The sequence below is a fragment of the Arvicanthis niloticus genome, chromosome 19 (genome assembly GCF_011762505.2).
Source record: "Arvicanthis niloticus isolate mArvNil1 chromosome 19, mArvNil1.pat.X, whole genome shotgun sequence".
In the NCBI taxonomy this organism is placed as follows: domain Eukaryota; kingdom Metazoa; phylum Chordata; class Mammalia; order Rodentia; family Muridae; genus Arvicanthis; species Arvicanthis niloticus.
In genome coordinates, this window is record NC_047676.1 from 52,295,496 (window position 1) to 52,439,674 (window position 144,179).

The window sequence follows — 144,179 nt, forward strand, 5'->3', positions numbered from 1 at the left end:
TTCATAGCAACTTTATTTGTAATAGCCAGAAACTTAAAACAATTTAGATGCTACTCAATTGAAGAATGGATAAAGAAAATGTGGTACATCTACACAATGGAATACTATTCAGCTATTAAAACCAAAGACATGATGAAATTTGCAGGCAAATGAAAAGAACTATCATTGTGAGTGAGGTAACACAGACCTAGAAAAACATGCTTGATATGTACTCACTTATAAGTGGATATTAGCCATAAAGGGAAAGATAATCTACAATCCACAGACCGAAAGGCCAGGGTAACAAGGAGGGCCCAAGGGAGGATGTGTGAATCCCACACAGAAGGGGAAACAAAATAATCATCACAGGTGGATGGATGGAGGGAACAGGGTAGGATAGGGTGTGAGAAGGGGTATGAGGATGGTGATCAAGTGTGAAGAGAAGTGGGTAAGAGACACCTAGGAGTGAGAATGAAAACTATTGGGAAGCATCTCTGGGACCAGCTGAGATGTGGAATGGGGAGGTTACAGGGAGTCTATGGGAGTGGCCCTAGCTGAGATTCTTACCACTGGGAGATACAGAAACTGACACTGCCACGTCCTGTTGCCAGGCAAGAGTTTCAGTGGAACATCAATCCCCCCTCCCACACACACACACACACAAAACCTTCAACTCCAAATTTGCCCTGCCTACAAGATATGAAGGGATAAAGATGGAACAGAGACTGAAGGAACAGCTAACCAATGACTGCCACAACTTGAAATTCATCCCATGGGACAGAGCCAACCCCTGACACTATTACTGATATTCTGCTATGCTTGCACACAGGAACTCTCCTGAGAGGCCTCATCCAGTAACATCTGAAAACAGATACAGAGACCCACAGCCAAACATCAGGTAGAGCCTTATGAAAGAGTAGGGGATAGATTGAGCAAGCAGGAGGGGTCAAGGACATCACAAGAAGACCTACAGAGTCAACTAACCTGGGCCCATGAGAGCCCACAGAGATTGAACCACCAACCAAAGAACATGCAGGGGCTGGACCTAGGACCCCCACACATTTGTAGCAGATCTTCACATGTGCAGCTTGGTCTTCATGTGGGTCCCCTAGCAATTGGAGCAGGGATCTCTCTGACTCTGTTGTCTGCCATTGGATCCCTTTCCTGACCTGGACTACCAGGTTGAGCTTCAGTGGGTAGAGGAAGTCCTTAGTGCTGCTGAGATTAAATGTTCCAGGGTGGGGTGGTACCAAGGGAAGCTTTCCCTTTACTGAGGAGAAAGGGAGGGGGGAGGGGAGGGACTTGCAAGCGTGGGACTATGAAGAAGAGGTCTATGATTGGGATATAAGGTGAATTTTAAAATGAGAAAAAAACAAAACTGAGTGATTCATAGGAGCTTTGTATAAAATCTCTAATCTGGAGGGTATATTTGAAATTTTCTATAACAAAAAAGTTTGTTTTGTTTTTTTGTCATTAAGGATATGATATACAGAAGTTTCAAATAATAAGCCAGAAAGAGAAAACTATCCAACCATATCTGTTTTCTAATGTGAGTGGAGGGGCACACGCATCATTTGGACATAAGGGTGAGTAGCACTATTTCCTGCCCTGTGGGGAAGGACTCACATTTTAAAAATAAATTTTACTTAATTACTTATGGTAAGAACAACAGTGTTACTCTTGGAACAAACAAAAACAGACTCTTGTGGGGGAGGCTAAAGGGGTCATCTCAGAGGTACTTAGAAGAGAAGATAACCCAGGAGACCCACAGCATAGGCTCATAACCAGGGGCTGACGGCAAAGCTGCACTGTATAACCCTACTATTGCAGGTAATAAGAATTAGGTCGTTTCATAAGAAAGCAAGCTTTCCCCAAAGTAAGCTCTCCAGTCACCTCATAAGAGAGCACCTGAATTTTAGACTCGACACCAAATGCAATTTTCACCATGCATTCCTGCTTGATGTAATACTGACCTTTACCAGCATATCGCTTATCCAGTCAAATTCTTCCTGATAGCAATAACCTCTAGACAAAATTATACTTTGTTTTTTCATGCCATAGGAAGGAGACTGGGGTGTCTCACTGGACAGAGATATAAAAGCAGGAGTCAGGCAAAGAGGAAGAAATTGTGATTCTGATGTTCTTTACTCAGATATGTCAGAATTTTAACATATAAACTTTGAAAGGTTACAATCCTGTGTGTAATCCTTTTTCCATTGGGAAAATATAAATTGTATAATTTACTACCTCTGGTATTGACTATGATTAAGCAGGTTGCATAACTATGTCTATATGCACGCTTATTGATTTTCCATATAACTAATGCTAATTAATGATGGTAATTATAAAAATATAGATTGATAGCAACATTTAGAGCAACATCCAAACTTCTCAAATTATGATGATCAATCTAGAACTTTAAAAATAACAGCAGTTAATCATTATTATTATTGTGGCTAAATGATAATGATTTGTAATCGAGTATCACATGTTTTCTCCAACTCAGAGAAGCACTAATCTATTACCGTGAGGATAATGGCACTAATAATGGAAGATTAATGATTGCTAATCATTTCCCATTATCAGTATTTAAATGTCCAAATCAGTTAAGAGTGGGTACAACAGAACCTAGGAAAGTCAGACAGCCAAATAAGCAACCAATAGCTGCCAATCTATCAAATGAGGATCTGCGGCCAGTGGGTCTCTACACAACTCACAGGGAATATCAAGAGTAGAAATGACTGGAGGCATTTTGTCCCCATTTATTTTCTCTTGGCTTTTCCCCCGCAAACAGTAAAAAGGGATGGTAGCTCACATCTCAGTATTTGAGGGTCTGAAATAAGAGGGTCACAAATTCAAGACCAAAGCAAGATGCTATCTCAAAACATCAAACCAAAGACAAACAAAAAGCTCAGTCCCCACTCCCAAAGAATCTAACTTCATTGACCTGTGGTATGGCTTAAGTTTGACAAGTCCCCTGAATGCATGTGTCTGATATGTACCCCATATTGAGAGCCACGGTTGCAGATGCTTGACTTTTATGCCTGAAAATATGGATGTATTGGCTCCTGGGGGCAAAACTGAATTCAGACACCTATTTGCCCAGCCTCTGTCAATCAGAGCCTTGCAGCAGAGGAATGAGCTGTTAGTTTTAGTTGTCAGGGAATTTTCTTCATGGAAAAGAAGTACATTAAAATACCAAATTACAGTATTTACATATTTCGTGGTTTTTTCCCAACTGCGTTCCCATAGCAACCCAATCCATTTGCTTCCTACTTTCCTCTGAGTAATTTTCCATCATGAGCCATGCTTTATTGGTGAGGCAAATAGTTGCCCCCCCCCCCAAAAAAATAACTGGTTTGCTATGTACTATTTCTTTGCCAGGGAACTCAACTCTAATGGCCTCTGCCTCACTCCTGTCCTCTGTGAATTCCATTAGGGTAGTGTCTAGTTTGTAAAAATTATCCTTGATCACTTTTTTAATCTGACCAGTGTCTGATTTTTTGTTGTTGTTTTTTGTTTGTTGGTTGGTTGGTTGGTTTTTGGGTTTTTTTCCTGATGAACCAGGTAAGAAAAGTCAAATGAAGAAGGTTTCCTGTAGGGAGCAATTGGGCCAAAAAGGATGCAAAGAATAAAACTGATCAAATTTCAAACTATGGGCAGTTCACCTAAATCAATCCCCAGACAATGAGTAACAACAGCTAACAAACTCCTAGCATCACACCAGGCTGTACCAGCAGCATCCCTAATTAGAAAGACATCACAGCTTTGGAGATGGGTAACCACAAGCAATAGAGAGGAAGCAAGTCCTACTCTAACCACGAAAAGATCCCTGTGTCCCCAGAGAGAAGGCCAAAAGAAGACACAGGACACTGAGGTTTCTTTGTGATTTTGCCCAGGTGACTTGGCCAACCAGTGCAGGTCGGTGGGTTGGTTTGAGACAAAGGACATTTCACTTGCTAATGGAACTATGCTTTGCTAGGAGAATGTCAGAGAAGACTGCAGGAGGCACCAGGCTGGACGCTTCAGGACAGCTCTCCTTGCTGCAGCCTGATGCCAGGATGGATCTGAGCTCCCAGTCCTAGAGGAGAGATGAATGTCACTGGAGAGGATCTGTCTGCTCTCATCTGCTGACTCAGAAGCCTCTTTCTGGGCCAGCGGTTTTCATGAAGAAGACTTATTTTCTCCTCTCTCTCTCAGGTTCCAAATAAAAGCCAGTGCTGTGGAGCAAGCACTGGTCATGGGCTAGCAACCCAGAGGGCATCTCAAAATGCAGCAACATAAGCCACACACAGCCAGAGTTTTGCCTCTCATCCCATGACCTAGATGCAACTTACATAATATCCATTGAACTGCCTGCACGGGAGGTCACCACAAAAGCCCATGGGGTACCCTCCTCTCCCTTTATTTACTCAAGAATAACATCCCATCTGTTAGGGTTCCAACAGGAAATGTGATGCTCTCAAACCTGGTGAATGAGTAAGTTTAAGATATCCTTGACAAACATACAGGCGCAGTTCAGTATATATATATTTTTTAGAACTAGTAATAATGGAAAACTGCTCCCAGTCTAGGCCTGAGAGACAAACAAAGTTCTGGGGAGCTGATAGGAGCTGGACCTCCAGGGAAAGGAGACAGCAAGCATGCCAAGGAAAGAGAGTCAAGGAAATAAATACCCAGACAACACTCGCCTCTGTGCTTTCCACCCTCGGACAGTGCACTCCACCATCAAACAGAAACCGGGACAGGAGCCCACTGATCTTATCCATTGAGGATGACCTTTCTACAAAGTAAGATGGCCATCAAGGGGAAGAAGAGGATGCCCTTGAACACTGAAGATGACTCAGGACCAATGGGAGGAAGGAGATGCCCTCAAACACTGGACATAGATGACTCAGGACCAACGGGAAGAAGGGGATGCCCTTGAACACTGGAGATGACTCAGGACCAATGGGAGGAAGGAGATGCCTTCAAACACTGGACATAGATGACTCAGGACCAACGGGAAGAAGGGGATGCCCTTGAACACTGGAGATGACTCAGGACCAATGGGAGGAAGGAGATGCCTTCAAACACTGGACATAGATGACTCAGGGCCAACGGGAAGAAGGGGATGCCCTCAAACACTGGAGATGACTCCGGACCAGTGATATGTTTGTTCTGCCATTGCCAGAGCTACTCTTCATTTCATACTTTGCACTTTTTTTTCTCCTTCAGTAGATTCAATTTTTCCTGTTTGCTTTAATAAAGCAGTCCATGGGCTGGTCATCTGAGACTCTCCTCCACAGCTATGGTGACTGTGTAAATATTGTCTAAAGTAAATATTAAATATTTTCCTAAATAAACATTAAACTTTACCACCTTGACCCATGCAAACCTGGAAAATATATGGTCACCATGGCTATGATACATACAGAGGCAAACTAAGGATAACAGCATCAAAATGTAGTCAAAAATAGCCTCTGTAAAGCCTTTATTTCACCCGTGAACCTGTTCTCCAGGAAACTTGATTCTTGTCATTATGGCAGTTTAGAGTCAGTTCAGACAAATGGAGGCATCTGTCACTCTCCTTGCACTTTCGCCCTTTGGCCTTCCCGTAGCTAACCACCACCCTCTCCCATGCCTGAACTACACAGCAAAGCTGATGACCATGAGCCACCCCATGCCATTCTACACTCAACCCATGGAATTTCTCCTCTAGGTCACTAGACACAAACAACAGTATTGTTTTCAAGTGGTAATTAACACTTTACTCAGACAGCTGAGAGCACAATTGTTCAGAAAGTAGCCCCTACCATCATCTGTTCTCCACTGCAGCTGATGTAATGTCTCCAAAGCCAGAGCTACAGTATTTCTCAAAGGTCCAAGTTAGCTATACTAAGTGCTTAAAGAGCCACCTGTTTTCTCCTGAGGCTGCTGAGTAGGTTTTAGGAAGGCAAAATAAGATCGGTCCTCTTAGGAAGGAGTGGATTGAGCATCCTCTGTCCGCTGGATACAGAATGACTGGATACAAATTGTTTGGCTATTTTAAGACCAGATGTGGATCCCTTTGACGGCGATGTGAAAGATGCAATGGGAGGGGTTAGAGGATAAAGCAGAATGTAGGGAGATCCATTGACAGGAATCTCACTCTGGCCTTCATAAAGCTGTGAAAATGGGAAGCAAGAAGAAAATGGGATTTTTACAAAGTCTTTCAACATGGTCAGACATTAAAGAGAAGAAGGGTGACTAAGATTCCTTTGAATTTAGGGCTTTAGCTTTGTGGTTGGTGTTACAAAGGCTACAGGGGCACAACTCTTTTCTCGGGAAAATTGCATCCTAACTGAGGGGACCAAAGTATCACTGTAGAGATCTCATTTGTAGCCACAGACGATGGACTTGTCCCAGTAAAGTTAGAATGTGCATGCATGCTCCTTTGTATGGTATGCACATGCACATTAATTAGTGTGTGTGTGTGTGGTGTGTGGTGTGTGTGTGTGCGCGCGCACGTGTGTGTACCTATCCTAGAATGTGAGATGCTGAAATGCCTGCTTCTCTCCTTGCCTCCTGCATATCCTCATTTCTTTAGTGGAATTTTTTTTAAAAACATAGAATGTAATAAAACCTACTACTTGCCATGGTGAAAAGGGGGAAGGTTAAACCAAAGAGAAAGGAATATGTGTAAATTGGGACTTGTACTTTAAAATACAGATTTTTTTTAGTAGCTTTGTCATTTAGAAAACAAAAGACAGGTCTCTAAAAGATAATAAAGAATTTTGAGAGCTGAGGTGGTATCTCCATGATAAAGGGCCTATGTACCATGCTCTGGGTTCGATGTCCAGTATGATGGGTGGGGAAGAGAGAGGAAGGAACAGGGAAGGAGATGAATGGGGTAGGGGAGAAAAGAAAGAAGATGAGGTGGGAGTCCTGGAGAGGTTAGGGATACGAGGGACATACCTAAACATAATGAAGGTGGCTTACAGCAAACTCATAGCCAGCACCATCCTAAGTGGACAGAAATTCAAAGCAGTTCTATTGAAGTCAGGAACAAGACAAGGATATTCTCTCTCTCTCTCTCTCTCTCTCTCTCTCTCTCTCTCTCCATTCCTATCCAATATAGTAATTGAAAATTTGCAATAAGACAACTGAAGGATATTAGTGAGATGCAAATAGTAACAGAAGAAGTCAAAGTATCTTTATTTGTTAATGACATGATAACTTACATCATTGACCCCTAAACATCCATCAGGAAACCCCTATTGCTCATAAGCACTTTCATCACAGTAGAAAGATACAAAATAAACATAAAAATCAGTAGCCTTCCAATATACAAATGACAAATGGACTAAGAAATCATGGAAACAACACCTTTAATAATAGCCTCAAAAAAAGTAAAATATGGGAAACTCTAAGTAAGCAGGTGCAACACTTGTATGGTAAAAACTTTAAGACAATGAGGAAGATATCAGAGGATGGAATGATCCCCCATGCTCAAGGATAGGTAGGATTTACACAGTAAAACTGGCCATCCTACCAAAAGCAATCCACAGATACAATGCAATCCCCATCAAAATTCTAAGACAATTTTTTGCTTAAAAATTAATGTTCAGCCTCATTATGGTAACACAGAAAATCCAGAATAGGTAAAACAATCCTTCTGGAGGTATCACCATTCCCAATCTCAACCTGTACAACAGAGTTATGGTAGTAAATATGACATGGTGTTGGCATAAGAACAGATATGTTGATCAATAGATGAATTGGAGAACGAGAAATAAATTCATACACCAATAGACACAAGATTTAAAAAAAAAAAAAAAAATAAAGAAACAAGAAATACGCCCTGAAAAAAAAGACAGTATCTTCAACAAATGGTGTTGGTCAAACTGGATGTCTGCATGTAAAAGAATGGAAATACAAACATACTTATCACTCTGTACAAAACTCAATGACAAATGAAATCAAATACCTCAACATAAGGCCAAATACACTGGATCTGATATAAGAGAAAGTAGGAAATAGTCTCAAATTCATAATCACAGGAAAAGACTTCCTGGTTAGAACATCAATAGCACAGGCACTGTGATATCAAGATGAACAATTAATAAATGGAACCTCATGAAACTAAAAAGCTTCTATATGTCAAAGGACATAGTCATTTGGACACAGTGGTAGCCTACAGAATGGGAAAATATTTCTACAAATTATGCATCCAACAGAGGGCTAATATTCAAAATACAAAGAATTCAAAAAAACTTGATGTCTTCAAGAAAACAACCCAATTAATAAATGAAATACAGATATAAACAGAGAATTCAAAAGAGAAAATACAAATGTCTGAGAAACACTTAAAGAAATGTCCAACATCCTTAGTCATCAGGGAAATGCAAATCAAAACTACTTCAAAATTTCATCTTATTCCAGTCAATGGTCAAGATCAATAAAACAAATGACAGCCCAGGCTGGCAAGGATGTGGACTATGGGAACACTCACTCCTCCATTGCTGGAGAGAGTGCAAACTTCTATAACTATAGAAATCAGTATGGCAGTTCCTCAGAAATTAAGTAATTCATCTACCTCAAGATCCAGCTGTATCACTCTTGGGCATATACCCAAAAGAAATTTCATCCAATTACAGAGACACTTGCTCAACCATATTCATTGCTGCTCTCTATTCATAATAGCCCCAACCAGGAAACAACCGTGATGTCCCTAAACCAAAGAATTGATAAAGAAAATGTGGCACATTTGCACAATAGGATATTCCTTACCTGTTAAAAAATGAAATCATGAAATTCTCAGTTAAAGGAGTAGAGCTAGGGAAAAAAAAAATCATCTTGAGTGAGGTAATCCAGACCCAGAAACACAAATATTATATGTATTCACTTATATGTGGATGTTAGCTGTTAAATCACTCATGTACAAGCTACAATCCATAGAACCACAGAGGTTAGGGATAAGGTAGGGAACTAGGGGGCAGGAATAAATCTCCCTAGAAAGGGGAGTAGAGAGTTATAAATGCATGACATTATGGGGGCTGGAGCTGCAGGGTCAAAAGAGGAGGAGAAGATAAGAGAGGGCAAGAAAGAGAATACAGAGAAAGACAACTAAAGCTAAGAGCCATTTGAGGGTCATATGGAAACCTAGTACAGTAGAAACTTCTTAAAATGTATACACTAAGGAAATCAACCTATATGAAGTCATCAAATAATGAGGAGACAGAGCCCCAACCAGATATCTCTTATCACCAAATGAAGATTCCCATACTGGGAATGGGTTATATCTAATTGAATTGTTGGACAAAGGGGTCCCATTGGAACCCCCAAATAACTCAGGCTATTGCCAAAGCTATTGGTTGCTTCCCACAAGCCAACAGTATAACAGTATTGCTGAAGACAACACCTATGCAACTCATTCAACGTGCTGCCTGCCTAGAACCTTCATCCCTATGGACTAATGGTGTGCATGCTACAAAAGGAGAAACATAAATGTCAACCCAGCTACAAAGTTTTTGACCTACAATGGTGGCCTGCCTGCAAATTATGCTGGTACAATAATTGTACAAAACTTGTGGAAGCAACCAAGCAATGTCTGATTTAAGAGCCATTCCATAAGATGTAACCCATACCCAACACTGCTTCAGTAGCCAAGAACCTGAGACCACCAAGGCCAGGGACCTACAGAGAAACCAAATACTAAAGGAACATAGCAATAAAATGACTCCTAATTGTATTCTGCTATATTCCTAGATAAAGGCCTTGCTCAGCCATCATCAGAGAAGCTTCCTCCTGTAGCAGATGGGAACAAATAGCTACCCAAAGTCAATGTGCAGAGAGTGGGAGACCTTGGAACACGCAGCCCTAAATAGAATCTCCACTAAATCCTTCCCCTAAAGGCTCAGGGAAGTTTGTGGAAGAGGAAGCAAAAAGAGTATAAGAGCCAGAGGGGACTGAGGATACCAGGAAATAAGTCCCTCTAAACACAGCTGGAGTGACACACATAGGAACTCCCAGAGACTATTGCAGCACACACAAAGTCTACATGCGTCTGCTGCAAGTAGGGTCCTAGAGCTACGTGGAAAAGTGGACACATGCTGCCATCCCTAACCCAGAAGCAATCTCTAATTGATAACCACTTGCAAATGAAAAATTAGTTTTCTCCAAGGGAGCCTCACTGGGGAAAAAAACCATTCTTAAAGGTAGGCCCATGGGTTCAACATGTCTTTGGAGGTTCTTTGTGTCTTAATGTTGTGTCAGGGTGTTTTTTTTTTTTTTATCTAACAGTCCTTTACACACACACACACACACACACACACACGCCTCCCAACTTTGTTTATTTTTATGGGATTCCATGTATATAAGTGTGTTCTCATGTCTATACACATGTCTCATATATTTTCTTTGGCTCTCTGTCTTCCTTTTTTTTCCTGTTCTGACTTCTTTATTTTGGATTTTTTAAATATATTTTTAATTTAAAAAAAATCATAATATATCAACTGTATAGACACTTGTCCCCTGTGCTCATACCTATAACAAAATGTGTTTTATAAGCAATGTTTTATAAAGAAAATAATAATACTAAGGGGGGGGGGGAGTATTTACCAGACTATACAGTGATAGAATGGCTGCTCTTTAGGATAGTCAAGGAACAAAAAAAATCAAACCTCGAGAAAACAAAAAATAACACAATTAAAAGTGGAGTATGGGTCTAAACATAGCATTTTTCCAGGAAAGGGGAAAACATTTGAAATGTTTACTTTGGTTTTATCTTATTTATTATATTATTATTGTTAGATGCCTATTTTTTCCTAGTGAGAGACAGAAAGAGTGTGTATAGAGACAGGAAGTAGGAAGAACTGGGAGCCATAGGGAAAACAATCAGAATACGGTGTATGAAAACCTTCAGCCCAAAATTTGTCCTATCTCCAAGAAGTACAGGAACCAAGATAGAGCAGACATTTAGGGAATGGCCAACCACTGATTGGTCCGTCGTGAGACCCATCCCATGGGCAAAAACTAATCCCTGACACTATTAATGATACTCTGTTATACTTAAAGACAGGAAGGAGTCTGGCATGGCTGCCCTCTGAGAGACTCCGCCCAGCAGCTGACCAAAATAGATGAAAAGACTCACAGCCAAATATTAGATCAAGCTTGGGGAGTCTTGTGGAAGAATTGGGGAAAGAATTGAGAGACCCAAAATGTATAGGGACTCCACAAGAAGACTAACAGAGTCACCTAACCTAGACTTTTGGGGGCTCTCCGAGATTGAATTGCCAACCAAAGAGCATACAAGGGCTAGACCTAGCCCCACCCTACACACATATATGTAGTATAAGTACAGATTGACCTTCATGTAGATCCCCCAACAACTGGAGCAGGGGCTTACGTGACTCTGTTGCCTTCCTGTGGGTCCTGTTCTCCTAATTGAACTGCCTTGTCTGGCCTCAGTAGGAAAGGATGTGCCTAGTCCTGCAGGGACTTGATGCACCAGGGTAGGTTAGTACCCAGGGGGTTCTTCCCCCTTCTCAGAGGAGAAGGGAAGGGGGAAATGCTCTGTAAAGGAGGACTGAGGAGAGGGAGCAGCTGTGATCAGGACATGTAATGAATAAATAATAAATAAATAAATAAATAAATAAATAAATAAATAAAAGAATATATTATGTGAGAAAAAACTATTTTCAATAAAATGAAAAGAGGTAAGAATTATTATTAAAAGATGGAAAAAATATGTTTGGGGGCTGGGGAAATGGCTCAGTGGGGAAAGTGCTTGCTGCACAAGCATAGGGACCCAAGTTCAAATCCCTAGCACCCACATAAAAATGAGGCATGATAGGACACAGCTGTTCTGGGTAGCAGAGGCAAGTAGATCCTGGGAACTCCCAAAAAGATAAGATCCAAGTTCAGTGTGAAATCTTGTCTCAAAACTAAGTAGAGAGATAAAGAAGAAGATATTCAATATCTACCTCTGACACACACACACACACACAAGTGTATTCTAAGAATCATGTATGGCAAAAAAAAGAGAGATGGCAGGGGAGAGAGAAATGTTCTTAATTATCTAGCAATAAATTATAAAATGTATTCAAATTTATACAACAAAGTAGACATTTATATCAAAAGTTTTGAATTCCAAATTTCAAAAATCAACATTTTATCACTTGCTTTATATATCTATCATATCCTTCCACCCTGAACAATTAGAGAACACAAATGACATTGTGACACCTCTTAGGACTTCCCTCTGAAAATACTATCTACCTGTAATACTCACTGTAATTCTGGACTATTTATTTAAATCTAGACAGTCTGCATTGTCTCTAGGAAAAACTTTTCTCTTTGGGGACTGTTTCATGTAACATCCCTGTTTCCGATGGATATTTCCTCTCTAGCTATTTGGTATATGGTTTTGTCTGTGCATGTTATTTTGGAGGGGTGGCCATTTGAGCATCAACATGAGAAGGCAATGAGCCCAAATATATGTGGTCAGCTCTGAACCTTACAACCCATGTCCTCATACTTTATTCTTTTCTGAAGCAGGAATACCTGGGAACATGGCTGCATCCCATTATTAAGCAGACTGATAGAATAATGTGTATAGATGCTTTTTGAACCCTTAAAAATGTGCTTGGAACTAAAATTAAATGGGAAAGCTAAGTATTTGGGGGGTACATACTCATGGGAATGTAAAGACCATTTCTTGCAAGCATGGGTTTTCATAAAGATATCAGCACAGCCAGGTGTTAGCAATACATGCCTGCTACCCCAAGAATCAAGAAACTGAGGCAAAATGCTGATGAACAAAGCCTACCCAGTTAAGACCTGTCTTAAGCAGAAAGAATGGAAACAGGCAACCTCAGGAGGTAGGAGGTGGGGGTACCCTCTAGAATGTCCAGAGAGGTGACTTTCAGGACTCAAAGGGAGAGACCTTAACGAAATGCCTTGCAGTGGGGATGGGGAACTTGCAGAGTCCACCTCCAGGAGAAAGACAGGGCATCAAGTGGAGGGATGGGGTTGCCATCCCATAGTCAAGAACTCTGACCCAGAATTGTTCCTGTCTGAAAGAACTGCAGGGACAAAAACGGAGAAAAGCCTAAGGAAAAGGAGGTCCAGTGACCAGCCCAAATTGGGATCCAGCTCAAGGAGAGGCCCCCAAGGCCTGATACACACTATTACTGATTCTACGGTATGCTTACAAACAGAGGTCTATCATGACTGCCCTCTGAAAGGTCCAACAAGCAGCTGAAAGAGTCAGATGCAGATATTTACACCCAACCAATGGACAGAAGCTGGTGACCCCTGTGGTTGAATTAGGGAAGAGCTGGAAGATGTTGAGGAGGAGGGCAACCTTGTAGAAAGACCAGCAGTCTCAACTAACCTGGACCCCCAGGATCTCTCAGGCTCTGAGCCACCAAACAGGCAGCATATATCAGCTGATATAAGGTCCCCAACACATATACAGCAGAAGACTACTGGACGTAAGAGAAGATGCACCTAACTCTCAAGAGACTTGAGTCCCCAGAGAGTGGGGAGGTCTGGTGAGGTGGGGGGGTTAGGGGGTAGGGTCATCCTCTTAGAAAGGGAGAGATTGGGGTGGGTGGAAAGGGGATGAGAGAGGATGTATGGGTTGTGGAGCAGTCAGAGAGTGGACCAGGAGGGGGATAAAGTCTAGACTGTAAAAAAAGAATAAATAATAAAAAAAGAAAAAAACATTAAAAAATTATACCAAAAAAATAGAATATCAAAACAAACAAACAAACAAATCTTCCACAGAGGAGAAAAAAAGGAGGAATCCTAAAAAACGAAAACTCAGACAGCTGAGTAACGATGAAGTCCAACAGGAAGACTAAGCCAGTACCGTGTAGGTTGCAGTGACATTACACTGTGTTTCCATTAGTAACGTTTCTGGTGAGAATCTGTGCAGAGTGGGTTGATAGTTCAGAAAGCCCTTGGGAGGAGGAAAAGCTTTGAGATCATGAGGAAAACAATCAATAAAGCCTGGGAGAAGAGGCACAAGTCACTGGCATAGTGTTCGTCTCCCTTCTCACATGCCTACCAATTCTGGAGAGCTCCTAACAACAGAATGTGGTCTACCTTACCAATGGCACAAAAAGAAACTAGAACTCTAGACAAGCAGAAACGAATGAGTGATAAAGATTTTAAACTTTGTGCTGCAAGGAGAGGCAAAAGAAATTGGCTGTCCTGCAAAAAAAAAAAAAAAAAAAAAAAAAAAAAAAAAAAAACCATCCCACTATCCAGAAGTAAATTTTATGTGAGAAACAACACTGAGACCCATAAATAATTAGATGGGTGGCAGAGGAAAGATGAGAGATTCAGTAGGTCCTCAGAGCTCAGAAGTTAAGAATACCAAGATCATTTGAAAATTCAGGGAAAATGAAAACACACAAGTAGCCGTAGGGATGGAGGGCCAAACAACAGAAGCAGATAAGCCATAGGAAAAGAGGGGAAACCTGAAGAGGAGGATGGTACCCTCTGGGAATGCAGACACACAGAAGAGCCCAGGAAAGCCAGAGACTGGTTGCTCTGCTGGAACATGAGCTGAGCCACGACTCCCTGAAATGAGGGCATACAAGCCAGCACCTCACAAGGAACTGAGGCTGGGGGACCACAAACATGGTGGAGTAATGTGTGGTTTCAACAGAAGGTAACGCGATGTATTCAGAGGCATTTGAGCATCCAATCTCGGGACTACACACAGGAAGCTGAGAACACAAGAATGTCTGGCCCCTCTCTGTATAAACCTCTAAGTCTGAGTAGTGTTCCTCTGCTCTGGCTACTGCCTGCTCCTTTGCTGACACGCCAAAAAAAAAGGTGGTGTACGTGGTGAGATGAGGCTCAGAGCAGCAAACAGACGACTCTCTGAGGGTTTAAAGAGACTCGATACCTGTTTCATAATATAAGGACAGATTTGTTTTGTTTGCTGTGATTTGGGAACCTGGCTTCCTTTGGCTCTTTCAGTTGTTCTGTTATGCTCTGTGGAAATCAGTCTCCTGGCTAGATAACATCACACCTTGGGAAGCTCTGAACTACTATTACTGTTATTGTTGTTATTATTATCATATTTATTGTTATTATTATTGTTGTTACTTATTATTATTGTAACAATTTTATTATTTTTGTTTTTATTTCCTATTTTAAATTATTATTATTATTATTATTATTATTATTATTATTATTGCCAGACATGCCACAACATGTGTGTAGAGGTCAGAGGACAATTTTATGGAATCAGTTTTCTCCTTCCACCTTTATGTGGCTTCTAGAAATCAAATTCATGTTATCAGACTTTGTGACAAGCCCAAAACCCACTGAGCCATTGCTAGCCTCATCCTCTGGATTCTCAATTTAATTTCAAATCATTTCAATTATATATTGATTGAGCTCTGTAATCACTTCCTGCAGATACCTAGGACAATCTCTGTGGACCTGCACCCTTCTAAGAAAGGAACTGATCACATCTTAGAGTTTGAAATTTGTCATCACTAAAAGTTGAATTTTAAAAAATGAGGGGATTACTGCTATTTTGTGATTCAATCAACAATAAGAACAAAAGCCATTATGACAATATATAGACAGGATCTACCATCAAAACTATCATACATACTCTCTCCAAATAAACTCACTTAACTACTCAGTAAAATTTGGAGACAATATTATAAACATACCAATCTAGATAAGTAACATACAAGAGGAAAAAGCACATTTTTCATCTAACTTCTGAGTAGTGTCACAAATAGAAAATGAAGTAATAGCTATAGAGTCTTGGAGATAATTTAAATGTCAAATCCTAATACTATAGAAGCAGTTAGGTAAACAAAAACACCTGGATTCAAACAGAAAATTGATCCGGTGCTCTTCCTGAAAACCATCTGTAAGACCTCTCCAGCATGCTGAGAACTCAGATATAAATATGTCTCAGTAAAAACCTGTGATCACTGATATGAAACCAAATTCTGATTATTTACCTTTCAAACCTACATTATCAATTTGCAAACAACTCTGAAACAATACTATGGCAGTCTGAATGGGAAACATCCCCCACAGGCTCACAGATTTACACACCCTGTTGGTGGTGGGGAAGGTTATGGAAACTTTAGGAGGGGCTGGCTTTCTGGAGGAAGTACATCACTGGGGGCGGGCTTTGAGAGTTTATAGCTTCACCCTACTTCCAGGTCAGTCTGCTTTCTGTGTGGTTGAGACCTTATCTCTCAGCTTTCTGTTCCCATTGCCTGCTGCTGCCATGTCTCCTCCACCATCGTGGCCTCTCTCTGACCTGGAGCCAAAAGTCAAAAGAAATGTTTTCTCCCACAAGCCACCATGGCATTTACAGCAACGTATTAATTAACATATACAACAAGTAATTAACATATACAAATGTTCAAAATTACTTTTTAAAAAATATTTTCCAATGTGGAAAATAAGTTTAAATTGCACTCTTTTTCTCATTTCTGTGGTAAAATATCCTGATGAGAATGACTTAAAGGAGAAAGGGCTCCTTTTAGCTTATAGTTTGAGGGGATATAGTCCGTGATGGCAGAGAAGTCTTCTCAGCCCCTTCCTTTGGTGATTCCAGGACCTATCAAGTTGAAAAACCAATATAACCCACTACACAAGCATAATGGTGATCTTTAAAAATTGACAAAGTGGAAGAAGGAAGGGAGGTGTGACATGTCACTCTTAATGGAAGATGTCATTGAGAATTTTTTTTCCAGGTAAGTAAGTTTGAATGTAAACTCTTCTAATAAGGAAATCCAATCGTGGGCTAGTGAGATGACTGAGCAGATAAAGGCACTTGTTGCCAATACTGAGAACCTAAACTGAATCCCCAGGACTCACATGAGAGACAGAGAACCAACTCCTCTAAGTTGTCCTCTGACCTCCACATACTTTCTACAGGATTCCTTCTACCATAAACAAACAAACAAATAAATATATTAAAGGAAAATAAAAACCATAAGGAGACTGAAAATAGTTAAGTTACAAACGGGGAAAAGATAGCATTAAATAGAAAAATGTTGGAGAAAGAGAGACTGGGGGTTTGGGGAACATGCATAAATAAAAATGGCAGAAATAAGACCAATGAATGTAAAAGGGATACAGCATTGCGGCAAAACAAAGAAGCATTGGACAAACAACAAATGTATGAGGCCATACTATTTATAAGGCATGCCTTTGAAGAAAAAGGATTGAAAAGCTCATTGCTAAGAGCAACATAGGTCAGCAGGAATGTGCCAGGGACATGCCAACAAAGAGAACAGAGGCTAGCACTAATGGACAAAGCAGCAATAACAGCAAGAAAAGTTACTAAATTAGACAGATTCATCATCATTCAAAAAAAGAAAATCCACAATGAATACATAAAGACTAAATATGCACTGAAGTGGTATTTAAGGCAAGAGAAAATTAACAAGATGATTATAGTAGATTATATATTCCACTGGCAGATCAAATAGTCAAAGAGAAATAAGAATATTTTAAAGTTAAATAATGTACCTATAATATTAAAAATTAAAAAGGCAACAAACAAAATATCAAAAAAATAGAAACTAAAAAATCTTCCTATAGCCTCTATCATTAAGGCAAAAATGATACAAATGAAGAAAATGCAGTAAGCAGCACAGCCCAGGCACCAAACGTGTGTACAAAGGTGCAAAGGTATCCAAAGGTACATCGATAGGAAAATCTACAAATTCAACATTGTATTATTAAATAAAAAATAATTAATTAAGCACTAAAACCAGTATTTCAAATAATGTTGGGGTCCACACTAGCCCCACGTTGGGTGCCAAAATAATGTTGGGGCCCAAGCTCGAGTCCCTGTTCGGGTGCCAAAATAATGTTGGGGCCCAGGCCAACCCACGTTTGGGCGGCCACTGTATCCCGGCCCAAGCTGCTGCTCCGGTCTGCGGGTCGGGGTTCAGCAAGAGTGAGGGTGAGGGCAGACTCAAAGAATGGAGACCAGACAGGGTGTGATTCAATCCCATTTATTCTTCAGTCTCTCTTCCTCTAAGTGTCTCCTGTCTGATTCTCCCTCTATAGTCTGAATTCTGATCTGTTCTGTCTCTGCCTTTTATATGTCTCACTTCTAAGCCACACCTCTAAGTTACACCTTTAATCATGCCCTTAGGTCTTGTCTCTAACTCTGATCTCTATACTTCTAAGTCATACTCTTAAGTCACATACCTTTAATCTCACACACCTTTAATCTCACGCACCTTTAATCTCAAGGTATCTAAACCAAGATTATCGGAGTGTGCTCAGCTGTTGTAGGCTATTGTAATCCAAGTCACATGTCAGGGTATATGGCTCAAGATGGCTGCAAAGCTGATAGCCGCTTTCTGCTAAAAGTCAGCCCCCAACAAAATACTAAATATATTATATAACCTTAAGTTGATTTCATTTGAAATCTTGGTAATCCCGACCTTAGTAGCTCAGAATAGCAATGTTAGCACTCAGAAGGAAGAGGCAGGGGGATTACAATTTTAAGGTTATTCTAGGCTACTGTCTTAGTCAGGATTTCTATTCCTGCACAAACATCATGACCAAAATGCAAGTTGGGGAGGAAAGGGTTTATTCAGCTTACACTTCCATGTTGCTGTTCATCACCAAAGGAAGTCAGGAGGATGTTACTTACTGGCTTGCTTCCCCTGGCTTGCTCAGCTTGCTTTCTTAAAGAACTCAGGACTACCAGCCCAGGGATAGCACCATCCACAATAGGCCGGAACCTCCCCAATTGATCACTAATTGAGAAAATGTCTTACAGCTGGATCTCATGGATGAATTTCCCCAACTGAAGCTCAGTTCTCTCTGATAACTCCAGCTTGTGTCAAGTTGACACAAAACCAGCCAGTACAGCTACATAGCAAAATTCTGTTTCAAAAAAAATTAATAGTTATGGACAATTTTAGCAGAAAAATATAAAATGTAGTATTAGTGAAACTTTCAATTCAATTCAGTTGATGCTACTATATATGATGTCAGGTATCTCATACTAAAATGAAATACCTGAAATTATTAAGTTATAAAGAGGAAATCTTTATTTTTATACTTACAACTTTGAAAGTGACAGTAGCCAAAAAGCAAACAGAGAACGAGGAGACTGAGGCCAGAGCATCCCTTCAAGAGCATTCCCCAGTGACCTAACATCCTTCCACCAGACTCTGTCTTAAAAGACTCTACCAATAACCACCAAGTCACAGCACAGGCTGATGACCAAGCATCAAATAGTAAGTCCTCTCCATGATAATGAGAAATAAGGCATGCATACATATGCTGTTTACCATAATTCTAGAACTACATGACAACTAAATGTAGAAAATGTGTATTATTATTTGGTAGTGAGTGACTTGATTATTAAACTAGGAAACTTGAAACAACTAAAAACAACATCAAGAACCAGTTAGATCACTTGGTAAGAAGGTACTTTAAACAGAAAAATAATTTTAAAAGCATTGTTTTTCTTTTTTTTTCCTATTTTTTATTGGATATTATGTTTACATTTCAGATATTATCCCCTCACCCCATTCCCCCCACCACCCAGGAACCCCCTATTCTATCCCCCCTGCCTCCACAAGGGTGTGCCCCCCTCCCCCCTCCCCCCCGAATTCCTCCCTGCTCGGTGTTCAGCCTTCAAGGGACCAAGGATCTCCTCTCCCATCCATGCCTGACAAGGCCATCCTCCCCTAAGTATACAGCTGAAGTCATGGGTGCCTCCCTTTGTGCTCTCAGGCTGGTGGTTTAGACCCTAGAAAGCTCTGGTTGGGTGGCACTGTTGCTCTCCTCTTGGGGCCACCAACCCTTTCAGCTCCTTCAGTCTTCTCTCTAACTTCTCCATTGGGAACCCTTGATCAGATCAATGGGTAGCTGCGAGCATTCACCTCTAGATATGTCAGACTCTGGCTCCTGTCAGCATGCACTTCCTGACATTCATATCGGCATCTATCTTTGGTGACTGCACATGGGACAGATACCAAGGTAGAGTGGTCTCCAGACGGCCCCTTCTTGACTTTCTGTCCCACACTTTGTCGCCATATTTGCTCCCTTGAGCATTCTGTCACTCCTTCCAAGAAGGGCTGAGGCATGCACACTTGGTCTTCCTTCTTCATGAGCTTCATGTGGTTAGTTGAATCTTGGCTATTTCAAGCTTTTGGGCTAATATCTGCATATCAGTGAGTAAATACCATATGTGTTCTTTTGTAATTGGGTTACCTCACTCAGGATGATATTTTCTAGTTCCATTCATTTACCTAAGAATTTCTCGAATTCATTATTATTATTATTATTATTATTATTATTATTATTATTATTATTTTGGTTTTTCGAGACAGGGTTTCTCTGTGTAGCCCTGGCTATCCTGGAAGTCACTCTGTAGACCAGGCTGGCCTCAAACTCAGAAATCCGCCTGCCTCTGCCTCTGTCTCCCAAGTGCTGGGATTAAAGGCATGTGCCACCACTTCCTGGCTATGAATTTATTATTTTTAATAGCTGAGTAGTACTCCAGTGTGTAAATGTACCACATTTTCTGAATCCATTCCTCTGTTGAAGGACATCTGGGTTCTTTCCAGCTTCTGGCTATTATAAATAAGGCTGCTATAAACATAGTGGAGCATATGTCCTTGTTATATGTTGGAGCATCTTCTGGGTATATGCCCAGGAGTGCTATAGCTGGGTCCTCAGGAAGTGCTATGTCCAATTTTCTGAGGAACTGCCAGACTGATTTCCAGAGTGGTTGTACCAGCTTGCAATCCCCCCAACAATGGAGGAGTGTTCCTCTTTCTCCACATCCTCACCAGCATCTACTATCACCTGAGTTTTTGATCTTAGCCATTCTGACTGGTGTGAGGTGGTATCTCAGGGTTGTTTTGATTTGCATTTCCCTGGTGACTAAGGATGTTGAGCATTTCTTAAGGTGCTTCTTAGCCATTCAAATTTTCTCAGTTGAGAATTCTTTGTTTAGCTCTTTACCCCATTTTTTAATAGTGTTATTTGGTCATCTGGAGTCTAATTTCTTGAGTTCTTTGTATATATTGGATCTATTAGCCCTCTATCGAATGTAGGATTGGTAATGATCTTTTCCCAATCTGTTGGTTGCTGTTTTGTCTTATTGACAGTGTCTTTTGCCTTACAGAAGCTTTGCAATTTTCTGAGGTCCCATTTGTCAATTCTTGATCTTAGAGCATAACCCATTGGTGTTCTGTTCAGGAACTTTTCCCTTGTGCCTAAGTATTCGAGGATCTTCCCACCTTCTCTTCTATTAGTTTCAGTGTATCTGGTTTTATGTGAAGGTCCTTTATCCACTTGGACTTGAGCTTTGTACAAGGGAATAAGAATGGATTGATTTGCATTCTTCTACATGCTGACCTCCAGTTGAGCCAGCACCATTTGCTGAAAATGCTGTCCTTTTTCCACTGGATGGTTTTAGCTCCTTTGCCAAAGATCAAGTGGCCATAGGTGTGAGGGTTCATTTCTGGATCTTCAGTTCTACTCCACTGATCTTCCTGCCTGTCTCTGTACCAATACCATGCAGTTTTTATCACTACTGCTCTGTAGTACACTTTGAGGTCAGGGATGGTGATTCCCCCAGAAGTTCTTTTATTGTTGAGAATGGTTCTCCCTGTCTTGGGTTTTTTGTTATTCCAAATGAATTTGCAAATTGCTCTTTTTATCTCTATGAAGAATTGATTTGGAATTTTTATGGGGATTGCATTGAACCTGTGCTTTTGGTAAGGTGGCCATTTTTACTAAGCTAATCCTGCCAATCCAGGAGCATGGGATATCTTTCCATCTTCTGAGATCTTCTTCGATTTCTTTCTTCAGAGGCTTGAAGTTCTTGTCATACAGATCTTTCACTTGGTTAGATTCACTCCAAGATATTTTATATTATTTGTGACTATTGTGAAGGGCGTCATTTCCCTAATTTCTTTTTCAGCCTGTTTACCTTTTGAGTAGAGGAAGGCTACTGATTTGTTTGAGTTGATTTTATAGCCAGCCATTTTGCTGAAGTTGTTTATCAGGTTTAGGAGTTCTCTGGTGGAAGTTTTAGGGTCACTTAAGTATACTATCATATCATCTGCAAATAGTGAATTTTTGACTTCTTCTTTTCCTATTTGTATCCCTTGACTTCCTTTGTTGTCTAAAGCAATGGTTTTCTTATATACACTAAATGAGCAGAATATTGAAGGAAACCCATATATAGTAAGAGTAGGTGATGCTGATGCTGATGCTGAGAAGCTGATGCTAAGATCCTGATGCTGGGATGATGATGGTATGATGTTGCTGATGCTAAGATGCTGATGCTGGGATGATGATGGTATGATGTTGCTGATGCTAAGATGCTGATGCTATAGACCTGAGAGTCAAGCTAATAAGAAGCTAAGGCACAAGTATCCACAAAACAGCCAAGATTTACTGAACATAAAAGATATGGATAAATGAAAAACCTATATTCTTTCAAGATAGCATTACTACTTTTATAAATCTATCCTCCAAATTAATATATAAAATTACTGTAGTTACATTTAAAATCCATGAGACATTTTTACGTTGATAACATCATTGACCTAAAAGACAAATTGCACGGATTCCAGAGTAGCAATATGGAATTGGTTCAATAGAAAGCAATACTTTGCCATCATTTTTGGTGCATATACAGCTCTAAGTTACAGGGAAAGATGATCACAAAGTATTAATTTTAAAAATTGAAAAACTATGTTTATAACTTTTATAGCCTTGTAACTTAATAATTTGGGTAAGTTAAATATATAAATAGAAATTGTTAAATTATATACTAAATATCAAAATTTCTCTAAAATATTATAGAATTGATTTTTTAGGTGCTGATTATATTATTTTACTTAGGTTTTCTACATGAGCAGGTGCTATTTTGTGATTTAAACAACAACAAAAAAATGGGCATATTTCCTAAACATGGGCACCATGAACTTAACACTCTTGTCTTTGTGAGTCTGAAGCCATCACACTTTGATCTACTTCCTGGAATAACAACAGTCATGATTTTTTATTGATGTTTAACAACATACTTTTATTTATCTTGAAACTACATTTAATATGCCTTCCTTACTCTTATTTTTCTGAGTTGCTACTTACTTAATTGACTGCCTGCATGGTAAATTTTTTAGCACACCCTGTTCTGACTTTATCTTCCCTGGTTAGAGCACTGAGTTGTCAGCCAGTTTTCATAAAGACACACTTCTTTGCTCCACCTCTACTTTTTACAGTGTCATTAAAATGACCACATAGCCAGAATAGAGTGGTATACTCCCAAATTATTTTCCCCTCATTTGTAGTGTATAAGAATTATTCCCTCAAATATACAATATTTATTATTATTTATTATCAGTGTTATAAACATATTTACTGAACCAACTATGTCTATATATTACTTCTATACTGTCCACTGAGAAAGCAGAGTCTCTCCATCAGGTCAATTTTGATGACAATATCTACAAAGCTACAGATTTTACCACCCAAATAGACATAAATTTGTCTAGAATGCACAGATGGATCTGTATCCAAGCCCACAAACAAGGCCTTTTGTGAATCAATACATGTTATCCTCATGCCATTTTTCTTGCTGTCAAAATGTCATAATAAAGGGAAGAAAGGTCCCAGCTTGGCCTTTATAAATTGTTAGTATTAAGCCCTTTCCATATTACTCTCTGACAACATACATGCACTACTCAAATACACAGCACTTGCACACGCATGCACACACACATTAAATGATCTGATAAGATAGGCAGCATTATCAGGAGGAAATGGAAAATCCGATGTTTGTATCTAGTAAAGGAGGCAGGATAAGAAAGAAAGAAAGAAGACAAATATACAGAGAGAATAGGTAACAGGTTGAACGGAAACACTCATAAGCTAAACAGGTAATCAAGACAGCTCCTGTGTGGAGACGCTGAGGTAACTGTGTCTCTGTGGCTGTCATTCTGATGCTACACACCCAGACCACTTATGTGCTCATTCTGACACATGCCACTTACTGTCACACAAGGACAGAATACTGATATCTCACTTCTCCCTCCATTTCTTTTTATCTCAAACCGCCATGGGCTCTTAATACAGGTGCCCTCCTCTCCACTTCCTCTTACACGCCAGTGCCAGAATAAGATGCTCCAGGAAGCTTTTATTGTCACTTTTCTGTTTTTAAAGTATGTGCCTTTGGAAATACAGTTTAGATCCCATCCTAGAATGTGAGGTCCCTTCCAAACTGCCTAACTTCAGATGCAAGATACACATCACCTAGCCGAGTTCTCCCGATCTCGAAGGCCATACTCTGCCTTTGATGGACATCTGTTTGGTGCAGCCTTTAGCTTCCCATCTTCATCTGTCTAAATATCAACCACCCTTTCCAACCCTACTCAGTTGCCCAGCTAGGAACCAAATGATTAACTCTTTTTTCTTTCCTTCTCTATTATATGACTTTGAATCAAAATCCCTTAGCACAGTAATAAATACAAATATCTACAATGTACTGCTAAACATTAGGTAGACTACCAAGGGCTCGTTTTAATTAGACATTCTTTAGTTGTGGGAAACAGAAACTTTCTGGGATGCAATAAGAGGGATTTATTATTGCAACTCAAGGAACTCTGGGAAAGATATTAGCAATCTGTAAGGAAAAGAAATTAGAATTCATGGAAGCCTTCCCTTTGCCCCCTCTTTCCTCCTTGCCCTACTTTTAATCCCTCCTACTCTTTGCTCTCAGTTCTTTCAGCAAAACTTCTTCCTGATGACTGAATGGTACAGGGAAAATAGGTGTGTAGAACTCCCCATACGCACACTCACCAACCACCAGCCACTACAAAACCACAAGACTCAACTTCTATTCCATAGTGTTAAGTAAATGCTGCTTAGACGTACTGATTATCTCATTTTAATAATTATTGACCAAGATGAAAAGTAGACAATTCATTTATACCAGATAAGTAGACCCTATTTAAGCAAGACTAAAACTCTGTTGATAGTGGGAAAGTAACACCCACTATCTATTAGATCATCAAAAAAAGAACAAAGCCCTTCACTTGATTATTGTTAAAGATATTTCAATTATAAGATACATATTTATGTACTAGAGGTAATAAAATATAAATATGATATAATTCTTGATATGGTATCATATACAGAAAATAAATTATAAGCTTACCTTTGTATAAAACCTAAGATCTGATAAGAATCAGTTATTTAAACTACTTTCTAATGCACCAGTGAAAATGCCCAGGAATAATTTGAGATTGCCAAAAATTCTAAATGTTTTCCCATCAAATGAGATGAAGAGAACATATAGTCAATTATTTTTGTGAGGTTTGAAGAAACACTCAAGAAAAGTTGTTTGTGTTTGTACATATATATTTATAGACTATGTTATTTCAGATAATAATGTGTTTCATTGCTTACTCTCTCCCACAGTACTGAAACAAGTCATTCTTACAGTTTCATCATAAAAGAAAAAAAAGCAGAAGCAAACCTCATCCTTTTATAGCTCCAGATAGAAAAAAAAATCTCAGGAAAGGATTAGCCAGATGAAACCCTCAGTCCATCCCTGAACCAGTTGCTGTCGCTAGAGATAACACAGAGTTCAGTCTATCTGTGGCTAGCTCTGTGGCCAGAGGGAAACAATCTGTTTCTATATAGCATGGATGCCATCAAAGGGTATGACAAGGCAATACAGCAAAGCCCTGGGGAGCATTAGTGACCTCAAAAGAAGAAGTGGTGGAACTGGGATTCAAACCCAGATCTTCAAAATTCCAAGCCTGGTCACTAACCACTTCATTTCTAGCTCCAACTAGATCAACATACTGTGGGGGCGGGGGATTCTTAATTATTATGTCATGATTTCCTTGAACACTGGGACCCTACTATGTTTATCCGTGTCCTTCTAGCTCCTAGCGATACCACCTGGCACTTCTAAGGTGTTCTGTATATTAGGTCTCTAATTATAGACTTCATATTTGGAAATACTCTTATGACAACATGGCTGTGGCCATGTCTGAGACCAGATGTGTAAGTCTTATGCTCACAAGAGAACAGATGGAGACCTTCAAGCAAGAGGCAGAGTGACAGCACACTGGGAATACCATGAGTCTTTTGAAACTTCAAAGCCTTCCCCCAACATCTTACCTCCTCCAAAAAGGCCACACTTCCTAATCATTTCCCAAACAGTTCTACCAACTGGGGACTAAGCATCGGAATATATGGGCCTAAGTGGGCCATTCTCACTCAACCTGCTACATAGATTCTCCTCTAGGGATTATGGCCTTTCCATCCACAGGGTCTTGGCTAGGTTTACAGTTCTCGGCATGAGTTTGTTCCTACTGAATGGGCCTTAAGTCCAATCAGACAGCTGTGGTTACCCCCAAGATATTAGTGCCAGTGCTGCCCCGTTGGAGCTATCTTGCCTGGCTGATCATTATTGTATTTTCAGTTATTTATAGCTAGAAGGTTTGTTTATAACCATGTTTGCCATGGCAGCTTACATAACACCACTATAAGAGCTAGCTCTCAGGCAGGAGGCTTCCAGGTCAATACCAGTTTGATTCCCCCCAAGCCCTGTGATAAAATTGTATCTTCAGCGATGAGGTCTTGCTGCCCCAAACTCTGCCAGGCAAATGACAGCAAATGACAATAGCCTGAAATACTAAAAATTTTATACTCAAAGCAAAGTTGTCTGATGATCAGTAAGCACAAGAATAGGAAGCAATAACTGGTACACATTTCTGAACTGAGAAAATGATATCTATTCAAATTTATTATTTCTATCATAACTTTTTGGTAAATCCTGTGGACAGAAACCTAGAATATAGTTGGGCAAAAGGAGACCTTTTCTTTGCCTGTATTATTTTAATTGTCTTAAAAAGAAAAATGTATCCATTGGGATCATTATAAATTTTAAAGTAAATTATCACTGCTAAGTACATGTTTTTGTCTCTCTTTGCAGTTTCCCTGGGCACGATATAAAGGTACTCCTCAAAAAGTGTTTTATATCTTACTTTGTTTTCTTCTTGAGTCATGTTGCCTCCAGAACCACATCTTTTTCCTAGAATTTGTCTCTTAACGTTCTTTTGTGCTGCTTAAAATATACAAAACAGAAAAACATTTCTGTATGAAAGACAATCTTCTCATTCCTCACTCACTGCTCATGTGGTCTTGTTTTGGAATGTTTCTTGTCTCTTCCAGGCACTTGATACACGTGCTTAAGCTTTCTGTGTTCGTTTAGTATTTCAATCTTTTGTTATTCATTCTTTGTTACACACACACACACACACACACACACTTTTTAAATGGTTTGTTATTGTGTTGCTTCCTGGTTTGATTAGCTGTAAAGATGAACGCATCCTGTTAATTTAGAATTGTATTCTGTGTTTGGTAAGGCTGCTTCTAATTTTGCAGAAGAGTCTGTGTGCAGCTGTAATTAATTTATTTTAAACCATGGGGTTTTTTTTCTTGCCCTGTGTCCACTTCTCTGGATTAGTCAATGTGATACCCAGTAAATCATCGTACTCAGGTCCAAATTATGCCTTACTTCACCATTAACCTGTTATTTTGTCCCTTTCTGTTCTCCTCAGAAACCAAGTCATGTACCCACAGACCTTTTCATTCAAGACTGTGACAGTGGTATTTATTCAGGTAATTTTAAAATAAGCTTTATCCTGAATTTATTAAAAACTGGAAAACAAAGGGTCTAGAGAAATTGAAAATGGTCATTGTTTCAGTCTTGGAACCTAATACTCCTCCCCAGCTACACACAGACTCTACAGTCAGGCTCTCTGCTCCCCAGCTACACACAGACTCTACAGTCAGGCTCTCTGCTCCCCAGCTACATACAGACTCTACAGTCAGGCTCTCTGCTCCCCAGCTACATACACTCTACACAGAGCCAGGCTCTCTGGTCCCTTGTGCTACAGCATTGCTTTGCCTGTATTGACTTGCTCATGCTATACGCTTAAACAGACACAGAAAAACCTGATAGGGAAACATGACTCAAGCTTTCTGATCTCACCCAAATCCTTTTCCTTTACTTTCATTTAGAAAACACGAGCTCCAAATCTAATCTTTTAGGAGTGGCAAAGATGAATAAATAAATAAATCAATAAATAAATAAATAAGCTCTTCTTTTCTTCTTCCATAGTCTGTGTATCATATGTGTGTGTGTGTGTGTGTGTGTGTGTGTGTGTGTGTATACACATATATATATATGTATATACATATATATATATATGACTTGTAGGACTTGAAAGGCAGCCTGGTTTTGGTTAAGCACAGGCTGGAAACCCCAGTGACCCCAGATGATCTTGAGGTACCCCAGGGGACCCTAAGGGACGGCAGGCATTTTGCCATGCCCTCAGACTCCAAGCTCCTGTCATGAGGCCACAGCCCTCCAAAGATTTGTGTCCTTCAGTCACGTAGAGCATTGCCTCCTAGCCCCTCCACATGTAGATGACACGACTACAGGCCACGTAGCCTCAAGACAGATCTCTATTTTAATGAGGTACCTAAAAGCCAGAAGGGCATAGCCAATTAAGCTTTCCTTCCCAGACACTCCTCCCTGCAAAAGGTATTTAACCTTAGGCCCACCCTGAGAAAACAGGGTACCATTTCTCATCTACTTTCCACCATAACAATAAACATCTTAAAACCATGGACTGCTTTCTTTTCATCGGGATCCACCGCCATGGGGAACAATGAAACAGGCCTTCGCCTACAGAGCTGCCATCTAATCTCCTGCAGAAGACATCTCTGTGTTCCCAGCCACGGAGAACACCAACCCAAGCCAGCCGTCCTCTGCCAAGCCAAGCCAAACTGCTGAGACAAGCCAAGGACTCTCTCCACAGGACGCAGCTGGAGCTTCTCTCCCCCTCTCCCCTTTGGCCGCAGGCCAGACCAACCAGTGGGCCCCTACATCATTCTCAGCTCTTCCACAGCTTCCAGCAGTACCTGGGTTCCCAAGAGCCTGAGAACCAGATGGACCCCAGCTACCCTATAGGCCCGGGGACCCCCAAGCCAGCTCCAGTTCCCAGGACTTCAGACTTCGCTCTCCCACTCCCAGAGCGGTGTCCCAGCCAGTTTCACATACCCCGACTCCTGCCCTGTGCCGGCATAGGGTAAGTACAGTCAAATTCCCTATGGCCCACTTCCAGGGCCTAAAGATGCAGGACCTTCATATATATATATATATATATATATATATATATATATATATATATATATATATAACACTGGACCCTTAATATACACACATATCAGGTCCATGACATATTTAATTCATAAAATAAATGGTGCAGAGAACAAAGAAAATGTATTTGGTGGGGAATCATTTGATCTCTAAGTGAGAGAGTTTTTATTTGAACACATCTTCATAGCCGCATGGAGACAAGCATGTCTGAGACAAGCATTAGGTTCTATTCATGAAGAGAGTGGCTGAGTGTGAGAACATATACCTGAAATATCATCAGGGATGGATGTTTAAATCATGACAGTGTCTACCTCGGTTCTCTCTAGGCCACACCCCAAATGTGATACTCAAGTGACTAGAGTCCTGGTGAAATGACTCCACCTCCCAAATAATATGTGTGCCTGCATTATAAGGGCAGAAGTATCACAGATGACTTATGAACACAATACAATGTATCAGTCTCCATTTAATCAATTAGACTAATATCAAACTTGGGATGAAAATTCCCAAAAATGTCTTCCTGTGTGTAGTGAAAGCATATGAAGGTTACTGGGAAAAAAGAAACTTGACATTGAAGAGAAGCTGGATCCTGACTAAAGAACTTGTGTGATGTGTGCCTGACAGAAACTCCACTGGAAAAATGTGTCTTCCCATCTTCGTGGGCGCCAGACATTAGTAACGATCGGATTAGATTGTTGCGCACATTCTGTCTCCTGCTCACATCACCCCTACCATGATTCACTGGCCAAAGCCTGGAAATCCCAGGTATAGAACTAAATCTCAGAGAAAACCATGAACAGGTCCCTACGTTTCTTCCAAGCAAAGCTCAAACTTCCTGTTGGTTACAGCAGATGCCAGGAAGGCCAAGCCTTGAGCAGTTTCAAGCATGAGACAGTTTCCCACAGGGGAAAATCCTACCCCATAATTAGAGGCTAAACCTGTAAGCCTAGCCAGACATTTTGTAACTGGGAACATGTGAAGCCAGCTAATTTTTTCTGTTTCATTTCCTCCTGCTTTAGAGAGGGTACTGTCACTTGAAAGTTTGTGTCAGAAGCAGTCTTGAAAGGAGTCAGTTTCTAGAACAAAGTAGTCCACAGCCTCAGATCAAGAACAAGATCCCTATGATTAAGGCAATATAGAGGAAAATATAGTCAAGTCACTGTCCTCTAGATACAAAGGAAAATGGATGCATTTGTAGCTTCTAAATTTATGGATGAGAAATGAATTGAACCAAAAGTGAATACTAGCCAGAGAAGCTAGACCCCATCTGCCCCACTGAGAACATCACTCTTGCAGTAAACTCAGGGCCTGCTCACATGGATAAGAAAATGGAAAGCCTGGAAATTGAAACCAAGATGAGAAGAGAACATTGTAATAGAAAATTATCTCACTTGTTCCTGATGAGACTGTAAGTTGGTACATTTCCAGAAGGCAGGCTGGCAATCTACTGATGAAAATCCTTCGAAATATACATTACCTTTAGTGTACTGTCTGAATTTGGGGAACATCTAAACCAAGAAAATAGGAAAAGTTGTGAATTGTGCATGTCACAAAGGTATCTATAAACATGAAAATAGTCATCTGGATAAATACAGGAGAATCCATAACATAGAGACATAAGTGGTTACTCCAACTCCTACCTTTAAAACCTGTCTTAAATATAGGAGCAAAACACAAATAGAGTTATTCTGAAGAAAATATAATACTGATGACAAATGTTATTGCTAGGTAGTACAATGAGTTCATACTACCAAATTCATTATAGTGAATCAGAATTACTTTTATAATCACTGAAATTTGTTCAGAAAATTTAAATTTAAAGCATAACACACACATACACCACACACCACGCACACACACATACACGCCAGAGAGATGGCTCGACTGTTAAAAGCACCTGTTGCTTTTGCAGAAAGCCTGGGATTTGGTTCCCAGCATCCTCAAATCAACCCAGAACCTGCAACTCCAATTCCAGGGGCTCTGACTCCCTCTTCTATCCTCCCCTGATATGGCACATGCATGGAACACTTACACACTTGAGTTTAAAGCATGCTTTCTATTGGCTGCCCTCAGACCAACTATCTAGAGTAGCCTAAAGAGAATGAAGGCTATTGTGAATAAGGCTGCTATGAGCATAATGGAGTGTGTGTTCTTGGGGATGGTGAAACATCTTTTGGGTATATGCCCAGGAATGGTATAACTGGAACTTCAGGTTGAACTAGTTCCAGTTTTCTGAGAAACCACCATATTGATTTCCAGAGTGGTTGTACCACTTTGCAATTCCACCAGCAATGGAGGAATGTTCCCCTTCTCCACATCTTTGCCAGCATGTGCTGTCCCTTAAGTTTTTTGTCTTAGTCATTCTGATTGGTGTAAGGTAGAATCTCAGGGTCATTTTGATTTGAATTTCCCTGATGACTAAAGCTGTTGAACATTTCTTTGAGTACTTCTTGACCATTCAAGATTGCTCTGTTAAAAATTCTCTGTTTAACCTGTACCATATTTTTAATTGGGTTATTGGGGGGGGGGGGTCTTGTTTATTGTTTGTTTGGAGTCTAACTTCTTAAGTTCTTCATATATTTTGAATATTATCCCTCTATAACTTGGACTCCTAGGAGTTCCCAGTGACTGAGCCACCAACCAAAGAACATACACAGCCTGGTCCACATATGTAACAGAACGCTGCCTTGTCTGGCCTCAGTGAGAGAGGATGAACCTAATCTTATAGAGATTTGATGCCCTAGAGTAGAGGAATACAGTGGGAACCTACCCTCTCAGAGGCGAAGGGGAGGGAGAGGGTGGCAACATTTGGCATGAAGATAAATAAAATAATTAATTAATAAAATGCATAAAAATAATTTTTAAAAAAGATAATGAAGGTTTATTCCTGATAGCCTTGACATGACTTTCTTAGAACTACAGAGTATGTCAACATTTTCCTTCTGTTTATCCCTATCCCTTTGATTTGGGGTTATAGTAGCATGGTGTCTACCAATACCCCTCTCTTTTTCTTTACAAGCATCCCCGCCCCCTCTAATAAGTCCCTTGTACATCAACTCTCATTTGGCATCTGCTTTTCTCAGGACAGAGATATTCCTGTCTTCAAACAATTCAACCATTTTGTTTGTGTGATAGCAATTTTCCTGGTAAAATCCAACATACATGTCTCCTCACCCTAGATAAAGATCCCACCACAGACCTAAGTATGGCTACCACTGAAGTCTAGCTTGGTGAACCAACGAGTTTTACTGGGGCTACTTAGGGGAGTACGAGTGAAGGATTACTTTACAGGAACAGAAATAACTCACTGACAGCTGCATTACCAAGGTACACACCAGTGTGGGTAGTAATTCTTAAAAGCTAGGAGCCTACTGCACAGCCTGCAGACAGTCCAACAGGTTAGAGAATGTCCTTTCAAATGATTCTGTTGATCTAAACCTCTTCCAGGTAGCTCAGATGATTTCTGCTTCTTACAGGAAGCTGGCCTGGTCTCGAAGTCCATTTTGCAGCTTGGTTTGTCTGTAGATGACTCTCAGCAATCTTCATTGCTTATCTGGGAAGGAGGGTCCTAGTGAATCTTGTCAGTTTCAGGGACTTCTGGAAGCTATTTGAGTTGTTTGCCTTCTGTCTTAAGGAGCTTCTGTTCTGTTAAGGCTAGTCTTGAGGCTGTTCCAGGTGGTTGCTATGGAATATTTGACTCTCAGAGGAAACTGCTATATAACTTTAACTTTTTCAATGCCTTATTTTTAAATGGTGGTTCTTAAATGTTTTAACCTCCCTTGTAGCCCACCATCCACCATAGGTAGTGGAAAAGAATGGTTACAGGGGTAGGGGGAGTGGACCTGTTTAGGAAGGGTTCTTGAGAGCAACACCCATCTGTGTTGTCTGGAAATCAGCAGTTCAGTTCACAGGTAGGCAGGCAGGTGCAGCTAGATCCACGTACAAACACTTGGATACACCAGCAGTCCAGTTCAGTAGAGTGGCATGACCTAGCAGAGATACCCAGGCCTCAGCCTTGCCTCGAGTCAGCAGGAAGGACCCCAAAGGGCTGCCAGGACTCACCTGTGCCTCAGTGAAGACTCGAGACCCACAAACATTGCACATCTAGCCATACCAGCAAGCCAAGCTCTGTCTCCAGCACTCCATGGAGTCCTATTTATTCCCTCCAAACATCATGTATCTTCCATGTGCCTTGCCTCTTGCGTCAGCAGGTGCATCCAATCAGCCCGAGTCCTCAGAGTCCCGATAAATGGAGCTCAACTAAGCTATGTAAGGTGGACCAATAAATGTGTGTTGTTAGCAAGGAATCCTTCATCACGTGTCCTTTCATGTGTTTGATTTAGCAGAACATTCTCTCTCCTGCGTCTGCTTCAATGAAACATTCCTTCACGGTCTGCCTTAGCCTTTCACCTGTGTCCACTTCAGGAAAACACTCCTTCATGTGGTTGCCCCAGCAAAACACCATCCAACACAACTGACTCTTCAAAGAACCCTTAAGTTTCCACTTCAAGGCTACAAAACAAAACTCAGAAAGATCAGGATGAATATGCAGTCAGCTGACTCCTTGACTCTGAGATGTTTTAAGGGAGAGTCTAGTTATGCCAGGCCACCCTCCTGAACTAACACCATCTGTGATGTAGGAAAATGCTTTGTTTTTAGGTTTATTTATGTTATTCTTTTATATGGATTTGTGTTCTGCCTACACGTATGCACAGAAATCTAAAATAGGGCATCAGAGTCCCTAGAAGTGCAGTTACAGACATTTGTGACCTGGTATGTTGGTGTTAGGAATTGAACCTGGGTCCTCTACAAAATCAACAAGTTCTCTTACTTGCTGAGCCATCACTCTTGCACACAAAGATGTGCTTTTTAAGCCAGTAAATGTGTAGAGATTGGCAAAGTCACACCAGGGAACTAATCAGAGGATATTTAGCAGTGCATTTCGTTGCAGTAATCAAAGTAAACTATTTTCACCCCATCAAGTTCAGAATGCCTAATAAACTAACTGCAAAATCTTTCTTATCAGCCTGCCTTGTATCACTAGATGAATACATTCAAGAATTTCATAAATCACATCAATTATTATGCAAAGCAATCACTTAGGATTCATAATAACCTCTCTCCTTAAATCACAACTGTTTATGGACAACTTGGTAATTTCCTATGCTGTTCTTTTAAAACTAACATACAGGGTCTGGTGCCTGGGTTAGCAGCGTAATTCTTAAACAACTATCTCCACACAGTTAAATCTAAACTCTGTATCAGTATGGTAGCGTGACCTGAGATGCTAATATTATAAAGCTCTCTTAAGGTAGTCCTGCTTCTACAAATGAGCAAACAAGAGGAACCGACTGTGGTGGCATATACCTAAACTCCCCACACCCCTGGAGGCAGAAGCATGAAGATTAAAAGGTCAAGGCCAGCCTTAACTGCACAGAAGACCCTGTCTCAAAAAACAAAACGTAACAGAGCAAATCAAAATTAAAACAGATAACAGCTATACTGTGAGCTACACATTACCACCCTAGCCAGGGCTTGCTAGGAGAGAGAGTGCTGGAGTAAAACTGTGTGTCAACGCTTAATTGAAATGAGCAGTCCCAGGGCAGCAAGAGCAAAGGAAAGGTAAGAGTGTGAAGAATATGAAAGCAAATGCAACGTAATGCATTGACGAGCTAGCCACAGGCCTTGTGAAAGTACGCCTGTGTTTGTCCTTACAAGACATCTGGACAAGCCACGTGGGACACCCGCACCTTGGAAGAGCCCACTGGGAGAAGAGGGGGGACACAATTTACATGCCAGGTCTTTCCAATCTGTGCCTCTGTGCCTCTGGGTGATCAATTCACTACAATTGTTGGTGTGTTGGTGTTCCCTTTCTTCTCGATGGGCTGTTGGGAAGTAGATCCCATGCTGTTTCCCCCACATCTGAGCCCAGACATGCCAGGAGGATCAAAGAGTGGGACTGTTGTAGTTCCCACAGAGCAGGACCCTGCTAAAGCAGAGATATCTCCCTGAAGGGTCTGGGGAGGGTGGTGGTGTTAAGAGTTGAGGAAAGGATGACCAAGGGTTCTCCATCGACCATGTGGCCAGGACGCAGAGGCATATGGAGTTGAGCAATCTACAGAAGCACATCAACTGAGAGCATCTGCACCTCACTTCCCTCCATGTTCTTATCTTGACAAGAGGTAATGGGGAGTTCACCCCACCCCCACTGTTTCCCAAACCAGCAGCTACCTCTTTCCTTCCATCATCCCCCTTAATTCTGGGCTCCTCCATCTGTTTTGTATTTGGTCCCAAACTTTTCTGTACACAGAGCTATTTCTTTCTTGCTAATTTTTGTAACCTATTCTGGAAAACACACCCAGTGCCTGTGGGCTTCTGACCACTCTGCTTTTCATTACTGCAAATGCAGTGTAGTTAAGCCAATAATGCGGAAAGTGTGGGAGTGGGGGAGAGAGAGAGAGAGAGAGAGAGAGAGAGAGAGAGAGAGAGAGAGAGAGAGAGAGAAGAGACGTGTCTGTGGTGTGCATGTGGTGTGCGTGTGGTGTATGTGTATGTGGGGGTGACATGTGTGTATGTGTTGTATATATGTGTGAATGTGAGTGTGTGTATGTAGTATGTGTGTGTGGTGTGTGTTCCAGAGTATATATATATGTATGTGGTATGCGTCTGTTGTGTGTCAGTGAGTAAGTGTGTGTGGTTATGTGTGTGTTGTGTGTGTGTTTGAGAGTATGGTGTGTGTGTGTGTGTGTGTGTGTGTGTGTGCAAAGGTGTCAAGATGCAGTCTCCTACAGAGGTTGGTAAGGTTTAAAACACACTTCACTTACTTGTGCCAAGTTTGAACATCTCTTGGAAACAGACAGTTAAAGACCTCAGCCTGGCTTCTAAGCTTTTATTTCAAAATGGAAAATATTTCTAAAATGGCTACACTAAACCTTTATCTGCAGGGGATTAATCTTATGAGAAGCATGAAAAAGTTTTAAATAGGCCACTAATAAATAAAAATATTTTCCCTAGGATAAATTGGTTGGACTTCTTTTGACATTTCTTGGATTCTTGCATTTATATTCAAACTCATCAAAATAATTGTGCCCAAGTGACCACACAATCACTTCTGTGACTTTTCTCTTCCTCCCCCTGATGAGTTTTCTTCATACCTTTGGCCGACTTGCTACTGTTAGCACAACCAAAGTTTGAACCCACATAAAAAGCAGCCATGAGCAGTAAAGTGAGTTTTCCCTGTTTTCACACAGAGCAAGAAAAACCTGTTTCCAGATTGATCTCCTCGTCAGAGAATCATGTCACCCAATCTCTCTGCTCGGCAACTTGCCACAAGATTGATGGTAAATATAATATATATGAAAATGAAGGAGCAAAATATATGCAAGCTTCCAACGATGGTTGCGGGGCAGGAGACGAGGCTGTGCAGTTCATCATTTGGGTGAAATTTCTCATTTTCAGGACATTGACGCTAAAATCACTGCAGTCACTGTTTAATGCCCCTGTGCTGGGAATCTAGGCTTAAAAAAAAAAAAAAAAATGATTTGAAGCCAGAAAAAGCAAAGCTGACTTATCTGGACCTATGCTACAGTGTGACACAAAAAAAATAAACTTGCAAGGGAATAAGAAATGCTGAGAGGATGTGGGGGTGGGGGATGGGCATGGGGCCCTGACTTACATACAGTGAGCTAAATTTATACTCTGTCCAACAGAATACAAGTAGTTGCTAAGAAAGGAGAGAATATAGTATAATGACCAACTAATGAAGCCGAAGTTTGGAAGCCCTGGGAAGGCCCTAGAGAAAAATCCTAGTACCTTGATCGCAAGGGGCTTTTATAAAAATGCAAAAGAATGCTTTATTTGCACAGATGCCAAAGACCACTGTCTTTCAGTACTCCAATTTCCTTTCATTTTGTGTGGCGTTAAACAGGCCATCTATATCTGGGGTACTCAGCTAGGAGGAAGTTGAGCTGAGGATGGAAGTCACTTGCTGTTTGTAGGAAAGTAACAAATGTGCTCTCTGCCACTCTGTGCCTTTCTCAGTGTTGCTAGTACACAGAGGAGCAGTGGCTTCTGGGAGCATTGTCATGGCTCCTGGGTAGCAGAGAAAGCACCAGCAAGGACTCACGCTTTGCATGACCGTGAACTTGGTGCACAGCACCAGTGGAAGCCAAAGAACAGGCTTGGAAGTAGAAAGTCAGTGACCAATCTATACACAAGTCTACTAGTCAAGAGGCCCACTAAAACGAGGGATTTCTGTATCATTGATGCTTCAATAAAGTAGACGTTTTTCAAACTTTGAAAATTCTTAAATACTATAAAACCAAACAAGCATGACATTAAAATTTTTTTCTAACAAAAATAGTAAACATGGTAGACCAACAATTATCTATGTTCTGTATGAAGGAGATAATACATCTTTTATTCTATAGGGGTTTGCTTATACAATATGGTTTCTAATATGTTTTTATGAGATTTCTAAGTGAATGAATATGTGTGTTACTGCTTTTGTGTGTTTCTTGTGACTTTTCTTTGGCTTTTGTTTGGTTGATCGTCTGGTTGGTTGATCTTATTCTGGGCTTTGTTGTTGTTGTTACCTGTGTGTTTTCTAATGGGAAAGAGAGAGGAGGGGTGTGGATTTGGGTGGGTGGAAAAATGCAGAGGACTTGGAAGGAATCTGAACAAGGGAAACCATTATCAGAAAATCCCGTATGGAAAAGATCTATTTTCAATTTTTAAGAAAGATAATTATAACATTATTGTTATATAAAAAGTCAGGACTGGCAAGATGGCTCAGTGGGTAAAGGTGCTTGCTGAACAAGCCTAGTGAGCTAAGTTTATCAGGAGGAAGGAGAGAACTACGTGCATACCTTTATATGCACAAGCGGGGCACACACTAGCATGCGCACATGCACACACACACACATACACATGCACACACAGTACAATAATAATAAATAATTTTGAAGAGACAAGCATGAAGCCCTGTTGTACAAGTCTGCAGTCCCAGCTATTTGGGAGGCTGGGTCTTCTGCCTGAGCTGCCTTTCCCATCCACGCTGATCTGCGTGGGAACCACTCCATCTCCAAAACCATCAGTTCCAAAGACTGCCTCAATCAAACATGCCTTTCTTTTCCCTTGTTTTATTTTTCTCCTATTGTTGCTCCCGCTGCTACTGGTGCTATTGTTGTTGTTATGACTAAGACAAAGTCTCATGTTTCATTGTATATCCAAGGATGTTCTAAAACTTACATTTCAATCCTCTATAGTTTGGCATGACAGGTATATGTCACAATGCCCAGCCCAATGTCTTAGACACACACACACACTCATACATACAGGCACACACAGGTACATGGGCACACACACACACACACACACACACTCCCCTGCCTCTTACCATCCTCACTACTATCACCATTCCTGCTGTTCACTTCAAAGTCCCCATGTTCTGTCTATGAATCTTGATTGTCCTCTGTCAAAGTTCATGCCAGTCCCTCCCCAAGACAGTCCCGTACACTCTAATTATTTTAACTGTTGCATAAGATTGGTAGAAGAGATATTTCAATATAAAACCAATCATTTGCCTTTTGGTTCCCATCCAACTGTTTCCTGTTTTATTTTTTTCTTTGTTGCAATAGAACCAACATTGCAACAAACCTCCCCTCATCCATTTTCTTCTGCTTCATAGCTGTCAGGCTTCTAGTTTTAGACAAGTAGTTTAAAGGATAGCTATTTCATTTTAAGTGAACTTTTTAAGTTGATTTTTTTTTAGTTTAAACATAAGTACTATATTTACATAATTTCTACCCTTTCCTCTCCTTCCCTCAGACAGAGACTCTGCCGGCTATACATCTGATACAGGGTTAATATCTAGAATACACAAAGAACCCAATTAAAAATGAGCTATGGTCTGAACTGAGAGTTCTCAAGAGAAGAAATGAAAACAGCTAGTAAACATCTCCAAAAAAAAAAAAAAGAAAAAGAAAAAGAAATGTCCAACATCCTTAGCAATTGGATAATTACAAATTAAAAGTATTGTGAGAGTTCATCTTCCCCAAGTCAAATGGCTAAGATGAAGAAAACAACTGACAAGTGCTAGTGAGGATGAAGAGAGAGGGGAGAGGGGATCTTCATTCACTGTTGGTGGGACTGCACGCTAGGGAAGCCGCTACGGAGATCGGGGCAGAGAACCTCTGCTCAAAAGGCTAACAGCAGATCTACCATATGACCCAGCTCCAGCACGCCTGGGCACATGCCCAAAGCCACAGATGTCGCTCACCCGTGTTCATTGCTGCCTATTCACAATAGAAATGGAAACAACGGAGATGTCCTTCAACTGATTAATGGATCATGAAGGTGTGGTACACACACTATGGAGTACTATTCATCTGCTTTAAAAAATGAAATCAAGAACTTTGGAGAAAGGTGGATGAAACTGGAAAGTATTCTGAGAGAAGTAATCCAGACCCAGAAAGATAAATGCCAAATGCCACATGTCCACGTTCATTTGTGGCTCCCAGCTCTGAATCTTTAGATTTGAATATATAACCTGAGGTAACCACAGAAGCCAGGAAGGTAGACAGGGAACATGGAATGGGAGGGCCATTTGTTTAATTTTTATAAATACTGCCAAGAGGCTTTCAAAATACTGACAGTGGTGTACAGCTCAGTGGCAAAACATTTGCCTAGCATATGCAATGCCCAGGCTTCAAATTACACACACACACATACACACACACACCACTACACTATTTTTATATGCATACATACATGCACACCACCCCCCTACAAACACACCATAGCACATACCACATACACACCACACACATACAGCACACACACAGCCCCCCCCACACCACAGTACATACCACATATGCACACACCACATACACACCACACACATACCACATACACACTACACGACACACATACACCACACATATACACATATACATACCACACATACACCACACACACACCACATAAACATCATACACACCACACCACTCACATACACTACACACATCATGTACACACACCACACCACACATATACAGCATACACACACAGACACAAACACATACTTCATATGTATACATACATGCACACACCTCCACAAACACACACCACAGCACACACCACATACATACATACACCACACACATATATACACATACCACACACACACAAACCCCAATTCATATTTCTACCAATAAAGTGAACTGAGAAACCCTTACTCCTGCCTGTTCTACTGGAATAGATGTTATTGCACTTTTTAGTACTTTCAATTCTAACACATGTGACACTTCATTTTACCTTATGTTACCCCAGTTTTCATTTCTCTAACACAAGATTTTGTTTTTCAGTATGTTAACTGTTCCCATTCCTGTCCACATGTTGGGAAGCCATTTCATTCTCCTTGATTCTCATTCCTGCTTGTGTATTATAAACAATCACCCCTTGCCATGCTGTGAAAATGTCTACACACCCTAACTGATGTGCTTGTCGTAATTATATTAGCTATAATTTATAGTGCTTTCAGGCTTTCTTGAACTGGTTACAGTACTGGTCTCTCCTAATCTTCGGCTACTTGTATAGGTTTTCTTCTAAAATATTTATTACCTTATTACTGATGTTTAAATCTTCAAGCCACTCATCTTTAATACTGTACTTTTCATGAAATATTTCAACTTTCACAGAAGGCTATTTATACCAGCTTATTAAAAGTTTTACTCATTTCCTACTGCACTGAAGTACCACTCCCATCACACAATAAGTGTTTATATATGCTGAAGTAGCTTCTAGATTCTATGTTCAACTGATTTGTTTATTCTGGGTCGATACCATGTTGTGTTCTTTTTAAATAGTGACTTTATCAAGTATATTTATATCTAAAAAGAAAAGTACCTACTATTTTTCTTTATGCCTCTTTATTTTTCACACCATTTCAAAAGACATTCATTTTTATATAAATTTTACATGATTTCATTCCAAGTAAGAATAGTTGGACTCTATTGGCATTATAAGAAACTTATAACATTGGGCAGTTCTGGTTATTTATATGACTCTCTGGCTAGAACCCTAGCATGTGCATCTACCTGTATGGATGTACCTCATACTCTTCATGAAGATTGTAATATCCCATACTTCCTTGCACAACTATTTCACAGTGTTTTAAAAGATGTTTAATTGTATATCATATTGTTACACTGAATAAAGCACTATTCTCCATTTTTATTTCTAGGTTTAATTTTTAGTATATAGAGAAAAAAACTTTTCACTTTAAATTATGATTGATCCAGCCATCTTACAAAAACTAGCTTGCTCTTATGAATTAGTATTTGTGTCTCCATGTATTTCTGGGTATGCTATTGTATCCTCAGCCTAAAAGGGTAGTATCATTCATCACAGTTTCTAGCACCAATCACTATGTTGAAGATATTTCATAAATGCTATAAGAATGACTGTATAACAGGACTGATGAATTAATAAATGAGGTAGATCAAAGATCATCCACACGAAGCAACAGGGCTTCATTACAACTGAAAGAGAAGGTCTCCCACAGGCTCATGTATGTGAACACTCGGTCTGCAGTTGGTGGTGCTGTTTGAGGAGGTTATAGAATCTTTAAAGGTGCATCCTTTGCCCACTCGCTCCCTACCAACTCAATATAGTGCTGGAAGTCCTAGCCAGCACAATTAGGCAACAAAAGGCAGTCAAAGGAATACAAACTGGAAAGGAAGAAGTCAAAATTTCACTATTTGTAGATGATATGATAGTATACTTAACTGAACCCAAAACTTCCACCAGAAAATTCCTAAACCTGATAAACAACTTCAGCAAAGTGGCTGGATATAAAATTAACTCAAACAAATCAATAGCCTTCCTCTACTCAAAAGATAAACAGGCTGAGAAAGAAATTAGGGAAACGACACCCTTCACAATAGTCACAAACAATACATAATACCTTGGGGTGAATCTAACCAAGCAAGTAAAAGATCTGTATGACAAGAACTTCAAGTCCCTGAAGAAAGAAATCAAAGCAGATCTCAGAAGATGGAAAGATCTCCCATGCTCATGGATTGGCAGAATTAATATAGTAAAAATGGCCATCTTGCTGAGAGCAATCTACAGATTTAATGCAATCCCCATAAAAATTCCAAATCAATTCCTGAAAGAGATAGAAAGAGAAATTTGCAAATTCATTTGGAATAACAAAAAAAACAGGATAGCGAGAACTATTCTCAACAATAAAAGAACTTCTGGGGAAATCACCATCCCTGACTTCAAGCTGTACTACAGAGCAATAGTGATAAAAACTGCATGGGATTGGTACAGAGACAGGCAGGAAGATCAATGAAATAGAATTGAAGACCCAGAAATGAGTCCACATACCTATGGTCACTTGATCTTTGGCAAAGGAGTTAAAACCATCCAGTGGAATAAAGACAGCATTTTCAACAAATAGTGCTGGTTCATCTAGAGGTCAGCATGTAGAAGAATGCAAATTGATCCATTCTTATCTCCCTGTCCAAAGCCCAAGTCCAAGTGGATAAAGGACCTTCACATAAAACCAGACGCACTGAAACTAGTAGAAAATAAAATGGAGAAAAGCCTCAAACACATGGGCACAGGGGGAAAGTTCCTGAATAGAACGCCAGTGGCTTATGCTCTAAGATCAAGAATTGACAAATAGGACCTCATAAAACTGCAAAGCTTCTGTAAAGAAAAGGACACTGTCAATAGGACAAAGCGGCAACCAAGATTGGGAAAAGATCTTTAACAATCCTATATCTGATAGAGGGCTAATATCCAATGTGTACAAAGAACTGAAGAAATTAGACTTCATATAACCAAATAACCCTATTAAAAAATGGGGTACAGAGCTATTCAAAGAATTCTCAACCAAGGAAACTCAAAAGGTCAAAAAGCACCTAAAGAAATGTTCAATATCCTTAGTCATCAGGGAAATGTAAATCAAAATAACTCTGAGATTCCATCTCACACCAGTCAGAATGGCTAAGATCCAAATCACAGGTGATAGCCGGTGTTGCTGAGGATGTGGAGAAAGAGGAACATTCCTCCATTGTTGGTGGAATTTTAAGCTGGTATAATCACTATGGAAAGCAGTCTAGCAGTTCCTCAGAAAATTGAACATAATATTACCTTAGGACCCAGCTATACTACTCCTGGGCGTATACCCAAAAGATGCTCCAACATATAACAGGGACACATGCTCCACTATGTTCATAGCAGCCTTATTTATAATAATCAGAAGCTGGAAAGAACCCAGATGTCCTTCAACAGAGGAATGAATACAGAAAATGTGGTACATTTACACAATGGAATACTACTCAGCTATTAAAAACAATGAATTCATGAAATTCTTAGGCAAAGGGATGGAACTGGAAAATATTGTCCTGAGTGAGGCAACCCAATTGCAAAAGAACACACATGGTATGTACTCACTGATAAGTGGATATTAGCCCAAAAGCTCACAATACCTAAGATACAACTCACAGACCACATGAAGCTCAAGAAGAAGGAAGACCAAAGTATGGATGCTTTGGTCCTTCTTAGAAGGAGGAACAAAATACTCACAGAAGCAAGTACAGAGACAAAGTGTGGAGCAGAGCCTGGAGGAGAGACTGTGTGGAAACAGCCCCACCTGGGGATCCATCCCATGTGCAGTCACCAAATGCAGACACTGTTGTAGATGCCAGGAAGTGCATGCTTACAGGAGCCTGAAATACCTGTCTCCTGAGAGGCTCTCCCAGTGCCTAACATAAATAGAGGCAGATGCTCACAGCTAATCATTGAACTGATCACAGGGTCCCCAATGGAGGAGTTAGAGAGAAGACTGAGGGAGCTGAAGGGGCTGGCAGCTCCATGAGGAGAGTGACAATACCAACTAACCAGAGTTCCCAGAGTCTAAACCTCCAGCCTGGGAACACAAAGGGAGGGACCTATGGCTCCACCCGTATAGATAGTTGAGGATGGCCTTGTCAGGCATCACTGGAAGAGGAGGGCCTTGGTCCCTAGAAGGCTGGATGCCCTAGTGTTGGTGAATTCAAGAGCAGGGAGGTGGGAATGGGTGGATGGGTGGGGCACACCTTCATAGAAGTAGGAGGAGGGGGATGGGATAAGGGATTTTGAGGGGATGGGGAGAGGGGATAACATTTGAAAGATAAATTAAAAATCCAATAAAAAATAGATAATGGAACTGGCAATTGTAGTCAAGCAGTTGAGACCGTTTGTCAACAATGTATTATGGAAATTCCTTATAGTCCTCAAGGACAAGGTATTGTGGAAGGGGCCCATGGAACTTTAAAACAATATCTTCATAAAATAAAAAAGGGGGAGGTATATCCCTCTACACCACAAATTTATTTAAATCATGCTCTTTTTATTTTAAATTTTAAAAATATTGCATGCCAAGAAACTTTCTGCTGAGTATCTATGGCACCCTACAACTAGGCATACTTATGCCTAGGTGAAAAGGAAGGATCCACTTACTGGCATATGGCATGATCCTGACCAGGAATCTAATATGGGAAAGAGGGCATGTTTGTGTTTTTTCTGCAGGATGCTGAAAGAGCATGGTGGCTGCCAGAATGATTGGTGAGACATGCTGTTACTGAAACAAAGAATGATGTTGACCTGTGAGCTTTCTGAGTGCCCTGACAAGGGTGACTATGAAGCTGTATTGGACATATGTTCCTGACACACCTTTGCTTGCCTATATTCCAGATGGGACAAGCTTCCTTGCCTCAAGTTTTTAGACCTTGTGGAACAGAGAATCAAAAACAGAAATTATAATGACTCTTGTATTTTTCTTAAAGGTGACCAGATATTCGGACTCAATCATGTACTGGTCTAGAAATCAATCCAATATTGGAAATAACAGTCTTCATTTGGAAGGCTGGATCTGGACATTTTCAGAGACATTTGGAAGTTAGCTGCAGTTCTCTATGATGTTATGATAGCAAGAGATAAAGTTGGGATAGGATCTGGATTCCAAACAAGGGTTAGTGCATGTGTTAAGGCTCTTTTAATTGTCAAGCTGAAATTGGTTTTGTCTCTCCTACAGTATTTATTATAAGTTGCATTGACTGTATACTTTCTAATTGTGTTAGTGTGTTGAAACCTGGCATGTCTGTTATGGGGGTCTATCAAACAGCTTTTGTCTTATTGTCCTGAGTATTAGAAAACCTTGATTCTCTGAAAAAGTTTGAAAGTGCTGGAAGAAGTGAGTTAGGCTTTAAGCAGAAGCAAGAAGGTAGTGGGCTTCATTATTGCTGGTATAACAGCTTTAATTACATTAATTGCTAGCACCACTGCTTTTGCAATTGCTTTTACACAAGAAGTTAAGACAGCTGCTTTTGTTAATCATCTAGCAAACAAAATGCTACTAACGTGTTGAGTATACAAGAGGATTTATATAGGTGTTTGGAACAAAGGATTGATGCTCTATATTCCATTCAAATTATCAGAAGAAGGTTCAGGGTTTAAGAATTAGGAGCCATCTCAAGTGTCATGACAAATACCATTGGAGTGGTGTTACTTCTAGAAGTTACAATGATAGTCATTATAATTAGAAAAAAAGTTTAAAGACACCTGTAGGGTATTTGGCATAATTCTAACTTTGCATAGTGAGATTATGAATTGAAAGAATGCTGCTGTGTTGAGCTTTGATGCTGCAGATAATGCTGATAAAATTATCCATGGCTTGAGCTCAGTATTTCCATTTTGGTCAAACCTCAGGAATGGCATATATAGCTTGATCATGCTAGCCCCTTTTGTCCTGGGAATACTTTTATTCTTCCCTATCATGTTAAAGCTTGTCTCTGACTACATCAACAGGTTGGCAGCCAAGTACATGACTTGAAACTGAAAATGGACCCCCAGACAGAGTTATTAAGTTAACAGGCTGGCAAGCCAAGGACAGGTAAGATTCTGCATAGAGCCTTACCAACCTAAGACATAAGTGCATTGCTTTTGATAATGCATATTCCACGACAGGTAAGGAAGGCATTCTTGTCAGAACTACCTAAGACAGGCTCAGTCTTGTTTATGAAATAGAAAGGGAGAGAGGAGGAGAGCTTTTGGGGCTGCTTGGCAGGAATCTGACATTGGCCAAGGACAAGGAAATGGGCTGCTTGGGAAGGGATCTAACATAGGCCAAGGACAAAAGAAATGGACTGCAGGCAGGAATCTGACATTAGGCTAGAACAAAGAAGTAATTTCAGGCAGGAATCTAAATGTTAGGCTAAAACAAAGAAGTAATTTTAGGCAGGAATCTAAATCTTAAGCTAGAACAAAGAAGTAATTACAGGCAGGAATCTAAATCTTAAGCTAGAACAAAGAAGTAGGCTTTAGGCATGAAAACTAGAACAGAGAGGTAGGCTTAGATATTCTGGTCATCCTATAAGCCCTTAGAAATAGTGATCATAGGACTCTGTTTATTGTCCTACATGTTCTTTGACTATCTGGGTTTATTGTCTTGCTTGTTCCTTGACTATTTGCATCTATTGTATTGCTAGTTCCTCAACCTAAAACTGACCTTAATACTTGCATGTAATTTAAACGGTATAAAAGCAAAAAAGGAGGATGAGGGATGGGATAGGAGATTAATGGAGGGGAAGGGACAAATGAGGAAAGGAGATAACGTCTGAAATGTAAATAAATAAAATATCGGAGGGAAAAAAGGTGCAGCCTTGCTGAAGAAGTCCTTCCTTGGGGGGTGGGATTGAGGTTTGTGTGCTTGAATCACTTCCTGCTTGCTGTCTCTGCTTCCTGTATTCCGTCATTATGTGATCAGCCGGCTTCGCACTACAGCCACCTGCTTGTAGGCCCTGCCATTACAGACTCTAGTCCTCTGGAGCCGTGAGCCAAAATAAACCCTTTCTTCTTTAAGATGCTTTGGCTGGAGTGTGTAATCACTACAGGGAAACACATCTGACACTGCTCCTAGTACCATGCCATTCATTGCTCCACTTGTTTGTTAGCAGGAGCAGTTCAATGAAGGGTTCAGAAGCTCAGACCAAAAGAAAACATCACACACTACCACCAAAGAAGTGAGAAGCTTCCCCTTCTCCGTACAGGAAAGTGGGTAGCAGTAGGAGCAGTACAGATGGCGGTGGGGACAGTACAGGTAGCAGTGGAGTTCATTTTAGTCATGGTTCATACTTTACCTCTTACTTGGTAAGACCTAACAAATCCTGCAACACTGAACTGAGATCACCTGCCCTTTGATCTAACCCCTCCGAGACAATCATTCTTAAGATGAGGTAAGCACTGGGGCTGTGATCTCAACCACAACCTTTCACCTGTGGCAGCCATCAGACTAGGAGGCATAATTCATCTGTGATGGAATTGGCCATTGTCTCTGCTGCACACGCGAAAGTCTGGCTCAGCGAGGTGTCAGTCTGAGTCATTAAGTAAGAAGCCCCAGATGCCAGGGCTTATAGCTGGAATCATAAAAACACTGCTTAATCCTAGAGGTTTCTCAAAAAATAAAAAGTACCTCCCTGTTCTTTCGAAAAGTAAAAATTCACATGCACACATTTATGAATGTGCATAAAGAGGTAACCACTTCGAGAAACACCTTTGTTTTCAGTAACAGTGCGGTCACCAGGTTAGAAGGCATGAAAGTGCTCCCCATAAATCGCCAGCAGGAACATCATGTACTAGAACAGCGAGGAAGAAAGGGCTTGTCCAGGCTGTGGAAATCAATCCAAACTCTGGCACAGACTACAAAAGGTGGTTACCCAAAGGCTGACCAAACTGTTCTTCCAGGGAAAACAAAATGTTTCCATGAGCATCTAAAGGGAGATCCCTGGAGGGGCAGATAGAGTATCAGCTCTGTAATTGGCTAGCTAATCCGAAGCCCTGCATCCAAGCCAAAAGCTCAGGGCCAAATGAGGAGGAGCAGCTTCCAGGCACAGCCCTGGCTCCTGGGGTGGCCTGACGCTTTGAAGCATCTCTTCACATTTTTAACTGATGAAAGGTTTATAAAGAAAATGTATCACACTAAGTAAATGCAGTTCTTCAAACACACGTGTGCACTGGGTGATACTGCTTACGCCTTTAATTTGCTTCGTACAGCAGCTGGTGCCCTGACGGGCCCATGGCCTTTGGTCAGAGGCTAGTCTGAAGCTTTCTTGCCTTTTCTCTCTAAGGATCTGTATCCCTCTCATCCACTCTGAGTTTATTAGAACTTTACAGTCTCTTCGTGGAGCCTAGACATGGTTTAATTCTTTTATGGCAGTAAGAGGATCTGAAGACACTAAGAGACTATCTTTGCAAGGACTTTTCTATGATTCTAATTCAAAGGCAATGCTAGGAATGACCCAGGTACCCACATTGCCACCCAGCATGGCACTAACAGAGACAACAATAAGGCTTTTCCCTACAGCCTAGGACAGACAGGGCCCTCAAAAAGGACCAAAAAGGTAAGTATAGCAAACAGAAAAAAGCTCATTATGGTCTATGGCAGAATTACAACTTCAAATTAATGAAAAAAAATTACAGTTGGCTCTTTTAATGTACAGGCTTTATATCCATGGGTTCAATCACACATGGGTCAAAACTATTCAGAAAAGAAAATAAACATGGGACCATGTGCCTATCCCCAGCTTTCAGAGGAGCCTGAGGCAGGAGGATCATGAGTTCAAGGCCAGTCTGAGCTACATAGTGAGGCCCTGTTTTAGGACAAACAAAGCTGTTTAAAGAATGCATCTATACTGAACTTTGTATTTGCAAATCCCCAAATAATACAGCATAACAGCTTACAGTGTATACTATGTATTGTACGTAACTGGTAGGTGGTTTGAAATTTGTGGGGGGGGGGGTAAGTGCAAATGTTATATGCAAATACTAAACCGTTTTATGTAAGTAATTTGAACATCTGCGGACTTTGACATTCATGGCAGGATTCCTGGAGCCACCCCTTACATCCCTTACATCTCTTACAGAGAGTAAGAGACCACTGAATAGCATCCCTTCATTTCATCTCTGTAACATCTGTAATGGCACTAGCTCATTTTTGCGTCCCACAATCTTGGCTTATACAAATTGTCCATGAATCAGTTAGTCACAGTGTGTCCCAATTTGGGAACTACACTATAATGTCAACTGACTTATTTAGGACACTAAGGACAAGTATGCAACAACAAGGATAGATAAGCAAGAGTTCAAGTGTCTTCATTAGGGTTTCCATTGCTATGAAGAGACACCATGACCAAGACAACTATTTTTATTTATTATTATTTTTTTTTTACTTATTCACTTTATATCCTACTCACTGCCCCATTCCTGGTCACTCATCCCACATTCTTTCCCCCACTCCTCTTCCCCTTCTCTTCAGAACAGCTGTCTGGCCGTGACATCCCCCTAACCTGGCACATCAAGTCTCAGCGAAACTAGGCATATCCTCTCCCACTGAGGCCAAACAAGGCAGCCCAGCTAGAAGAACAGATCCCACGGACAGGCAACAGCTCTTAGAAAAGTCCCCACTCCAGTTGTTTTGGACCCACAAGAAGACCAAGCTGCATATGTGCTACATATGTGTGGGAATGCCTAGTTCCAGCCTGTGTATGATCTTTGATTGATGGTTCAGACTCTGAGAGCCCCAAGTGCCCAGGTTAGTTGATTCTGTTGGTCTTCCTATGGAGTTCCTATCCCCTTTTGGACCCATAATCCTTCTTCCTATTATTCCATAAGAGTCCCCAAGCTCCACCCTCTGTTTGCCTGTGGGTGTTTGAGTCTGTCTGAGTCAGCTGTAGGATGGAGCCTCTCAGAGGACAGCCATGCTAGACTCCTGTCTGCAAGCATAACAGAGTATCATTAATACTGTCAGAAACTGATGCTTGCCCATGGTATGGGTCTCAAGTTGGGCTGGATATTGGTTAACCATTCCCTCGTCTGTGTTCCATTCCCTGTCCCTGCATTTCTTGTAGACAGGATAAAAATTTGAAAGTTTTGTGCTTGGGTTGGTGTCCCTATCACTCCACTGGGGTTCCTGCCTGGCTACAGGAGGTGGTCTCTTCAGGTGTCATATTCCCAATACTGTGAGTCACAGCTAAGGACACACCCATTGAGTCTTGGGCACCTCCTTTATCCCAGTCTCTGTCTCTTCCTGGAGATGCCCCTACCTCCCCACCCCTAACAGTTGCAGATTTCTATTTATTCTCATGGCCTTGTGGCCATCCCTGCTGTCCTTCCCCACACCTGTCCCCCTCCCCACTTCCTTTCCCACCCAGTTCCCTCCCTCCACCTGCCTCTTAAGATTATTTTATTTCCCCTTCTAAGTGAGACTCAAGCATCCTCACTTTGGCCTTCCTTCTTGTTTCGCTTCTTTGGGTCTGTGGAGTGTAGCATGGGTATTCTGTATTTTATGGCTAATATCCACTTATCAGTGAGTACATATACCATGCTTGTCCTTTTGGGACTAAACAGGATGATATTCTCAAGATCCATCCATTTGCCTGAAAAATTCATGGTGTCTTTGTTTTTAATAGTTAAATTGTATCCTATTGTGTAGATGTACCACATTTTTTTTTTTTATCCATTCTTCAGTTGAAAGACATCTAGGCTGTTTCTAGTTTCTGGCTATAATGAATAAAGCTGCTATGAACATAGTTGAGCAAGTGTCTCTGTGGGATGGTGGAGCCCCTTTTTGGGTATAAGCCCAGGAGTGATATAGCTGAGTCTTGAGGTAGAACTATTCCCAGTTTTCTGATAAAATCATGTGTCCATAGGCATGTGTGTTTATTTCTAGGTCTTCAATTCAATTCCATTGATCAATGTGTCTGTTTCTGTACCAATACCATGCAGTTTTATCATTATTGCTCTGCTTGAGGTCAGAGATTCCTCCTGAACTGTTTTTGGTTCAGGATTGTTTTTGCTATCTTGGGTTTGTTTATTTTTTTTCTCCATGAAGTTGAGAATTGTTATTTCAAGTTCTATAAAATATTGTGTTGGAATCTTGATGGGGAGTGCATTGAATCTGTAGATTGCTTTTGGTAAGATGGTCATTTTCAGTATGTTAATCCTGCCTATCTATGAGCATGGGAGATCTTCCCATTTTCTGATATATTATACAATTTTTTTCTTCAGGGATTCGAAGTTCTTCTCATACAGAAATTTCACTTGCTTGGGAAGATTTATACCAAGATATTTTATATTATTTGTGGCTACTGTAAAGTGTGTTGTTTCCATAATTTCTTTCTTGGCCAGTTTATCATTTGTATAAAGGAGAGCTATTGATTTCTTTGAGTTAATTTTTTTATCCAGCCACTTTGCTGAAGCTGTTTATCATCTGTAGGCATTCTCTGGAAGAATTTTTGGGGTTGCTTATGTATACTATCATATCATCTGCAAGGAGTGATAATTTGACTTCTTCTTTTCCAATTTGCATCCCCTTGGTCTACTTTTTAGTTGCCTTATTGATCAGGCTAGAACTTAAAGTATTATATTGAGTAGATAAGGACAGAGTGGACAGCCTGGTCTTGTCTCTGACTTTAGTGGAAATGCTTTAAGTTTCTCCCAATGTAGCTTGATGTTGGCTACTGGCTTGCTGTATGTTGCTTTGGTTATGTTTGAGTATGTACCTTGTATCCCTGATATCTCTGATAATTTTAAAGTGAAGGGGTGTTGGATTTTGTCAAAGGCTTTTAAGCATCTAATGAGATGATCATGTGATTTTTTTCTTTCAGTTTATTTATATGATTATGTTGATGGATTTTCATATATGGAATCATCCCTGTATCTCTGAGATGAAGCCTACTTCATCATGATGGATGATGTTTTTGATGTGCTCCTGAATTCTGTTTTTGGGTATTTTATTTAGTGTTTTTGCATCAATATTCATAATAGAAATTGGTCTGAAGTTCTCTTTCTTTGGTGAGTCTTTGTGTGGTTTAGGTATCAGAGTGACTGTGGCTTTATAGAACAAGTTTGGCACTGTAACTTCTGTTTCTATTTTGTAGACTAGTTTGAGGAGTATTGGTATTAGTTCTTCTTTGAAAGTCTAGGTAGAATTCTGTACTAAAACCATCTGGGCCTGAGCTTTTTTTTTTTTTTTTTTTTTTTTTTTTTTTTTTTTTTTGGTTGGGAGACTTTTAATGACTTCATCCATTTTGGGGGTGGTTATAGGGCTGTTTAAACAGTTTACCTGATCCTGATTTAACTTTGGTAAGTGGTAACTGTCTAGAAAATCATCCATTTCATTAAGATTTTTCAATTTTGTGAAATACATGCTTTTGAAGTAAGACCTAATAATTCTTTGGATTTCCTCAGTGTCTGTTGTTATGTCCCCCTTTTCTTTCTGATTTTGTTGATTTGGATACTGTCTCTCTGCCTTTTAGTTAATTTGGCTAAGGGTTTGTCTGTCTTGTTGATTTTCTCAAAGAACCAGCTTTTGGTTTCATTGATTCTTTGTATTTTGTTTGTTTGTTTGTTTCTTACTGATTGATTTCAGCCCTGATTTTGATTATTTCCTGCCTTCTACTCTTCTTTGATGTGCTTGCTTCTTTTTTCTAGAGGTTTCATGTATACTTATAAAATGATAATATGAGAACTTTCTAATTTCTTTAGTCTATGAACTTTCCTCTTAGGACTGCTTTAAATTTGTCCCATAAATTTGGATATGTTGTGCCTTCATTTTCATTGAATTTAGAAAAGTCTTTAATTTCTTTATTTCTTCCCTAACCCAGAGATCATTGAGTAGAGAGTTGTTCAATTTCCATGAGTTTGTAGGCTTTCTGGTGTTTCTGGTGTTGTTGAAGTCCAGCTTTAATCCATGGTGGTCTGATAAGATACAAGACATTATTTCAATTTTCTTATCTCTGTTGAGGCTTGCTTTGTGACTAAGTACATGGTCAATTTTGGAGGAGGATGCATGAGGTGTTGAAAAGGAGGTATATTCTTTTGTATTTGTGTGAAATAGTCTATAGATGTCCATAAGGTCTATTTGATTCATAATGTCTATTAGTTTTGTTATTTCTGTTTAGTTTTTGTCTGGATGACATGTCAATTAGTGAAAGTGGGGTGTTGAAGTCTCCTACTATTAATGTATTAATGTGTGGGGTTTGATGTGCAATTTAAGCTTTATCAATGTTTACAAAATTGGATGCCCTTCTGTTTTGGGGCATAGATGTTCAGAATTGAGATATCATCTTTGTAGATTTCCCTGTCTCTTTTGATTAATTTTGGTTGAAAATCTATTTTATTACATATTAGAATGCAGCTTGCTTCTTGGGTCTATTTGCTTGGACAATTTTTTCCAGCCCCTTACTCTGAAGTAATGTCTATCTTTATTGCTGAGATGTGTTTCTTATATGCAATAGAATGATGGATTTGGTTTTCGCATCAATTCTGTTAACCTGTTTCTTTTTATTGGGGAATTGAGTCCATTGATGTTGACAGATATTAATGACCAATGATTGTTATTCCTTGCTATTTTTGATGTTGGAGGGAGAGAGAGAGAGAGAGACAGACAGACAGACAGAGAGAGAGAGAGAGAGAGAGAGAGAGAGAGAGAGAGAGAGCGCTTCCCTTGGATTTGCTGTATGGAATTAGTTATTTCCTGTGTTTTCTTGAATGCAGTTATCCTGCTGTCCAAGGTAACTTGTATAAAGGAAAACATTTAATTGGGATGAACTTACAGTTTCAGATTTAATCCATCATCATCATGGTGGGAAGCATGGCAGAGTAAAGGTAGACATGGTGCTGGAGAAGGAGCTCAGAGTTCTACACCTTGATCTACAGGCAGACAGGAGAAAACTATGTGTCACACTGGGCAGAGCTTAAGTATAAGAGACCTCAGAGCCTGCTCTTACAGTGACACACTCCCTCCAACAAGCCATACTTACTCCAACAAGGCCATATCTCCTAATAGTGCCACTCCCTATGGGCCAAACCTTCAAACACATTGATCTATGGGGGCCAACAAAGCACCACAGCAAGTCAAAGGACTTCAACCAAAATGTTCAGAATTTAGAAATTTAACTCTGTCTCCTTTGGTCAGATACCAAGTTCATCATTTGGTAAAAGGTGCAGTACCCTGTATACCTTGTTGAACAAAAATAATTATAACCTATAGAGTCCCAATTAAAAGTAAATTTTATTATGTGTCTGTACTGGTTCACATTCCAAACAGAATCAGATAACCCATGTGAAATAGGATGATTCCCAGAGGGCTTATTCACAAAGGGATAGCACAAACATCTGATTCTTAGTACCATTCAAGGTGCCATCACACTAGGACAATGGAAAGAAGAGAAGAAAATCATTCTTTGTAAATAGCCTCTTGAGAGTAAAGAATCTCCAAACACAGGTCAAGTTTCCTTTCTCTATGAAGCAAACTTCCAAATAATCACAGTCCATACTTTTTCCAGCTTGAATCTCAAGTACCAACCATACCAAATCTGATGCCTTGAATAAAAATGTCTCCATAGGCTCATTAGGAGTGGCACTCTTAGAAGGTACAGCATTGTTGGAATTGATATGGCTCTTTGAAGAAAGCATGCCACTGTGGTTGGGCTTTAAGATCTCTGAAGCTTAAGCTGAGCCTACTGGCTCACTGTTTCTAACTGCTGCCTGCAGATCCAGATGGAGAACTCTTAGCTCATTCAGCAGCACATGCCTGCCTGCATACTGCCTGTCGTGACTTGAATATGCTTGGCCCAGAAAGTGGCACTATTTAGAGGTGCTCCCTTGTTGGAGTAGGTATGTGACTGTGGGCATGGACTTTAAGACCTTCATCCTAGCTGCCTGGAAGCCAGTCTTCTTGCAGCCTTCAGATGAAGATGTAGAACTCTCAGCTCCTTCTGCGCCATGCCTTCCTGGACACTGCCATGATCCCACCTTGATGATAATGAACTGAACCTCTAAACTTGTGAGCCAGCCCCGATTTAATATTGTCCTTATAGAGCTGCCTTGGTCATGGTGTCTGTTCATAGCAGTAAAACCCTAACTAAGACACTGCCACACTTCCAGTCATGATAATTATATGCTAAACCTCTAAATTGTAAGCCAGACTCAATTAAATGATTTCTTTTATAAGAGTTGCATAGTCATGGTGTCTCTTCATAATAAAACCCTTACTAAGATACTATGCAAGCATCTATCACACACATAATTCTGTCTTTCAACCTACACAAACTATAAAGTCAGAGAACACATCTCTTCCCTCTAGCAATACCATGATAACACCAGTGGTTTTGAACCAATCAATTTTCCAACACAGTAATGAAACCACGGGAATTCACTGGTAAGACATTCCCCAAGGGTGTTCCTTGAGTTATAATGCCCACTACACTCATGTATATCTTCTCTACTCAAGTAAACATAGCAAAATGAAAATTTTGTGTGTGGCCATATTATTGTACAGGTAGTCTTGAATCCTCTCTGATATTTTAATGTACATTGTATGACAACTTTGTGTCCTGTCAATATTAGCTTATGCCTGGCAACATATCACACAGCTATTCCTCATATGAGCACAAGTACATAATGTGCTGATGAGGAAGAAGTATTCCACAGTGAGTAGGTGGTGTTGATGAAATGTGCAGTCTCCAGCACTGCAAACACAGGTATACAGATGTAGAAGCGGCTTAAGCCTTAGTATGCATGCTTACACACTAGATAGAGAAACCCTTAATTTTATAGATAAGTAAATTAAGAAAAATTATCTTTCCCATGACAATAAAAAAAAAATATTAACCAAGGTAGTGCTGGAACCCAGAACTAAATCAAAGACATTCAAGAAGAAACCACAAAACCAAAATTATTTTCTTACTTGGAATTAACTGATTCTTTTTTTTTTTTCACCAAGAGCAAATTTTTTCTATCACCTTGTACCAGGTGATGACACTGCTCTACATAATGTAAATACATGATAAACATGCTCTAGGTGAGGGCATTATTTTATGTAGATTATAGAAAACCCCCTAGTAGAGGTTTTGAGCAGAGAGGTAAAGCAGAAGTAGGGGTCAGGGAGGGTGGTGTTCTGGATAGATGAGGAACCAAAGCAGTTATAGTCATAACTAAGTTCCATGTGACAAGGCCACTATGGATAGACTGGAGGACAGCAAGGAGAAGGTGGCTGAAGGTGAGTTCAAAGGTCAGAGAGAAAAGCCAGATCATGTAGGATTCTGGAAATAAGAAATCAGTGATGGCTTCCCATCAGAGAAGGACCAGAATTCTGCAGTAATTACATTGGCTGGTCCATGGGGAAGAGAGTGGTATAAAGAAGAGTAACACCATTGCAACAACTCAGGAGACAGGCAGGAAGTTTAAACTGGGATGACAAGTATGATGCTTGAAGAGTGGTCAGATTTCTGAACATATTATGACAGATGTGAGAGCTGATTAGATGTGAGCTGTGAGCAAAACGGAGGAGTGACAGGTGAAGCCTGAGGATCAAAGCTGTGTTAACTAAAAGGCTGAAGCAGATGCCTACCTGGAGGGATGTTTGGGGAGGAAGGTCAAGTGTGCACTGTACATGCTAGGCAGAACTGCCTATGCAAACTGCACACACGAGAACCTCAGAAGAGGAATTGGGAGGAATCTATACAAAGAAGATATTTCAAGACTGGGGCAAGAAACGAGGACCAACAAAAGGGAGGCCTAGGCCTGACCTCTCGATCAAATGCCACGTGGTATTGTCCTTCCCAAGAATTTCTATTTACACTTTAATGTGGACTTTCTCTACAGAAAACCCCAAGAATTCTGGTTTTGTTTTTATCAGCTGGACAGTTTGCTGCTAGTGTGTCAATAATCTTTGCCTTTCTATCTACTTCTTTGGAGGTCTGTTTACTGCCCTTAAGCAAGCAGTGTGGAGGGAAGGGTCAAAGAGGCCAAACCAGCAGAAAGAGCCATTAAGGAGCCAAAGAAACATCCCCCAAATGCAGGGATGCTGAGAGTGCAGGGAGGCAAGATGAGGAGTAAGGCAGTACTGGATGCTCACTAGAAAAGAGAGGTGACACCTCATGGGCCTTTGCCAGGCATCACTCTTACAGCCATTCCCAAACAGGATGGGCTATGATTGAAGAAGAAGGTAATCCAGTGATAATTAGGCAAACACTGAGGAAAAGCACAACTCTTTTTGGATGACAGAGTCTGATCATGTTTTAAATGCTGTGAAGGATGATGGCAGCCCATAAATAGGAGGCAGAGTTGAGAGTTTGCAGACATCTTCAGGTTGACCCTTTTTATGACCAAGGACATCGATGTGAGGCAGGGGCTGGAGCTGGTGTTCAGACACCCCTTATGGGTTCTTTAACTTCTTGGAGCCCTGGCTCTTCTCCACTGTGAAATGGAAGTGATGTAAGTACCCACCTTTATAGGGGAAATTTTTCAGAAAGAACGTAGGAAGAATTATTTTCCGAGTAAAAATAGCACTGCTACATTGAGTTTTAGACAGTTAAAAATAGGTAAACTCCCATTGTGATGAACTCAAGGAAGTTGCCAATTATTTTAATGAAGTAAAATGGTACTAAAATTAACACATAGCTGGAAACCACATTTTAAAATTAGAGATCTGGGGAAGAAAGCAAGCCAACAGTCTTAATAAGTCTACAAGTAAAATGAAAGAAGCTCAACAGGAAAAAATAAAGGTCATACGCACATAAACACATGCAGCATCCCCTTGCTCTCAGACACACATAAACGCATACAGCATCCCCTTGCTCTCAGTAGATGTACAACTTCTGCTGCTCCTGTTTGTTGTTTTGGATTTGGGTGGTCTTGTTTGTTTGTTTTGGGGGGGGGTTTGGCTTTGGGGTTTTGATTTTGTTTTTTCAAATTAGTTAAAATGTGAGGTGACATTTACTGACATGATAGTTCTTCTAGTTGAAGAATAAGAGTTACTGAAAGATTCAGGGCCTCAACTCTAAACAAAGAACTACAAGTCAGTGGGGAGTTCTGAGAGGGGAAAATATGGCCTTCCCCAGAGAAGAGCCTCTACCAATTGGTCACCAGATGCTAAGTGGTCAACCCTGAAACATATACACAGGTAACATTATAAAGACTGAGTATATTGTTTTTTCTATATTTAGAGAGGGGCGTGTGTGTGTGTGTGTGTGTGTGTGTGTGTAACAATTATTAAAGAAAAAAAGGCCAAGAATTTGAGAGAGAGGATGAAGGAAGGTACATGGGAAGGGTTGGGAGGAGGATATGATGTAAACATATTATAATTTGAAATTATAATAAAATATTTTTAACTTACTAAAGAAAAACTATGTATAACAGAAAAAAAAAAAAACAAAGAATTCTTGCCCATAATTCTAGAAGCATACAATCAACTTAGTCTATTATTAGAGTGAATGGTTAAAGAGGAACAACTGTACCAGATTATGATATGTAATAAAGTGAAACCTAACCAAAAATTTCTTTCTCACAGAGAATTGTATATTACATAGTCACTATGATCACTATGATAATTTGGAAATGTAAAACAGTCTGTATCCCAGCTCTGCAGATTCCCAGCTGTGTCACCGTGGGCCTGTCGTCACTCCACCTTGCTGTTTCTTATTTCTGGTTTGGTTTTTGGTGTTATATTTACTTGGGGTTTTTTTTGTTTTTTTGTTTGTTGTTTTTTTTTTTTTTTTTTTTTTTGTCTCTTCTATAAAACTCAGGGTTCTGAGGACTGAACATGGTGGTAAATGCACAGCACTGGGCATATACTTCAAGGGGACTATTACTGTTACCCTTTAACCTCTTATGCTATAAACTGACCAAGATGCGGAGCTAATTTTAACTGTCAAGAACCCTTTCTCATAATAGTATTTGTCATTATTGAATTCCAATGGTAAAGACAAGTATCCTAACTAGCTTCATCTGTCCACTTGACACAACCCAGAGTCATCTAAGGGAGTCTCAACTGGGGTACTGATCAGATCAGATCACCCTGTGGCCATGACTGTGAGGAATTATCTGGTTGTTCTATCCAGCTGTACCCAGCCCACTGTTGGAGGGATCATCCCAGGGTAGGTAGCCTTTTGCTACATAAGAAAGCTATCTGAGATGAAAAAGTAGGGGAAACAGAAATATATTCCTTCATAGTTTCTGCTTGACTTCCTACCCTGGACCCCCTCAGTGCTGGACTATGACCTAAAAGCACAAACTGAAATAATTATTTTCTCCCCTAAGCTGCTTTTGGCTGTGATGTTTAGCTTCTAGCCTCAAACAACTCAGATAATAGACGCTTGGATACTATTGGATACTGTTGAGCCTCCCAAGACATTTTTGATAACAATTTTTAATGCTAACCTGAGTCAAAACGTAACTGGGAACTGAGTTTCTTTGTCAGTCACTGGAAGACTTCACTGAAACACAAGAGATAGAATGGACAAGTTTAAAGTTGTTTAGATTGCACACCAGGTTATATAACGTCTTATGTTCTTCTAGACACAGTCTTGCCCTGCTCGCCAGGTGTAATTTATTCATGCAGAATTTATTGCAACCCTATCTGCAACATTATTCTCAGTGGAAGACATATGAGGAAACAGGTAGACACCGTATTTGCCCTCATGAAGCTTACTCTCTGGTTGAACAGGTAATGGACAGATGTGGGCCGGGAAGACAGCTCAGTGGTAACATACTTTGCACCACGCATGTACAAAGTCAGGCATAGCCCTGTGTGTCTGTGATCCTAGAACTATGAGTCAAAGACAGGAAGATCCCTGGGGCTTGTTGGCCAGCCAGTCTGGGTAGATAAGCAAGCTCCAAATCAAACAAGAGACCCTGGCTCAAAAGAGTAAGATAGATACTAATTGAGGATACTAATTCTCAACTCCGACCTCTGACCTCTACAGGCATGTAGACACACATACACACACACACACACACACACACAACCACATACACCATACACCCAAAAAAGGAAAATAGAGAAATTAATAAAATATTAATGGGTTTTTTTTTTAAGGATTGAGCAAGATTTTGCAATAGAGCAAGGCTTTATTAGTATCTTTTTATCTCGCTATTATCTTTTTATACTTAGTGTAGAAAATAATTTTTTGCAGGACAGGGTGAGGTGAGGAGATACAGAGTATCATATGTGAGTAGAGGCAACACAATGGAGCGTCCAGCATCTCCAGGTCTCCCTCAGATTCCCTGAGTGATGACATTAAATCAACACCTTCAGAAGCCCTGCCGCTCCATCCCCAATATCTCACTGTGAAGCTCTGGGAAGTACTGTCACCGTAATAATAAAAAGAAAAAAGGAAGACTCATGAGAGCTTGTCTCAGAAAGAACTGGAAAAGTTAGCTTAATGAAAGAAGTTACACTAATTTGTTCTCAATGTCCTGAGGGAGAAACAAGCCCTTCTGGATGATTCCTTTTATAGGTGGCAACAGGAAAGGCTTGCTGGCTAAGGGAAATTTTGTGTGGGGAAAAAAAAAAAAAAAAAAAAAACACAAGATTCTCATGCTCTGATGTATGTAGCCAAGATATGAGATTTTTTTTTCTCAATGTTTAGAAAAAACTCATTATATTGAAAGATCCATTCACAATTTTGTTATAATTTATGTATGACTGGGGCTTTCAGATATAGCAAATAAATGCACAGGATATCCAGTTAAATTTGAATTTCAGATTACCATCAAATAAAATTTTAATGTATGTCCCAAGCAATATTTGTTAACTATAATTTGTGGCCTTAACAGGACCTGGTGCTAGGAAAGAAACTGCCTCCCACCGCTGCCATCTACCTGGCAAAGAGTACATTTCTGTTTGACATTTTTACTCCTTGTTCCTGAAGAAGGCTTTCATTATTGATCACTTTTATTGATCTAGTCCAGTAGTTTTCAAACACACACACACACACAAAGCTCTTAAAAGAACAAAATTTGATGTTGTATCCTAATATTGTATAGATTTTTTTCTCAGAAAAAAGCAAAATCTGATTGAATGGATAAGATAACAGAAAGCTTGGAGGAGAAGGGGGGTCTATGTTTCTGGCCACTGAATTCCTACCATCCTTGTCCCAGAACAAAGGACTTCTACATGACAAACATGAAATATTAATATAATATTTATATAATATAACAAAGCCTTGCCTAAGTCCAGAATGTCCACATAAACCTCTCATCATGCCAGCCTTTCTTCTCACTGCAAACACATCCAACTCCCAGTAAAGAAATTATGGTGCTGGTGTGGTGGTGCATGCCTTTAATCCCAGTGTTTAGGGGCAGAGACAGGAAGATTTATGTGTTTGAAGACAGCCTAATCTACAAGGCAAGTTCCAGCCCAGCCAAGACTCTATAGAGAAATCCTGCCTCAAAACACAAACAAAAATGGTGTAATTCTATATAATTTAAAACAGTAAATTTCAAAAAGAAATACTAGGAGCCTACTGATTCAATTCTTTTTTGGCAAAAAGAAAGATTTCATCAAAATTCCAATACCATTTTTCAAGGAATATAATTTTTTAGTCTTAAAATTCATATGGAAATACAAAAGATTCCAGATAACCAAAGTAATCCTGAGCAAAAATAAAATAAAATAAAAAATACTGTTCTGATATCAGTATTTCCAATTTTTGAGTTACATTGCAGAGCCATGGTAATAAAGAAATGTGAGATGGACTAGAATAGAGAACTCAGATATAAGCCCATATAACTATGGCTTCCTGCTTTTTTACAACAATGCCAAAAGTACACATTGGAGAAAGACAGTATTCTCAACAAGCAGAGCTGGAGAAAATATTACCTTCACATAGAAGAGGAACCAGAGCTGCATCTCTACCTGAACAAAAACCAAACCCACACAAATCAAAGACCTTAATGTAAGATCTGAACCTCTGAAATTGCTAAAGAAAAGACAAACAGGAAACACTACAATGTACAGGCATGTATAAGGACTTTCCAAATAGGACTTCGTCAGTATGGAAATGAGGCCAATAATTGACCTATGGGAACTTGTGAAATTTAAAAGCTACTGTACCACAAAGTAAAGTTAAGTGGGGAAAGAAACAGCCTATAGAATTGGGAAAAACCTCTGCCATCTGGCAGAGGATTAACAACCATAATACACACAAAATAAATTTTAAAAACTACGCAACAAGAAAACAACCCAATAAAAAAAATGAGTGAAGGAATCAAACAGGATTCATGACTAAATTTAAAGGGTTCAACCTCATTATCCATCAGAGAAATGCTTAAGTCTACCTTGACATTCTAGCTCACTCCAATCACAATGGCTTTAGCTAGAAACCAAGTGACAACAAATGCTGGTCAGAGTGTGAAGACAGCAGGTGGGGATGTAGCCTGTGGACATGTAGCCACTGTGGACATTAGTTTCTTAAAAACTAAGCCTTGAACAATCATATGACCAGCTAGACTGCCCCTGGCTGTATACCCAAAGGGCTGTGTATCCTACTACAGAGATATTTGCTCACTCATCTTTATTGTGACTCTTCACAGAAAAAAAAAAAAAAAAAAAAAAACCAGAATCAGCACAGAAGTCCATCAACTGGTAAAAGGGTAATGAAATGTGGTTATAAATATATAATAAGATTTTATTCCACACTAAAAAAATGAAGTTATAAAAATTTCAGGAAAATGTATGGAACTAGAAGATATCATGTAAGTTAGGTAACCTAGGTTTAGAAAGATAAAATACCATATGTTTTCTCTCATAGGTAAATTCCAACTTCAAATGTATATGTATTTATATGTGAATGGGTGTGTACAGAGTCTAGTAAACTACAAATGGGGCCATCAGAGAGAGAAAAGAGGCTTTGAGATGCAGAATCAAATGCAGGAGATATGGAAGGGGAAGGCTGAGCAGAAAGATTACAGTGGAAAAGGTGGACACAGTGAAAGAGACATATGAGTAGGAAGGAGTAAACCAAAACTATGTCTGAAAAACACTTATGGAAAGTTGATACAGGAGGAGCTGATTATAAAGGACTGGGGAGGTGGCTCTGTGGGTAAGTGTTTGCTGTGGAAACACGTGAACGTGAAAAGTACCTGGGTTTGGATTCATAGCACCCATGTAAAAGCCAAGCATTGTAACGCATGCCTGTAACTTACAGCACTTGCATCGGGCTTGGAGACAAATGAATCCTGAGAGCTTACTGGTCAGCCAGTCAAATGGATCCTGGGAGCTTACTGGTCAACCAATCTAGCTAATGGCAAGCTCTAGGTTCAATGAAAGACCTTATCTCAAAACAATAAGAGTGACAAAGGAAGATACTTAGCCTCCACAAGTGTACTAATCGGCTAATATACCATGCATATATATGTCATGTATAAGTTCATGCATGTGCACACATGCATACATACACACACATATATATGTATATATATACATATATATATGATTTTGAAAGTAGGTACATACACTGTACAAGTGGACAAACCTGTCAGAAACATTCTTATTAAATAAAGACCCCAGTGACAGGCATGAGCTCTCTCCTTGTATTTGTTGGCCAGGGAAGCCCCTGGCATTCTCAAATCAAATACTAGCAATTGGTGCTGCTGTTCATTGCCTACCAGAACAAAATGGTAATATTCTATTGCTAAAGACACCAAACACTCTGGCTGCAGGGTATAGAGAAATCACACTGTAACTGGGTTAGTGGCCTCCTCCCTACAGGATAGCCTCACAGTGACAAAAGGTGCTATTAGGATGTGGATGGAGAATAATCCTCAACACTATTATCCAGCTGTGAACAGCACTGCTGACAAGCTAGGCAAGATGTTCTTATCTGTGCAATAGTGATAAGTATGTTACAATTGTAACTAACTGAACTCTGATTGAATACGATGTCCACTCTATAGGAGGTGCTCTTTATCTGGTACTGTAAAAGTTGTCAACTACCTATGGCTGGGGACATCATGGACCCCGGGTGGGGGAGAAGATATAGATATTATTTTGCTTTGTAGATATGGTGTGTCCTTCAAATTGCCATGTAAATAACTATGGGTATTTTTTTTTTTTTTGCCATGTAAATAACTATGGGGATTTCCCATGTAAATAACTATGGGGATTTTTGTTGCTATAGGCCTTGATCAGAGAACCTTCTTTCTGATTGGTAATGGTAACTGTAGAGCCTCATAACTGGTCAGTGTGATAGGAATAAGTGACAGCCAAATGTTCAGCTATAAACTGGATGCCTCTATTTCCACTCCAGGGCTCTAGGATCATCACAGACAGAAAGAATATAAGAGCCAGAGGAAGGAGCAGAGAGCAGAACATGATGTAGAGCTGTGACGGCTGAAGATGACAGAGCAGTTATACTCTTGAACTGGGGTCATCTGCACAGTATTGGGCATCTCCAACATCCTGTCATAGAGTAGGATTTATATGCAGCTAATGACAGCTGAGAAAGGAGAAGCAGCTTCTTCAATGGTGTGGCCACTGGTAAGGTTCCCATGCCGCTATGGACAGCCCCTCACACATGCTCCTGTAAGTAACCCTAATTAACTATGTGGGTCACATGAAAATAAATAAATAATCATTTAGATTTCTTTTGTTGTTTGGGGTTTTTTAGAGAGGAGAAGGAGAAAAAACATGAAGCTGGTGGATACAGAGATGGGTAGGGGTTAGGAAGAGTTTGGAGAGAGAAAATATCTAATCAAAATATATTGCATGGAAATTTTAAAATAAACATACACACAAGGGGATAAAGGATGACAAAGACAAGTGGAAAGAGGAAGACAATGGCAGAAGTGGGAGGAAGAGGAAGTAGATATATCAAAGTATGTTATGTATCTGAAAATGTTATGAAACCCACTACCCATAATTAACACACACTAATAAAAGCACATGAAAAAGACAAAGTGAGAGGAGTGACTACCTGGAGGAAAGACAGAACAAGGTGGGGGGGGAATGAATATTATCGAAGTATAATACACACACATACATACATACATACACATATATATATATATATATATATATATCCCAATAAAGTCCATTATCTTATATAATCCATATGTGCTAAAAGTAGTTTATTGTAACACAGGATATAAACATATTTCAAGTCCATATTAAATACTGCTTTTAAAAATATATTATTTACTATAACCAGTCTGTCACTATAGCATGCTATTTTGTAGTTTATCTCTGTCTCTGTGACATCCAATAAGCAGTACCTCTAACGGCTCCTCTAAGCCCAGGAATGGAAATACGCTTCTAGGGGCTTTGGCTAAATTCTCCAGTTACTGCCCAGCTATTTAGTATCACACAGACATAGCCAGCATCCTTCCCACTCCAATGCTTCCTTTCTGGGTTCCAAGATGCTCCCCACCACAGAGGACAAGAACAACTTGCTATGACAACCCAAAAGTGGTAGTGAGCATCTCCTGCAGCCACCTTTGCATTTGGCATGTGTGAAATGTCCTTGAACATACTTTACAGGTTACCTCCCATCCTTGTCATCCTCCTTCATCACGGGATATGTCTTACCATGCTCCACCACAGCTCCTATCTAGACATAACCATTTATCTTCACTTTATTCAAACTCTTTCTCCAGTAAAGACTTTTGATTTCATAGACACTACCACAGAGCCATTCCTAGAATATAGAGGACAACCTCTACCAAATTTTTTAAAAAGTAACTCTAAGACCAATGTCAAGACAGGCTAGCTCTCACCTGTAAGCATGGTGCCTGTCAAGTTTGCTCTTTAAGTTATTTCTAGCCGGGTGGTGGTGGCGCATGCCTTTAATCCTAGCACTTGGGAGGCAGAGGCAGGCAGATTTCTGAGTTTGAGGTCAGCCTGGTCTACAGAGTGAGTTCCAGGACAGCCAGGGCTACACAGAGAAACCCTATCTCGAAAAAAACAAAAAACAAACAAACAAAAAAAAACCAAAAAACAAAAAAAAAGTTATGTCTAGGGCTAGACAAATAGGTTGGCTGGTAAATAATAGCTTCGTAATAGAGTAAGTAATAGAATATTTGTAACCCTTGATTCAATTCCCAACTCAAAATAAATAAATGTACTAGTCTATTAAAACTAGCAAGTGAGTTATTGAGGTCACAGGCGTTAAGATCAATACGTGGAAATCAATTGCATTTGTATATAGTGAGAACAAAAGAACCACAAGTTTTTTTTAAAAAGTACTATTTGCAATGACATCCAAAAACAGTTAAATATTTAGAGATTATACATTATTGTCTAGGACCTACATGGAAGATGATAAACCATTTTCTTAGAACTATATTCATGAGTTGGAAGACCACACTAGGATGCTAATGCCCTCCAAATTGATCTACAGAGTCAATGCAATGTAAGTCAGATCCTAGTGATTAGCAAACTGATTCCAAAATATGGAAAGCATTAGGAACAGAATAACCAAGACAATTTGACAAAAAAAAAAAAAAAAATACAGTGGAATGCTAACAACCCCTAATCTAAACAATTACAACACTACAACAATCAAGATCCTGTGGTATGACTATCAAGACAGACAAGTAGATCAATGGGGCATAATAAAGAAACCAGGAATGAACTCATAAACATATGGATTGTATTTGCAAATGTATGAAAGCAAGCTTGTGGAGGAAAAGATATTCTTTTCAATAAATGATGTAGGAACAAATTGATAACCTTAAACAGGAGGAAGAGGAAGAAGGAAAAAAAGGAAGACCCCTAATTCATGTGTCATACTTGGTGCAAAAGTCGAGGTTTTTTCCAAGCTTAAAACTATATGAAATTAAACTCAAACTATTAATATTTCAAGAAAAAAAACATGATAAAATCTCCATGATCTTAGAATATATCAAGATTTCTTAGCTATGACACCAAAAGTATAATCCATAAAAAATTAATAAATTAGACTTCATCAAAGTTTAAAACATCAACTCTGAAAGGCTCTGCTAATTAGAAGCAAAAACATAGATTGGAAAATACATTTTTAAATCTGTTAAAGTGCTTGTGTGTAGAGTACAGAAAGACCTGCTAAAATCATTTCTTAGAGCATAGTAGCTCAGTTCCCAATGGACTAAGAGTGTGCACAGATACCTCACCAAAGACATATTGGCATCAAATAAGCACGTGTTCAATATCGCTCATCTGCCTCTGTGCTCCTATTTACATAATGAAACAGTCTGTGCAGACCAAGTGTTAGTGAGAAATTCACACAAAGCCAACATTGGTGCACTTCAAGTGGGAATGTAAAGTATAACAATAATTTGGGAAAACGGGTTGGCAATTTCTTAGCTAGCAAAACATACATCTACCACATAATCCATCTCTTCATTTCCAGACTACTTACCCAGCAGAACCATAAATTTATACACAGCTTTATTATGATGGCCAAGAAACTGGACACAATTCAAACATCTATCAGTGAGCGAATAAGTACTCTGTGGGATATCCATTCAGTAGAATAATACTCAACAGTGAGAAGGGCTAAACTATGGATACATACACCAAAAAAAAAAAAATTAAAAATGGGAATTTCAAAATAAATATTCTGAATAAAAGGAGCCAGAATTTCCCTTGTAGAAGAAATAGTGTTCGTGTGTGGAGTGAAGTCGCAGTAGATACATTTACAAAACAACTTCCACACCTAAGGCTCAGAGAACATTGCAGAAGAGGGGGTGGGGAGATGGATTGTAAGAGCAAGATCAGGGAGTCTGCTATGAGGTTGTGTTTTCTAGTAATGTCAGAAGCTATGCCCATAAGTCTCATCAACATGACTGCCTAAATGTAAGCCAAACAAGGACAACAATGGACACCCTAAAATGAACGAAAGAACACCCATGAGGCCTCAACCCTATACAAAGAACTACAGGTAAGCTAAGATGCTAACAATATGAAAAATAGTTTTCCCCAGGGAAGATCTCACCAACTAGTTATCCAACACCAATGGTCAGCCCTGAAAACATAGGCGAACAAGTAACCGTTTACAGACTGAGTAGGATTTCTTTAGGAATATAGGTGTGTATACACATATAGGCATATAAAAACAATGAGAAAAGGAGGCACGATTCTTGAGAGCAAGGCGGGGTATTGGGTGGACTTTGAGAGAGGAAAAGGAAGATAGAAATTACATAATTCTAATCTCAAAAATTAAAAGGATAATAGTATATGTTATATGATTTAACTTTTATAAAACTCTGGGGAATACTGATCTGCAAGTACAGAAAGCACAGCAGTATTGGTCTAGGGACAGGGACAGTGGCTTTCTCCCATCTTTTTACTTTCCCCAGGCCACTTTCTGTCTTGATTGTTATGATTTCACGGGTGTACATTTATCAAAACTGTACACTTGAAATGTGTTCACTGTCTTAGACCTGAACAAAACTGTTCAAATGAAACTGAAAGCTCAACACAGAAATATATAGGAAGGAGAATTAATCAGATCGGGCTGAATCTCTGCAAAATGTCACATGTAAACAACTGTTTGACAGCGAAGAATTAAATGACAACAGTTTTCATCTTTAGGCTGTTGAAAAGCATCCAATAGAACCCAGCATAAACCTACAGTAAACACCCTCGAATTCACTATTGTTTTTATCTTCACAGGTGCTAGGAGTCATCTCAAATACCTCTTCCTTCTCTTCCTAAACTCTTCAAGTCCTTTTCCTCCTCATCGTTATCCAAGAGGCTGCCCAAAATCAATATCCATATTTTCCCAACTTCTGTCTAAGTCCAGCATACCCTGTTTCATCACATTCCCTCACGTAGGACTTGAGTTTCTTCTCAACTCCAAACCCCACCTCTTCCAGCTCAGTATTTTTTCATTCATTATCTTAAGCAGTGTAACTTACACCCCAGAAGCCAAAGAGCAAAGAAAACCTCTCTAGGAAGCAGAAGCAGTAGGCGTGAAAAAGATCATCCATGCGGTAATAATTGTTTAATTCATGCAGTGGAGTGGCGGTGAAGAATTTTTACTTTTTTTAGCATGTATTTATTTAGTGGGGTCGAGGAGCACGGTGTGCATGTGAAGGTCTTGGACCCTCAATTCAGCCTCTCACTGGCGTCTCTATTCCTGTCATAGCCATCTTCCTACTTCATCTTCTACTCGGCCTTTAGCAGCATCCCTGTGCCTTCTTGAAGCCCCTCCCCCAAGCCACTAGAAAGAACCAGTTTCATCCCTTGAAACTGTTCTCTTTTGCACATGGTTTTTCAGCTTGTAGGTGAAATTCATCACCAGTTTAGGTCTATTCAACGTGCATGCATTTGTCTGTAGGTACTTAGTAGAACTGTTCTCTCTGCCTGAAAAACTGCTCTGCAGAGACTGGAAAGTTCTGAAGATGCTGGGGTCCTGCTGTTCAACCTCATCACCCAGGGTTGCCATCCTGATGGTTTCCTTATGAACAAACCAGATTCTTTCACGGCGCTACCGTCCCCTCACCCCATGCAACCACCCTGGGTCTGTTTCACATCCCACCAGCATTAAATCATTGGTAGTCACCAGCCTTGCTTTCTCAGCACACTGTCACTCTCTCCCGTACCCAGCTGTGTGCTACCCTCTGCCTGCAACAGAGCTCAGTGCATCTTTCTATGAAGGTCCAGAAAGCAATTATTTCAACCTTCATGTGGTCTCCACTCCAACTGCTGAATTCCATCACTATGGTACAAATGGCAGATAAATAGGCACAGCTCTGCTCTGATAAATCTTTCTTTCCAGGAACAGGTCACAAGCTGGCATCAGCAGTTGCCAAACCTGCTCTAATGCATCCTTGTTCCTCAGCCTCCAGGATCAGGCTCCTCTTCTTTCCTGAAAGACTCAGCCATTTCTCTTCCAATAGGTGCTCTCTCCCATGTCTAAGCACAGGCACAGTTTCTTTGCACTCCTTTTCTATAGATATTAACAGGATTTTTAGAGGTGGAGCGAAGCTTCTTCCAAAAGTCTCGTGCCTCCTCCAATATGGAGAAACCTACGTGATCCTAACAGTGTCTGCCTTCTTCTGCCTTTATTCCTCCCAAGAGACATCAAGCAGCTTGGAGCAGCCTAGCCCATTGCATCAAATTGCCTACAGAGAATACATGAATCTGTTCACTCATGCCACCTGGGCCACACTGCCAGCCCTGGGTAAAGTCTGCCTGCCCACTGCTACCTGTGCCTATGTGGGGAGTCTAGCTCCTCCCACGGTCCTCCCTTACAGCTTATTCAGAATGTTGCTCAGCTACTTTGTGTATCTTATTCTGCCTCCGTTCAGTGATTCTGAGTGGCCCTCAGACATCTGGAGAGTTCTTCCAGCTGTGAACAGATCCTGAAATGCAGGTCTTTCTTCCACATACACAGAAATGACACACTTCCCATCGGGCCCTACCTCTATGTCCAGCCTAATGTTACTTACCAATTACCAATTGCATGGGCTAGCAGTAATTTCTAAGTTGAAAATGTTGATTGAGTTTACTGAAGCTTTAAACCTCTTCAAAATAAACCCTGGCAGTCTCACTGTTGGAAATCTTACAGAACTTTTGCTGAGCAGGATCCTGAGGCAACATTTCAGTCAGTTTTGCAAAGACAGACTAAATAGTGTGTGTGTGAGTTCAACTGGTCACTTTTAACTATTCAATTCACAAACATTCTACCTGCTCCCATTGGAAAGGGACTCTGTGATAGCAGAGAACTAAACATTCAGCCAAGCATGGTGGCATACGTCACCAGGCCAGCTTGCGCTACTTAGTTTTACTAAGTACCATGTCTCAAAACTGCTTAGGGATCTTTGGGGAAGAGGGGGACAAAAGGCTACAAGAACTACCAGTGGTAGATGACTTCAAAGAGATGGTGTTCTCCAGACAGACAAGGCAGCTGCACACATGGTCTCACAGAGACTCTGATGGCACACACAGGCTTGTATGAGCTCAAGTCAGACAAAATCCCAGCTAGAGGAGGAAAAGAAGGTACAAAGTCCCCTCCCTTAATCTGCTAGGAGAGGGAAAATCAGTTTTCTTCAGTGGAGTGACACTGGGTACATCAACCACATTCCACAGAAGACCTTATACTCAGCAGTAGTTGGCCAGCACAAATTGGATTTCCATGTGTGTGTGTGTGTGTGTGTGTATTTGGGCTTTGGTTTCTTTTTTAAGAGAAATAACATGAAGTTGGATGGATATGAAGGTAGGGAGGACATGAAAAAAGGAGGGGAGAATGTAATTAAAATCTATTATGTGAAATTCTCAAAGAATAAATAAAAACTTAAAAGAGAAAAATTAATTGGGTAATCAAATGCATTTTAAATGACCCAGAAGTTTTGGCTTTGCAGGAAAACCAAGAGAAAGTAGAAAAAAAAAAAACCATCAACTGTCATGGGCAAAGGTGTTCGGGTCAGCTTTGTTTGAGAATGAACCCACACATCACCAGGGACAACAGCATGGATGAGTCTTGAAATAGAATGTTGACAAAAGGAACCACTTACAAAGGATAGCATATCCTCAGGTTTGCCTGGGCTATCACAATTACCCCACATAAAGGATAACATACTGTATGGTTCCATTTATGTGACTATTCAACTTACTTGAATTTGTGTGAATTATATTAGTTGTAGACAGAACTGACTTGTAGATCTGAAAGTCAAAATACTGAGTATGGTGTGATGGAGACAATCATGGGAAAGCCTCTTTAAGAGTGTGGGAAATGCTGGAAATAGTTCTATCTCAAGACCCAGCTATATCACTCCTGGGCATATATCCAAAAGATGCTCCACCAGCCCACAGAGACACTTGCTCAACTATGTTCATAGCTTTATTTGTTATAGCCCAAAACTGGAAACAACCTAGATGTTCCTCAACTGAAGAATGGATAAAGAAGACATGGTGCATCTACACAATGGAACGCTAATCGGCTATTGAAAAACAAAGACACCATGAATTTTTTTAGGCAAATGGATGGATCTTGAGAATATCATCCTGTTTAGTCCCAAAAGGACAAGCATGGTATATGTACTCACTGATAAGTGGATATTAGCCATAAAATACAGGATACCCATGCTACACTCCACAGACCCAAAGAAGCAAAACAACAAGGAAGGCCCAAGCAAGGATGCTTGAGTCTCACTTAGCAGGGGAAACAAAATAGTCTTAAGAGGCAGGTGGAGGGAGGGAACTGGGTGGGAAAGGAAGTGGGGAGGGGACTGGGAGGAGTTCAGGTGTGGGGAGGGACAGCAGGGATGGCCACATGGCCAGAAGAATAAATGGAAATCTGGAACTGATGGGGTGGGGAGGTAGGGGCATCTCCAGGAAGAGACAGAGACTGGAATAAAGGAGGTGCCCAAGACTCAATGGGAGTGTCCTTAGCACGACTCACAGCATTGGGGATATAACACCTGAAGAGACCACCTCCTGTAGCCAGGCAGAAACCCTAATGGAGCAATGGGGACACCAACCCACCCATAAAACTTTCAACCCAAATTTTATCCTGTCTACTAGAAATGCAGGGACAAGAGATAGAGCACAAACTGAGGGACTGGCCAGCCAATAATCAGCCCAATTTGAGATCCATCCCATGGACAAGCACCAATTCCTGACACTATTATTAATGATAGTCTGTTATGCTTGCAGACAAGAGTCTAGCATGGCTGCCCTCTGAGAGGCTCTAGCCAGCAGCGGACTCAGACAGATGCAGAGACCCACAGCCAAACAGTGGATGGAGCCTGGGGACCCTTATGGAAGAACAGAAAGAAGAATTGTGGGTCCAAAAGGGGATAGGAACTCTACAGGAAGATCAACAGAATCAAATAATCTGAACGCTTGAGGTTCTCAGAGTCTGAACCACCAACCAAAGAGCATACACAGGCTGGAACGAGGCCCCACGCACATATGTACAGATGTGCAGCTTGATCATCATGTGGGTCCTGAACAACTGGAGTGGGGACTTTTCTAAGAGCTGTTGCCTGTCTGTGGAATATGTTCTTCTAGCTGGGATGTCTTGTGTGGACTCAATGGGAGAGGGTATGCCTAGCTTCACAGAGACTTGATGTGCCAGGGTCAGGGGGGTGGGATACCCAGGGATTCCCCCACCCACTCAGAGGAGAAGGGGAGTGGGGAGGAGGAAGGATTGTGGGAGGAGGAGGGGCAGTGCATGGGATGTAAATTGAATTGTAAATAATAATAAATGAGTGAATAAGGAAAAAGAGTGTGAGAAATGGTCTCCATCTTGATTTGGATGACAATTCACTGTGAGTGTGTACATTGCCGTGTATGTGTATACAGATCTAGTGGGTTGTACAATTAAGATACATAAACTTAACTTCTCTCCCTCTCCCTCTCCCTCTCCCTCTCCCCCTCCCCCTCCCCCTCCCCCCCTCCCCCTCCCCCTCCCCCTCCCTCTCCGTTTCTCTCTCTCTCTCTCTCTCTCTCTCTCTCTCTCTCTCTCTCTGTGTATTTAAAAGAAAAATTTCTGAGAATTTCTCACTAACCTGGGCCCGGGAGATTGCCGATGACAGGGTGAACACAGTCCCCACCCTTGCTCCCACACCAGAATGCAATCCTTAGGCTAGCTCCGTGTCTTTGCTCAGTGTGCCTGAACTCATCTCTTTCTTGCACACTACTTAAATTGCACACTATTAACTGTTGTTAAGGGCAACAGTGGTAGTTCACATTTCTTTGGCAAACACATTTTGTGGCTTTTTTTTTCAATGCAAGGTCATCATGATGCCTAATTATGGAAAACTCCGAGAATCTTTTCCTCCCTCCAGCAGAACTATAGGCACTTTCATCCTGCAGATTTCAGAATTGATTCTCTGTGCTGCCCTCGCTCCCAATATCCCACGGAGATATGCACTAAAATCCAGAGCGATGAACATACCTATGAAAAATGATGCTTTCAAAACTGCCTCGTGGTGCAGTAAATTTGAAAGTACTCTTAATAATAAGAAGAATCAACATTGACTTTAATAGTCTTCAAACCCATCGCGTAATTTCATTAGCCACCCAGCACAGATGCAAGCAGGGATGATGTCATACATTTTCCCTTTGCTCTGAAACCTGAGTCAGGCGCCAGAGATGGAAACTGGCTTTGCAGACTCTAATAGGATTAAAGCTTCTGGCCACTGCTGATCAATAGACGGTAGCAGGAGGAATCCAGCCCTGTTCACGGACCTCTCCAGCCCTTCCCTGTGCATGGTCTCACTCAAGTGGAAGGGGGACTCAGGTGGTTGTTTTCTACAGGTGAGGAAGGTCAGGATGATGTATCCGAAAGCTCTGCCTCTATTCTGGAAGAGAAGGCATCGTTTATTCCGTGGCCTCCACGGTGAGAACTTTAGTTGGTTCACACAGCCACCAGATACAATTACCAATTTCAACTGTGGACTCTAGAATTAGGCACAGCCTGACTGAAACCTACCACTTCCTCTGGCCCCTTAGACAGCCTCTAACAGGTGACCCTACCTCTGTGAGAGTCAGGTTGCTCATTTATAAAAGAAGGATAATGGTGCTTGTTTTACAGAGATATAGTGAGCACAAAGAAAGTGCCTGTGGGATAAGACAGTAACAGACCACGGTCTACAGGGGACTCTGCTCAGTAGTGGCAGCTGTTACTTCGAAAAAATGATAAGCTCTGATCAGTAGCTACCATTTTCTAAAATCCTGGAAATTCTAAAATTCCCCCTAACCATTAGAGAGGAAAAGAGGTTTGGGGTATTGTTTGTGTTGTTCTGTGTTGTGTTGTTGTTGTATGTGGTTTGGGGGGGGTTGTGATGTTTTGTGTTGTGTTGTATTGTTGTTGTATGTGGTTTGGGGGTTTTGTGTTGTTTTGTGTTGTGTTGTTGTATGTGGTTTGGGGGTTTTGTGTTGTGTTGTTGTTGTTGTATGTGGTTTGTGTTGTTTTGTGCTGTGTTGTTGTATGTGGTTTAGGAGTTTTGTGTTGTGTTGTTGTTGTATGTGGTTTGGGGGTTTTGTGTTGTTTTGTGTTTGTGTTGTGTTGTTGTATGTGGTTTGGGGGGTTTTGTGTTTGTGTTGTGTTGTTGTATGTGGTTTGAGGGTTTTGTGTTGTGTTGTTGTTGTATGTGGTTTGAGGGTTTTGTGTTCTGTTATGTGTTGTATGTGGTTTGGGGGTTTGTGTTGTGTTGTTGTTGTTGTAGGTGGTTTGTGTTGTTTTGTGCTGTGTTGTTGTATGTGGTTTAGGAGTTTTGTGTTGTGTTGTTGTTGTTGTATGTGGTTTGAGTGTTTTGTGTTGTGTTGTGTTGTGTTGTGTGTTGTATGTGGTTTGGGGGTTTTGTGTTGTGTTGTGTTGTATTATATGTAGTTTGGGGGTCTTGTGTTGCTGCTGCTTGAACTTCTTTGGTTTCTTGTTCATTTAGCCTTTGTCATCTCGACATAGCTCAGCATTTCCAGCTTTCTGCTCTTAGCACAGAGAGTGAGGGCCAAGATGGACTTATTACAACCTCCAAGTTTCTCTAATGAGAATTTCAATAACATGGCAAAACACAATGACCTCATCATCCCAATGTAACAGCAGTTAAAAAAAAAAAATCAATGCTCCTTAAAAAGCTTGACAGTCAATCAAGGTCTAACCAGATATCTGCAAAAGTCAAACAGGTCCTTATTAAAATAAATAAATAAATAACTCGCAAGCCCGGTTCACCTAGGGATCTCATTAGAGCTTCACAGCGGCATTCCCCTGATGGAAGCTGGGAGTTTTCATGTGAGTTGGCCGAGGGTTTTTTGTTTGTTTGTTCTTATTTTTGTTTTGTTTTTCAAATATGGAATCCCAGTGAGATTGGGGGCTACACATCTCCCCAGCAGCTGTCTCCGAAGCACTTTTATTAACTGTGTGTTCTCAGCAGCATTACCAGGGAAAACAACCATCCACACATCAGTGTTATTCTTCCCTCCCAGGGTGACACAGACCATCTCCCAGGGAAAGTGCATGCTGCTGCAGTCCAGAGTGAGCTATTGAAGGAGCTATAAACACGTTTTATTTTTATTGCTTATACATAGTATTGCAGGGGCTGCAGAGAGCCTAATTTTAAGATAATGCATTTCTACTCTATGAGCCTTTTCCTAAAGTCTCATAACTCAAATGTTAATGCGAGACCATTTTCCGTCTCTGAGCTCAGGTCATTTGAAGAAATAACACCTGCCAGGGATCAGTCATTCCTCATGGCATAGGATATACAATAATGGATAAGGCACAGACCTGCCCTTCCCCAGCAGCCTGTGCCACCGGCACCCACAGATGCCCCCAGCTCCTAAACCAGTTCCTGCAAAAAAGAACCACAGAGTGAAACATACACTGTGATCCCCAACCGGAGTTAAACTCTTCACCTTTAGCCCTGAAGACAAACTGACAGTGAAGGATACACTCAAGAACAACCGGTCTACACTAGAAATTCAATCTAGGTGACCCTGGCCATAGTCCTCAATGGATTTACTTAGAGACTTGGCAAATATCAGCATCCAGACCTGCCCCGGATCTGTAGTCATGCACACACAATAGGAAAAATTAACACGTTACAAACTGTCTGTAATTCCTCAAGAGCATTCCTATATGCCTTCAGTCTCCCTGTTTCTAAGAACTAATACCTACCTGCTGAGCTTGTGAGGATTCAATATAGCCATATATATATATATATATATTGGACATGTTTAGGAAGGCATATCCAATGTGTTATTTTTTTAATTTAAAATTTCAAATACCTAGAATATTGCATCCTCATTAAATGAATTTAAGACAATAAAGAAAACTGAATTCCTAGAGAGAAAACCAACTCAGTTGATAAAGTACATGCTGTGTAAGCTTGAGGATTGAGTTTAGATCCTCATCACCCATGTAAACAACAGCTATAGAAGTGTGTACCTATAGTCCCAGCCCTGGGGCACAGGGGGTCTCTCAGCCCCACTGGCCAGCTACACTTAGCAAATTTTTGAGCTCTAGAATCAGTAAGAGACACTGCCTCAAACACATAAGGTGGAAAAGAGTTTAAAAAGATCAACCTCTGGCCTTTGCACAAGCATGTATGTACACACACGCATGCACAAACACCATACATAGCACACATCACACAGTACATATCCCACACACACGCCACACACACACACACACACGTACAAACACCACATACACACACGCATGCACAAACACTACAATACCACACTACACACACACACACACAAATAATTTTTTTAAATAGAAAAGGAAAGCCCAGGGTCCCAGAAAGAAAGCCTTGGGCTTAGCTACCAGCATCAGATGATCATTGGAGTAAAACCTCAACCTTGGTCAATGATTTACAAACACAAAGCAAAAGGATAAGATACCAACCACTATCCCCAACCAGTCAACCAGTTAAGTTCCCTTTTTTAAAGATAATAATTTTCAGGCTAATTTTTAAAATAAACTAAATTATATGTCATTTACAATAAATACACTATAAGAGATAATATTTTTAAAATTGAAAATACAGCCACCCAAATATAGAACAGGTCTGAATGTTTGTATGGCCCCAAAAATTCATAAAATGAAATCCTAACCCCCTGGTGATGTCAGTAGGTAGAGATGACTTTGGGAGATGATTAGTAATGAAGGGGGAGCCCGCATGAATGGATTAGTGCCCATACAAAGCTACTTGAGAGATTTCATTTATCCCTTCTGCCACGTGAGAACACAACAGGAAGACAAGCCTCTAGGAACTCATAAACAGGCCTCACCAGACATTAAATCTGCCGATTTAATGTGGATATTGGACTTACCAACCTCCAGACAATTAGAAATAAAATTCTGTTGTTTATAAGCCACTCGACTTTCCTCACGGAAAAAGCAGTAAGTGTGTGAGGTAAGATGTATGTTAATTTGTTCTATTTAGACATTCCATAATGTACACATATTTCAAAATATCACATTGCACAAAATAAACGCACCAACAGGCTTTCCATTATAACAATATTAAAACTGAGTAGAAGCCATGCAGATCAAAGCACAGTCAACTCTCCATATGTATGAGTCACTCATCCATGTGTTGCACCAAGGGTGGAAAATATTCAAATGCAAAACTGTCTGTCCTGACTACATATAGGCTTTTTCTTTCTTGACATTATTTCCTAAACAATACTATATAAAAACTGTTTATATAACATTAACTTCATATTGGATATTATAAGTGATCTAGGGGTAATTTAAAATATGTGGAAGAATGTGTAATTTTATGTAAATACTGTACCACGTTGTACAAGGAGCTTGAGCTTCTGCATGTCTTTTTGTCCTTGGGACTGTTAGAACCAACATTTAATGAACATTGACAGCCAACTCAAATGGACGACGCTGAGCAAACACAAACAAGAGGACATCAAAACAGCAACCTTAACATCAACATAGACAGAGTCAAGGAAAATGTTCTATGTGTGACCAAGAAAGAGTTACATTGATAAATTCACTGATCAAATGTATAGCAATGTGGGCCCTGACTCTATCAGAGCACCAGGTGCATGGAGTAGTGGAATATTCACCACGGGCCAGCCAAGCTCTGCATCAACTCATGTCTTCATCCCAAGATGGTGGGATTTTATAGTTGATGGAGTTTGTCCAGGATCCATGGATGGTGAGGGAGGACCTAGTATTCACACCAGGCGTTCTGGGGTCAGATCAGTGCTCCTAGGTTCTTTACTATACTTTCTCCAAAAAGTAAAGAGCAGTATTAGAAATAGAAAGAAAGGTTTGGCAAAACCTTCTTTGTTTGTTTCCTATCATTATAGGGATAACAGAAAAGTTAGCAACCAGCTCTAATAACACATATGTCGAAGTACAAAATATATATATATATATGTAATATATAGATAATACATATTAATAGTGTCCCTTCATGGCAAATCAGGATCTAGCTAAACAAAAGGCTTTTTTCAAATGTTTATAGAGTATTTATTTTAAATGTATAAAATATTATTTAATAGGCCATAAAATAGCTCAGCAAAATTAACACAGGTGCGATTCTTATGAATCTGTTTGGATTAAAATGGAATTAAATATAAAACCTAATCTAGTAAATAATTCTATATCCTGGGCTGGAGAGGTGGCTCAGCAAGGAAAGATGTTTGCCACACAATCCTCATGATCTGAGTTCAGTTCAATTCCCAAAGCCCATGTAAATGTAGCAAAAGCGAACCAACATCGACAAGCTTTCCTCTGATCTACACACACAATGTGTACTTGTACACCCACACATACATACATACATACATACATACATACATACATACATAAATATTATTAGATACTAGCAAAGTGAATATCAGGATCAGGTCAGGTTTTTGAACATAATAAATTGGATGATGTAAAGCAAATTTTTAACTTACATAAATATTTCTTTTGATAGCTGTTAGACATCTAAAAATCTGTCCAAAGAAAATAATTAAGCATGTAGGCAAAAATCAATGTTCATAATATCTCATTTCAGAGTTATTTATAATGTTTTTAAATTAAGTAATTAATTATAGAAGCCATTGTCATCTAAATGGTCATAAGCATTTAAAAATGAGCTAATAACTGTGTGTATGAGCACAGAAAGCTATTTGAGAGATCCGTTGAGAAAGATTTTTATGTATGGATGGATATAAAGCATGCCTTTATCTGAAAAGTACTAATAAAAATGATCTAACACCTACATTTATAGATGCATAGAAAATTTTTTCAAAAAATAAACAATTCTACCCATAAGATACAATTAAGGGGACTGCCTGTTTTTAATCTGGAAAATATTTTATAATTAGCATATATTTTATAAATGTTATATTTTTAATGTTATATTTTTAATCAGAAATATAAGACAATACTCCAAAGGAAAACTGTGGAGAGAAAGAAGACTCTTTGTTCTCTCCAATGAAGACCAAGTTCATGTCCCACCTCCAGGTGCACCCCTGAGGACACCCAGAAAAGCACTGAGTGAATGGCCACATGGGAATCTTCCTAAAGTCCAAGACAGCTCCCCTTTAAGGTCAACCTTATTCTATGACAATAACAGCTTCACATCTGGGAACAAGAATATGTTCCCTGGCCCTCCCTGAAATAAGGCCTGGTTTCCAAGTCACAACCCTGGCTTCCCATTAGCTTACGATCCTGGCCTCTTATGATCCATCTGCTCAGAAGACTTCTGATGTGAATAGTCCTCATTATTTTTAAATTCCCTCTAAGCCCAGATTCACAGTCCAGGGCAGCAAGAATGTGTCCTGAGTCTATAAAATCAATGTCTCTGTAATCTACTTCCCATGTCCTATCTGTGAATACAACCATGATTGGGGGGGAGGGGCAAATCATCCAGCATTTTTGCCCCAAAGACAGTGCTTTAAAACAGGTATTTAGCATAGGCTATTCAAGCCAGAGACTAAAGGGGCTTTCCCAAAATGATTTCAGGTGGCACAGAGCTATGTCTGTGTGTTTCACACACTGATTGTAGCTTGCACAAGTCTAAAACTCTAGTCTAGTGAGGGAAGATGAACTCTGGGTAATTACATGCAACAGCTTGACTGCTAAGGGACAGGCTACTTAATAATTCATAAATGTCCTGCATGAGTGAGTATATTCGGTTGTCCAGTTATTAAAACCCACGGCAGTGTTAATGTGGTTCCTCCATAGGGTTCATCAACTGGACAGAGAGTCAAGTCAGGGTAGATTTGATTTTCATCTCTTCCATTTACTCTTTATTTTGTTCCCCTTCCAATGTTCATAGGCTGGAGTGGCAATTATGGCTGGCAAGAGACACCACTTCCCAATCTTTTCCTGCACATTGCAGGGAAAAGTAGAAATAATTTGCCTCTGTTCAGTCTCCCAGGGCTATAAGAGAAGTGTGTGCATGCCAACAGTTAGCTAGAGGTTTAGAACAGTAGGGGACGGAGAAAAACAAGGTTCTAAACATTACGAAGCCATTATTGTTCATCTTGCACTGTTCACAACTGGCCTCAAAGTGATCTCAAGCTAGAAAAATCATCTGAAGACTAAAAACTTGCCAGTTTGCCTTAGAAGACTACAGGTGACCTAAGGAAAGCTTCCTGTGTGTTGACCTCATCTTAGGACAGCATGGGCTAAGAAAAAAAATTCACTGTTGTATGAATGAATACCTGCATGGAAAAATAGATGCACTAACAAATAGAGGTCAGAGGACAATGTGCACAGAGAGGTCAGAGGACAATGTGCATACGGAGGTCAAAGAACAATGTGCACAGAGAGGTCAGAGGACAGTGTGCACACCGAGGTCAGAGGACAGTGTGCACACCAAAGTCAGAGGACAATGTGCACACCAAGGTCAGAGAACAATGTGCACAGAGAGGTCAGAGGACAGTGTGCTCACTGAGGTCCGAGGACAATGTGCACAGAGAGGTCAGAGGACAGTGTGCACACCGAGGTCAGAGGACAATGTACACAGAGAGGTCAGAGGACAGTGTGCACACCGAGGTCAGAGGACAGTGCAGGTGTTGGCTTTCTCCTTCCATCATGCCAGTCCCAGGGATCATACTCACTTCTTCAGGCTTGACAGCAGGTGCCTTCCCTTATTGAACTATCAGGCAGATCTTCCCTTGTCTTCTGGGCCAGACCTCACTGTGTTCTTCCCTATATCCTACTCCACCATTTCCTCCAAGTATTCTTGATCTTTCTCTCTTACACTAATAAACATGGTATAGTTGCCCCAACCTGATTTCCCTCAAACTAGACTCCCCTTTACTCTCTCTCGAATTTCTGGACAGTGTCCTCCACAGTTCAACATTTGTACAGTCACCTCTTGCTCAGCGCTCACCCACTACAACTCATGTCTGGTCCTCCATTTCACTCCTGCTCAGATTGTTTCCAGCACCTTCTTTATGCCAGACCCCAAGTTTTCCTCTTACTGTGTGAATAGATTGAGTAAAAATGGCCACCACAGACCCATAGGGAGTGGCACTATTTAGTAGTGTGGCCTTGTTGGAGTACATGTGGCCTGGCTGGAGGAAGTATATCACTATGGGGGCGGGCTTTGAGGTTTCAAAAGCTCAAGCCAGGCCCAATGTACTCTCTCTTCCTGTTGTCTACCTCTCCAGCACCACGTTTACCTGTGTGCTACCCTGCTTCCCACCGCAATGAGAATGGACTAAACCTCTGAACTATATAAGCCAGACCCAGTTAAATGCTTGCCTTTCTAAGAGTTGCTACGGTTCTAAGAGGTTACAGACACACTGTAACCTCTGACCTCTACTAGCATGCCTAGAAACTTTATCTTCCATGACAGTTTATTTCATTTTTACTTCTCCTGATTCCTTGATATTTTTTAATGTATTCAATAAAAATTTTATTTACTTAATTTTTTTGAACTAGAGATACAGTGAACATAAAATGACCACTTTCTTTTCAAGAGCCTAATGAGATAGATAGCAATACAGGCAAGTCCATTAGCCAATGAAATAGCATAAATATGATCCTTCATTAATTCACAAGATACTGAAAGCCCTGGAGAGAGGGTTTAATCAGTATAGTGCTTGCCATGCAAACACGAAGATCTGAGTTTGATGAACACATCTATATAAAATGTAAGGTGTGGTGATGTGTGTTTGTAATCCCAGAACTTAGGGAAAAAATCCTGGGGCTCACTGGCCAGTCATCCTAGACTAATTAGCAGGCTCTTGGCTGAATAGATATAGAGATATAGATATAGATACAGATACAGATACAGATACAGATACAGATACAGATACAGATACAGATACAGATACAGATATAGATATATCCAGAGGAAGCTGTGGCCTCTACACACATTCATCCATACAAGCACGCATTCAAATACACACACACACACACACACACACACACACAAATAAATAAATTCTACAGCTGTTAAATGTATAGTTAAGAACAAGCTGGAGAAATGGGTCAGTAGATAAAGTGTTTGCTGTGCAAAGATGAAGACCTGAGTCTTGGTCCCAAGCACCTATGTAAAAGGAGAGGTTGAGAGTATGAATCTGCAACACAGAGTTTAATAGGTCATCCTGGTGGAAGCATGGGAGACCAGAACACCAACAGAAACGTATTCTGTCCTGGATTATAAAGTTTCAGAAGGGAATGACAACTTTATTAGGATTTGAACTAGAAAGATAGTCATATTATATTCTGGGAAAAAAAAAATCTGGCTACACTGTGTCCATGTCCTGAGAAGTTGTGTCACTGTATGCGGCAGTGATGTGAGTCATTGTTGCATCTCACTGCTCTCATCCAGGTTCACAGGGGAAGAGAGAGACAAGAGGATAAACGTACAGCTAAGGGAGGAAAGTGGCAGAAACAAGGTACTAACAAGGAGGGTTCACACCAAGCATTCGTAATCGCTAAGGAAATGGACATGGTTAGAGAAGAGCCTCTTAGTCTGTACTGGCACAACAGGAAAGGTGATGTTTGGAGTCCACCTATCAAGGACTCCAGCTTGTAAAAATGTAATTCATTGACATCTCTTTTCAAGGAGAGAAGCTGAACTGAGAATGTCTCTGAATGAGTTCTCTGACACAACCTCTTACAGAAAGGTTTATCCAGGTTCCTTCACTAAAGCAAACAAGGGCCACTACATCTGTAGTAAAGGCTGTCTCACCGACAAAAGAACTTAGCAGCATTATTCACGAGGCACTGGCTTTGAAGTCACAAAAAAAAAAAAAAAAAAAAAAAAAAAAAGCAAGAGTTACCAGGTAATTGAGGTCATGTCAAGGTTCTAGAAAGCTTCCGAGGCTAAGCAGCATGGAACAGGATCAGAGTCCCAGCAAGAAGGTCCTGTAAGGCCACTGCATGAAACTGTGGTAGTGGTGATGTCTAATTGGCAGTGAATTGGCAGTGGAGAGCCTGAGATCTCAGGAATGCCAGGACTCTGGGATATCAACTGAGAAAAGCAGTGGGCACAGAGTGGGGACACCCCAGGACAGCAGCCTCATGTTCTGCAGATGGCAGACCTGGGAGGCTAGCGCTAATCAAGGGTGTGGGGACTGAAATTATACCACCAACATCCACAGATGCTTGGCTTGAAGCTATAAAATTCATCTTGTCCTGCTAGATTTTGGCTTTGCTTTAGTAAATATTTTCTTACTTTGCTCCATGAATAGAAACTCTGTTCCATTGTATATTAGAAGTACATGGGTTGTTGTTGTTGTTGTTGTTGTTGTTGTTGTTGTTTCACAAGGGCTCACAGTTGGGAGATTGCATGGAGTCTCACAGTAAACTTATAACTTTGGAACATTATCAATACCATTAAAACTATTCTTCTGACTTCTGAAATTGGACTGAATATATTTTCCATCATGAGATGGAAGTTAGAGATAGAGTGTTTTAGAGATGTGTTTGGGATACCAAGTAGACAGAGGTCATCAAATTGTCAATTTGATCAGATTTTAGACTTATCTAGGACACATGTCTTTGAGAGCATTGAAGAGGATATTTTCAGAGAGGGTTAACTAAAGATGGAATCGCCATCAATATGGGCTGAATGCCTAAGCTGAGTAAAAAGTGGGGAATGGATCAGGAAATCTGTTGAGTATGATCCTTTCTCTCTCAGCTATTTTATAGTCATGTCCTCATGCCTTCCTTGCCATGATGTACTGAGTTTCCAACCATTAACCCAAATAAATCTCTTTTAAAAATGTCTTGAGAGTCCATCTCACCCCCTTCAGAATGGCTATCATCAAAGAAAACAAATGACAACAGATATTGTTAAGAATGTGGAGGAAGAGTAACACAGATTGCCAAAGTAAGTATAAACTTGGGAAGCATCTATGTAACTCACTCTGGGATTCTTTAACACACTAAAAATACATAACTCCAAAGTGGCCCACTATATACTCCTCACCATAACCCAGAGGGTCTATGGAACTAGCCTACAGAGACACACTAATATCCACACTTATTGAAGCACTGTTCACAATAGCTATGGAATGGAACCAGCCTACATATACATCAGCACATGAACAGATATAGAAAATCTGATTTGTATACATAATAGAATTTTCCTCAACAAAGAACAATGAACTCATGACATTTGCAGGAAAATGGATACAACTGGAGATCATTATGTTAAGCAAAACAAGCCAGCCTCAGAATGACAAATTCTGCCTGCTTCCTTTTATATTCAGAATCCAGATTGAAATGAGTGTCTGTGTGTACAATGTGTGCACATGCACATTAAGTCTAAGAAACAGGATCTAGAAGGATCTCTTCCCTGTATGTCACAGAGACAGTGGACACAGGCAGAGAGGGCAGTCAGTCAGAGGGAAATCAGCACGGGAGTGTAGGAAGGCCGATTGGTGGTTGCCTAGGGCATAGAGACATGGTGCTCAGAGTCAGAAACTTCTTCAGGGAAGAAATGATAGATTTAGGAAAAGATGATAAATAGATCTCCAGAAGTGACAATGCCAAGAGATTCTAGAAACACATTCCACAGGAGAACATGTTTCTGGGGACAAGAAAGCCCAGTTCCATTGCTGCCTGCTAACTGCATGAGTCATGTAGTCCTGAGCTGACTTGAGTCCCTGTTCCCAGCCCTCACACCTTCTGCTTTGATGAGTCAAAAGAATACCCTCCTTTTGAGAAGCAGAGGGATGGGAAACACACTGGGAAGAAGAGTTGGAAACCAAACATATTTCTATTTGAACAATGGCCGGCCTACACCATGCCTGATTCAAGGTGGGGAGAACAATTGCTTTTAATCAAATATATTACATATTCTATTAATCTACAAGCCTAGATATGCTAACAGATGACCTCTTGTTAACTAAAAATCAGAAATAAATATTACCATTTGCCCTATATTTTAGTCTTTCATTCAGATGTAGAAAAAGAATACATCCATTAAATAAGCATAGCTAGACTTGACACATACCTGTAATTCCAACTTGTCAGAAGGCTGAGGCAGGAGGATTGGAAGCTCAAGGTAAAGTGTTGTAGAGTAAGTTTTAGAGCAACCTGAGAAGCTGGTAAGACTTCTTCTCTCAAAATAAAAGATAAAAAAAAAAAAAAACTCTGAGGTTTGCCTAGCATGTGTAAGGCCCTGGCCTCTATTCCCAGCAAGTAAAAAACAAATGAGAAATAGGAGGAGGGTCATAAAAAGATATTAAAAGAAAAAAGTAAAATTAAGCTATTTTGGTGTAGTAAAACCATGCATGTTCAATGAAAACACTTGCCTTGGGATGTCAAGGCAACAGTCAACAAGTGTTCTTTATGGGAAAGCAGATAAATGACACTAGTTCATGTCAAGCTCGTTGGCAATATGTACTGCCAGCCCTAAGCAGAACTTACAGGGACCCTTGTTTTAGGGTCAAAAAAAGAAAAATCATGTAATTCACTGAAAAAGCCTGTCCACTGGGCATGATAGCCCAGAACCACAGGACTCTGGAGGCTGGCAGAGGATATTCCTGTACTTGAAACCAGCCCATGCAATATAGCCAGACCCTGATTCAAAAACAGAGAAAAGAGAAAGCCTGTCTATCCCATACAAAATCATTAGAAATTGGGGGGAAAAAAATGTTGCTTTTGTTGCTACTCAGTAGAAAGCCTTCAGTCTTGGGAAGAAGAAACCCTGGACTAAATTTATGGCTTGGGTAGAAAGTCCAGGAATAAAGATAATCCCTCACTTGACAGTCTTCACTTGGCTGTTTTTTCCAGGCTGCTTACACCAAGCCTTGCTGTGTGATTTATTCGTGCCATAATGCACTAGTACAATTGCTGCTTTGATTATTATCTCCTACTTAAAGCTGAGTTGGCACTTTCATCCTGGGGCCTCGTTTCCAGCAGCTTATAAATTTTATGAACAAATTACTTTTTATTTATCAACCTCTTCTTCTGCCCAGCAGTGAATTTTTCTAAAGGGTTGACAGAGAATACACAAACACTACTTTTCAAATCAGAAACCCTAATGAAGAAAGCTACGGTCCTTACAGGCAAAATTAAGTCAAGTTTTTTTCTTTCTTTTAAATTATTATATTAATTTGAAATTTAAATATATATGTTTAATATATGAAAATAATGCAAAGCAAAATATACGTGCTAGTCTTTCAAAATCAAAGTAATTCCTTAAAGGGGTTACTTTGTCAGAATCTCACGTGTTCTGGTATACAGCTTCTATGCCGGAATGATTCCAGAACGCATATAATTCCCTAGCCCCATCAAGTTATGCAAAGAGAAGCTGATGAGACCATCATGATTCCAAGAGTGACATTTGACTTATACAGGAGAAAAGGGCTGTCAAGCTCTAGACTGACAACACCCTCTCTCAGCATCACTGAACAAAGATGCTGAACTCACCATGAGGAGGAAGGGATGATGAACATAAAAAAATAATGCTGTGGGAAAACAGAACCAGCGCTCACAGGCCACTTTAAACATGACTGGAAACTCACATTGTTATCTCGTTTAATCTCCAAAGACTAAACAAGAATTACTGTCTTCAGCTTGCACAGAAAAACACCAGAGCTCAGGGAAGCCAACCACTTCGCCCAAGCTGACATATAGCATTTTAATTTTGGATAAGCCCCCTTATTTTTTTCTATCAAAGTCTACTGCAATGTTTTAAGAATCATAAAAATAGACAGCTTCAAGGAGATATAATAAGTACTGAAGAGACTGGAAGACAAGGGAAGTCAGGAATTTAGGGAGTTAATGTTTAGACGATGGTTTGGGGCTTTAAAGAAAAAGCAGAGCCTCTCAGCCAGGAAACCCTGGCCTCCTCCTCCATTCTGCCTATAGTCCACTCCCTGTAGTCATCTTTTTTACTACTTTCTAATGCCTAGTTCAACTCAAGAAGAAGACTGCCACTCATTTTAAAAAGTAAACTGAGAAATATATTTTCCCTAGATATGTACAGTCAGTGTTATCCAAACCTCCTAGTAACTAGATAGCCAGCCAAAATTAACCCACAGCCAAAACTCTAAATTTCACAATTATCTGCACTTAAGAAAATTCAAAAATGGATATCAGAGTCTGGGTTTTAAAAAAAAAATCACCTTTTCAGGGGCCGACCAGAGACTGCTCCACCTGGGTATCCATCCCTTGTGCAGTCACCAAAGGGAGACATTGATGTGGATGCCAGGAAGTGCATGCTGACAGGAGCCTGATATAGCTGTCTCCTTAGAGGTCTGCTAGAGCCTGAAATATACAGAGGCAGATGCTCACAGCTAACCATTGAACTGATCAAGGGTTTCCCAGTGGAGATGTTAGAAAGAAGACTGAAGGAGCTGAAAGGGTTTGTGGCCCCATGAGGAGAGCAACAATACCAACCAACCAGAGCTCTCCAGGGTCTAAACCACCAGCCTGGGAGCACATAGGGAGGGACCCATGGTTCCAGCTGTATATGTAGGGGAGCATGGCAGTGTCAGGCATAGGTGGGTGAGGAAGCCCTTAGTCCAGTGAAGGCTGGACACCCCAGTGTGGGGGAAATTGTGGGTAGGGAGGTGGGAGTGGGAGGGTGGATAGGGGCATATGCTCATAGAAGCAGGAGGAGGGGTGATGGGATGGGGGTTCCTGTGTGGGGGGAAGGGGATTACATCTGAAATGTAAATAAAATATCCAATTAAAAAATAAAAAAATCACCTTTTCTTTAGCAAACTAGGGTAAACTATCATACTCTACAGGAGCAGCAAAAATAACAATAATTAATAAATTCCATAGACCTTAAGCAAGGAGCTCTGGGTCCTAAAATAAGAAAACATTCTTAATGTGATAAAATGCACATTTCAATGACAATAATATTGAAGAATTTTACTGTAAACAAACACCTGAAATGTCAATTCTGACTCAGAAACACATAATAGAAACAAAATTCAATTCTGCATCTACTGGTTACATAAGATGGCTCTACTTTTCTTTTCTTTTCCTTTCTTTTCTTTTTTTTTTTTTTTTTTTTTTTTTTTTTTTTTTTTTTTTGTCTGCATGGAGGGCACATGAGGTGTTCATGGGATAGCATATATGCCATGTTATGTATATGGAGGTCAGAGGATGACAATGATGGTGGTGGTGGTGGTGATGATGATGATGGTGGTGATGACCCCATCCTTTGCTCATATCAGAATCCATCTTCTTCAGCTTTACAATATGGAACGAAGACCAGGTGTTTCCCCAGGAATTTTTCAGGACTTCAGCTGCAGACTGGCACTTCTGAGTCATCCATCCTCGTGGACAGAGAGCAGCTTCCAGACTCTCAATATCTCCAGTATGAAGTCTGCCATTACTGAACCACCCAAACTGCAATGTGTTAGCTAATCAGATCCTTTTACTATGCATTTATCTACTCATCTGTTCCTCGAGAGGGACCTGACTAATTCAATATCTGACATAAAGTAGGCATGATATTCACCTCACTCTCCCCAACCTGTACACCTTGAATTCTTTAAGTTTGAAAAGAGAGAAAAGACAGACTGTTCCCCACTATGGGAACTGAAAACGTTAATCCTTCGTCACAAGGGCATATCTGTGAAGCATACGTTTCTTCGGGCAGAAAACCATATTAGACTCAGTCCAGAAAGCTGTCTCCCACTGAAAGCGCTGTCTTTCTTCATTTTGTTGTCTCTGTGTTTGTGCCTCTTCTCTATCCTTCCTCCCTTATGAAAACAGCAGCAGTAGCTACAAGGCCAAGCTTGTGGTACTGAAGCTTAAAAATGCATCTCAGTTTAAATATTCATAAACCAGACACCTCTTAAGAAATTACCATCAAACAATATTAGAAACTTAGAGACAAAATAAATAACCAGACCAAGAATGGACAAGAGACCTTACAGATATATCTCTGGAAAGGACATGATAATAGCCAAAGGGGACAGAAAATGTTCAGCCAGTCAGCAAGATGAAAATTCCCATAGTGACAAGTCATGTGACATCTGTTAGAAAATGAATGATAACAAGTATTAGCAAGTGTAAGGAGCCAAAAGCTTTGTACACTGTTAGTAGGAACATGGATTAGTACAGCCATCATGAAACATAACAAAGAGAATGTTCAGACACTAAAAATACAGTGACCATATGACCCACCCACCCATTGAAACTCTGAATATATCCAAAAATATTACATCGACATTTTGAAGAAATACCTGCATCCCATGTTCACAACACTCCTATTCACTATAATCAAGTCAAGATACAAAAGCAACCCATCAGTGGATGGATGGATAAAATATTATAAAGATACACAGATATAGATATAAACATAGATGCATCCATACATACATATACACAGACTTGAAATTCTATTCAACCTTTTTTTTAAAAAGGACATCTTGTCCTAGGCAACAGCACTGATGAACATGGAAGATGTGCTGCTGAGTGGAACACGCCGGGCACTGAGGAGCAATACTGCAAGAGCTGACAGCCAACACAATGGTAGCTGTCATGGGCTAGGGGTGAGTTAGGATTGAGTCATGGAGGATCAAGATGTCAGTAAAAGTGAACAGTGTTTGGTCACACTAAGTGGGAAAGCTCTGGGTCTATTATTCAGCATGGTGAACTGGGATGATAATCATGAAAAGTGCTGTCTGTGAGGGGACTTGTATGTTAATCCATTTGGCGTAATTATTTATAATATGTGCACATATCAAATCATGTTTGTGTAATAAATTTTATTAGTTGATATGGCGGTTTGAATAGGAATGGCCCTCATAGACTCATGTGTTGACATTCCTGGCCTGCAGGAAGTGGCAGTATTAGATGTGGCCTTGTTAGAGGAAGTGTGTCACTGTGGAGGTGGGCTTTGAGGTCTCTTATATGCTCAAGCTAGGCCCAGAGTGACACAGTCTCCTTCTGCTGCCTTCAGAATCAAGATGTAGAACTCTCAGCTCCTTCTCTAGGACTCTGTCTGCCTGAATGCCGCCATGTTTCTCATGATAATGATGATGATGAACTAGACCTCTGAAGCTGTAAGCCAGCCCCATTTTAATGTTTGCTTTTGTAAGAGTTGTCATAATCACAGTGTCTCTTCTCAGCAATAGAAACTCTAAGACAGCTGATTATATTTTAATGCAGCTAGGAAAAATTAATTTTTAAATAAAAATATAATACCTTGGGCTGGAGAAATATCTCAGCAGTAGATAGCATGCCTAGCTTGTGAGGTCCCTGGGTCAACCTCCAGAACCATGAAAACAAAATGAAACAACTACCTAGTTTTACTCCATACTCAGTGGCTGCAGCAGTGATATTTTATTCCAAGTCCTGGCTTGTGACCAATATTTGGGCTTCTTTTCTGCAACATTACCCTCAAGGCTGGGTGTCTTCATCCTTTTATACATGTATACAAGCCCCTCCATTCTCAATACAGATGCACTTTTGTGGCTTACAACTGAGAAGTCTGACAAAATTATGCTCTGCTCCAAAAGCATCTGCCTGCACAACCCACCAGTGTTCTTCAAAAGAAGGCCTATGCCATTAACTAAAAGTCAGTATTTTATATGCACTAACTACTAAGCTATACTGCATATATTTTAGAAAATCCTCATTGAACAAAAAGTTAAGGGGGGTATGGTTCTATTACATCAAATTATCCAAAACAATAATGCTATGGAATGTCTGTATGCTCCCCTCCTGCTTAAAAAATTCATCTATTAAAACTTGGTCACCAGTATAATATATGTTAAGAGGTGGGAACTTTGGCTAATGAGTGTGTGATATAAGCACAGAGGCATCACAAATAATACTGATGCTCATATAGAAAAGACCCAGAGAGCTGCCTTGCCCCTTCCCCCATATGAGGACACAGTACAAAAGTGTCATCTGTGAGACAGAGAACACTCTCTGAACAGTTCCTTCATCTTAGCTTTCTCAGCCTCTAGAACTGTGAGATATCAATTTCTATTGTTTCTGAGATGCCCATGTATGATATTTTGTTACAGTAGCCTGAACAGATGAAGACAGTCACTCAAGCACTTTATGCCCAGCTACTGCCTGCCCCTGTGGTATTACTGTTATGTGATGCATGACACAGCGTATAAGGTATATTCTGTATTAAAGACATGATCAGAAGTGCCAGGAACACATTTGCAAGGTATGCAGTTTTATGTGCATCTGTGTCTGCACTTGGGGGCAGGAAGGTGCTAGGAAAGAGTCAGGAAGTAGTTCTGGTCTCTACCACCACTACACCAGGAGGTCATGTGGAAGGTCTCCAACATTCCAGACTCAGAATTCTAGCAAGACTGCATTATGACTTGCGATCACTAATAGTTAATTTAAGGGTCAAAGTGGGACAGGACTGAGGTTAAAAAAATGTTTACTAATCACTTCGTTTTTAACAGAAAGAAGAAGAAAAAGCTTATCACTAGTTAGTTATGTAAAACAGGACTACATACCTTAATTTGATTATTCAAACTGTCATCCAAGGGTAAGAACTATGTCCTAGTTATCATTTCTATTGCTGTGAACAGACGCCATGACCAAGGCAACTCTTACAAGGAAAACATTTAATTGGGGTTGGCTTACAGGTTCAGAAGTTCAGTCCATTATCGTCATGATGGGAAGCATGACAGCACACAGGCAGACATAGCACTGGAGGATCTGAGTTCTACATCTTGCTCCAAAGGCAAACAGGAGAAGACTGGCTTCCAGGCAGTGAGAAGGAAGGTCTCTCAAAGCCCACCCCAACAGTGACACACTTCCTCCAAGAAGGTCACATCTAATAGTGTCACTCCCTGGGCCAAGCATATTCAAACAACCACAAACTGTTTTTATAAAATTACCTGGATGATACATAAAGACACATGTAACATTTTGTTGTTGTTGTTATTTCTTGTTTTGTTCTGGGCTTTTTTCTTTTGCCACAATGAATTCTGCTAGAGGACTAGAAACGAAACATTCTTGTTTGTCCCAGCAAGCAAAGGAGTCCAGAGCATAATCTATAGCAAAATTAAAGAAAAGCACATGACTTCATGAGGCAGAGCTACCTCTGAAGCTTGAACAAACGGAGGAAGGACAGCAAGGAGATGTGGTAAACTTCCTGAGGCAGAGGCAGACAGGTCAACATTGACGGCTGTTATGGCTCAACTCATTAATCAAATTGATCACACAGCTCAATGTCATCCCCCCCCCCCAAAAAAGAAACCCTTAATGTGTTTGATGGAAGCGACCAGATAATTAATTAACTGGATAGTGATGCCAGACAACACAGTCCAAGCCAATGCATGTAGAAGCTGCCTGCCACTTCAAAGGGGGAAGACCCAAAAAGCAGAAAGGAAAAAAAAAAAAAAAACACAAATGAATTCAGACTGAGAAAAACAATGCAGGGGGAGGGAGCCGGAGAGAGGAAGGCCAGTCGCCTCTCAAGACTGTAACTTGTATCAGACAAATGGATACCCTGATTAGCCCCTGGCTGCGCCGCTAATAAGGTAGAATTCCTCGGATTACCTGTGATTACAGCAATTTTCAGGCCATTTGAATGTAACAAAAGACAGGTGAGTGATGGGAACAAGGGGGTAAAGAAGAAAAGGAGTTTGTGAGTCGTTTTTAATGAAAAATGAAGGCAGGAACCAGCCATGGAATGTCACTGAATAAAAATCGAAGTGACAGAGGAGCACCTGGCAGCCCAAAAAAAGGAAACAACCCAGGCAGCTGTAAATAATGGCTTCTAAGGAAAGCTGTCCCCATCCCTTCCTGACTATGTTTCAGAACAAACACTTGCCAATAGCTAACTCAGTTCTCTTTTTTAAAATGAAGCATGTCACATAACTCTTTTCTGATGGCAATGTCTAATTATGTGGGGTTGGGAGACCAAGGTGGGTTGGCACTGTTTTCTGTGCTGTGACCTTAGCAGATCTGAGTTCCTCTAATGTGGGCCCACACAAAGTTACCAGCCAGAGGTCAACAGACCGCTGAGTACCTACTATATGATGGGCATGCATAGGTGCTGGGATCATAACAAGTAAAACAAATGGAACCAGGCAAACAGATCTACACATGCAGGAGGGCAGCTGGCTATGCATGGCAGAGGACAGGGCAGGGCAGGAGGAAGAGGACTATAGAAGAATTGGGTTCCAGTATTCCACAAGAATACGGGTGAGCAGCTAAGGGTGGGGAGATGACCCTGGGTCCTAAGCGCCTAACATTTTTTATTAGTTTAATGTTTTCATTAGCATATAATTTCTAGAAATGATAATGGCTTCATTGTGACATCCTCATATGTATACATAATGTTTATCTTTGGGGGGATTTTTATTTATTTACAATATAGATGTCATTCCCTCTCCCCATTTCCCCTCCCTAAAACCCCCTACTGTTTATCTTGCAAGACTGGAATGCTGTAAGTCTCTAGCCCTCTTTTCTCTCCCAGGTCCTGATGACTGGAGTCCAACTGTGTCTTTATAAATCTGACCACCCTGAGGACTTCAGAGATGATGAGTCAGATGAAATGGGTCATGTCCTAGGCTTCTTCTAAAAATTGGGAATGATCAAGAAGATAGTGGCATTAATACTGGGGGCTGCAAGATACAAGTAAAATGACTCTCAGTTCAGAAGGAAACAGAAGTCAAGAACTCTTTGCTGCTGCTATGTGGGACACCCCAGTATGTTCCCAGCCATTGAGCTCCCTTCCAGCAAATGCACAGGGCAGGTTACAGAATGAAAACCTTTTGCCTGACACAGGTGAGTTCCTGGCTCCCTCCTGATGACTGACATCCCAGCTGGGTCAACACAGGACAAACAATCGAACAAATTCTCACCTGGAGTGCATCCTCCAGAACTTTTAAAGCAGACTCCCAGGTAGTAAGCTGAAAAATAACACAACCCTAGAAAGCACATCAGGATTTAAGCCCTGGCTCCTACCAAGATGCTATGTATCCCTTCTTTCTCCAAGCCTGGTCCTCCTTGATATAAGTTTGTCAGAACTCTTTCTTTCAATCCTAAGAAAGCACCAGAAACTTGTCTTTATGGGAGGAGGGGAAAACAGGACTTTGACTGTTCCTAAGAAAGGATCCCCTGTTTTAGATTTAGAACGGTCATTCAGCACCACTGCTGGGGGACAGGTCTCCTTATAGGCTTGTAAAACCCAGTGTGGCCCCTCCCCTAAGCAGCACAGACTAGCAGACTGAGACAAACACTCTGCTCCAGAACCCTAATGCAATGGATTAGCAGTGCCTCAGCAGAGCTGATTCTATCATCCACCTGAGCCCCACACATAGCATTCTCATGCATGTAGAAGCATGATTGGTCCCCTGGACTCCTGAGAAGTGTCAGCCCAGATCATAGTCTGAGAGCCACAGATATTAAACAAGCTTCTTACTGGAGAAAAGCAGACATGAGGATTGAAATCAATTTTAGGAAAGTGTCCCCCTTTGCATCCTTTCTGTTTTTGCTTATTTTTGTAATTTTAGTTAACTGTGTTTCGTGACAGTGGGTCTTGATTATTAACTTGAAAAGATTTACAGTGATCTAGGACAGCAGCTTTCAACCCTTACACAGGGGTCGCCTGAGACCATCTGAAAACACAAATATTTATATTACAATTCATAAAAAAAAAAAACAGCAAAATTACAGGTATGAAGTAGCCATGAATGTAACTTTATGGTTGGGGGTCATAAGGAACTGAATTAAAGGGTCGTGGCACTAGGAAGGTTGAGAACCACTGCTCTAGGGCATGCATCTCTGAATACATCTAGGAGGATATTTCCACAAAGGGTTAACAGAAAGAGGAAGACCCGCCCTCAAAGGGGTGTCACCTTCCAGTGGACACCCCATAGGAAGAAGTCCAAGAAAGCAGTGTGCAGCTGAGCTGCCTGCCTTCGCTGCTTTCTGTATAAGCATCACGGTTGCTGTCACCTCTGTCTCCTGCTAACATTAGACTCCAGCTTCTGCAATGCTCAGTATGGTCTCAATACAGGAAACTCTCCAGGGAGGTCAGGCCTTTATCACCAGACTGAAACAGACATATGCCTCTGTAAAGTGGGCAGCACCAGGTTTGCAGCCCTTCCGGTATGTGAAGAGCCACGGTCAGAATCTCTAGCCCCTATCCATCCAATCAAATCCCCCTTCGCTATATATTTGTAAATAATACATAACAATGCACACACATGCACACTCTTGGTCTGTTCCTCTAGAGAAGCCTGGCTGACAAATTACATCTCCCAAGTTATACCTGTTTAGTAAAATTAGAGACTGAAGCTAAGAGAGACAGAAAGGAAAAGGGGATCCAATCACTTAGAGCTAATGGCTGTATCTTTACTTTTAGCACTCTAGAATTTTATTTATATTCTACACAAGCTACTGTAATTAAAAAAAAAACAAGCTCAGCGTGTGTTTCATCATCAATGTTATGACAACTTTTATATATACATATATATCCATACTTACAATTTTATAATGTCCTCTTTAATGGCTATATTTTAATCCACCAAAGGAGATACACTACAAGTTATCACCAAGTCAGTCCTTTCCGGTCTGGGCCTGAACACTGAGCAGATCCCAGGCAGCAACTCTGCCCCCAACCTCTAAGAACCCAGAGGAAGTGGAGCTCCCAGGTGCTCTAACCCTGGCATTATCTTAGGTAAGCAGACAGCAACGCTCGCCCCAAACAGGGAGTAACTGGGACCCACAAGGACCCAGGAAATGACTCCTGGCTCAGAGCACTGGTTCCTTCCAGTCTGGGCCTGAGCACTGACCCACTAGGACCCAGGAAGTCACTCCTGGCATGATTCAAGCATTAAAGTGACATCATCAGGAATCAACCTATTTCCAAACTTTGAGTTTCCAGTGGACTCATTTTATCATTACCTGGGGTCCATGTGCCAACACAGCCACCAACAGCTCCTGCCCTAAAACATCATGATTAAACTAGTGTCAAGGTAGACATCCATTTAACTGGCTAAAGACACAGGTCTTGAACTCACTGATTTCTATCCGTGGCTAGAAAGTATAATAATACAATTAGCCAAACTTCACACAGAGACCATCATTGCTTCGTGCAGACAGGATCAGTTCCATCCAAACTACATGGATATGAAATTGTGGAGGAGGCAGGAGGATAGACTCAATGAGACTAAACAACAAATAGGCATTGCAACCAACTCCCTTAGAATACCTCCCTTTTCTTTCTATAATTAAGCTAGAACCCCTCTATGAGTCTCTGAGATCTGAAAGCCAAACCTAACCACTGTCACTGAAACTGAGCAGCATTGGAGGAGGAGGAGAAGGAGGGGGTAGGAGAAGGAAGAAAAGGGGAAGGAGGAGGAGGAGAGGAAGAGGAGAGGAGGAGGAAGAGGAGAGAAGGAGGAGGAGAGGAGGAGGAGAAGGAGAGGAGGAGAAGAGGAAGAAGAGGAAGAGAAAGAGGAGGAGGAGAAGAAGGAGAGAAAGAAAGAAGGCATACATACATACATACACACACTATTTTTTAAATGTGTATAAACATTGATTTCAAGAGCTGCAGAGACGGCAGTTCAGTGGTTAAGAGCACTTGCTGTTCTTCCACAGGACCTAAGTTCAGTCCTCATTTGACAGCTCACACCCACCTGTAAGTCTAGCTCCAGGGAAACCAACACCGTCTTCTGACTTCTGCAGCCACTGTGCCTATGTAAACAAACCCAAATTCAGACCCACATATATTAAACATAATTTTTCAAATAAAATATAAAAATACAAATAAATCAAAATAAAACACAAATTAATTAATCAGGCATGAAGTCTCCCCAGCCCCCAGTCTGTCTTGCTCCCTTTGGTCCCTTCTATAGTAAGTACTGCAGTTGTCTCTCCCCAGGTCACAAGAGTTGACTGTTAAATAATGATAAATTCTTCAAGAAGCTTGCCAAATCCTGGTAGACTGAAGATGGCCATAGTGGGAATATTTGCACTGCAGAAATTGGCAAATGTTTCCTGTATATCACTAATTCTTTCTAAGGCTCATCCTGCATGTATTTGATGTTTTAGATTCCACAAATCCCAACATGCTACTCCCATCAGAGCCTGTGTGTTGTGAAGCAAAATGAGCTAAATTAGATTACAACCAAATAGGATTTAAAGCTCAAAACAGTATTGATTGGAGCCAGCAAGATGACTCAGTAGGTAAAGGCACTTACCTACTGGTACCAACATGGTGGAGAGAAAGAACTGACTTCTACCCGTTGTCCTCTCAATTACACACATACTCACACTGTAACACACACACACACAATTGTTTTTACCCACATGCATATATATATGTGCATATATATACACATTAATAAGAAACAGCCTCAAGCTAAGATTTGAATATGTCCCCCAAATTTTATGAGTTGGAAATTTACTCCCCAAAGTTATATGTTGATGGTATTTAAGAGATGGGACCTTTAGGGGGGGTCTCTAGATTAACTTATTTATGATTAGTGGACTATATTATAATGACAGTGTCTTTATTATAAAAGTATACTCTTTCTGGTGTCCTTATCGTCCCATGTTTGTGGCATCCCCCTATATGATATAAAGCAGCAGGAAGACCCTCTCCAGATGCTGAGCAAATGCCATGGCTCTGTTCTTGGACTTCCCAGCCTCCAAAACCATGGGTTAAATAAACTGCTGTGTTTTGTAGATCACTTACTATAGTGGGTTGAGTGTGAATTGTTCCTCCATAGATTCACATATTCGAGCACATGGTTTCCTGATGGTCGTGCTGATTGAAAGGGTTGTGGACTCTTTAGGAGGTAGAGCCTTTTTGAAGAGAGTAAGTCTCTGAAGGTGGACCTAGAGTCTTTCTAGCCCAGCCCCACTTCCTGTTCACACTCGGCTGCATCAGTTGGGATGCAGTCAGCCTTCTGCTCCCAGTACCACACCACCCCTGCCTACTGTCATCATGCCTTTTCCTCCAGGAACATCGTCCCTCTTGAACTGAAAACCAAGATGAGCCCTTTCTTCCTTCGATTGCTATTTTTTTATCACAGCAACAAGAAAGTAAGAGATCCAGTATAGGTGATCAACAGAAATGAGCTAAGACAGTGGGGACACACCAGGGGCATTTCTTGATTGAGAGAATCTTCTTTCTTTAACGGCCAGGAAAGGCCTTTGATGATCTCATGAGCCCGGCCTCCAAAGCTGCCAGAACCAGGCCTGTCCGTACCATTGGCTTTGATTTAGCTTGGGCATCTGCAGCCAGCCTCAGCTTCCTGTTGTTTCTTATGTGTCTTTTGATCTTACTTCAGGCAGTTTTTATTCCCAAACTGCACATGTGGAATGTGACTCTGGTGGCCCTGTGTCAGTCTAGCTTGCCTTTAGACTTCCTTCATTTGAGCAGAGATTGTTCTCAATATAAATCTATCCCTTTCTCAAATCTTTGTTCAGTAGTCTGAGACTTTAACATGTTTCCATGTGTTCGCCGCTTCCCTTTAAATATGTTCATGCAGAATCTTATCAGAACCCTGTGAAAACAATAAGGCAAAGGCCTGGTGTAGCTCAGATGGTAGAGCGTTTGCCTACCATGCATGAGCCTTTGGGTTCAAACTCCAGCTACCCATAAGATAGGTCATGGTGGCCTACTTATGAAATCTCAGCACTTAGAAGGTAAAAGTAAGATCAGAAGTTCAAGATCACCCATAGCCACATACTGAGCTAGAGGGTAGCTTGTGGTACCTGAGACCTTGTTTCAAACCAAAACAAACAAAAAATATAAGGCAGATATTATTAAGACCATTTGGCAAGTAGGGAAATGAACAAGCAAGCATTTACTCGGGCTCCCATAAGTACTTAATGGCAAAGCAGGGACTGGAACTCGGCACTCTGGATACTTCATTCATTATTCATTGATTCATTGGCTCAATAATATTTAATGATGTGCTTTAATGGCTGTCAGTCCTGAGCTAGTAGGATGCCACTTGGTTTTATTACAATAGTCTTATTCCTAACTGCTGAGAGATAGATAGATAGATAGATAGATAGATAGATGATAGATAGATAGATAGATAGATAGATAAGATAAGATATTTACCCAGGTTCAGGATTTAGAGGGACCCTGGCACTGCAAGCTGGGGACCAGACTTTGAAGCAGGGCAGGTCCAGGATACAAAGAACAGGCATTGTCTTACCACACACCTAGACTCTCAATATTTTAAATGATTATTTATTTCATAGAACCTGCGAGCGAATCCCAGAGCACCAGTTCACACATGCTCCCATGGGTTAAAGAAGTGCTCAGCTCTAGGGCAAAATTGGGATGTTGTCATCCAGGAGAGAACCGAGCTCCACTCATAGCAAGAGCCATTAACATTTTCATGTTCTCTAGAACCCACAGATGATAACAATATCTTTTCCAAATAGCATCTTTAAAGATGCTCACAAAGTGTAGCAGAATATTCCCCCCCACACACACACACACATTTTACAATAAAACTCGGTGATCTGGGAGGAGCTAATGTGGGAAGAGAGGAGAGGAAGGGGAGGAAGAGGTGGAGCTAAGAGGGAGATGTAGGAGCCATGGAGAGCCATGCATGTATTGAGAGCAGTCCTGGGTAACAACTTATATCCAGGTTAGTAAATCGGTTAACACTTCTAATTGTGTGGGCATCTTGTTATTTGAGCATTACCAAACATATGAAGCTATTGGATAATCTTTAACTAGAGTCTCATTTCTACTGGGTACTGCATGGATAGTGGATGGTCTGGGCTCAGCCAAGCATTGTGGAGACAGCGTGGCAGATTGGCAGAGCCATCTCCCACACTGGCATCTCATGGGTGGCAGGGCTGGTGCTTCTGACCCACTTGAGCCAGCAGCCTGAGCCGAGCAACAGCGAGAACATGCGCCCAATCATGGCCTCAGACCTTTCCTTGTCGGGAAGATGGCCGGCCCATACCACAAGACAGATCAGGTGCTGCCGATTGTGAATATTATCAGTAACAACAGAGGTATGCTATGTGATTGGTATTTTCTCGATCTTACATGATAGAAGGTTTCAGAAAAGCTAAGTGTCTTTGCCAGATTCTCTTTCCTTTTCTCTTTTCTTAAAAGACTTTTCAATTCAAAACATCTACCAGGTTACAAAAATATACAAGTATTTGCAGAGTCCTTATGTCTTGTCCAGATTGCCACTATAAGCATCTGTTGATTTCCTGGCTGACATTGTTTTCTCCCAATAGCCTTTTCTCCACACCCCAGCCACAGTGATCCTGGTTATTTATACATCAAGGAAACCTGAGAGATTATTCAGTGGTTAAGCCTGCTCACTGCTCTTTCAGAGGACCCAAGTTCTGTTCCCTGCACCCATATCAGGCAGCCCATAACATCTTACAATTCCAGCTCCAGAGGATCTGATAACCACCACAAGCATCTGCACTCGCATGCACATACTCATACACTGAACCACATATGCACATAATTTAAAATAAAGCAAATCATAAACATACATATTGAACTACTTCAGTCTGGAGCTCTAAGCCTTCCTAAATTAACACCTCTGTGATCTGACCCTTAGATCCATCTTCTCCCTCATCTGCTGTCATTTGAAGTAATTGACTGTTGTGGCATTTACCAATATTTATAATATTATATATCTAGTTATTTGTTCATAAATCAATTTTTCCTTTAAAATGCAGTGCCTGGACACAAAGGCCTCTGTTCATTCCTTTCTGTATTTCAGAACTCAGTGTGGTGCCAGGCTCATAATCGGCCTTCAATCCACACCCGTCCAAGGAGTGAATGGGCACGTAAGACCCTGTTACCCGCTTAGCAATATAGGTCTAGTGGCTAAAAAATATTTTAAGAACATTTCTAAAACTATACAACTCTAGATTGTATGACACTGACCAGTCTGAGTTGCCACTATTAAGCAATTAGATTTAGATAAAAGAGAGAGATACATGGCTATCTCAAAGATAATCTTCTAGAAGGATGAGATCTGTAATGGGATTCAAAGGGTGTTAGGAGCCGCGTGATCGTGACAACACTCGCCATTACAAGATGGCGCGGGCATCCTGTCCTCCCACAAGTAAACAACTAACTGCGCAGGTGCAAAAGGCAAAAGCGCGCCAAAGTCACTGCCCATCCCAGGGTGTAATAGGGGTAATGAGTAAGCAGCCAATCAGAAGTGAACACGCCACTCTAGGGTGTATATAAGCAGTGCCTTTTCCGGGCTTGGCGTCTTCCGCTTCTGCTGATACAAGAATAAAGCCTTGCTGTGGTAACCACCCGAACACTGCCTCACGTGTCTCTTTTGAGGGCGAAGGGGACACGGAGGGGCGCAGAATAAAAGGGCAGGTCATTTTTTAAGTGAGAAAGAAGAAGACTTCTCAGGTTGCCCCACATATCAATCACTGGGAACCACATCCCCCAGCTTTTGTCTCTCTACACATTCTCCCAGCAGTTCAACTTGGCGTGTGAGGAGTTTGAAGTTCCTGTGCAACATGTCTACCTCATGCTGGGAAATTTGAACGTGGAGCTTGGTCTTGAGATCTAGAATTGGAAATCTCCCATAGAAAGTTGGTACTTGCCATGAACACTATCCAAGGAGTTCTAGCTTCCTTAGACCTCAACCTAATACCCTCCAGGATTGGTGCTTTCAGGCCGATGATGGTATTCACAATGAGAATCCACACATACCATCTCAAGCTCAACTGAACGGCCGTATTGCAAGAGTAAGTACCTCCAGACCATTCCTTGCAGTGTACATACCCAGGCTCCCGGTGATCCAAGCACCAGAGGCTGGAGAACAGCCTACCTCACATCTCAGACAGTTCTGGTTTATTCCTCTGGTCCAGCATAGTTATTAATCATGCCCCATTCACTTTCCAAATCACCCCAGTTCAAATTACAAATTAGTCAGTCTGTAATTCCCTCAAATGATGAACTGCCTAAATAGCCAATTCCCTTAATGACCCATTCCTCAAATGACCAATTTATGTAATGTCCTTATGTCCTTTAACTTTCTAGTTTAGTTGGCTTTATTTTACTTTCATTATACCACTTTTCAAATGTTAAAATAGTGGCTGGGGAGATAGGTCAGTCATTAAAGTCTTGTCATGCAAGCATAAGGATCAGAATTCAGTCTGAAGAACTCACACAAAGAAAAACTAGAAGTGGTAGCCTATGGGCATGTGCATGTAACACCAGTACTGGAGGACAGAGACAGGCAGATTTTTGGAGTTCATTGACCAGACAGCATAGCCTACATTGTAATCTCTTGGCCAGTAGGAACTGCTGTCTCAAAACACAAGATGTACAGTTCTTGAGGAAAAACACCCAAAGTTGACCTCTGGGTTTCCACCCAGACATACCACCCACCCACAGTTATACACACATAAACACAAACTTTTCTTAAGTCAGGAGTTAGAGAAATGGTTCTGCAGTTTAGAGCACTGGCTTCTCTTCCAGAGGACCCCAATCCAATTCCCAGCACCCACATGGCAGCTCATACCTGTCTGTAACTCCAATTCCAGGAGATCTGACACCCTCACATAAACATGCATGGAGATAAAACACCAATGCACATGAAATAAAAATAAATATTTTTTGAAAAGTCTCCTAGTTCTCTAATACTTGAGTTGATACATAAGCCTCTATCAACCCACAGCCCTGTCATGACCCCGCCCCTGCCACTTGAGGACTGAACTGAACTCTGCATACCTTCTCCAGGGGGCACCACCTACTCCCCCTACAGATCCCAACCCCTGCTACCCACAGACCATCAGTAGAACCCCATGAGCCTTCCACAGACTTCTAAGAATAGAAGACAAGAATGTAACAGAACGTTTACTACAGAAGTTGCACACAGCCCTAGCTGAATCATGACTGTTTCTAATAACCCACTCACACATCAACACTGAGTGGCCCCCAGACTGAACCCAAATACCATCTGGCTGATCAAAAATATATCAAATTAGGGTAAGAGTAAACAGAGATCTAAAACCCACTCAATAAAAGTGGTTCAGATAGTCACACAAAGAAACACCACTATCGGCCTAACTGCAAATGTATAGGTCCCATCATATAAACAAGCATGAATAACCAGGGTATATGTCTCATCCAGAAATTAGTAGTACTTTAGTAATGTTCTCTGAGAAATGCATCTTAGGTGATACACAAGACAATTAATTCAAAATAGCAATTATAAAGGAACACAAAGAAGAAATCAATTAAATGCTAGCAAGAATATCAAAAAACACAAACCGCTGAATTAATAAAGAGAAATAAAGATGAAAGTAAGTATTTAATTTAGAAATACTTACAAGAATAACTGGTGGCCTCAATGAGAATGGCCCCCATAGACTCATATATTTGATTACTTGGTCCCCAGTTGGTGGAACTGTTTGGGAAGGATTAGGAGGTGTGGCCTTGTTGGAGGAGGGGTGTCACTGGGGGTGGGTTTTGAGGTTTCAAAAGCTCACATCATTTCCAGCCAGCTTGCTCACTCTGTCTGTCTGTCTGTCTAACTGACAGTCTGTATATCTGCCTCATGTTTGTGGATCTGATAGAATTTCTGAAGAAAACTCAAACTGAAATAAAATTGAAGTGAAAATTTCAATGATTCAAATAAAAAGGTAAATGGGAGGCTTCATCATTATAATAGATCAAGTAAAACAAAAAGTATCAGAGCTTAACAAAAGACTCAGTCAAAAAAAATAATAGAGAACATTGAATCTTTTTTAAAAATATGAACAGAACATGCAGGAATTCTGAGATACTATAAAAAAATAGATCTAAAAATAATAGGTATAGAAGAAGTGGGTGGGATTCAGATCAAAACATAGAAAATATAGTCAACAGAATCATAATGTTTTTCCAAATTTAAGGAAAGAGATACCTATCAATAGACAAGAGGCATGTGGAACACCAGATAGACAAGACCAGAAAAGAAACCTCCCATATTATATAATAGTCAAAATACTAGTTGTACAGAACAAAGAAAGGACATTGAAAGCTTCGGGAGGAAAAGACCAAGTCATAGAAAGGCAGGTCTATTAGAATAGCAGTTCATTTTTCTTTAGAGAAGTTAAAAGCCAAGAAGGGCTTGGACAGATGTTCTACATGTTCTGAAAAACTACAGATACAAGCCCAGGACACAATGCCCAGCAAAACTATCAGTCATAATCAAAACAGAAGGAAAAGATTCTATGACAAAGAAACCCAGCACCCAATACATTAATAGTAAGTGACTCCTGGAGAGTAGAGATTGGTAGATCTCTGAGTTTGAGGCCAGCTTTATCTACCTAGCAATTTCCAAGCCAACAAAGACTATATTGTAAGACCTTGTCATAATTTTTTTAAAGTTATTTCAGTAGTTCAAATAGGCAGATTATCCAAACCAAAAAATGAGCAGAAAAATGATGATTCTAAATGCATCATAAATCAAATGCTCCTGGTAGGTATCTTTAGAGCGTTCCATTCAAACGCAGAAGAGTACACATTCCTATCACCAGTCAATGAAACCATCACTAAAGTAGAATGCACATTGCAACACAAATCATCTCTCAGAAAATATAAGAAAACTGAAATAACACTATGTACCTATGACCACAATGGAATAAAACCGAGTATCAACAGCAGTATGAACCACAGAAACCGCACACAATCATAGAGATTGAACTACATACTACTGGATAGTGAATGGATCATTGAAGAAACAAAAAGATTAATAAGATTGACAAACCCTTGGCTAAGTTAACTAAAAGAAATACAGATGGCCCCAAATTAATAAAATGAAAAATGAGCTATGGCAAGATAGTTCAGTGAAATCCAGAGGATTTTAAGGGCAAATCTCCAAATCCTTATTCCACCAAACTAGAAAATCCAAAAGAAATGGGTGAATTTCTTTATATATACAGCATATATAGAACTCTAGTTAAACCAAGAGTCAAAAATTTAAACCAAAATAGAATCAAAAATTTAAATGAAGCTGGTACTGACCTGGATGTTTCATCCCTTTTAGCTATCTTTCTTAGTACTGAAAGGAGCCATGGCCACTACCAGGGCAATAACGCAATCAACAGTCTTACCCAGCTGTGAAGGTTTCAAGCTACAATAATGGTCAGTATGGAAAGATATAGCCAGTGGTATAAAAGTGGTTAAATGTTGGGAGCAACTGCAGTGGCTTGGATGATAAAAATGGCCCCCATAGGCTCATATTTTTAACTATTTAGTCCCCGGCTGGTGAGACTGTTTGGAAAAGATTAGAAAATGTGGCCTTATTGGAGAAGATGTGCCACCGAGGGTAGGTCTTGAGGTTTCAAAAGCCCATACCATTCCCAGTTATCTTGCTCACATATTGTATCTATTGGTCTATGTGTCTATCATATATATTATATGTGCTTCATGCTTATGTATCCGATGTAAGCTCTCAGATACTGCTCTAGCACCATGCTTTCCTACTGCCCTGCTCCCTGTCATGATGGTCATACACTCTAACCCTCTGGAACCATGAACCAACCCCCCATCCCCCAGATTAAATGTTTTCTGTTATAAGTAACCTTGGTTATAGTATTTCTTCACAGAAATAGAAGAGTAAATGAGACAGTAACCAACAATTTATTATTGGATTTTAGGCCTTTCCACCAAACAGAGGTCATCCCTGACACCATTCGCAGGGCCAAGAACCCATGACTGAGTAGGCCGTGTGCCCTAAAGGAGAACCTGCTTCCATTACCCTGCTAAGTGAATCTAATACTATATCACCCCTAAGTACTTATCTTTATACATATAGATCAGTGCACCTCTTAGCCCTCACCAGAGAAGCTACTTTTTGTAAGCAGCTAACACAAAGGTCCACAACTAGTCAGCATGAATATAATAACAGCTCGCAGAGTGCTTATGTTTATGGGTAATCTACATCAGATCATTCTCTCCTGAGGTTGACGTATCAAGATCGTAAGAAAGATTATAAGTGTCAGAGATGGCAGATGATTACAATGAAGAAATGCTTTCTGACATGATAGAGAAGTCAGATACATAACTTCAAAGTAGCTGTGACTGAATGCACAAGACCTGTGTAAGATCAAGCCATACAGAACACTGGCCTGGTTAGGAAGGAGGGAACACAGTTCCATCCCTAGCTGAGTTCCAAAGGCAGTTGATGGCTGCTGGGAAAAGGAGGTGTCCCTTTTCTCTGGGGATGCAGCCCCTGAGAGACTACTCATGCTCCAGCAGATAGCTCACACACTTACACACATACAAGGAGCACTGAGTAGACTCAGTGGGTTCATAAAAGGAACACATGAAATTGGGATGGAATAGTGGGAGAAGGAATTAGAAGGGAGGAAAATTGTGGATGGGTTTGATCAAAATGCACTATATGCATGTATTAAATTCTCTAACAACCAAATAATTGTTTAAAAATAAATAAATAACAATAATATTTTTACAAGAGAAACTTAAGCCTCTCATGTTTTTTCTCTGTTCATTCCTCAATTTTTCCTTCCTCTGCCTCTAATCCTATCCCTCATCCTCCAGCAATAACAGCGGAGAGCAGGGCAGAGAAAACCTAAAAGTGTTCTCATGAATATATTCTCCTCATGAATATATTGTTTTATGAATATATTTTTATAAATGATGTCTTCTTGCATATATCCCTAAATGTAAAGAGTTCATATGAATGCATTTTCCTTATGAATGATTATAACAATATACTTCTAACAATTCTCCCCATTTGAATATATACCTCTGTGAATATATTTTTATCACAGTTCTCAGGATTCTATCTCTCTCTCTGCCTCTCAGTTTTTCCAATTTCCTGCCGCCCCCCAGGCTATTAAGCCTGACTAGAAAACAAGCTGTCAAAAAGCCCTCAAAATACTATTAAGAAATCAAAATGAAAACCAAAACTAAATAGTACAGATGACATAAATTAGGTCTAGTGAATTAGTCCTTCAGTGAATTGAGCCACAAAATGAATCTGCTCTTGGGGAATTGGGGAATTGGCACTCAACTACTTGAAATTTAGTGACGGACCGTTCCAACCTCCTGCTTTCCTAACTAACTCATTTAAAATAGGACTTCCATTATCCTACTCATGACCCCAACACCCCCAAAACTCTCTAGCCAATGGACTTATTTCTTCCACAGTTACATCAAAACCAAAAATACTTATATTTGCTCATTACTGTCCACTATTCCCACTTAGCTTATTAATATGGTGACAGATCTCTGAGTTCTGTTCACTAGGCTTACTCAGTCCTATTGAAATCCTGAGAATGAGCAGATACTCAATAAATACTTATTGAATAAGAAGTCAAAAATAAATAAATAAATGAATGACCTCCTTAGGTTCAAAAAGAAGAAAAACTCTTGGAGCCAAGAGAGCAGGAATGAGTTCCTCATCTGTCTGCCATCTCCCATCATTGAGACCCAGCCAACAGCACACTTCCTCGGGAAAGGGCAGGGGTCTGAGGGCCATAGAGTGATGTGTTCATTATTTATCCTGAGATAAAGCATGAGTTCAACAGGCAGAGCAGGAATCTTAGAGAGTCCTGCTCTCTTCCTCTCCTCTCCTCTCCCCTCCCCTCCCCTCCCCTCCCCTCCCCTCCCCTCCCCTCCCCTCCCCTCCCCTCCCCTCTCCTCTCCTCTCCTCTCCTCTCCTCTCCTCTCCTCTCCTCTCCAGAGCTTCAGAAATCCCCTAACCCAAAGTTCCAAGAATCAAGTGCCATCAGTTTTGCAGCTTCCAAATACATAATGGCCCATGCCAAGTCCTTAAGCATTAGCCTCTTCTTTCCTTTGGTTCTAGAAGTCTTAGTTAATTGGCTGAGGAAAGAAAGCAGGTGAAATTACAAACATTTAAATAAAAAGTCTCATTGCTGCTCGGATGATGTCAGAGAATGTTGATGTTTAAGTTTGGCTTTTTTTTTTTTTTTTTTTGAAACAGGGTTCCCCTATATATATTCCATGATGGCTTTGAACTCACTATATACCCCAGGCTGGCCTTAAACTCAAATTAATCGTCCTTCCCCAGCTTTCTGAGTACTGAGATTGCAAACAAAATGCACTGTATTCAGTGAGATGCTATTTTGACACTATAGTTCAAAACCCAAACAGAACTGGAGAGATTGCTCAGTGGTTGCCCCTCCAGAAGATCCAGGTTCAATTCCCAGCACCCACATACAAGCTCACATCTGGGACTCCAATTTAAGGAAATCCAATGCCTTCTTCTGTTCTTTGAAAGCAATAGGTACATATATGGTACAGAAATATATAATGCCTGGGTTTGGATACATTGCTGCTGTAGTTTCGATGTGAAATTTCCCAAAGAACCCATGTGTTAAAGGCTTGGTATCCAAAGCATGGTGCTACTGGGAGTTGGTGGGACTTCAGGGAGCGGAGCCTAGTTAGTGGGAATCGGGTCACTGGGAGCATGCACTTGCAGGCAAAACACACACACATAAAAGAAAAATAAATAAAATTTAAAAACAATAAAAGTTGGCTAAATATGTTTTAAAGAATCATGAAATAGAATATATCTATGTGACTGCCTATGATAATGTCTGCTCCAGTTGTACAAGTATACGCATAAATGTATCATATAGATATAGGTATAGGTATAAAGATATCATTAGCTAACACTCATAGAATGCTTAATATTTGCCAAGGACTGCAAGGTGCTTTCACATGCATTAACTTATTCAGTATTCACGATCATTCCATAAGGTAGAACTACTTTTAAACCAGTTTTATACTTGGAAGAACTGAAACACAAAATTCATATACAGTATATCCAAGACTATCCAGTCAGCAAACAGAGGTGATAGAATTAAGATGCAGGTAATCCAGGCTACAATCTACACTTAACTACTGAAGTGCCCTGTTTCCTAAATATATCTCTTACACTGAGTTTTATAATTATGAAAAGTTTGGTGAATACAAATTTGATGGGATTATGTATAACATATATCCCACGTTAGTTCTAAGTTCAAATAGTGGTCACTCTACCAGATCCTATGAGATAATGTTTGACTCAGAAAATGTGGTCACAACGTCAAATATTCTGGTGTCACTCTAACACCACCCTTGCCTCTGACTGTAAACCAGAGATCTCCTAGAATAGCATCACTTCTTACACGAAATAATCTCAAACCCACTCTGCCAAGATTAATAAAAAAAAAAATATTTGCTTATATTCTCAAAAAGTTATTGCACCATTAGCAATGAAATCTAAAGCTTTTCAGAAACTACTTAGTCTTGGAGGGGGTGGAGTAGCTATAGAATTACATCATAAAATAACCATTGCAAAGTTTATTTTCCTTATCCTGGATTACAAAGAGCTGTGCTAACTACAAGGAGATCACATAATCCAATGAAAACATCCCTAAAGTTTTAGTCATGATAGTTGACCTTCACCCTGCCAGAGTTATGTAACTCAGGCAGATCGTTTATTAACAACAGCTTACCCTAGCTGAGATTTTATGAGTCCACATCCATGGTTTTTAGTTCCAACAAGCACTCTCTGAGGAAGGTGCAGGGGACTATCAGAGAGCCAGGTCTCACATGATGCTGCTCTCTGCTTTCCTCTCTTCCTTCCCATCTAGAGACTTCTGTCTCTCGCAAACGGAATAGCAGTCATGTGGGTCAGAAGGCAGAGCACTCAATCACAGGTGAAAGGTGAGAGCTGTAAACTTGGCTCTCTAGGGCCAGGCCTCTGAGACTCCTCCTCTGTTCTGCATCGTCTCCATCCTGCTGTGCATTATCTTCAGGCTCTTGGGTCCCCTGTACTAGCTCGGAGCTCCAGCCCCCAGCTTCTCGGGGACGTATTGCTCCTAACAGGTGAGTCTACCTCCTTCTTCAGAAGATAAAGCTAGAGACAACTCTAGCTTAATATATATTAAATAATATATCTATATAATATCAGTATAGATATTACATATTTTATATTATATGTATATAATATAGATATATTTTATATATAATATATATGTATATTAGAGAGAGAAAGAGAGAGATCCCTTAGTTGATTTCCTACCCCCATGCCCACTGGTCAAGCCCTAACCAGTGACTGAACCTGCAGGAATATAAAGGCACAGCACCCTCACCGATTAAACCAGTTCAACAATGTCAATCAAATCTGCCCTCCAGCTCCTTACAAGATGAAGCCTGTTGTATGCAGCTGGAACTACACCTTGGGTTGACTTTTTCACCTTGCCTACTTTCTCCCTCCACTGCTCTGCAGGCTTTCCCCCCATGGGCCTTTCCTCAATAATCACTTATCCTCTTATCTCTTATTCTCCATATCTACCTCTAGAAATCTGACCTGAACTCTCACCCCCACCACACCTTCTATTGCAGGCCTAGACCGATTTGAAAAGACTGACCTCACCAAATTTTCTCTCTAAAATGTTTAGCACATTCCTCACATGCAAGTAGGTTAGGGCAGAGCCAATACTGCACCTTTAGTGGCCGTCTTAAATCCAAAGATGAGAAGACAGATGCCTCGTGTAAGCCTGTGGCCTCGGGTGGGCTCATCGTCCACCAGGGACCTTCTCTGTGAAGGTCAGTACTCATTGGTCAGCCATTGATATTATCCATTTAGTTGTCATTCTCAAACAGCCCTCTCAGCTAGGAAACTAACAGGATGGGTGGGAAATAAATATAAGCATCTTTAGTTACAAGACCCTATTACTATCATAGACTCTCACAACTCTGCTTCAGGCTTTCAGACATCAGAGCCTTCCCTTATCACTTAAAAGCCAGAAGAGACCCTGGAGCTCTGTCTCCCAATACTTAGATAAAGGTATTTGTGGTAGCCTTAGGTTACTATAACATATATCTGGGAGAAATCAATTAATAAAGAGGAAAAGATTGTCTTGGAGCACAGTTTTGGAAATTTCAGCAATTGTTTGGCCTGTCACTTTGAGGCCTAAATAAAGCAGTATGTGAGGCCTAGATGAAGCCCACACCTCAGCATCTGAGAAGTGAAGAAAGGGAGAGGAAAGGGCTGTGTCCAACATCTTCTTCAAGTGTGTGCTTCTGGCGACCGATTACCACTAACTCGGCTCCGCTCCGTGAAGTTCCGCCAACTCCCAGCAGCACCATGATTTAGATACCAAGACACACATGGGCCCTTTGGGAAATTTCACATTCAAACTACAGCAGCATGTAGCCAAACCCAGGCGTTTTCCTAAGGTCACACCACTGACAGTAAATCTTTCCTTAAAGTCTCAGTATGTTGAATTGGAATGGGGGTGAGTTGAGCACAGACCCAGCCTCCAGGTGGAGGCAGAGAAGAAGTGAGGGCTGGGAAGTTCAGCACTGTCATTTCAAATCAGGCCTCTGAGCATCTCTGGTTCTCTCCAGACTTACTGGTGGCAATTGATTGGTTTGAATGTCTTGACCTCTCCCCTCACTGGGGTAAACAGTATGAAGTGTAAACTGACTTTCACCATGTGTCTAGAGGAGACCTAATCAATACAGTGAATTACACTTACACCTAGACCTAGCATGGTGTCTGCCACACCTGAAGCAATTGGAGTACCACTCTAGTGGAGTCACTGCACCCAAAGCTCGTATTGCATACTCAACTATGACTGCAAAGACTCATTTTACTTATCATGTTACCAAACAATGAAATGTGTTAATGAATGTTTATAAATACATGTAAATATAAAGCATACTTTTATATTAATCCATGTTACTTATATATGTCTAATTCAATATAAATTGAATTTTCACATAAAGAATAATTTAGCCAACAGTAAAATTTAACTATGATAGATATAGATAGATAGATAGATAGATAGATAGATATTCTTATATTTAAGAAATTGATGAAAAATGCAGGGACAAAGAATGGAGCAGAGACTGAAGAAAAGGCCATCCAGGACCACCCCACCTAAGGACCCACTCCATCTGCAGACACCAAGCCCTATTGCTGATGCCAAGAAGTGCTTGCTGACAGGAGCCTGGTATGGCTTTCCTTTGAGAGGCTCTGCCAGCACCTGACCAATACAGATTCAGATGCTCACAGCCAACCATCAGACTGAGCATGGGGGCCCCAACAGAGGAGTTAGGGGAAGGACTGAAGGGGATGGCAACCCCATAGGAAGAACAACAGTATCAACTAACCAGACTCCTCCAGAGTTCCCAGGGACTAAACCACCAACCAAAGAGTACACATGGTGGAACCCATGTCTCCAGCTGCATATGTAGCAGAGGATTGACTTAGCAGGCAACAATAGGAGGGGAAGCCCTTCATCCTGTGGATGCTAGATGCCCCAGCATAAGGGGATACTAGGATGGTGAGGCTCCAGTGGTTGGGTGGGTGGGGAGCACCCTCATAGAGGCAGAGGTAGAGGCAGATGGGATATGGGGTTGGCAGACTGGAAACTGGGAAGGGGGACAACATTTAAAATGTAAATAAATAAAATAACCAATAAAAAAGAGAAAGAAAAAAATTGATGACAGACTCTCTGCTCCTCCCCATTCTAGAGCTAGCCACATCTTTTTGTACAGTGCCAGTGTTGTCCCTGAGACATGATGGTGAAGGTGCCTAGTTACCAGGATTTCCTTCATGTCTGGCAAATTGTGAGATCAATGACTCCTTCATTGACCTCAACTACATGGTCTACATGTTCCAGTATGACTCTACCCATGACAAGTTCAACAGCACAGTCAAGGCTGAGAACAGGAAGCTTGTCATCAATTGAAAAACAATCACCATCTTCCAGGAGCAAGATCTTGCCAACATCAAAAGGGATGATACTGGTGCCAAGTATATTGTGGAATATACTAGTGTCTTACCACCATGGAGAAGGCCAGGACTCACTTGAAGGGTAGGACCTCTGTCCCTTCTGCCAATGACCCCATGTTTGTGATGGGTGTAAAATATGACAACTCACTCAAGATTGTCAGCATTGTTTCCTGCACCACCAATTGCTTAGCATCCATGACAACTCTGGCATCATAGAGGACTCATGACCACAGTCCATGCATCATTGCCACCCAGAAGATGGTCTGGGTCCTTCTGGGAAGCAGTGGCATGATGGCAGCGAGGCTACCCAGAACGTTACTATATCTACTGGTGCTGCCAAGGCTGTGGGCAAGGTCATCCCAGAGCTGAACAGGAAGCTCACTGGCTTGGCCTTCTGTGTTCCTACTACCAAAGTATTCATCGTGGATCTGACATGCAACCTAGACAAAGCTGCCAGGTATGATGACATCAAGGAGGTGATGAAGCAGGCATCTGAGGGCCCACTTAAGGTGATCTTGGGCTACACTGAGGACCAGGTTTTCTCCTGTGACTTTAACAGTGACTCCCATTCTTCTACCTTTGATGCTGGGACTGGCATTGCTTTCAATGACCACTTCGTAAAGCTTATTTCCTGGTATGGCAAAGAATATGGCTACAGCAACAGGGTGGTGGACCTCATCACCTGCATGGCTTCCAAGGAGTCAGAAACCCTGGACCACCCACCTAGCAAGGATAGTGAGAGCAAGAGAGAGGCCCTCAGTTGCTGAGGAATCCCTGTCCTCAACTCAGCCTCTGACACTAAGCAGCTAGCTCCCTCAGTTTTCATCCCAGACCCCTAGAATTACAGGAGGGGCTTAGGGGGCCCTACTTTCTTGAATAACATTAATAAAGTTCACTACATCCAAAAAGAGAGAGAGAGAGAGAGAGAGAGAGAGAGAGAGAGAGAGAAAGAGAAAGAAAGAAAACAAACTGGTTACATAATAAAATTGTAAGGACTTACCTCACAAATACAGTTTCATTTTACTTTTACAGGCTTCACTTATCAGCTGTCCCCCACCCCCAGCAGAATAATTGTGGTAATTTGAATGAGAAACGCCCACAGTGGGCTCTTATATTTGAACGCATGATTCCCTACTGTCTGGGAAGTTCAAGGACTTTAAGAGGAAGAGCCTGAAGCTCCGCTCACTAAAGGCAGGCTTCCCTGCCTGTTACATGCCTTCCCATCATGGTGGGCCCCATCCTCTGGGAGCAGAGGAAAAGTCAGTCTCTCTTCCCTAAACTGATTTTGGTCAGGGGATTTTATTACGGCAACAGAAAAGTAACTGCTAAGACGGTATAATTGAATGAAGGAAAAATTTAATTGGGAAAAAATCATCCATTTACTTTTTTGTTTCAAACAAAAGACCACCACTCTTGTTTTATTTATCCACAAACCGAGGCTCCAACAGTTCCCTGAGAATATCAGTTTGGAAGCTGTGCACTGAAGCCATCGCCACACAAGTAAACTGCATTTAGAGTTAAGAGGATTGATTCAGAGGATCCATCATATCATGCAGTCTGGCGACAGACAGCGGATCCCCATCTGTATTGTCACCAAAGCATAAAAATGCTGAAACCAGGTTTAGAGATAAATTACCAAAACACTAAAGACCCAGGAAGTATTTAGATTGGAACTCTAAAGACCCCGGAAGTATTTAGATTGGAATTCTAGAGCTCAGTCACAATTCTTCTCTGTAGGCCACTAGTGAAATGTCTAAAAGGGAATTTATACAGCACATACGTAAGTAGGGTGGGTTATTCCTTTTAAATAGTTTCAGATTTTTGGTCTATTTTATGTAATGTACATCAAAGGAGATCTAAGTATCTAATAATGCTAGTGAAAGATGTGGGAAGGTGGATCATTTGCTCCCTCCCTTTATTTAAACGTCAGACAATAGGTTGCACGGGAAACTAGGAAAGAGAAAAATACTCCAAAATCCAAGGAAAGGGTAAATAGAAAGTAACCCAGCCTTGCCAAGAACAATTGATTCAGTTAATTTCCATAGGTCATGACCCTCTCAGCACAAGCGCCCCACTACACACTGAGGATAAACAAATGACTAAATCCCACCCCCTTTCTGATGCCAAATGCAAAACTTTGAGGCAGACATTAGGAGAAAACAAAGACTAAAAGTGTGACTAAGGGACCCTGGGGAGGGCAGGTGGGCATGGCAGGAACCTAGGAAAGAAGATGATCTGTCTGTGTCTTGAACAAATCGTCTGCACCAGCTGAGAAAGCCACAGCTCTCTATTGGTGGCTGCCCTGAACCATTAACTGTTATCCATCCCCAGTAATAGCAGGGAGAGAAAGAGCAGGCTCCATACGATTACCAAGTGTCTACCACAGGCGTTACATTAATTACTTCTGATTGCTATAACCAAAATACCTGGCATACCCAAGAGCAGGAAGAAGAAAGCTCACAGATTCAGAGGGTTCAGCCCACAGCCCTTGGTTCCCTTGATTCTGGACCCAGAGTGAGGCAACAGGAAGTGTGTGGGGAAGGCTTTCACCTCATGGTAGAGTGAGATGTGAGATGAGGCCAGGGCAACCCGAGGACACACTTACTATGACATTATTTCCTCCAGATAGGCTGTAGCTTTAATTTTTTTAAATCTTATTTTTAATGATGGTTCTTAAATGCTTTAATCTTCCTTATAACCCACCACCCACCAGAGGTAGTGTAAAAGAAAGGATACCAGGAAGTGGACCTATTCAGAAAGGTTCTTTGGAGCAACTTCTGTCTGTGTTATCTGGAAATCAACAGTTCAGTTCACAGGATAGCAGGCAGCAGCAGTTCAATCCACTTATGAAAACAACTCATGGTCCAATTCGGTAGAGTCCAGTTAGCAACAGCGGTGACAGGACCAAGCCGAGACAGCCAGACCTCAGCCTCAGCTCCAGAGACCAACAGGAACACCAGGAGTAGTTCTCAGCTGTGCCTCTCTCAGGGAAGCGAAGATCAGTGAAGACGCACAAGCGTTGCACAGCCAGCTGTCCCAGCGACCCAAGCTCTGTGTCTGTCACTCCATGGAGTCCTATATATATCCTTCAAACATCACATGTCCTCATGTGCCTTGCCCCAACACAGGGCGTCGCTCAATATGTGTATCCAATCAGCCCAAGTCCTTGGAAGCAGCAACAAATGCAGTACACCACAAGTTTGTTGGTGCGTTTCTCTCTACCGTGTCCCAACAAACGCCGCTCGAGTACGCAGTGTAAGGCAGACCAATGCATGCGTGTCGTAGCAGAAATCCTTCATCACGTGTCCTTTCACGTCCTGCTTGCTTTACGTCCTCTCTCCTGTGTCTGCTTCAGGGAAATGTTCCTTCACAAGTCGGCCTGAGCCTTTCACACCTGTGTCCACTTTAACAAAACGTTTCTTGCCGTGTTTGCCCCAGCAAAACACCATCCAACCAACTTTCCAAAGAAACCCTTAGTTTCCACTTCACAGGCCCTATCTTTACCTATTATTACTTCCCACTTAGCCTATCACATTATGGATCCTTCAAGAAATTGATCCAGGACTGGCAAGATGTCTCAGCAGGTCATAGCACTTGCAGCCAAGCCTGAGTTCAATTCCCCAGAACCTACATGGTGGAAAGAAAGAACTGATTCCCAAAAGTTGTCTACACACACACACACACACACACACACACACACACACACATTAAAAAAAAATTAGTCCACTGAATAGGTTAAACTTCTCAAGATCTATTTACGTCCCAAAAGCTCATCAGATGGCAACCATGCACACTACAGATGAACCTAAGAGGGACATTTCATACTCAACCATAACAATTATCCCCATTTGACAGATGGATAAATTGAGGCTAAAAAGTCAAAATACCCTGAACTCATTCCAAAGCTAACAAGTAAAAGAACTAACATTCAAGCCAATACTCAGCTAGCACCAAAGTCTAAGGCCTCCTCTCCACCCTGTGTCCTCATGTAGGTTATGACTAATTATATAATGCTTTTGCCTTATTCCATCTCCTAGAGAGAAATGAGGAGAACATGCCATTCTCTCTGATCTATGGTCCAAGAATAGACTGAGAAGGTTAGTCACAAACCACCAAACAAGACGTTGTATTTGTAGGTCCAGCTTCCTAGATGCTCTGGAATACCTTCATACACTGACCTAATCTAGAGCTTCCAAATAGCTGAAGGGGGATCTCTGGGCTTGTCGAGATCAAGATATACCCTATTACCTATTTTAAGGAACTCCATAACATATAAAATAGTATGGTTTTTTTTCAGGTTGTGTCTTGTGCTAGGAGACTCCATTTTACAAGCAACTTTCTACTCCATTTTGAGAGAGAAGGGCTACTGAGGCCCCTAAATGGACCTACAAACCACCATCTGTCACAGAGCGCTCATCTAGCACAGACTGACAAGCTGACATTCCTGAAAGCCACCCTATTCATTTATGGGGATAACTTGAAACTATAGGCACCCATGAGTGTGTTGAAATCATATCAGGGAACTGAGGCCCAAGAACTTGTCAGATATACCAGACTGAGAAAAGGGAACAACTCCCTCATCCAGACCCATAAAGTCCTGAGCACTTACACCACAACACCATAGCCCTACAGCAACCTGCCTCCTCACACCTGGTGTTTAGGTCAAGGACTAACAGAGGACTCCCTGGTTGTGCCCTTGAGCTTCAGCTCAGCTTGGTCTCCCACTGTTGACACGGCCTCCTTGTCTGCTCACCTTCCCACATCGTCACCCATGTGGACCTGGACCACACCCTGCTGTCTTCTGAACCTGACTTGGCCTTTCATCTCACAGCTGATCTGCAGCATCACACTCATCCACTGACCCCAGCATCCTCAGGTGCAACTTCCTTCCAGCACTGGCCATATCACTGCAGACTCTCAGCCCACTTCTGAACCCACTGCTGCCTCTTTACCTTAGAATCATTTTATAAACCACTAATACACATGGCTATGTGTGTCATGAGAATCCATGTTGGTGATAAATGTTGGAATAAAGGAACCTGCCTCAGGTTACCAAAGTAGGCTCGATTAAGTGACAAATCATTGGCATCGAAACCACTGAGCCTCGTGAATCTGCCGTTATTCAATACGTTCTGACATTGTGTAGAGACGTAGGATGTGTCTATCTGTTTCAGGCACTCACAACAGGGTTTACAAGCCACTTTTGAATTATTGGGATCTATTAAGGTGCATCATGGGTGCCAGTGTTTGATCTAATTTTTGTGAAACGAGTCCTTCAGTTCTCCTTTCTGAGAACACATACATTAGTCCATGAGGCTGAGGGAAAACTCAAGGAAAAGTTCATTTTCTCATGTACACCTCTCATTCAGGTCCTCAGACATCACAGCACTTGAGAAAGAAGGCAGTCAGTAAAGCTTACCAACCAAGAGGTAGGATCATGCCAGCTATAATAAGCATCACTGAGATAGATGGTAAAGGTTGGAGGAAGAGGAAAGATAATGGGATGGGGAGACACCCACCTAAACAGAGTATCTAAGAAGGCTTCTCTGAGACAGGGACATGGTTATCAGCACAAATCAACACCCTTTTTTAAATCAAAGACCGGTCATCAAGCTAAAATTGTGCCTGATTCTCCTGCCTTCCTGGAGAATTCTTTTCCCCAAGTGATCTTTACAGAGTAAAGAATCTGTAGACACACGGTCTCTACAGACCTGTCTAACTGATTCAAGAGACAAGCCCTGTCATGTCCTGATTCCCTTCAGACGAAGGCTGCTCTCTCTGTGACAGCAGCAACATGAACATATCACTACCACAGCTATCGCTGCAGAACCGTGCCTTCTCAGCAACTGCCCCTGAGAAGGGATAGAGAGACCAGGAAGGCGTTTAAGCATCCTAAAGCAGAGTAAATAAAAGCGAGTTTATGGAAATCTGAGGTAGGATGGCTGGTGGCTTAGAAATTGCTTCCATGTGGTGCTGTGAATGAGACGTGTCCAATAACAGAATAATTCTGTTTCGGAGGGAGAAAGGTTGGGAGAACATCAGACGTCACAAAGGGAAAATGGGACAGCTGCAGAGTGCAGAGGAATGGATAGTGGAGCATGCAATTCACCAGTGGGTGCAAGAGAACTAAACACCTCTCCCAGAGAGAGGCTGGATAGTCTTGATGAAAAAGACAAGCAGTCATACCACAGGAGAGACCCACAGTCCTCTAATCCTGATGGAGGCTTCAGTGAAACATGGACTCCTCCAGTGTGGTAAGTCAACAGTAGAAAGAAGGTTCACTTTGTCACAGCCCATGTGAGGGCTGTGCCTGGGTGCCACTTTGAGAATCTATTATTTAAGCCTGACCTACCCTGGAATGGAGGTAGAGGGAAACTGGTAACAAGGAAGAAACTCAGGTCAAAGGTCCTGACCTGTCAGAGCTCCTATGGTAAGAAAAGGCATACATGTGTAGAAGTGCGTGTGTGTACACACAGAGGACAGACATGCAAACAAGAAAGTACAGTCTGTAGGCTGTTAAGTTAGGGTTATTATTGCTGTGATGAAACACTTTGACCAAAACAACTTGGGAAGAGATTCATTTGGCTCACACTTCCACAACGAAGTCCATCATTCAAGGAAGTCAGGACAGGAACTCAAACAGGACAGGAACCTGGAGGCAGGCGCTGACACAGAGGCCATGGAAGAGTGTGGCTCAAAGGATCCTCAGCCAGCCTTCCACTCTACCTAAGAATAAGTACTCTACCTAAGATGGTGGCCCAGCCTAGCCAATGAGAGGACAGACCCCACTGAGTTAACCCCAAGCCCCATCAGCAAGAGACTCATGGAGATCTGGCTAGAGAGACCATAAAAGAGGCTTCTTGGCAGACAAATCCATAGAAACAGAAAGTAGATTAGTATTTGCCTAGCCTGGAAGTGTTGGGAGAAACAAGGAGTCCTGCTAATTGGTATGAGGTTTCCTTTAGGGCACTGAGAATGTTCTAAAGTGGTGATGGCTGCACAGGACTGTGAATACATTAAAAACATTTAATTGTATGCTTCAGCTGGGGGAGGTGGACGGTATGCAAATTATATCTCAGTAAAGGTGGTTTGGGTTTTGGTGGTTTTTTTATTTTGTTTCTTTAATGTTTGCTCTCTCATTCTCTGGGAGAACAAAAGGGGGGATCATGTAAACTTGGATCTGCCTGTAGCTCCCTTCACCTTGTAAAGAACCTACCTAAATATGAAGCCAAGCAGGCTAATGCTGTGAGCTACAAGGAGAAGCCAGGACAACCTGAGCCACTCAGCTACTTGATCCAAGGCCACGCCCATCCTGAATGTCTAAGTTGCATAATCCTCTCCCTCCTGTGCATCCCCTCCCCAAAAGCCTTCTTTGTTTAAACTAGTTAAGGTTCTAACTCCAAATTCTGCTAGAAAGCATTCCTAAAGCCTGTTCAAAGTTGTTCCGGCACCAGCTGTGAATGAGGGTGCCCACCTACCTCCCTGAACCCTTGATGGCACCAACTTTTTACTTTACTCATTCATTTGTTCAGAGATAGGTCCAAACATTGCAGAGTTTACTGCAGGCACCAAACCCCCACACAATTGCTGATGCCAAGAAGAGCTTGCTGACAGGAGCCTGGTATAACTGTCCCCAGAGAGGTTCTACCAGCACCTGATTAATACAGATGCTGCTCACAGTCAACCATTGGAATGAACTCCCAGGACCCCAATGGAAGAGCTAGGGGAAGGACTGAAAGAGCTGAAGGGGATTGCAACCCCATACAAAAAAACAAACAAACAAAACAAAACAAAACAAAACAAAACAAAACAAAAAATATCAACTAACTGGACCACCCAGAGCTCCCAGGGACTAAACCACCAACCAAAGAGTACACATATGTAGCAGAGGATGGCCTTATCTGACATCAATGGGAGGGGAGGCACTTGGTCCTGGGGTCCTGGGGGGCTCGATGCCCTAGCGTAGGGGAATGCTAGGGCAGTGAGGCAGGAATGGGTGAGTGGGGAGAAGAGCACTCCTCCTCTAGGAGCACCTTAGAGGCAAAGGGGAAGAAGGAGAGGACAGATGTGGAATGGGGGAGTTTATGGAGGAGTAACTGGGAAGGGGGATATCATTTGAAATGTAAATGAATAAAAATGATTAATTAAAAAAATTCAAAAGATTAACTGAGAATATACAGTGACAGTTTAAAAATGCGGATTTTAGATTTCTACAGAGGGTAAACATTAGTATTAACTCATCTTTGTCCTTCTTTAAATCATCTATTTTTATAGGAACTGTTTATAGAATGATGTTAATAAGCCTTTTGTCTATGAATATGTTTTCAGCTTATCACTTGCCTCTTAATGATAATTTTGATACACAGAAATATTTTGTGCATAAGACACCAAGTATTTCTTTGTAGCTTTCCATCCTGAGCTGAGACAAATTCTCATTTCTATTCACACAGATGCCTGTAGCTTCGTTCTGTGAACAGAGCCTCTAACACCTGATATTTTAGACTACAGTAAGAGCTTATGTCTTTTTACCAGAAATAGTTCGATAATTGCTCCCAGTATTCATTATCTATTTCTTTTCTGATCTTCCTTCTGATGGCCTTATCAGATATTAAGTTCATTAATACACAGCACCTCCTTGACTGTGAGTGTTGAACTAAGTACCAGTCTTGAGCAATCACTGCTGAATTACCCTCTAGATCTCTGATCATCATTAATCTTGCCCATCAACTTGCTGGGATTTAGGAAACTAAGTCACCTAGGAAACTACCCGAAACTACCCTCTGGGTGTGTCTGTGAGGGTGTTTCTAGAGAAGCTCAACTGAATAGAGAAAGGCCACCCTGAATGAAGATAGTATCTTTCCATAGGCTGGTGTCCCAGATTGAATAACAAGGACAAAGTGAATAGAGCCCCAGTAACCATAAGGAGCTTAGATGCCCCGGCTGCTCACTCCAGCGACATGGCTTTGTGGGTTTCTCATGTTGGGCAGGAACTAAGACGCTAAGACGATTTCCAGGTATTTCACATTTCTGTATAATTGTGAATGGAATAATCCGTCTCATTTCAGAAAACAATTCCAGAAGAAGTCCTGCAATCAACAATAACACTCATTAGGAAACACCTATTTTAAGATCTGTGATAAAGGTCAATGGTGCCTGTCTTCTACGTGGAAATCAACTGCACAAGAGAAGGAAAACACTGGCTGAAACTTCATATTGGATTGCCTCTGTTAAAAACTCAGAGCACTTAAATCGCTCCCAAGGAGATAAGTGCAAAGTAAGGGTGATTTAATGTTTAATCAATGTTTGTTATAGCTATCATTAATTTTGGGACAAAATTTATGATGCCTAAGTTTTCTAATTTCCGACATATGCCTTACAGTGGCCTTCCCTTGTGGACTTACATCAATTTTATTACTTTATTAATTTACCATATAAATTATTACTGAAGTCCAACCTGTATCTTTCATGTATAATATATAGTTCTGTGATTTATTTATTATCAACACTTCATTTTTAAAAAAATCTTAAGTTTTAACATAATTCCTACAAGGAAAGATGAACCACTTCATAACAGTGTAAGACATTCAGCTTAGCATGGAGTTTTTGTTCGTTGCATATAAGGTTTCTGCTAATAAAAAAAAAAAATTCCCTTGTCAAGTGAAATAAATGTCAGCTTTGTTCTAGGTGCTGAGTGGGGAGTAGGTATTTAATAGTGTACCCCAAAAGATATATATATATATATTATATATGACTAGATAGATATTGTGTGTGTGTGTGTGTGTGTGTGTGTGTGTGTGTGTGTGTGTATGTGTGTGTGTGTGTTATATGTTATATGACTGAATATTTAGAATTGGGAAATGTATGACCATGGCCATGATCTTTTCCACAAATGCCCTAAGAATATAAAGGAAAAAAACAAAAACAAACAAACAAACAAAAAAGAGGTACTAGCATTGTGCTCCCTGATATTTTTTCTCTAAACAAAGAAAAAGTTCACAAAGTGTCGACAAAGCCATAGGTGCAATCACTTGTGATGTTGGTACTCTAGACGTAGAGGCTACAGGATCAGGAGTTCCAGACAAGACTCAGCTACATTAATAGGTTTGAGGCCAGCTTGGGCTCCATGATACCGTGTCTCAAAAGCAATAAGGAGGGTTGGGGAGACGGCCCACTGAGTAAGAGCACAAGCACAAAGACCTGAGTTTTGATCTAGCACTCAAGTGTAAAGCTGGTTATATTACACATGCCTGAAACCCTGGGGTTGTGAGGTCAGAGGGAGGGAAACAAGAGGATCTCTGGGACATGATGGCCTCCTGCCTAGATAAAAACGATGAGCTCCACATTTAGTGAGAGACTCTGACTCTAGGGAATAAAGCAAGGAGTGCATGCATATGCACACGTGTGCGTGCACACACACACACACACACACATCAATAAGAAGATAAAGGAGGAATGTGGAGGTGAGAATGGAGGGAAGAGATGGGCCTACAGCATTTGGGGCCCCGGTGAGGGAGTACACTCCCATCCTGTCTGCCCTCACCACCTCCCACCTTCACTTAAGGGGTCATGAAAAATCCCTTGGATTACAGCTCCTATGTTTTTTAAGATTTATACTATGGCCACAAAAGAACACCAAAGACTATTTTTGAATTACTGTAAACAAATACGGAAACAAAGCTCATCCGTGTACACAGTGGGCTTCAGTCAGGTCACTACCCACCTCTGGCTGACGCCACGACTTTACCATTCTGCTTCCCGCGCGTCGGGATCACCTAACACTGCTTCACTTATGCACACAAGCAGGCCAGAAACAGTAACATGCATCCCTCTAAAGTGATTTAAATACTAAAGTGTCTCATAGCAGTAAAACTCTATCTGTTGGGATGAGAAGAACAATTTCTAACTCAAGACAGTTCATTAGAATAAACCAGGGAGGAAAACATCCAAAAAGTACATACACATCGTCTTAATCTTAAACAAGTCCAGGTCACAGAAAAATCTTGTGTTTGCTAAATTACATTCCTGTGTTCTGTTCTTATAGCCTAAATTCAATCAGACAGTGGTATCATAAGATGATTGGGACACTATCTAACTTAATTTATCGAAAAGCATAAATCAAATAGTAAAGGGGAATCTTAGCTTGAGAAAGGAGAGTAAGGGTGAGATGGCTTTTAAAAATAAACAAAAGAGGTCAGATGTGGTAATGCATATGTTTGACCACACTGAAGGCAGAAGCAAATGGATCTTTATGAGCTCCAGAATAGCCAGAGCTACATAGTAAGACTCTGCCTCAAAAAGTAAATAAATAAAACAAATAAAGAGTATCTATAACCTTGATGCTTAGGCTCACCCATAACCGATAACTATGTTTAACATTCAAGATTTTTTTTATACAGATGTGTATTACATATGTGCAGGTACACATGTATTCAGGTACACATGTATTCAGGTACACATGAAGATGTGTGTGTGTGTGTGTGTGTGTGTGTGTATGTGTGTGTGTGTGTGTGTGTGTATGTGTGTGTGTGTATGTGTGTGTGTGTGTGTGTGTGCGCTCGCACAAGCTCTTAAATAGACAAGGGAGGCATTTGATTACACTTGACAACAACCTGGGTGTCATCTTCAAATATGCCACCAATGTCCTTTGAAACAGGGTCTCTCATTGGCCTGGAGCTCACCAATTAGGCTGGAATTGCTGGCCAATGAGCCCCCCAGGGATTCCTTTGTCTCTGTTCCCACCATTCAGATTAAAAGCCTAGGGTACCACACCACATTGAGGGTTTTTATGTAGGTTCTAAATATTAAACTTGGGTCTTTATAAAAAAGGCAAGTGTTTTACCTACTGAGACACACACATTGCCCCCATTCCTCAACATGAGACCAGACTGCCTCTGTTTCCCAAGTGTTAGGATTAAAGGCCTGGCTACCACATTGGCCTCACTATTTTTCTTAATAAACATTTCATAAAATCAATGCTTGTGTCAAAGTGTCCTAAATTATTTTTATATATCACCACATACTAAACTCTGATGTGGTGCCAAGTAACCCTAAATCTCATTCACTGACAAAAATGTGAATTAATTTTCTCACTTTGTATATCTATCTCCAACAACTATGCCTCCGCCATGATCTTCGACTATGCCTTTGTCATGCTCAGATCATTCGGCCATCGGAAGGTAGAGCAGTTCTCACTTAAAACAGTCATCGGGAGAAGCAAGTATTATAAATAGAAAAAGAGAATCTCCAAGCAAGAATTAACTTTTAAACTTCTGCCCCAAGTTGGCTCTCATTGGATTAGCCAAATTAAGCCACACCTTGCCACCCATATTCAAGATAGCAAGGATATGTAGTTACCTTCCTACAGCCTAGCCTCTTAACTGATACCTTATAAACTGCTTCTTGTCAAAACCATCCAAACTCCTATTGCATCCTGAGAATGCACATTAAATCTGACCATATTCCTCCTCTGTCCAGAAGTTTCCATGCTGGCTTTTCCCCCACTGCTATACCTATCACAACTGAAGTGTCCAGTGATTGGACAGAAGTTCAGAATAAACATATTTACACTAAGCTGGTTTTATTTGAAGATAAAGAAACAGAGATACCTTCTTAATAAAATAAATCAAGTATATTATTGGGAAAAATGAAAATCAGTAGCTGTCTCAAAACAAAGCTGGTATTATAAGGATGGGGTTGTATGGTTCAATGGTGAAAGCACTTGCCATGTAAGTCCTGAGGACTGGAGTCAAGTCCTCTTTGTTCCTGTAAAGTCTGAGTGGGCATAACAGCTCATTAGTAATTCAGGAGATCCCCGAAGCAAAATGGCCAGTGAGACTAGCCATGCTATTCAGTTCTGGGTTCAACTGAGAGGCCTAGCTTCATTGAATAAGACAAAGAACAATCAAATAAGACCCCCACTGTCAACCTCAGGCATGCACACATTGTGTGCATATGTCCACATGTACTCATAATTGTGTGAACCTGCATACATGCACACATACATGCAACACACATACATATAAGAAAAAATTAAATTAAAATATAAGAAAGCTGGTATTTGGATTATTTCTCACTGGACTCTCCTAGGTCTCCCAACACCATACTGCAGGTTCCTCCACTCTTGAGGGGTTGTTTCCCATGGAAGAGGGTGAGATTAGCCAGGACCTCCTGGGCTGGCATTATCTACTTTGACTGAGGAGAACAGTTCCTATGGTGACCAATAACCCTAGGTAGCTGTGACACTTCAATGATGACTTTAGAAGGACAATTACTACTATAGTAGGCCAGACACATACTATCCCCATCTGTGTTGGGCAGAATAATGCCTTTCCATTGGTCATATCCTAATCTTGGAACATGAGAATATGTCACATTAGATAGCTAAAAGACTTGAGGTAGCATATGAAAATAAAATTGCTATCAGGTAACCCTAAAATAGAACAATTATCCCACATTTCCAGTTGGGCTTAATATAATCTCAGAAGCTCTTAAATAGACAAGGGAGGCAGAAAATTCCATGATTGAGTGTCAGTGTTTTGAGTCTCAGCCATTGGTCTGAGAAAGAAAGAAAGACACAAGAAGAGCAACTAGGAGCCTCTTTACGTTTAGAAAAGGCAAGAAAGTTGAGTTTCCTCTAGAATCTGCACCGCAAACACCGCCCTACTGGTGCCTCTATTGGTGTCCAGTGGGGCCTCTTTTGAACTTCTGACCTCCAGAGTTACAGCATGAGAGGTCTGTATTATCATGGGGTATTAATCTGTGGTAACTTTTTACAGCAATAGTAGAAACAAACCTGGTATCACAATTCTGCAAGCACTTCTGCCTATCCTGATGCTGAAGCTCCCAATAATCTGCCATTCTCAGGCACTGGCTAATCACATGCTGTCACATCCTCCTGGAACCCTCACTGTATAAACAGCTCTTGGTCTCAGGCACTGGCCTGTCTCATGCTGTCCCATCTACTTGGAGTCCTCCATACATAGACAAACCTTGGTCTTTCTGAACAATTCCATGATGTCCCATCTGCCTGGAGCCCTGCCCTGGTCCTCTGAATAGACAGCCCTTTATAATACATTGTAATTCTCCCGGAAGTCCAATCCTTCAGGAATCCTTTCATGACATCCTACCAAGTTAAGTATGGATCTTTCATTCTCTTGAAATCCATGTATAGGTGGCTCTGTAGTGAGAATTCATAATAAAAATAAAACCAAAGTATTTTAAATCTGAAAGTTTTGAGTGCCATGGTGCACAAGTATACAGTTTCACACTTGACTTCACATAACAAGTCACAGTCAAAAGCAAAGCACATTTAAATGCACGTACAATTGCTTTCAGGTAATATATAAGGTGAATATGATACACAAGTTAATTCTGTGTTATAGTCCCCCAAATATCTCATTATGCAGATGCAAACATTCTAAATTCTGAAAATATTCAAAATTTGAGACAATTTTGCTCCTAAGCATTTCAGATAAGGAATATTCAACTTGTTGGAATAAATTTTAACCCAAATCAGTCATACAAAAAAATGGCAGTATCATCACTTTACCAAATTCAAATTAAGCCTAACCCCTTGCGTAAACCCTAATTAACTGGCAGAAACCTGTCTCAGTTAAGCAGGGTCTTCTCTTCCCGGTGCAGCAGCAAGCCCTCTCCTCAGTATCCTTTGTCTCCATATCAGTTAGTGGCTGGTGAGAAGCCACCATGTCCCTCCTTAGGACACCTCTGTCATGCATGGTGTTGAAAATCTGCAGCCAGACAGATGAATTACCTTATTGTGGTCTAAGAACCTCTGCCTGCATGACTCCACCTAGCATCTGGAACTGCAACCTTCCTGAGGAAGCAGCCTCCATGGAGTCCCACCTGACATGGCTCCAGCATTTACCAACCTGATGCGGGTCCAGCATCTGCCAACCTCTTCCCTATGAGTCTTCTCTCCAGTAGTCATAATTTAGAATTTCATGAAAATGCAAAAAGATAGAACAATAAGATGGCTCAGCAGTGGAGAGACACTTGTTGCCAAGTCTGACAGCCTGAACTCAATCCCAGGGATCTACATGGTTGAAGGAAAGAACTGACTCGTGAGGGTTATCTTCTGACCTCCCAAATTGTACCATGTACTCAGGCAAGCATGCATATGAGAGTGCACACACACACACACACACACACACACACACACTAAATTTTTCCAAAATTTAATAATACAAAAAGAAAGAGTGATTCATATAACCTTCCCTAAGACAGGAGACAGGCTCAGCATCTTGTTGGAATGTAAGATCAGGTAAAGACTGGCAGGAAAAAAGTTATCCATGTCCCAATAAAACATCTTACTCTACTCCCATTAAAAATGGTGCATCAATTTTTTTTCCTCTTAGAAACTAATAGAGACCACTAAAGAAAACCACGACCAATCAAAATACAGAAAAAAGTGATCCTGCAGTGCCCAGTCCCAGCCGATAGATCTGCAATACAAGTCCTACACATAGGCTCAGGGAACACTACAGAATAACAAGCAGAAACATTTTAAGAGCCAGAGAAACAGAATGTTTGCTGTAAGACTGTGTCTTTTCTAGAAATATCAGGGAAGTTAAAACCCTGACTTCTCAGCAACAGGGCTGTCTAAACAAGACTGGAAAGATAACAACACCAACAGACGTGCTAACATGGAAGGGGGAACTTCCATGTGGCCCTACCCCTAGGCAAAGAACTAGAGGCAACTAAGCAATGCCGAAAGTGGAAGAAATAGTTGTTCCCAGGGAAGAGCCTCCCGAACTGGTTATTTAACACCAAGTGATCAGCCTGGATATCATATACACACAAGTAACAACAAACAGACTGAGCAATTTGTATTTCTATATTTAGGAGAGGCGTGTGTGTGTGTGTGTGTGTGTGTGTGTGTGTAAGAGAGAAAGAGAGAGAAAGAGAGAGAGAGAGAGAGAGAGAGAGAGAGAGAGAGAGAGAGAGAGAGAATTAAAGAGACAAGGCCATGAATTTGAGAAGGAACAAGGATGTGAACATGAAAGTAGAGGGAGAAAGGGGAGAGAAGAAAATGATGTACTTGTATTTTAATTTCAACTTTTTTCAATTATTAAAATATAGTGCTAAAATGCTGAAATAACAATGCACCCACTCAAAAATTACAGCAACTTCTATGGTAACATAGGACCAGCCTCCTTTGAGGACTGACTTATATTATCTTAGTTCATGTACCACTTGTTTCATGAGCAAATCCTAAATGGCCCAGAGTTTTGGTGATTTTGCCCAAAGCCATGCAGTTAATAAGTTACAGCACAGGGTTTCAACACTCCATCAGAAACCTAGCACATGATATGGTGGCATATGCCTGGAATTCTAGCTGGTGGGAGGTTCATGAGGCTGGAGAATTGTTTGAGCTCAAGAGATGGACAACACAAAGAGATCTTGTCTTAAAGCAAAATGGAAACAACCCACCTGTGCTGCTTGCCTGAGCCTCTGGACACGCAGCATAGGTGTGGCCTGGCTGAGCTCAGCCACGCTGACCCATGTTCGCAGGCACAGGCTACATTCTCTCCTGAGTCTTCTTGCTTTTCCATCGAGAAACAAGGTAGGTAGTGACATTTACTTTAAACCCAAGAAGCTGGGGAAATAAGTAAAGAAAATGAACCAGACCTGATGGAATATCAAGGAATCTGACCCAAAAGCAGATGAGCTGTTTAAGAGCTCTGGAACCAACACCAGTTGATGTACCACACACATATATCACCCAGTGTGGGGTTGGTTTGGTTTGGTTCGGTTCGGTTCGGTTCGGTTCGGTTCGGTTCGGTTAATTTGGGGTTGTTTTTTGATGTACTCCATTCCAGGACCATGTTCTAAATTACAACTAGAAACATCCAGGACACAGTAGTTCCCTCAAGAAATGATCCTACATACGCTTGTTAATTTCCACCTCCACACACAGGCTCTCTAGACCTGTCTCATTCCAAAGGTATCCACCGCTGCTTTCCCCAGATGACCTTCCCTTCAGGGAAATGGTCTTTATAATTAGAGTTTTAAAATTTAAAATTAGCTTCTACGTACAATGACCATAACACAAACAGTACCATAGAATATTATTTTGTAAGGCTTTTCCTGAGTTTGTTCAGCTCCTTTATCTATAATAGTTTATCTAATGAAGGACCAAGTGTGCTTTACCTCTTTCTTCCTTATGGTGCACCTGGTGTACAGTGGAACACATATCTCTCCTCTTGTCTACAGAGATTCCCACCTGGCAGTAATGCAAACAGGAAACAAATCTTTACCAAAAGCAAACAGCAAAATATACTCAAATACTATTTTTATTTTTGCATATAAATGTTAATTTTGATTGTTTTTGCTAAATTGACTTATTTTCCTCCATAATGAAATAAAGCTGATTATTAACACATCCATATAGGACCTTAGTGTGTTTAGATAATTTTAAAAAGAGTTGAGACTCTATACACTAACCCATAATGTCAAAGCCACAGATTGGAATTCCATACAAACACCTGAATCCGTTAAGGACTCATTTTCAATTATCAAGAAGCAGAGATCTGTGTTCTTTATAGAAATTAGAAATGGCAGGAAATAACATCAACATGCATGACTGCTACAATTAGTACCAACAAAATGTTTAAATCAAGTTAAAAGCAGAGTGATGATAATAAGGGTAATGAAATTTATGGAACACCATGTGGCTCAATATTTCTTCAGAGAAACCCCGGAGTCCATTATTTCAAAGGAATAAAATCACTCCTTGTATTTTCTAAAAACTCATTCCCACAAAGGAGAATGTCAAGCTCAGCAGCTTCTCCATCCCTCATGACAGTCTCCTGTCTTCAGTACAGTTGCCTGGTTCTGCTATACCCACTACCTCTCTGTACACCCAGTATCCACATGGCTCTGGTGAGTCCCCATCCTGAATAGCCTGACATGACACCAAGAACAAGAGTCTAAAGAGCTTTGAACTGAAAAGCCAGACCCCTATAGTTTAGAATGTCTATGAAGGCTATACATACTTATTTTTTTAAGCTTATATTGAAAAATCTTACCCTGCCCAGTTATTGCATGCATTTCTTATAATCCTAAAACGTAAAATCACTAGTGAACATTAATCTGCTCGTGGCCACAAGTAGCCTGGAGAATCTGATGGAGGAGTCTCATGAAATGTATGCAGAAGCACTTGATTTTTTTCATCTAACTCCAAGAGGTTCACACACATACTAAAGACCAGCCAGACCCTTCAGAGATCCTATGAAATGCTTTGTGGCTATTTTGGTTTTCCTTGATATTTGAGATTAAATTAACTGGCTTAATTTTAAGCCCATAGTTAAAGTGCTAAGTTGACGTAGGATACTGCTTATTAATTATATATATATATATATATATATGTGTGTGTGTGTGTGTGTGTATGTATGTGTGTGTGTGTGTGTATATATATATATATATATATATATATATATATATATATATGCTATATAAAATCAGCCTATGTCAAGACAGAGAGAAGAGAAAGAAACTAGTGCTGTGGAATTACCTATGACCTGACAGTTAAGAATTGACTTCCTGATGAAGCTGGATAGACTACCTCAGAACTTCCCTGACATGACTGCAACTATACAGTCTTAAGCAAAGTAGGGCAAGAGAAAATGAGACACATGGATAAGTAGCACATACTCCAGAAAGCCCTTCATCTAGAAATAGGAACACAAAATATAGTGTCTTCTGAAGGCCTGACAATATCGTTGGTTCTTAAAAAATAAACATAATCCTTATCTAATTCTATTTTTAAAGCGTAAAGGACTCTACATTCCTAATGGTGCCTCAGTGTTATGGAGTCAGCACAGACCCATCACATGAGTTTGAGATGGCTTAGTTAGATCATCCCTCAGAACTAAGAAGCCCTGGAAAGCCTTGGGTAGACTCTCCCTTCATTGTGAGCCTTGGCTTTCCACATACCTTTCAGCATTCCACATCAGCTCTCTTTCCATCATCCTTACATGGGGATGAGTCATGGTAGTAGAATTAGAAGATATAACTGTGGGACTTAGCCTGGGCCATGTCCCAGACCACAGTTAATTAACTATAAATACAGAAGTACACAGGAATGTTCACCAAGCTACAGTAACTGCCATCGCATCCCAGTATGAAACATGGTGCCTGACTGAATCCCAGCACTCCAGAGGCAGAGATAGGGGTAGGCAGATCTCTGTACATTTGAGGCCAACCTGATCTACACAGTGAGTTCCAGGCTATCCAGAACTACAAAGTAAGACCCTCTCAGGGAAATAGAGAAAAAATAGTAAGTGCTGGTGAGAATATAGAGAGTCTTTTATACACTGTTGGTGAGAGGGTAAAATAAAGTACACAATATACGAAATGGTACAGATGATCCTTAAAAACCTTAAATGAGAGTTACCAACCAATCCAACAACCCTACTATTGTGTATATATCCCCAGGAGACATGATGAGACTATTAAAGAGAGATCTAGACTCGTGTTTGTTGGAGCAATTTTCAGACCAGCCAAGATAGGGAATCAGCTGAGGACTCATCCGTGAACAGGCAAAATGCTGTATTCACATGGTGGAACATTATTCAGCCATTAACAGTGAAATCCTTCTGTATGCTACATGAGTGAAACTGGATAACACTATTCTAAGTAAAATAAGTCAGTCACAAGAAAAATAAACATTATGTGTTCTCGCTTTCATGTTGACGCTAAAAAGTTGATCTCAAAGATGCAGAGAATCAAATTGTGGTTGCCAAGGCCTGGGGAAAGAAGAAAGGAGGAAAGAAAAGAGGGGACAGTTGGTGGATGCAAGGAGAAGAGAAATCACCGTTTGCCTTTCACTTCTTCTTTATAATGAGGAAAAGTTTTATAGATTGTATGGTATACTGGAGTAGCTATGCTTGTTAGTAAGTAACTGGATTTCCAACATGGATAGAAGAGAGAATTCTAACTGCAAGCTTTGCCACTGTTCGCATAAGTCCCCTGAAATAACAACTCTAAGAATTATATATGAATGAATGCTTAGGCCCATACCCAACTAGCTCATATCTCAATTATCCATTTATATTATTTCAAGTCATGCTATATATGGCTGGTTACCTGGTCCTCAGTTTCATATGGCCATTTTCTTCTACATCTGGTGAATCTCTCATGTCTGACTATTTTCCCAGAATTCCTCTCTCTGTACCAGAACTTCTACTCTCCTATTTCCTGCCTAAGCTAATAGGCCTACAGCATTTTTTTTATTGACAAGTGATGTTTCCATACAGAATAAGAGATTTTCTCTATGGTGAATTTGAATGTTCCCAACACAAAGACATGATTAATGTCTGAGATGTTTCCTATTTCAATTAAAATTGGTCATTACACACTATGTACGTTACAGACTATGTACCTGGTGATAGCACCAAAGACTTCTCAGTATTCCACTGTGCTAATGTCACGTCTCCCTTCTGACCACCAGTTCTCTCCAAATGAGTTGTACAAATATGTCTTTGTGGAATCCTAAGCCATTTGCAAAGAGCTGTTAACTGAATGGGCAAGAAGTTAGATATAAGCATATGACTAGAGAAAAGGAGAATTAAGAAAGTGCTCAGTGGGAAAGCAGCAGGTGTGACCAGCAGGTGTGACCAGCAGGTGTGACCAGCAGGTGTGACCAGCAGGTGTGACCAGCAGGTGTGACCAGCAGGTATGCTGGAAGCAGCTATCCCACTCAGTTAGATTCCAGAGTGTTGAGGGTTAAATATAAAGTGGAGCCACTGTGAAAAAAAAGGGCTCATCAAGCTAGGTCCCTCCCTGCCCAGGGCCAATGGCCTTCGGATACAGATTCCAGTTAGGCTTCATACCAAATTATACACCCAATTATCAAACTAAGTTCACTTTTCTTCATTTTAGCTTTAGGAATAAATGTTAAAGTTTTACATACTTTCAGTAAGGTGATATCATTTTTAAAATAAATGCCCCCCAAAAATGTATTTCTACATTTTGAAAGAACTTTTCAAGAATTTTTCAAGGGAGGCCATCAATACCCTTGAAAACTAAGACATACTTCTAGAGAGTTCTATTTCATTTTGATGCCTGGGTTATCAGTGCTGTGAAGGTTAAGATCTCAGTGCTAGAAGCTTTCTGATAACAAATATATACTTAAATCTATTTTCTCTTAATGTTCAAAAACTGTTCTCCCATCTCTGCTGCTCAACATCATATAAGAGCTCTGTGACTTCAAGCAGTTGATGCAAAAGACTGTGACATCTTCCCAGGTCGGTCTGGAGGAGTCGATTTGGAGGACAAAGCTCTATTATGTGGCCCCTTCTCCTCCTCCATCCCTGCTCACACCTGCCCACAGTCTCAGGAAAAGGAGAGGATGGCTAGGACACCTATGTCCTCATTGTTCTTCCATTCCCACTGTTTGCAAATACCATCTTTCTTTAATTACCCCTACCTAGAGAGACATGAAGGCCAAGGAAGCCAAAAAGGCCTACACCATACTCCAGTAAAACAGCAAAAGCAGACGCAGGGCTGTGTTAGTAACTTTGTTGTGGTGATGTGTTATCAAAGGCAAATGCAGAAAGAGGGCGGTAATTTGTTAATAAATATGTTAATCAGGTGGAGTAAATGTCTTTTTGGCATACGGGGGAATCGCTGATTGTAAACCCCTCGCACAGCACATTTCAGAGGGCAGGATGCAGTTAATAAAACTACCTTGATGTTTTATATTGCTGCTCTTTAGCAGAAACAGCTAATAACCAATTTACATTAATGGTGTGGGCACAAATGTAAATTAGTCCCTTTTTTGGTTTATATTACCGCAGTGCAATCCTAATGTTAACGTGCTGTATTTGGCAATTTCATTAAGGAAAACATCTGAGAGCCCAACACAGACCAAGGGCCTGCTTCAAGGAATTTTAATATGAAACCAAAATTACACTGCACATCCTTGTTTACCACAGGGGAATTTCCAGAAAGCCCTGCTATCAAACATTTTCCCTATCCATGGCAAAGTCCACAACCCCAAGCTCCTGTGGGTGTCCAATGTGTCTTGCTCGCCAAAAAAATGTCTCACAGCTCCACGGCTGCAACAATATGGTCTTGTGCAACCGTAGTCTGGATCTCTGGTCAGCTCTCTTTGCTTACCAACCAGTGGCAGCCCCCGCTTGTCAACCGACAAAGAGATCCTTGTGTCTGATGGACTTCCAGAGGTCCAGGTGGCTGGAGAACAGAACAGAGAGGGACCTGCAAAAGCCTGCTGGGACTTGTTTCCCACTAGCCACAAAGAGCGAAGGCAAGTATCAGTCAGCAGAGCCCAACAACGGGCACTTGTGCTGTCGGAGCCGGAGCCGGTAAAGTTTTCCATTTCTGCCCTCTCTTGTCTGTGACCTCTTCCCCCACCCCCACTAGGTCTTTCTTTAGTCATGCTGTGCAAGCAACGACTGTGTGCACCAAAAGTTAATTTCGCTACACACTTCACTGTGTCGCCAGAGGTGCAATAAATCACAAACCAATTTCCAATTTTGTTATGCCCTACTTGATAAGGCCGTGAAGCATTCTCTCCCCCGATATACATGTTTTTAAACATGAGGATTAGAAACAGGAACACGTCTCTGGATGCGTTCTGAAATTTTAACCTTCTTTTTTAGGAGACGCTGACCCCCGCAGGTCCTGTCGGAATGAAACATCAACTTGTGCTCTCTTGAGTTTGACTCTTGGATCCAGTAGCTGCCTACAGGCCCTGATGCTGCAGAAGATCTTAAGAGACACTTTTTTTTTTTTTTTTTTTTGCAACTTCAGCAAATAAGTTCTTTCAGATGAAATACAAGTTGCTGGGCCTGTGTTGCTCTGAATTAGGCTAAGTATTTTAAAGTCACAGAGTAAAATGTATGTATATTTAAGAGTAAAATGTACGTATATTTAAAAGTTCGATGCACCCTATTCCTGGAGGTAGATAAAGAGACTTTAGTGCTCCTTTTGCAATTTATACTTCTTCATTAATTGACAGTAAAAGTGGAACATCTTAATAATATAACATGATATTTTGCTATATTTTTTATTTAATTTTATGTTTTTACTTATTCACTTTATATCTCACTCACTGTCCTCCTTCCGGTTATGCCCCTCCCACAATCCCCCCCCCCATTTAACCCATCCCCTTCTCTGAGTGGGTGGGAGGTCCCCTGGGTATCCCCCTCTCTGGCACTTCAAGTCACTGCAAAGCAAGGTGTGTCCTCTCCCACTGAGGCCAAAATAGGGAGGCCAGCTAGAATATATCCCATATGCAGGTAACAGCTTTTGGGACAGCCCCTGTTCAAGTTGTTCAGGACCCACATGAAGACCAAGCTGCACATCTGCTACATATGAGCAGGGAGGCCTAGGTCCAGCCCATGTATGTTCTTGTTCTTTGCTTGGTGGTTCAGACTCTGAGAGCCCCAAAGGTCAGTTTAGTTGACTCTGTTGGTCTTCCTGTAGAGTTCTTATTCGGGACCCGCTATATATGTATGTGTATGTATGTATGTATGTGTGTGTATATATATATGTGTGTATGTGTGTCAAACTATATTATGGATTAATTATATCAAACTACTTTTGGTATATATCATTCACACTTTCTCCTAAGAACACTTAAAATCTACTCTTATGTGACTGGGATGATGTTTTAATAATTAGTGCTTACTCCCCAATCATGAGTATCGAAATTTAACCCCAGTGCTCTGAAAAAGAAAATTAAGCCAAGTATAGCAGCTGCTATCCCAGCTGGGAAGGTAGATACAGGACCATCTCTGTGGCTTGCTACCTAGACAGTCTATCCCAATCAGTAAACCTCAAGTTCAGTGAGAAACTCTGCCCCAAAACATGAGGCAACTATGCCAGTAAAATGGCACAACAAGTGATGTGTTTGCTGCCAAGCATGGGGATATAAGTTCGAGCCCTGGAACTCACATACACTTGGCATGAACCTGCATGCGTTCACACTAAATAAATAAATATACAAAAAGAAAAATAACGATGGAGTTCAGAGCAGCGCTTCCAGTCTGGGCCGGGCACAGAGCAGATCGCGGGCAGCAGCTCTCCCCCAATCTCACAGAACCCAGAGGAGGCAGGCCTCCCAGGAACTCTAACCCAGGCAGTATCTTAGGTAAGACAGCAACACCCACCCCAAACAGGGAGTAACTGGGACCCACTAGGACCCAGAAAGTCACCCCTGACCCAGAGCACTGGTTCCTTCCTGTCTGTGCCTGAGCACTGAGCAGATCTTGGGCCCCGGCTCTGACCCCAGTAGTAACACCCACCCCATACAGTTCTGATAAAACCAAGATAATAGAAAAGACAGGCTCCTGTCAGAGACAGGGCAGGTAGCACTAAGGAGATCCAGATGGCAAAAGGCAAGCACAAGAACATGAGCATCAGTAACCCAGGGTACTTGGCATCATTAGAACCTAGTTCTCCCACACTAGAAAGTCCTGAATTCCCCATATTACTAGGAAATCAAGATTCAGATTTAAAATCACTTCTAATGATGATGATAGAGGACTTTAAGAAGGACATAAATAACACTCTCAAAGAATTTGAGGAAAACATAGGTAAACAGGTAGAAGCCCTTAAAGAGGAAACACAAAAATCCCTTAAAGAATTCAAGAGAACACAACCAAACAGGTGAAGGAATTGAACAAAACCATCCAGGACATAAAAATGCAAGTAGAAACAATAAAGAAATCACAAAGGGAGACTACCCTGGAGATAGAAAACCTAGGAAAGAAATCAGGAGTCATAGACACAAGCACCACCAACAATACAAGAGATAGAAGAGAGAATCTCATGTGCAGAAGATACTATTGAAAATATTGACACAACTGTCAAAGAAAACGCAAAATGCAAAAAGTTCTTAACACAAAACATCCAGGAAATCCAAGACACAATGAGAAGACCAAATCTAAGGATAATAGGTATAGATGAGAGTGAAGATTCCCAACTTAAAGGGCCAATAAATATCTTCAACAAAATTATAGAAGAAAACTTCCCTAACCTAAAGAACGAGATGCCCATAAACATACAAGAAGCCTACAGAACGCCAAATAGACTAGACCAGAAAAGAAATACCTCCCATCACATAATAATCCTGTCACATAAAACACCAAGTGCACAAAACAAAGAAAGAATATTAAATGCAGTAAGGAAAAAAAGCCAAGTAACATATAAAGGCAGACCTATCAGAATAACACCAGACTTCTCATCAGATACTATAAAAGCTAGAAGATGCTGGACAGATGTCATACAGACCCTAAGAGAACACAAATGCCAGCCCAGGCTACTATACCCAGCAAAACTCTTAATTACCATAATTGGAGAAACCAAGATATTCCACAACAAAACCAAATTTACACAATATCTTTTCACAAACCCAGCATTACAAAGGATAATAGCAGGAAAGCTCCAATACAAGGAAGGAAATTATACCCTAGAAAGAGCAAGAAAGTAATCCTCTTCCAACAAATCCAAAAGAAGATAGCCACACAAAGATAATTCCACCTCTAATAACAAAATTAACAGGAAGCAACAATAACTGTTCCTTAATATCTCTTAACATCAATGGACTCAGTTCCCCAATTAAAAGACATAGGCTAATGGACTGGATACATAAACAGGACCCAAGCATTTTACTGCATACAGGAAACCCACCTTAGTGACAAACACAGGCTCTACCTTAGAGTAAAAGGCTAGAAAACAAATTTTCAAGCAAATAGTCCTAAGAAACAAGCAGGAGTAGCCATTCTAAAATCTCCAGCCCGAGAACACCGAAATGCATCTTGACATCTAAATCAGTTCAATTCCCAAATCTGACTGTTTATTGCACTCTAAAGTGAGTGAGTTTCTTATTTAAAAATAAATTGTAAAAAGACAGAATCACATTAAAGAACTATTTGTCAATATCTACAAAGATTTATAACATATATATTCCATAATGAAATATCATTTCTAGGTATGAACTAAGAGAAGCAGACATTTTCACCAGAAGTGTCAATCCATCAACATTGTTTGCTACAATATTGCTGTGTCTCCAAAAACGAAAACAAGGCTAGATAGATGGTTCTGTGGTAAGCACTTGCTGCTCTTCCAGAGAACCCACATTTGGTTCCCAGCACCCAGGTGTTATGACTCACAACTGCCTGTAACTTCAGCTTCATGGTATCTGACATGCTCCTCTGGCTTCCACAGACAGATAGACAGACAGACACACAGACACACACACACACACACACACACCATACACTCACAGACACACATACACAATAATAAAAAAAATCTAAAACAACCTAATTATTCGTAAAAAGGTGAAACACTGTACACACTGAGCTACATCCATGTAGTAGAATATCATACATCATATTTATAAAATAAAGAAAGTACAGCTGTAAATGTTTACATAGATGTTTCTTACAATGAGGAGGGCAAAAAAAAATCACATGAAAAATGTATATGAACAATGTCATGCCATAAACACACTGTTTAAAAGTTTGGCTATACACTCACTGTTTTAGGAAACATAAAGGCATCATAAACGCATGAGTGTGCATGAGAACCACGTTCAGAAAACAAATGCTTACTGGATGGCTGTGATGGCTTTATTTATTAAACAAGACTGTGAGATACATGTTTGTTTATAGCATTATTCTTTATACCTTTCCTATCTTAACCATTACCTAATTTCTTAATTTTCAAAAAAAAAACTATCAATGTACATGTAAGTATATATGTACAGAAGATCTTTCTATGGAATTAAATATATAAACTATGGACAAGCTTGCCCTTGAGAAATGAACTGGGGACATGGGGTAGAAAAAACAGTTCAGCTCTCACTCACTATTGTATGGCCTCAGTGTATGCCATGTAAAACCACTATTTCAAAATAACAATAATAATTTTATTAACAACACAGAAAACACAAGTTACTTGGCACTGTTACCACATGACTTCTGTGATAATGGTGGTCTCGCCCAGTGCCATATGTATTTAAGCAATTAATGAGCTCAACTTCCCCTCTCAGGAAATGAGATGTTAGCTCTGTAGCTTACAGATGTCATAAATGCAACGCACATCAGTATTGCCTTTCATTCTGTGTAATATTTTTGCCTCCATAAAATCCCATAGATGTGATCTTACGAGCTGTCAGAGTAGTGGAAGAAATAGCCTCAGTCCATTATTTCGTGATAGTCTCAATATAAAAATTTTTGGCTGTGAAATGAAGCCTGCTACCATCTCAAATTCAGTTCAATTCAATCCAACCACTATTTATGGAAATCTTACCTGTTGGAGACTAAGGTAGAAATATGAATAAGATCCAAGTTCCTGACCTCAAGAACAGAAGCTCATATTTTAATGAGGTCCAGCTGGCCTTGCTTCGTCCCCAGAACTAATCATCTAAATTTATGGGGTTGGGAGCAGATAGTAATTATCTATTATCTATCTTTCACTCTTCCTTCAACCTGTCCGTGAGTAGCAAGTGTCTTGCAGTGTTAGTGCTCTTGTTTCCAAGGTCTGAGAAATGCCCACACTGGTGAGCATTTCCCAAGCACTAAGCAGATGTGAACAATGATTACTGTTACAATCAAATAAATCTTGCAACCAAGTTGATCTGGCACACATTTGATGATATGCATAATCACTATCACACAGCCTGGTAATTAAAGATAATTGGTAAATAATTCATGTAAATTACTGTAATTGATATAGCGCTGCAGTTAAGCCAAGCATCTCTAGGGTCAGTTGAGTGGAATAAGAAGAAGTTAGTTGGCCCAACTGAACGCCCCGCCCCCATCTGCTAGCATGGAGGATTGCAAGTCTTTTCCTACCCGGTGGGATCTCCCATTGCTTTATGACTCCAGAAAGCCTCAGGCTGACAGCTGAGCTTACCCACAGGGGTCCCCAACCCTGATGCTCCATGGTTTACAGATATGCTTGGTTGTCTCTGTTATAAAGGGCAAAGTGTCAACAAGGTTAGCTCAGACCTCAGGCTTTGGACTAGAAGTTGGAAAGAGCATAAAGAAAGAAGCCGGACTACTCCCTCCAGCAGTGAAGGTTCCAGAAACCATTTTCTAAGAGCTGTGAAGTCCTTTTAACACTCCCTTCTGAGAGCCAGACCTACTCTGGGGAAAAAAAAAAAACACATCAAGAGACATGATTCCGTAAAGCCTGCTGCCTAAAGTTTCTCCCCTGAAGTTCTCCTCATTACTGGGGCTCACAGACTAGTGCCCTGGGAATGCTAAGTGAGGCCCCAGGCATTTGCCCACAGGGTACTTCTGTCTACTTGGCTTAGCTTCCCTTGCTAGTGAAGGGTACAACAGCAGTGAAGATTTGGTAGGTTTCCCACTTATGAATCATGGGCGAGAAATCATTCTGGAGAAAAGAAATACACCCAAAGCAGGACCCAAGATAGGGTGCAGTACTCACTGGGTGACCTTGAGCAGAGAAGCAAAGAGCTCGATTGTAGATAAGGAGCTAAAACACACAAGGAACTACACTGCTTAAAGAGAACAGGCTGGAGTACGGGAGCAATCATAGAGAGTGGTTGTTGCCTTCACGCTTCAGCCAGAGTTTATCTCCCTTCTCAGCTATGCAACCGAAGTCAGTGTACATTCCTCACTAACACAAGAAAGAGACCCAACAGGCTTGTGTGCCAGCAGACAGGGGTGAGCACAAACTCTTTCAGAACTATTTTATTATTTGTATCATTATCCCAGGTTCAATATAGCTCGCCATATAGATAAGACATCCATGTCTATGCACTGAATCCTAAGAATATAACTTAGATGCCCAGATGCCCTGGCTTGTGGCATTGATGATGCCTCAGAAGGTCTTAAATGCTGGAAAAGAAATGGAGGCTGAGGCAAAGAAGAGTTTGGATGAGTTAAATTGTAGACAAGAGCAACAAATATCCCTCTGTTGGTGTTAAAATATACATGTTATAGTCCTCTGGCCTTCAAGTATGGACACTAATTGGTTTGCATAGAGCTCCCAGATTTCCTAAATGACATTCTCCAGAACACTGTCTCTGAGTGGAAGGAGTTTGACAACTAATCAATTTGGGGACCTCTGTCTTAAATAAATATATATACATTTTTCATATTAAGGGACTTTGCAGGAGCCAGAAACACAAAGGTGGAATTACAGGGGCAATGTCTCCCAATCCCAGGCCAAAAGACTCTATGGGAAGTGTATTTTCTTCTGGTCTTCTCAGTCTCTCCTCTTCCCCACTGAAGAAAAAGGCAGATTCACCTTCCTTGCCTCAGAGGAGAAGCAAGACCAGTTGTTTTTTGTTTCCAGATCAGAGTTACAGAAGACAGAGTTTGGGGGCTATAACAGCGGAGATAATATCCCCTACCTAACAGCATCCAGAGTCAAATCTTTAACTGGGGCTCCCAACATTACCAAAGTTCTTGCATCCCACAGTACAGGAGCAGCAGAGAGCCCACCCACAGGCTGCGTGGGTTGAGCTATTGAGCATCTCCACTGTGGGAACTGTAGACAGCATCTCCTACTGCCTCGTGTTCTGTGAGCCCACAGTCTTGACACAACCCTTCTGGGGAAGAAGACTGGAAGAGACCCAAGTATGTCCAAATGGAAATTTCCCATTGGCCTGGAAGGATAGTAGAGTACAGAAAATTAGGAAATAGAAGATTCTCCTGCACTAAATGTGTACACTGAAATTCATATGTGTTGCTTAGATTTATCCATGGAGCCAGTCCATTTTGTCTACTATCTAATAATATTAGTTTTTCACAGGAGTCACATAAGGAAACACTGGGGTAGATTACTCCAGCTTATCAGAGATATCCTCTGATCAATACCACAATTTAAGAACTATTGCCTCTACTAGAAAGCTCAAATCCTTGTGTCAATTAAGAAGAGAATACCCAGAATCCCCTCTCTTGATACTCAGAACATCCAGAAAACTGTAAACCCTATGGGAAAAAAATGTGTTTGAATAATCAATGCTGTTCAAAACTTATTCTTTGAGAATGTTGTCTGAAAGCCTAATAAACAACTAAATAATTCAACAAACATTCCAGTGAATACCAAAGATGCACACTAGATGGAAGGATACGCTAGAGAGGAAAAGGAAGAAAGGATATACACTGGTAGGGAAAATGACACACACTGGGAGGAAGGGAAGATAAATACTTGGAGACATCTTCTAGGTCCAAAATTGCTCTAGAAGTTCACTGAACTGGCTCCTCTCAACCCAAGCAGCACCATTCAGAAAGCAAAACCCACTTAACACATGGCCCGAGATTGTTGGCTGTGGCAGCTCCTTCATTTGTGATCGTGGGAGGAGTAAATGTTAATGACTCTGAGTGAGTATCTTCCTATCTGTCCATTGAACTGTAGTCAAAATCTCAAGTCAAGCCAAGTTTCCAACAGCTAATGACCGAAGAAAGAGTGTTCTAGATACTCAACAAGATGCTAGTCAGTCTTTCTTAGGATGGAAACTCAGTCACTTGAACTAGCATGGGTGAACCTGAAGGACACTGTGCAAAATGAAATGAGATGAGCACAGAAAGACAAATGCCACATGATCTCACTTATGTATAGAGTGTTAAA

At 40.8% G+C, this 144,179-nt stretch overlaps 1 long non-coding RNA gene and 1 pseudogene across 1 annotated transcript; one reads left to right on the plus strand and one right to left on the minus strand.

Annotated features, from left to right (window-relative positions):
* Positions 1–53,840: 53,840 nt before the first annotated feature.
* LOC143435149 (uncharacterized) lies at positions 53,841–110,655 on the minus strand. The gene is made up of 3 exons (XR_013105159.1): positions 110,290–110,655; positions 97,476–97,533; positions 53,841–53,941 (listed from the first exon to the last, which is right to left on the minus strand). It is a non-coding gene; the product is annotated as an uncharacterized LOC143435149 (long non-coding RNA).
* A 1,294-nt stretch (positions 110,656–111,949) lies between these two features.
* LOC143435107 (glyceraldehyde-3-phosphate dehydrogenase pseudogene) lies at positions 111,950–114,562 on the plus strand (annotated as a pseudogene).
* Positions 114,563–144,179: the final 29,617 nt, after the last annotated feature.